Source organism: Leucopleurus acutus (genome assembly GCF_964270905.1).
Source record: "Leucopleurus acutus genome assembly, chromosome: 8".
Classification (NCBI taxonomy): domain Eukaryota; kingdom Metazoa; phylum Chordata; class Mammalia; order Artiodactyla; family Delphinidae; genus Leucopleurus; species Leucopleurus acutus.
Window position 1 is genome coordinate 102,338,250 of NC_139151.1, and position 137,654 is coordinate 102,475,903.

Sequence of the window (137,654 nt, forward strand, 5' to 3'; positions counted from 1 at the left end):
AATGTTATCAGAAGGCCATCAGTGTGGGGAGCACACACATTCCTTATGAGGGCACAGGGGGACAGCCACCACCAGGCAGCCAGCCAGACACCAAGGTCAGCTGATAAGCTGAGGAACAGACATGGTGATGACACCATGAGGCAGCAGCTCCACGGTCCTGCCCCACCCTCTCCTGGAAGGAACACGTGAAGCCACAGACACGACATCTGGACAAAAGCGTGTGACATCTGAGTGGGTGACACCGGAGAGCTCCGGCTCAGGCTGTTGGAGTCAGCTGATGTCTGTGCTGCTGTAGGCACCAGATAATAACTCGATCAATCTTTTTTCCCCTTCTTGGATGGGAAGATCGTACGGCCCCTCCCTGAACATTTTGGACTGTGAGTGTTGATGGAAATCCCTTCAGGGAGCTAATGCATTTGATTTCCTTTTTATCTTCGCACCTCGCTCGCTCCATCACTCGGACTTGGAGAGTTCTTCCACCCCTCCAGGACAGCCAGTCCATTGGTGCTAGCTCCTTTCCCCTCTCCCTCACCTCCCACGTGTGCTTTCCTCCCTCCTGGCCCAGCCTGAGTCCCTTGCAAACCCTCTCCACCCCCTTGATCCTCTCTGTTTTGGTCACATTCACTGGAAAACCCCCGACCTGGTTACATCCGCCCCTCCACCTACTCTGAACCTGCACCCTTGACCCTGAATATGCCTGTGGAGTCAGATGACCTCCCTCATCTCGCTTTAAGTTTACGATCCTAGACCTCGAACAGGTCCTCAGTACTGCCCGGCAGTCCTACCGTCCTTCCCCGGTCCACACTCCCACCAGCACTCCTAGATGGGAGTTGCACACCCCCTCCTCTCTTCTCAAGCCTCCAACACATTCTCCTCCACCCTCACGCTCAGCTGATGACCGTGCTTCCTACTTCACTGAGAAAATCAGAGGGAATGTCACCGTGATGTGTGATCCACACCCCTGTCCAAGGCAGCCTCTCCCCTGTGCAGAGCCCACCCCCTCGCTGCTCAAGGATGTGGCCCCACAAGTCTCCCTGCCTTTAGTGGATCACTTACATCCACCTAAAGCCCCTGTTTATGGTGTTTAACACCATCTTTAAAAAAAAATCTCTCAGGCTTCCCTGGTGGCGCAGTGGTTGAGAGTCCGCCTGCCGATGCAGGGGACATGGGTTTGTGCCCCGGTCTGGGAAGACCCCACATGCCGCGGAGCGGCTGGACCCGTGAGCCATGGCCGCTGGGCCTGCACGTACGGAGCCTCTTGCTCCGCAACGGGAGAGGCCACAACAGTGAGAGGCCCGCGTACCACAAAAAAAAAAAAACAAACTCTCAATTCCACTTGCTCCTCTAGTAACCGTCCCATTTTTCTGTCCCCTTTTATGATAAAACTCCTCGGAAGAGTGGACCATGCTGGTCTCCAGATCCTCTCCTCCTATTCTTTTTTTTTTTTAATTTATTAATTAATTTATTTATTTTTGCCTGTGTTGGGTCTTCGTTGCTGTGCACGGGCCTTCTCTAGTTGCAGCGAGCGGGGGCTACTCTTTGTTGTGGTGCGCAGGCTTCTCACTGCAGTGGCTTCTCTTGCTGCGGCGCACGGGCTCTAGGCGCACGGGCTTCAGTAGTTGTGGCATGCAGCCTCTAGAGCGCAGGCTCAGTAGTTGTGGCGCATGGGCTTAGTTGCTCCGCGGCGTGTGGGAGCTTCTCGGACCAGGGCTCGAACCCATGTCCCCTGCATTGGCAGGCAGATTCTTAACCACTGTGCCACCAGATAAGCCCTCCCGTTCTTTCTAGAGGCCACTCCATTCAGCCTTTACTCCACTAAAATTACTTTTGAAAACGTCCACTTTGCCCCATGTTGCTGGATCCAGTGGTCAGTTCTGTCCTCTCTTCTTACTTGACCCGGCAGCAGCGCTGGTCACAGCTGATCAATCGTCCCTGGATCGCTTCTCTAGCTACACCTATTTCCCAGGCCATCTCCTGACTGTAAATTCCATTGTGGCCCCTCCCTCAGGTCCTCCACATCTCTGCTCAAATGTCACTTCTGCACGAGTGCCACTTTCTCTGAATTGTGTTCCTTCTCCTGCCTCAGGCTTCCTCTCCGTCTCCAGCTTCATTTCTCTCCATTGCATCTGTCACTCTCTGACATTAATTATTCCTTATCTCCCCTCCTAGAATGTAAGTTCTACTGGGGCCTGGATCTTTGTTTCATTCGTCGCTGAATCTCCAGAACCAAGAGCAGTGCCTGGCATGTAGGAGGCGCTCAATAAATACTTGTAGAATGGATGAAAAACTGACCCAAACGAGCTCAGTTCCTCCACCACCCTGGGCATTCGTACAGCTATCTGATATTTAAGAAGTGTCCAGGGCAACCACAAGGGATACAAAAGGTGGGCACAGAACTCCTGGGAAACAGACCCCATCAGAACAAGCCTCAACAGGATTGCTGAGCCAGCCGTGGGTGGGAGCCTGCATAGCACAGGGGCTGTGGGATTTAACAGACCTCTACGGCAGGATCTTTCTGAAGGATGATTCCCCTGGATGGAGGGTGACGCTGCCAGACTGCAGGATAGGGGCCACCTTCTCGGGCAGAAATAGCAGGGCCTTTAGGCTGGGCAGGAGTGGGGAGCCTGCTGGGAGCCTCTAGAGGTACCCCAACCCACTTCCACTGGGCCTCCGAAGCCAGTCGGAGGTTTGGGTAGATCTACTGGAGGTTGGCTTCAGAAGAGAGATGGGACCGTGCGGACACAAGAGGCTGATTTGCCAACCTGGCCCCAGCGCCTTGATGGCGTAGAGGCTGGAAGATCTGGGCACAGCTTGTGACGAACACAGTAGCCTGCTTTGACTAGTAGTTCTGGGGGAAATATGTGTCTGTGTGTGAATTAAAATACCTGGTAATGCCCTGGGGCCCACACAGCTTTGCCTTGGGACTTCCCCTTGAGAAGGGCTTCCTGACTGGGCTACAGGATTGCAGGGACGTGGCATCCACAGGAGTGGTTGTAGGGACTGAGCTCGGGGCAATGCTGGGGCCCTGGGCTGCTGGGCCATGGCCAGGATGCATTTGGGACATCTGTCAGCACTTCTGTGGTTTAGACATAACTGGGGAGGGGGCTCTGTAACCGTCTCCATTTCCTGCAGCCAAGCAGCATGGATGTCGCCACATGTGCTTGCTTTCCCAGGCTGAGATGCTGGAGGCTTTCAGAAAAAACTCTTTAAAAAAAATAAATAAATTGTGGATTATTTATACAGCAATAAAAGAACAAACTACATTTACATACTCTCACCTGTAGCAACATGGATGAATCTCACAAACGTAAAGATGCGCAATGAAGCCTGACACGAAAGATAATATATTGTAGAATTCCATTTATATGAAGAGTCAACTCATATGAATTTATATGAAGTATATTAGTTATAGACTGTTGCAGGAGGTCATTGAGAGGACGTGACCGCCAGTTGACCCGTGAGCTGGGACGTGACCGCCAGTTGACCCGTGAGCTGGACCGGGGCAACTGGGGGCTCCTCGCCCCTCCCCTGTCTTCAGAATGTCCGCTCTGCCCCACAGTTCCCACACTAGGAGCTGTTTTAAGGATGCAGCCTTGAGAGAGTAAGGTGGTGTTGAGACCATCTGGACTGAATACCTGACCAAGCCCAGTTAAAGCCTCTATATAAATCTTCAGGATTCTGGCAGGCGGATGCAGGTATCTACTGGTCTTTTGGAGCCCAAGATAAGCCTTGGATGTAAGTTCCTTTGCTTATCAAAACTGCCGCCTATCTTGCCAAGGGTGGGGGGGTAGGTGGAGAAGGGATGGATAGGCGTATGGAATTAGCAGATGCAAACTATTATTATATATAGAATGGATAAACAACAACGTCCTACTCTATAGCACAGGAACTATATTCAATATCCTGTGATAAAACCAGCCTAAGGCAGACGCTCCCCACTGTCCAGGTTATAACCTGGTGCCAGCAGAGACCCCAGGGAAGACAGAGCTGTTCCAATTCTGTATGTCTTCTGTAGAGGGGATTACTGAGACAGGGAAGAAAAGTGCAAGAATTGGTCGCTGGTGCTGCATGGTGGCAGCTTTGACATTTCTCTGGCTTCTACTTTATTTTTTAAATATTTACGATTCTCACCTGCCCTAATCCAATATTTATAAAAGAGGCAGTCTAGAGAAAAAAAAATATATATATATATCTCCTGTAATAAACCATATGGAAAAGAATATGAAAAAGAATATATATATGTATAACTGAATCACTTTGTTGTATAGAAATGAACACAGCATTGTAAAACAACCATACTTCATAAAATAAAGTTTTAAAACTATGCCACCTATCAAATGGGAGCATGCTGATGACTGTGTCTTGGTGATAGAAGCCCTTAAGTGCTTACATTGATTTAATCATTTAGCTGTTGGTCCAGCTATGCCCCTCAATCTCAGTATCAGATGATTCCCATCAGGAAAATAGCAAGATGGCTGTACAGCTGGGTCACTGGTTGGCGAGGCCACTGGTCAAGAGCCAATCAGGGAGATGCCTGGGAGCCCTGGAGCCATCCAGGGGAGGAGGGTAGGGTCTTGGGAGAGGAGAGGAGCTCAGCTCAGCCTAAAGCTGTGACCAAATCAAACCTTCACTAATCAAGTGTGTCATCAGTTTTTGGCCTGGGCAAGGTCCCACGGGTCTTAGTCAAACCAGGTCTGACAAGGGGCCACAAACCTGGATTTCCATCCTCTTGGCTAGTGTCCCCCCTGTAGTGGGTATAAGGCAGAAAGATGGTCACAGTTCTTTCCGTGTCATATTAGAGGATTCTGCCCAGTAAATAATACCACCCTTAGGGTTAATGGGACTTTGCAAAAAATTGCCCTATAGCATATTGACTGATTTTGTATCTGATTTAGCAATCTTATTTCAGGGTTCCTTCCATTTTTCCCCCTTGAACATATATATATATATATATATATATATATATATATATATATATATGTTTGTGCCACTTTCTTGTATCCTCCTTTAAAGTGGCTTTGTCATCTTGCTGGCTCTGTCATCTCCCTCATTAGGGAGTTAAAAAAAAAACTAAAGCACATTCCTTGTCTAGTTGTATGGGAATTATTTCTAAGTTTTGAATATTCCACCTATACATTCTCTGTGTGTCTCTGTCTCTCTCTCTCGTTACATCAGTAATCAGGGGATGCTTAGAAAGCCTCCCTGGGGCTGGACCGAGTCTGAGGGCAGCAAGGCTGATGGGCGCAAGCCTTGAGGGCCTGTCGGCGGCCAGGGCACAGTGACCACAGCTGGACACTCAGGCCTATGGATGGGGTGGGGGTGGGACCTATGACCCAGGACAGGGAGAGCCCCATTGGTGAAGGGAAGCAGGTCTCAAGGGAGGCCCCAGGAGGCCCTGGTTGAAGGTGGGAGTGGGAATTCAAATTCCAGAAGCACCTCCAGGCCTGAAGCATGTTGCGTGTTGGGCCCTTGGGAAGCTTTCACTAGCCCCTCCCCCATGACTTGAGTGACAAAGAGGAAGAGACTTATCCAAGGCCATAGAATGGGAAGTGGCTCTTCCCACACCTCCCTAGTCTTCTGCCCTTTGGAGTTAGACCTGGGGCTTCCAGTCCTCCCCAGGAGAGGGTGTGGCCCCCTTCCAGTCCCACCCCAGGGCTTATCACAGGGGCATTGATCTTGAGGCTGATAAGAGCCAGACCTGGAGCCTCCTGGGGGTGGGGGCAGCTCAGGGCCAAGGGAGGTGGTAGACGACGGCCTAGGGCCCACAGACAGGCAGGGGAGCCATGGATCAGCTGCGGAAACGTTTACTGCTGGGACTTGGAGAGGAGCCGCCAGAATGGCTTCCCAAGGAGATGTCCTATCTCCAGCCTTGGGCCTGTTTAGGGCTGACATTGGTTTCCATTGTCACGGGCAGTGTCAGGCTGCAGGATGACCAGTTCTGCCTTCTGGGAGCCGGCTCGCTGCAGGCAAGGGGAGCCGGGTGAGCAACGCTGAGAAAATGTGTCCTCTCTCCCCACCCACGAGTAGGTGGAGGCCCGGGTACCTGGAGCAGTGCCCCGTCTTGGGCGGCCTGGGCTCCCTCCTGGGTGGCCTTCCCTTCCTCCGGGATGGCCTTCTCTCCCTTCAGGATGGCCTTTGCTTCCTCCTTCAGGCTCTCATACAAGGAGTTGGGCTGGAACAAAGGGTTGCAGGGTAGCTGACGCCAGGCAGCACTGCCTGCCACGTGCCCGCACGGGAGCTGGGCTGGGAGGCAGGGAGGAGGCACAGCAAGAGAAGGGGGTCCTGGGCTGAGGTCTCACCAGGTCTTGCAGCTTCTCCCCCAGCGCCAGGTTGTCTGCTTGGCTAGTGCTCAGAGACTCCCGAAGCCTAGGGTTGAAAGCGAGACCCCCGTCAGGCCCCAGACTCTTGTCCTAGGCGGTGCCCCACACCCACAAAACACAGCTCTTGCATGAGCTGCGCGGCCCGGCACAGCCAGGAGCCCAGGGTTTCACCAGCAGCCGCGTCTCACTCTGGCAAAGCTACAGGCAGGGAGGGAATTGTTCTCCCCATGTGACTTGCAGCAGGGGACCCAGACAAAGACGAATTGTGCTTTTCCTCTTCTCCAGCGAGGGAAAACCAGAATGCTTCATCGCATATGCTAGGCTGGAAAGCCTCTAAGGCAGCCTCGGGCTAGCTGCCCATCCCTCTGAGCAGCAGTGGGGGCAGTGGCAGGGCTCTGGGTGGAACTAGCCCTGCCTGAGCGTGCAGGCCAGCTGTGTATGATAAAAGCGCTGACCACTCAGATCCATGGCTCTGGGAGCCACATGCAGCCCTGGGGAAAGGACTGTCACTCTCCCCCCACCCCAAGACCTCTGTCTCCAGGTGGAGATCGGACCCTGGCATTGCCACTGACAGGCAAGCGGCCATGGGACTCTGCAGACCTAAGCTCCAGAGCCAGACATCCAGAGAACAGACCCCCACCCCCACCCCCCACCTTCTCCACAGACCAAACTACCCCTCAAGTCCTTGGATAATTAAAGATGGCGGTCTTGGGACTTCCCTGGTGGTCCAGTGGTTAAGAACTCGCCTGCCAATGCAGGGAACACAGGTTCGATCCCTGGTCCGGGAAGATCCCACATGCTGTGGAGCAACTAAACCTGTGCGCCACAGCTACTGAGCCTGCGCTCTAGAGCCCACGAGCCACCAACTACTGAGCCCGCGTGCTGCAACTACTGAAGCCCACTTGCCTAGAGCCTGTGCTCCGCGACCATGAGTAGCCCCTGCTCGCTGCAACTAGAGAAAGCCCGCGTGCAGCAATGAAGACCCAACACAGCCATAAATAAATAAATACATTAATTAATTAGAAAAAAACAACCAATACCTATTAAAACAAAAAAGAGAGATGGCCGTCCCTTACAGGTAGCTTCATAGACTGCCCACTAACCAGGCATATAGGCACATTGATGGGAAAGAGCTGTGGCCCCCACTCCCATGGGGCAGGTCCTGCTCACATACAAGGACACTGATGCTTGGGAGGGAAGGGACCTATTGGCCAGCAAGGGGGTCACCCAGAGTAGAACAGAGAGAAGGCAAGGGAAGGAAGAGGGCCAAGTGAAGGTGCCAACCCACAGCTGTCAAGCTCCAGGCCCTGACCTCCATCGGGCAAGGCCCTGTCACCCTCCTGTCCCCACCTGCCTCCGCCCAGCTCACCTCACGCAAACATTCTGCAAACAGCTCATTTCCTTGGAGGTCCGCTGGGGGCCCCAGTCTTCCTTATCCAGGAACTGGCACTCCTGGATCTCCAGGTCCCTGGGTGGGTGCATAATGAGGGCTGGACCAGAATCTGGAGGCTGGGGAGGGTGGGGTGGGCAGAGAGGGGAACCAAGCCCGAGGCCCCGGCTTCTTCAGTCCTGTCTGGGCCACACCCCCTGAACCCCACCGCAGGCTGAGTCCCGGCCCAGGTCTGAATGCTGATGGCGGGGGAGCAGTACACTGTGCCCGCCTCCCCCCCGCAGCCTCACGCACGTTCGCATGGCCTCACTCTGCAGGGTCTTTGGTGGACTCTGCTGTGCTCAGGAGCGTAAACAGGAACGTGACGGTGGCTTCCTGTTGCAGGCCCAGCTTCTGCTCTGAAGAATCTGAAGAAGGTGGCTTTGGCAGAGAGGGTGCCTTGGTGACTGAAGTGGCATGAGGCTGGCAGCCCAAGAACCGGGGTCCTCCCACACCCAACAGCAAGACAGTGGAGTGCAATGGCTGGGTGTTCAGATCTCCATCCAGGCAGGAGGAGAATTTCTCTAGCCCTCCTGCCACCCCGGCCCTCTGCCTTGGGTGGTCCTGTCACCTCTGTGCCCTGCTCCCTGGAGACTTGAGTGTCTTCTGGCTGCTGCTCCCCAGGAGGCTGCGGCAGGGGCTTCTCCTTGGGCTTGGAGTGGGCTCTTTGTCCACCCGTGGGAGACTGAGGGAGATGGAAACTTGGTTGGTGAGCCATGCCTACCATCCCGCTGGCCTCCCCTTTCCAGCCTCCCATGGTTTTCTTGGGGCGGCCTCCAGCCTCGAGAACCTCCACCACCAGCTCTGTCCAGTAAACCAGATCCCTCAAAGTTTGGGTTGCTAGATTTAGCAAGTAAAAATAGGACACCCAGTGAAATGTGAATTTCAGAATAAATAGTGAGTCATATTTTTCAAGCATAAGTATATCCCAAATATTGCACAGACCATACTTATACTTTAAAAAGTATTTGTTTTCCATCTGAAATTAAAATTTCACTGGGGTGTCCTGTGTTGTGTTTTCTTTCTTTCTTTCTTTCTTTTTTGTCACACCATGCAGCTTGTGGGATCTTATTTCCCTGACCAGGGACTGAACCCAGGCCCTTGGCAGTGAAAGCGTCCAGTCCTAACCACTGGACCACCAGGGAATTCCCTGGGGTGTCCTGTGTCTTATCTGGCAACCCTACTAAAGCTACATGTTGACAGTATTTTGTAAAAATGAATTTCTGCAAATGCAAGGTGTCAGGGTACGGGGTGGGGGATAGAATGGCACTATTTAAAGGGATCCTATAGAAGCTTATAGGAAAGTGGAGACTCCCTCCCATTCTTGCTGTAGAAATCATCTATCAGTTGGGCATTGAGAAGCAAATAGTGTGGCATTCAAGACCCTGAACTATGGACACCCTTGTTTGTAACCCACCTACTATTCCACCGTCCTTGAACAAGCCTCTGCTCAGACTTGGACAGGAGCTTCCCTTCCCAACACCACCCCAAATGTCCCCACCACCGTGCTCTCACCCACACTGTTCCCCCCCTCCCATTCCCTCCCGCCTTGGTAATCTGAACCTGGTCCACTCTTTTCTCTGCTGAGCAAAGACGGCACCTCCCCCGGGACCCCCTTAGATCCGTGGTGGAGCCGGAGCTGCGCTGAGCCTGAGGATGCTTCTGTCTCTATGAGATGGTGTAAGATGTCCCACCAAGCAGGCTTGAAATAGCAGCTTCTCCCCAAGTCACAGAAAGCCTTAAGTCAACAGATGGACTCGTCATCATTTTTCGCTCTCCAGTTTTTCAGAATCTTGTACACTTGCTGGCCAAAAGGTGAAGGACAATCCAACTAGAGGACAAATGGTGACCTCAGAAGCCTCCTTCATTACACTGAGCTCCACCTGGGCTTCGGAAAGGCCTGTGGGTTGTGGCAGGAATTCTATGCCATGTGCTCTCTGCATTACATCGAACCTTTCCAGATGGCGCCTGAAATACCACAGTCCTGTGCATGTGATGTAAACAGAATCTCATTGGCTGGCAGTGCCCGCAGAGGGCCTGTTACCCTGGGGACTCACTGTGCCTCAGGGTAGACCGATTCTTGGAAGCAGGGAGCTCTGCCACGGGGTTTGATCTGTCCCAAAGGGATGCCGGCAATGTACAAGATCTGCAAAACTAGCCAGACCCTTGCCCTGGTAACTTTGCTTTGGAAACTAGGCCTAAAGAAACAACTCCAAAGGAAATAAAAATAATTCACATGGAGGTCCACGGTAGCCGATTTACACCATGAAGAAAAACTGGAACCTGCCTAAAGGGCCCAAATATAAGAAAAGGTAAGTAAACGATGACTTATGAACATGATAGAATACAATCCACTCTGAAGTTAATGGTCCCCAGTAAACACTGGTCGACCAACCACTGTCTGTGGGACAAGCCTCGGGCTGGGCCCTGAGAACACACTGATAGATGACTGTGACCTGGTTCTGCCCAGGAGAGGCCCCCAGGGATGAAGGGGTGGCCCAGGCTCCCAGGTGACCACAGGGCAAGGACATGTGCCATCCAGAGGCCTGTACAGAAAACCTTGACCAAGAGAGGAGGGAGCCACTGGGCTTAGGAGCACCAGAAAGACTCCACCGAGGGGTGCTGCTTGCTGTACGAGTCGAGTCAGCCAGAGAAGGAAGAAGGGCAAGCCAGAAGAGGGAATGGTTTGGGCGCGACGGTGCCAACAGACATGGTGCGTCCAGGTGTGGGGTGCTCCCGCTAGCTCCCAGGGTGAGCAGGCCTGGGCTGTGGCCCCCAGGTGACAAGGAGGCATGGGAGGCCTTTGAGTGTTTGTCTGTGTGGGTTGTTTGGGCCGTAGCTGAGAGGATGGATGGGAGGAGGAGACCCTGGGGGCAGAAGCCCAGGGCCTTGGGGGTGAAGGAGAGGGGCACGCACAACTGCTGCCCATGACAAGTGTCTACACTGTGTTAATACCAGGGAAGGCGAGCATGGTCTGTACGTGCTACGTACCAATGCACCACACAGGGTTGCCAAATAAAATACAGGATGCCTGGTTAAATCTGAGCGCCACATAAACAGTGAGATTTATTCTAGTATGATCATGTCCCAAACGTTGCATGGAATGCACTTGTACTGCAAAATTACTCCTTGTTTATCGGATTTGGGACATGCTTATGCTAAACAAAAATTCATCGTTTATCTGACATTCAAATTTAACCAGGCATCCTGTATATTTTTATTTGTTACATCTGGCAACTCTAACACCATGCCCCCCTGTTGATACCCATCAGAGGAAACTGGGAGGCACGAACAGCTTCCTGGTTACCAGTTAGTAACCAGGAAGGATTGGAGAGGTGGATGACTGGAGATCTAGGTGTGTATCTGAACAATTAGCGATACAGGAAGTTGTAATAAGATAGGGAGTCGAGGGTCACTAGTTCTTTGACTTCCCTCGGTGCCCCCACCGGCCTTCAGCCTGGCTAACAGCTGACTGTACGCAAGCTCTCTCCCCACAGTCCGTGGAGCTCTTCCCCAGAGAATGCCTGGGGTTCCCTTGGTGCCCCCTCAGGGTCCCACTGGCCAAGCTTAGACAGGTGCTTAATTCAGATTTAGAGAGAAGACAGCTCAGAGCTGAAAATCCATAAACCCGGGTTCAAGTCCTGCTCTGCCGTTCAAAGGTGGGGCAGCCCCAGGCACTAGGCTCAATTTCCTAGCCTCTAGAATGGGTATTCAACTCCACAAATATTTACAGAGCCCTGATTTTATCCAAGGCCTTGCTCTGAATGTGGGGAGGATACAAAAAGGAATTTCCTCCTTTAAGGAGTCAGTCATGGACTGAGTACAAGAATACTAGCAGTCAGTTATTACACTCTATCAGGTGCTGTGCATGTGACCATCAGCCTGGAAAACAATCCCCAGAGCAATTCTGTAACAGAGGTAGAATTAGCCCCACTTGGGACTTCCCTGGTGGCGTAGTGGTTAAGAATCCGCCTGTCAATGCAGGGGACACGGGTTTGATCCCTTGTCCAGGAAGATCCCACATGCCGCGGAGCAACTAAGCCCATGCGCCACAACTACTGAGCCTGCATTCTAGAGCCTGCGAGCCACAGCTGCTGAGCCCACGCGCCACAACTACTGACGCCCACACGCCTAGGGCCCGTGCTCTGCAACAAGAGAAGCCACTGCAATGAGAAGCCCGCGCACCACAACAAAGACCCAATGCAGCCAAAAATAAAGAAAGAAAGAAAGAATTAGCCCCACTTTTCATAAGAGAAAAGTGAGGCTTGAAGAAGCTAAGTGACTTGCCTATAATCTCAGAAGAGTCAAAGCCAGGGTTCAGACCCAGGGCTACCCGGGCCTCCACCTGATGGCTGTCAGAGAGTTTGACAACTTGCCAGCCAGGAGATGGAAATACGTGAGGGGAAGGCAGCCTGCTTGAAGCCCGTATGTTGGGAGGACCACCCGGGCCTTGGGCCAAGGCCTCACCTGAAGGTTGGCGGTTGCAGGGGCTCAGGACTCAGGCTGAGGAGGCGAGGGCCGTGGTTCGGGTAGGGAGCTGTCCTGTGGAAGAGGGAGGGTGCAGTCCATTCCCAGGGCCGTGGGGGTCAGTGTGAGCCCTGGGGCTGGAGCCAGGATTCATGCTGGGGGAGGCAGAGGCCCCATGCCCGAGTGCAGGCCACCCAGGGGCCACTGCTCCTGACTCCACCTGCACCTCTCTCTCCTCCAGGGCACCCAGAAGCTCTCAGCCCCTAGCTCCTACAGGAGGGTGTGAGCTGCTGTGGACCAGGCTGGAGGGAAACCACCACCCCTATTCATCCATGATGCGCCTGGATGCTGGGGGGACAGAGACAAATACGATTCTGCCTCCACGCTCGGAGCTAAGACTACTGTGTAAATGTGTGTGCCCCACAGACAGACTCGAGCTTACAGGAGCTGTGAGAGAGGTCCGGGAGTCAGAAAGGAGGGAGTGGTCAGGTCTCCCTGAAAACAGCTACTGTTCACCAAGTACGTATCATGTACTAAGCACTTTACCTGTATCATCTCCTCTCTCACCTAAACCCCATGAGGTGGGGAAAGGTATCCCCTGCTTTTCCAAAGTTCACTTTATGCCAGTCACTTTTACAAAAGACCTAACATTAGCACCTGTTTTTGCTAATTGAAAGAAATCTGAAGACAATTTTCATTTTTAGGGAAAAAGCGAAAATAGCTTCCAGCATCAGTTTTGCCGTGTGCCGGTAGAGGCAGCTCACACCCCGAGCAGCCAGCATGGCCCCGCCAAGCGCCTCCACCGGGAACTGCACCTTACATCTCAGCATTGTGAGCGTCTGTGCTTTAACCGCGATTTATGCTGTGTACCCGTTAGCAAGCGGTTGTGACCTAAGGTAAATTGCGTCTTTGCTTACGCCATTTCGGCTTACAAAAGGTTCACAGGAATGCTCTACTTTCAGATAGCGGGGAAACCTGTACTACTATTGTTCTCATTTTACAGATAAGGAAACTGAGGCACAGAGAAATTAATTAACTTGCCTGGGGTCTCACATCTAGAAACCGGCAGCGCCAGGATCCAAAGTCCATTGAACTCCGGAATCTGTGCTGTTACCCACCATGCCGTTGCTGCAGAAGGGACCGGCAGGTAGGAAAGACTGAGCAGAGGTGACGCTTGAGCCAAAGCCAAACCTAATCAAGTCAGAACTCAGCAGGTGAGACAGCATTGGGAAGAGTAGGTGAGGCAGAGAGCAGTGTGGGCAAAGGCTGGGAGGGAGGACCTTGCAGCAGCTCAGGGTCTGCACCGGTTCTGTGGGCCTTAGACTGGAGATGTGGCCACCAGCCTCACCCTGGAGTCCTCATGAGCCCTGCCAAGCAGTCTGGAGCAACAGGGCTCTGGGTTGCAAACAAGAGAAAACAACATTGGTTAATTTGAGCAAAAAAGGACTTTATTGGAAGGATACTAGGGAGTCGCGGAACTCATAGAACAGACTCAAAGGGCAGGAAGTATGGGATGCTGGCTGCCAGGACCACGTGAGGACCCTGCCACAGGAGCCAACTGTAGTGTTCTGCCATCTCCACACTGGACGGCGGAGGCCCAGGGCTGCCGCTGGACACGTGAGGCCACCACCTCGCTGAATCCTCAATTATCTTTCCCTCTCTTCCTGGTCCTCGTTCCAGGTCCTCATGCAAAATCTGATTGGCTGAGCTCAGGTGAGATGCCTATGTCCTGGTTGCTGGGATCACGGGGAGCAAGTGTCTGGCCTCTTCATGCCCATGGAGGGAAGTGGCGTCTTGCAGTCAGCGCATTTGTAGAGGTTGAGACTGGGCAGCCAAAACCCAATAACCATCCATTACACGACTGCACGGACAATGGGAAGTCGCCAAAGGGTTTTTTTTTTTTTTTTATTGTGGCACAGTACATAAAATTTACCATTTTAAGCATTTTAAGTGTACAGTTCAGTAGCATTAAGCACACTCGCATTGCTGTGCAACCATCACCAGCATCCATCTCCAGAACTTTTTCATCTTCCCAGAGTGAAACTCTGTCCCTGTTAAACAAGAACTCCCCATTCCCCCCGCCCCAGTCCCTGGCGCCTACCATCCTACTGTCTGTCTTGATGCATTTGACTGTTTCAGGTATCTCATACAAATGGAGTCATACAATATTTGTCCTTTTGTGTCTCATTTCACTTAGCATGTCTTCAAGGTTCATCCATTTTGTAGCATGTGGCAGAACATCATTCCTTTTGAAGGCTGAATATTCTATTGTACTTCTATATTGCATTTTGTTTATCCATTCATCCATTGATGGATATTTGTGTTATTTCCACCTTTTGGCAATTGTAAATAATGCTGCTATGAACATGGGTGTACAAATATCTTAAGACCCTGCTTCCAATTCTTTTGGGTATCGTACCCAGAAAGGAATTGTATCAAAGGGTTTTAAGCAGGGGAGAAACAGCATATTTTTGTCTCCTAGAAAACTCATTCTGGCCGCAGTGTGGACAGTTTGTAGAGGTGAGAGTAAAAGAAAGAAGACCCACTAGGCCAGAGCAACTGTCCAGTGGCCATGGGGATGGAGGGATGTTGAGGGTGGGGCTGATGGGATGGGGTAAAGGAGAGGGTAGAGCTGCAGAGGACCCCCAGTTTCCTGGCTTGTGCAACTTGGGCCAGCTGGTGGTGTTGCTAACATCAGGGGGAGCACAGGAAAAGGCAAGCTGGTGGATGAGCTGAATTTGCGATGACTTCTGAGTTGAGATACAATTTTTTTTTTTAACATCTTTTGAGATACAGTTTTAGAAGACAGTTCTAGATTCCAGTTTGAAGCCCAGGAGAGAGGTATGGTTTGGAGATAGACTAGAAAGCCTTGAGCAAGGAGGCAGCCCAGAGAGAGCAAGCAGATCGGAAAGAGGGTCCAGGACTGGACCTGGGTGTCCTGATATTGCAGGGGAATCCAAGAAAGAGGGGCCAGCAGTGCCAGGGCCCCAAGAAGGTGTTCTCCGCTAAGGCTACAGAGGCCCGAGTCTTTAGCACTGGGCATTAGGCGGTCACTGGTTACTTCTGCCCAAGCAGTAAATGGAGTGATGAGGGCACCCAAAGTAAATGAAACAGAAGCAGAAAGCAGTTTTTGAACATTTTTCAAGGAGCTTAACCTTGAAAGGCATAACAGTAGCTGAAGACAGATGCTGGACAAAACTTTTTGGTTAGGATCAGCGTGGTTGTTTTTAACAATAAAATGAACATAAGCTTGTTTAAGGCTTGTAGGAGAAAGAGGAACAAGGTCTCAGAGATGAGGGAACTGGATCAAAAGCCAAAATGCAAAGCTTGGCCTTGAAAAGAGGAGCCTGCTCTCCTCTGGGTAAGGGAAGGAGGTAGAAGTGGGGAGGTTTAGGGAGAATTAAAGAATTTAAAGGCCTTGATTTGTTCTAAGGACTAGGAGGCAAGGACAAGTGTAGGAAGGATGAGGGGAAGGACAGTGGTTGTGACACCTCCATCAAGGTGCACGTATGTCCCTGGGCCTCCTCTGGCCCGAGTGCCATAATTCCTGGGAATCACACCTTTGACTAGCTCCCCAGGGGGTTCTGCACCCACTGCTGTAAAGCACCCAGGTCGGGCCAGTGTGTGAGGAACTGGCTCCTTCACAGGAGTCTGTCAGGAAGAGGGGGCGGGGAATAAGAGCTGGACTCGGGGTGTGGTGGAGGGTTGGTTCCCAGGCACTAAGCGAAGCTCTTAGCAGCCTCACCGCAGACCGACTTCTTTCCTCCTGGGACAGGAGGGTACAGGGCTCCCCTTCTTAGAGGAGTGGGTGAGTGACTGGACAGAAAAAACAGACCTGGGGGTGGGGTGGGGGTGGGAGTGATCTACCACAGGCTACTGGAGGCCAGGCTGGCAGCCCCCCATACAAAGGGACAACCCTGGTGACACAGCCCAAAGAAGGCATGGCTTCCTGGGTCCCACACCTTCAGCTCTGCCTTTGACCCAACAAAGAAACAGTCTATGAACAGGCAGAAACTCTTTAATTGTTGTTTTCTTTAAAAAACAAACCCCAGTTTTTCCTTAAACTCCATTCTTAGTTTTTCAGGGACAAAGAGAAGTTTGCAATCATGACATCAACTCAACATCATTTGGCTACTCCCGATTCTGCAGGACTAAGACATTTCCCAGGAGTTGTCCCGCCAGCCAGCGAGGACAATTGCAAAGAGTTTAACTAGCACCCACCAGGCCCGTGCCATTTCAGGGACCCTAATCAAGCAAGCACTCATCTTCCCTGATATTCTCTGCTATCCACTAGCCTCTCCACACTCCTCTTATCCCCTACTTCCATGAACCTGTAAACATCAAAAGGTACAGAGGCCTGGGCTATGGAGGAAGTTGTGGTTGGGCAGCCTTTGAAAGCTCACCTTTTAACAATATTGAGAAAAGAGAAACAGGGGCTAGGGGAGTGGGGATCCCCTGAGACAATGAGATGACCCCACCCTCCCCCTAGTTCAACTCCTAGCACCTACCTCAGGCAGTGTCCTCCTGTGAGAGGACACTAAGGAAGCTGAAAGTTAAAACTGCTATCAACCCTGGCCCCTTTCTGGCACGTGAGAAAAGCTTCCTAGAACTTTACGAAATGCTAATGTCACCAGGACCATTCAACCCCTAAGTTCTTCTTCTAGAGCTAAGTAGACGCTGAACACTTTGTTTTGTAAAAAACAGGTATGAGTGATAAGAGGGGGGGCCTCCTGCCATGGGCCCCTTCCTGCCCTCTGCAGTTATCCGTCCATATGCCCTGAGCCTCAAGTTCTGGGGGGTCTGGAGACACCTTCCCTCCCCAAGCGGCCACTGCTCCATCAACCTGCATTTAACCGAACATCTCAGCAACAGCATACAGAACTATAAAACACAGCTTCTGTGCAGCAGACATTTATAGTCTGAGACCCAACCAAGGCTTCCCTCCCTCCTTCAAAACTTAAGACTATAGGCTGCTTCTTCCTCACAGACAGAATTGTCTCCAATCCATGGCGACAGTCCTCCCGGACCATCTACAGAATCTAAGAGGAAACCCAAGCCTCGTTACCTAGATGCACTCATGGCTGGGAACCAAGCCTCAGCAGAGGCAACTCAGTAGAGAAAGCCCGAGGCTGGCTGTGGCCCTCGGCATCCAGCTGTGGTGGGGCTGCCGCAGAGCGGCCACATTTCCCCACAAGAGCAGAGGTGCTCTCTCTCACCCCCAGCCCCCAGCCCTTTAACCTCTTCTGGCTGGGCCAGTGATTCCTACTCCCTAGTCTGAGGCCCGACTGGAAACAGGCTGGGATACTCTGGGACGTAGTGGGGAAAGGATGGTAGGTGACTGACTACAGGCAGGACACCAGTGCGGGGCTGGGCCAGGCGGGCCCTGTTTCCTCAAGCTGAAACGGCCGCTGCCGCTGTGCCAGCCCTCAGAGGACAGGCCTCATGTGCAGCAACAGCGCGTGCACAGGTAACGAGACCAGGGGAGGGGACCCCAAGTGTCTTCTCCACAGGGAGAGGGGACTATGTACAGGGGGAAGAGGGGAGTCTGGCCAGGGACAGCCCCACTTCATCTCATTCAACCAGGAGATCAAACTGCTCAGCAGCTTCAAACTCAGCATTCATGGCCGCGGCCCACTCATCCAGCTCCGATTTCTGGGGGAAGAGAAATGGGGGGCAGGTGAGTGGAGAAGCGGGCACATTGGCTGGAGCATTTCCACCCATACCCTGCAGGCGCCGCCTTTCTCCCGTGACAGCCAGGGCCGAGCCCCGGCCCTGCACGTGTCCCGGTGCGTCTCCCCGTGTGTCTGGCGTGACGGCAGAGGAAGGCCCCTGCCCCTCACTCACCAAGATCTCCGGCACCTTCCTCTTCTTTCGTTTCTCTTTCACGGCCGGGGGAGAGATTCCAGGGAGAGTTGTGTCTGGGGCCCAGGGCTTCACAGGGACCCTGGGGACCTCAGTTAGCTTTGAACCCACCACAGGCGAGACTCCAGCCAAGTCTTCTGTGGCCAGCAGCCCCTCAAAGCCAGAGCAGGACCAGCGACCCGGGGTGGAGGTGGAGGCCGAGCCAGGAGTCTCCAGGCGGCTGTAGGATCGCCTGACTTTCCTGGACATTTCCAAGTCTCTGGCGTCCAGGTCTCCTTCCCTGGAGTCGGACTCAACATTCAGGGAGCACAGCGCAGGAGTGGAGGCGGAGGTGACCCGGACACTGCGTGTCGGGAAGATGTCCTCCCGAGTAGGCTCCTTGCTAGGAGGGTTGTTTTCTTTCTCCAAAAAAACAGCGATCTGTACCAGGACAGAAGAGCGAACGCCTCCCTGTTACTTGGCTGTGTTACTTACTTCAAGAAAGGCGCAAGGAGATTTAGGGCAGAAAGAAAGACCCACAGGACCTAAAATGTCCATCCAGTCAATAAGTCCTTACTGGCCATCTGCCAGGCACTGGGAGTAGAGCAGGGAATAAAACCGAGAAGACCCGTCTCCACAGTGCTGCCACTCTGGTGGGGAAAATAGAGAATAGGGAGAATCACGTCGTATGTTAAGCACTTTGGAAAAAAACAACAGGACTGAGCATACTGGGTGGGGGAAGGGTTTGGAATTTTAAGTAGGTGTAGGTCAGTGTAGGCCTCACTGAGGTAGCACTGGAGCTATGACTTGAAGGAGATGAGGGAGTAAGTCATCTGGAGGAGAAATGTTCTAGGCAGAGAGAACAGAAGGTGCAAAAGTCCTGAGGTGAACAGGTACCAGTCAGGGTCAAGGAACAATAAGGCTAGCGTGGCTGAAGTGAGAGGGAGTGAGGCGAGGAACTGAGCATGGGGTTCGAGAGGTAATGGGGGTGTTATAGGGCATTTTGCAGGCCACTGTAAGGGGAGACCCATGGAGCCCCTTGCTCCGAGACCCAGGGAGCCATGGCAAAGTTCTGAACAGGAAAGCACTTAATCTGACATGTGTATTAAGAGGTTCACACACTGGCTTCTCATAATTCCAGTCTCAGCTGAAGTGCTGCCTCCTCAGGGAGGCGGTCCCTTACCGTGGAACGGAGCAGCCCCTCCTCACCTTTGCTAGTCACCCTCTGTCACAATGACCTCTTTCCTGAACAGTGAGCATCACTATCTGATTGTGGCTGTCCGCTGGGTGACTGTGACGCCAACTAGAATGTGCGCGTCACATGTGAGCATCTTCATCTGTCTGGCTGACCTTGCCTGTGCCCAACACCTTCAGCAGAGCCCTGCGTGGAGCCGGTGTTCCATAAATAATCACTGAGTTAACTTTCACAAAACTTGACACTGAGCTTTGTGCCAACCAAGACAAGGCGAGAAACAAGACAAATTTAGGGCCCTTGTGGTTTAATAGAATTATATTGGTTATCAGGAGAGACATTTCCTGGCTACAGATTCTGGGGAATCTGCCCCATGAGTCTTAGTAAAAGGGATGCGGAACAAAATGGGAGTCACCCAGACGACTTCTTCTTCGATCCCTACAGCCAAGCAGTCATCGAAGTCCTTGTGCATTTTTTGTTCAGTATCTCATGAATCTATCATTCAACCAACAAGAAAGAGTGGCCACCATAGGGGAGACAGAAGTCCCTGCCCCTAAGACAACAAACACGCAAACAAAATACTCTCGGCTATTCATAAGGCCTATGGAGAAATGTATCAGGCAGGCTTCGGGGAGGCAGTGCCCTTTGAGCTGAGTCCTATGTGATGCGGTGGTCACGCGGTGAGCCAGGGGAAGAAGCAGCACTCTGCCTTCACCTAACTTCAGGCTCCCACCATCTCACTTCGGGATTCATTTCATGCCCGCCCACCTGGTCTGGGGGTCCCCAGAAGGCTTTCTGCAATCCATTCTCCACCCAGACCCTAAAGAGATCTTTCTAAAATACCCAAGCCTGCCTCAGTCACTACCTTAAGACTCTCCAAAGCTGCCCACAGAACAAAGGATGAAGTCGAAGCTCATCCTCATGCCTCATCAGGATCTGCTCTGGCTTGGCGCGCTCCCTCCCCTGACAAGGTCTGGGGCAGACACATCAAAGCTGCTGTTCCCCAAACCTCATGCTTTTCCTTGTGGACTCCAGGCATCTGCAAACACAGCTTCCTTTGCCTAGAACACTCCTAACTTGTCTTCAAAGACTCAGTTTAAACACTTCTTCTGTGAAACATTCCCTGAGCTACCTGGTCTGGGTTAGGTGCCTTTACAGCATCTAGTACTTTCTTTCTTTATTGAAGTCCTCAGCACACTATGTTATCACTTATTTGTCTTTCTCCCCACTTGACTGTAAGCCCCGTGAGCCACTCAAAGGCAGTTAGTAGTCCTCATTCATTATATCTTCAGGTACAGATCTCCTTTTAATGAGACATCCTTAACAATAACTTCTGCTAAAACAGTTAAGGACATTATACTACACTGAGAACAATAGACGAGGAAGAAGAAAGTAGTTAAGACACAGCTCAACTTTTAAAGGAAAATGGTAGAGAATACAGGGCATCAATAGCTAAACGCACCAAGTGTGCAGGAAGTAAGCAAGACTGGCGATACACATAGGTGTCCATAGGCAAATTGTTTCAAAATACAGCAAATAGCTCCCTGGGCAGACGTGAGCAGCCATTATATTCCGCCTCAGCTGTAGACTGTCTGTCCTGGATTTCCCTTAACTAAGAAAATGAAAATGAACTTACCCGGGGGCTCCTTCGAGGCGAATGAACAGACGGGATCTGTGGAGACAACACTAGTTGATCACATCAACACTAGTTGATCCCACTTCTGGCTCCCCACCTACTACCCCTCTCTCTGTCCTCACCTCTACAGTATGGGCCACGATCTTCTTCAAGACGATGGGCTTTCTGACGGGAGTCGCCTGGGGTGCCTGGAGAAGAGGGGTGAACTTGAGCTCTACATTAGCCCAGGGGCCTCCGGGGCAGGAGGAACTGAGGAACCCGGGGCTCACCTTAGGCCAGATTTCCGGGAGGATGCTTGGGAGATCAGAGCCTGATTTCCGCTGGGACCTCCGCAGAGACTGAGTGGAAGTTGGGGCGCTGGGCCCTGGAAAGAGACAAATTTAGCAGGTAGGGGAGGACTCTAGACCTCAGAGTCTAGAGAGAACAGGAGCTGAAGAGAGCGAGAGTTCCCAAACAGGCCCTTTGGGGGCGCCTTCTCGGGAGGGGGACGAGCCTCCTAGGGCGGTGGGGGGAGGGCCTTCCTCACGGAACTGCGTCCCACAAACTGCTCAGCCCCATCTCTCCCGCGCGCCCTCCGCTCACCGGAGCACTGGGCGGCCCCTCCGGAGCGGGTTCGCCTCTGGGACATGTCTAGCCTTGGTCTCGAGCTCTACTGCCGCAGCCACCGCCACCAGGGCTCGCGCCAACCCGAAGGGCAAACGTTCGAATTACCCGCCTTACTCGGGAGGAAGCGGAAGTGACGTAAAGCGGGAGGGCCGCCGAGGTCTGGGCACCCCTTTTCCACCCGCCTCCACGTCTAGCGTCTGCAGGGGCGGGGCCAGAGGCGAGCTGGTGTCATCAGCGCGCGCCGCACCCGGAAGAGACGTGGCAGTGGAGGGATAATCGGAGGGTTCTGAGCTGGAGGGAGCCGAGCGAGAACTCGGCTGAGTGCTGTCTGACCTTCCGCACCTCGGACCGGCGCTCGCGCCCGTGGGGACGAGTGCCGCAGCCGATTCGTAACACACAGTGGGGTCTGTGGGGAAGGTGGGGGCGGGGCTTGGAGGGGGTGGGGCTCGGGAGGGGCCCCTAGGGGCGGGGCCGGCGGTATCGGAGAGACTGATGGAGGGGCCTGGCCAGGTTTGGGATGCGGGAGGAATCTGGGGTCTCCGGAGGTGGGATTTATGCAGGGGGCGTGGCCGGAATGGAGAGGGACGGTGGGCAAGAGTTTGGGGTTGGGGCGAGTACGAGAGGTGTCTAGGGCAGGTAAGAGTGGAAACAACTGGGCTGGTGAGTGCGTTGTGGCGGCCACCAGAACCTGGTTCCCTGCCAACTCAGACCCCTTCCTCAGGGTCGACTATGGGGCTTTGCAAGTGCCCCAAGAGGAAGGTGACCAACCTATTCTGCTTCGAACACCGGGTCAACGTCTGCGAGCACTGCCTGGTAGCCAATCACGCCAAGGTGGGTGTTCAGAGGAACGGCTGAGCAGGGCACTAGGTGGGCAGGTAGTATTGACTTCCTCCAAATCCGTGAAGGGCCTGGCCCTAGAATGGAAGCTCCACAAGGACAAGGACTTAGTTTATTTTGTTCACTGTTGTATCCCCAGTGCTTAAGTCAGAGTATGGCACGCTGTGTGTGCTCAATAAATGTTTATTGATTGGTCGAACAGAAGTATCAATCTCCTCTGTGATGAGAAAAAGAGCCATCTGGGCTTTGGGGAGATGGGCTGTGGAGTTCTTGCTCCAGTTGTGACCTCTTTCTCCCACTTCAGTGCATCGTCCAGTCCTACCTGCAGTGGCTCCAAGATAGCGATTACAACCCCAATTGCCGCCTCTGCAACATACCCCTGGCCTCCCGGGAGACGACCCGCCTGGTCTGTTATGGTGAGGCCTGGGCACCTTATGGGGGGATCAGGACAGGCCCAGCGTGACCAGTTTCCAGGCACTCCCCAAGCAGCAGGACAGTGACCTCTCAAGTCTGGGAGGCTGGAGCCCCAGGTTCTGGTCCAGCTAGGTTACTTACCTGCTGTGTGAGCTCAGGCAAGTCATTTCCCCTTAAGAGGCCTTAGTGTTTTTCCCTAAAAATTAAAGCTTCTAGCTTCTTCCCTGCCAATCTCTAGGGTTGAGCGAGAGCCAGTCAAACTTGTGGGTGTGGTTGTAGCTGTGAGCAGTAGCTGGCCATACCAGCAGTGAGTTGAAAGCATGGGGCTTTCAGACATTCAGGATCCATTTCTGATTCCAAGATTAAACAGAGAGGAACTGCATTCCTCACAGTAATGTCAGCTAAAGGAAGTCAGCAGGGGCATGTGTCATGACCTTGACCTGACTCTGGTGTAAGAGCCTTAGCTCCACTTTTTGAAGGAACTAGTGTAAAAGAGTGCGCTCCGTGTATGTGTTTCTCACTGTGTGTTTATATGTGCATGAACTGAACATGCATTGTGTCTTTACATAAGTGTTAGTGTATTCATTAGTACTATGGGTGAATGAATGGGTAACTGTTGTATGTGAACATATAAGCACAGGTGTGTTGTGGGGTTGCAGGAGAATTCCTAGGTGAGGGTGCTTAAGTGTTAGCAAACGTGAGTGTATAGATGTGTATGTGAGAGTCTGCCCGTATGTGTGGATGTAGGGGATGGCACCTGCGTTTGACATGTATATAAACACGTGTATATCTGTGCCCATGGATGTGTACACCCATACGTGTTCCTGTGTGTATGTCTAGTAACCTTTTCTGAAACTGATCTTGATGAGCTGTTAGCCCAATGAGCTTGTGATGAGTGCGAGTCCAGAGAGGACTCATGGAAAGGGTAGGTGGCATCTTCTTCCCACCCACCCCCACCCCCTAGTGGGCTGGGAAGTTTGGTAGCATCTGCCTTAACTTAGTCAGATAGTGGTGGCCAGGAAGGCCAAAGTCTTAGGGAATACTGAGGAAGTGGACCTGGGGTGAGGATGGGCAGGAGAAGGCCCTGGGCTTACACTTATGTGTGCATGTATCTCTGCAGCAGGCTGGGGGCTCTTGCTGGGCTAGGGGTCCTAAGTGTCTGCTTCTGCATGTCTTTCCTCCACTACTTCATGGGCCCTCAGATCTCTTCCACTGGGCCTGCCTCAATGAACGTGCTGCCCAGCTACCCCAAAACACAGCACCTGCTGGCTACCAGTGCCCCAGCTGCAGTGGCCCCATCTTCCCTCCAACCAACCTGGCCGGCCCCGTGGCCTCCGCACTGAGAGAGAAGCTGGCCACAGTCAACTGGGCCCGGGCAGGACTGGGTCTTCCTCTGGTGAGAGCCTGTATCCCCTGGGTCCCACCTGGGCCAGGTGGGTGGGTGGGGACAGCACTGGGCAGGCTGGTGACATCTGTTCTTTCCTCCAGATTGACGAGGTGGTGAGCCCAGAGCCTGAGCCCCTCAACACTTCCGACTTCTCTGACTGGTCCAGCTTTAATGGTAAGTGGTGGTCTCCACCTGCTGTTGGGGCCCTTGCCTCCCTGCTCTGCTGACAGCTCTCTTCCTGCCCACAGCCAGTGGTAGCCCCAAACAAGAGGAGACAGCCAGTGCTTCTGCTGCCCCAGCCTTCTACAGCCAAGTCCCCCGGCCCCCTGCTTCCCCGAGCCGACCCGAGCAGCACATGGTGATCCACATGGGCAATCCCGAGCCTCTGACTCACGGTGAGCCGGGGAACTGTCCAGGCCAGAGGAGGATAGAATGGGAGTGGGGTGCTTTGCGTGGAGGGAGCTCGGGGGTCTGGACACCCACCCACAGGGACCCTTCCTCACTGCATCACAGACGTTACCTCCCCACAATTACGAGATGCTGTTAGGCTGAGAAGGGCCGGGATCTCCTGCCCTCCCCTCTCCCCACCCCGCTATGGGCCAGTTTTCCTGAGCCTGTGGATGCCGGTGGCTCTGCCCCTGCAGCCTCAGCCCCAAGGAAGGTGTATGACACGCGGGATGATGACCGAGCACCAGGCCTCCATGGGGATTGTGATGATGACAAGTACCGTCGCCGGCCTGCCCTGGGCTGGCTGGCCCAGCTGCTCAGGTACATGGGGTCAGGTGGGGCAGGATGCCAGGAAGGGGGAGGAGGGGAAGTGAGAGCCAGAGACCCTGGCAGGGCGATTTCATGACAAAAGGGGCTTGTTCCGGGTAATAACGGGACCTGGTATAGGGGCTGTGCGCCGAAGCCTGGGCTTGGGTCTGCCCCCCTCCGGGTGTTTCCTTGCGTGCTACGTATGAGGTTCGGACTCGGGCTCTTTGAGGCCCCTTCCTGCTCTGACACCCCCCAATCTTTGTGACTCTCCTTATGCCCGACACATTCCAGTTTCAGAACACAGTTGTTGCCTCAGCTGGTTTGAGCTGCACAGTCAGCCTGGTAGTGGGCAGGCGCAGGGATGACCACCCTTGAGGAAACCAGGCTCAGGGATGGTGGCGCTGGGGCCGGAAGACGAGCGTCATGGCTGGGGCTCCTCTCCTGGCTGCAGGGGCCGCCAGGGACTGGAGGCCTGACCTGACTTCCCCTCATCCCCCCAGGAGCCGGGCTGGGTCTCGTAAGCGGCCGCTGACCCTGCTCCAGCGGGCAGGGCTGCTGCTGCTCCTGGGGCTGCTGGGCTTCCTGGCCCTCCTTGCGCTCATGTCTCGCCTGGGCCGGGCTGCGGCTGACAGCGATCCCAACCTGGACCCGCTCATGAACCCTCACATCCGTGTGGGTCCCTCCTGAGCCCCTGCTTATGGCTGGGCCAGCCTAGGAGCTGGGGGCCTGAGGGTGGGTAGAGGGAGAGGTCCAGGGGCCCTTCTCTGCTCCTCTTCCTCAAGCCTGAGACACTAAGATCCCAGGCCCAAAGCCAAGTCCACCAGAGTGGCTGCAGGCTAGGCCTGGGGTTCCTGCAGATCAAACATTTGTCTTGACCTTCTCCTCCTGGGTCTCCAGCTTTCCCCCTCCCTCCCCCAAAGGAGCTGACAGGTGGAAATAAATTATAGACTTTATTAAAACACCCGAAGCAGCCTTTTCCTTCCCCCTTCTCAGCCTGGGCCCCAAGCCTCAGTGGTTCTCTTCCCGGTACTCTATGGCTAGAAACTCCAGGGACAGGCGGTTGAAGAACATGGCTCCGTTGAGCACTGGGCAGAGGAGAGAGCCCCCATCAGCCTTGCCTGCCCCCTCCTTGCTGCATCTCAGGGTTCCAGAGCTCCCCCCTCCCGCTGCATACACCCTACTCACTCAGGACGGTCAGGGAAAAGCATCGACGAAACTTGTCATGTGTCATCTCAGCGTAGAGTGACCCCATGGCGGCCCAGCAGATGCCGATCACCTGGGAGAACTGTAGGCCCCATCCCGTGGGAGAGTGGCCCCCTGACACACAGGGGGGTTTCCATCAGCCCCTGGGCCTCCTCTGACCAGCCCTCGAGCCCCTGCCCTGGCCTACCATCAGGACAACTGTGTAGCGGAAGCTCATGCGGTCATAGTGGTGGGTGATACAGAAGTTGTGCACGTCGCTGGCGAAGACGGTCAGGTGTACGAAGAAGAGCATCAGAGCAGCCATGGTGAGAATCATGCCTTGTGGGAAGAAGAGCACGGCCACGCGGTCCCGCCACCGCATCCTGGCGGCAGCTCAGACTCAAGGCAGCTGGTACAGCTTGAGCAAGCGGACACTGCCCAGGAGGAGCAGCCGACCCCTCTGGTTCTGGAGCGCACAGTCTGGAACAGCCGTAGGATTCTAGAATCAGGAGGACATAGAGAACAAGATTCTCGAGCACAGGTTGTTTCCAGCCAATACTGGAGTGTTTCATGGGTGGCCAGGGCAGCTCTGAACTGTGGAGGGGGGCTGGGCTAAAGGTACAGAGCAGCGGGGCCCTAGCGTGTTGAGGGAGGGACAGTGTACCTCACCATCCCAGCCCACACACTTTGTGCTCTTGGGCAAATCTTCTCACTAAGTCCTCAACAGTTCCACGCAGGAGGTAGTGTGGGCACATTCTGCAGATGAAGAACTGGGGCTCAGAAAAGCAAAGGGGGGACTTCCCTGGTGGCACAGTGGTTAAGACTCCACCTGCCAATGCAGGGGACACAGGTTCGAGCCCTGGTCCGGGGAGATCCCGCATGCCATGGAACAACTAATCCTGTGTGCCACAACTACTGAGCCTGCAAGCTATTGAAGCCCACATGCCTAGAGCCCATGCTCCACAACAAGAGAAGCCACCGCAATGAGAAGCACACGCACCACAACGAAGAGTAGCCACCGCTCGCCGCAACTAGAGAAAGCCCGCGCACAGCAACGAACATCCAACACAGCCAAAAAAAAAAAAAAAAATGTGAAGGGGCATGTAGGTCCTCAGCAAGTCTTAGGCAGATGAGCGGTCAGGTGTAATCTCTCCTAATGAGATCTCTCCAGTAGAACTGGAGGATGTAGCCAGGTGAGGGCAGGCCTGGGCTGGATCACAAACTCCAAGTATTTGTTCCAGCCCCTAATGGGGAGGAAGTAAGGGAAGGGACAACAGATTCTCCATAGCTGTCCCAGGACCTTCCCACATCCTCCCCAGGTGGGCCCTGGAGAGCAACTGGCTTTTCCATCTTCTCCCCAGATGTTCTTCCAACACATGATGCTGACAGCTCTCCCCTCTGCTGCCTTCCAGCACTCAGCATCTTAACACTCATTGTCTCTACCATTCCAAGAGTCCCATGAGAAAGCTGGGACTGGTGGCACAAATCCTATTTTACACACAAGCCTGGGGCACAGAGAGGGATTGTCAGCTCAAGTTTTCGCAGCCAATGAGTGAGGGAATCAGTACTAAGACTAATATCCACTTCTACCTGAGGCTGTGGAATGGGCAGGGACAATTAGATGCCAAGAAAAAAACATTTCCTCTGTACGTGTGAGAGGTGAGAACTCCAGGACTGTCAACAAAATAAGTCAGAAAACTGGCCAGAAATGGTGTGGAGGGACATGCAAACTCCCAGGAACTGAAGTATTGTAGAAGAAGAGTTGATGTTGAACTTGGCCAGCCCCATTGCCTCCTGTCTGACTGTCTGCCCCAGAAGTCAGGTCCCAGGTCAGGTCAAGACCGGAAGTCTCCTGCCTGGAAGCAGTAAGGTTAAATAAAGCCTGACACCACCATCCATTATTGCTGCCCAGTGTCATTAATCACAAGAGACCCTCAGACCCCCATCTTAACACATTGAAGGGATGATGCCCGATGCCCAGCTGTGTTCACACCATTGAAACAATTGTTTGCACTTTAGTTCTCATTTGAATACAAACGAATGTTTTTATGTTAGGGCTTCTACCTCAATGTCATTAAAAAAAAAAATTACCCCCAGGGGCTTCCCTGGTGGCGCAGTGGTTGAGAGTCCGCCTGCCGATGCAGGGGACACGGGTTCGTGCCCCGGTCCGGGAGGATCCCACATGCCGCGGAGCGGCTGGGCCAGTGAGCCATGGCCGCTGAGCCTGCGCGTCCGGAGCCTGTGCTCCGCAATGGGAGAGGCCACAACAGTGAGAGGCCCGCATAACGCAAAAAAATAATAATAAATAAATAAATAAATAATTACCCCCATAGTGTATGAATATGTTCTTGTAAAAGATTTGCATCATACACAGGCATACAGAGGAGAATGTACCAGTCTCCCCACTCCACCCTCACACCTACGGAGGTAACCCCTTAACAGTTCGGTGAGTGGGCATCTTTTGAGTTCCTTCTTTTTAAAAAAATTTTTAAAAAATTATTACTGTTACAATTTTTGGGTTTTTTTGCAGTATGCGTGCCTCTCACTGTTGTGGCCTCTCCCGTTGCGGAACACAGGCTCCGAACGCGCAGGCTCAGCGGCCACGGCTCACGGGCCCAGCCGCTCCGCGGCACGTGGGATCTTCCCGGACCGGGGCACGAACCCATGTCCCCTGCATCAGCAGGTGGACTCTCAACCACTGCGCCACCAAGGAAGCCCCATTATTATTATTTTTAATTTATTTGTTTAATTTATTTTTGGCTGCGTTGGATCTTCGTTGCTGAGCGCGGGCTTTCTCTAGCTGCCGCGGGGGCTACTCGTTGCGGTGCGCGGGCTTCTCATTGTAGTGGCTTCTCTTGTTGCGGAGCATGAGCTCCAGGCATATGGGCTTCAGTAGTTGTGGCACGTGGGCTCTAGAGCGCAGGCTCAGTAGCTGTGGCACACGGGCTTAGTTGCTCCGCGGCATGTGGGATCTTCCTGTACCAGGACTTGAGCCCGTGTCCCCTGCATTGGCAGGCGGATTCTTAACCACTGTGCCACCAGGAAGCCCTGAGTCCCTTCTTGATGTTAACTTCATACACCTAAGTGTACATCTACATGCATAATTTAAAAAACAAAATCACACCATATGTACTGTCAAAGTATAATTTTCAGAAAGTTAAAAATATGATCTCTAAATAAAGAATAAACATGTAACTAAGATGTCTTAACTCATCGGTGAAGGGTTCCCCCTCAGTAAGGTAGGAATGCGTCTTGAGGAGCTGGATATGGATAGGCATTTAAAGAGGAATATTAGAACATGATTACTAGGTTAGATACAAAATTGGCTGGTGTCCTACAGGGCAAACAAACCAAATTTTGAGGTTATTTTTCCATTGGATATAGATGTTTTGCATCTCTTTGGGACAATATCTAAATAGCAAGATCAAACAAATGTACACTCCTATAGGTAATTAAATAATCCTTGGGTGGGCTTGTGAAACAATGCCCCAGTATGATATTGGAAGGTCATGCTACCGTCTGTATTCCAAATTTTGGATAATTTTTCTTAACAGTATTCTGCAACTTTTTTTTGAAGTTTATAGATTTCTTGGAGTAGATCTACATCTTTCTACTCTTTTTAAAGACTATATTTATTCAGGCTGCGCTGGGGCTTAGTTGCGGTGGGATCTTCATTGCAGCATGTTTAGTTTCGGCACGTGGGATCTTTAGTTGTGGCATGCGGACTTCTTAGTTGTGGCTTGAGAACTCTTAGTTGCAGCAGGCATGTGGGATCTAGTTCCCTGACCAAGGATCGAACCCGGGCCCCCTGCATTGGGAGCGCAGAGTCCCACCCACTGGACCAACCAGGGAAGCCCCTAAATCTTTATACTCTTTTCTTCATTTTTCTTAAGATTATAGCTTGATAAGCTTAAATCTTCATGTATATTTTTTATACAGCCTCTGAGTATCCCATAGAGTCAGGGGTCAGCAAACTTCTGTGAAAAACAAGATAGTAAATGTTACAGGTTTTGCCAGCCATACGTCTCTGTTGCAATGACTCAGCTCTGCTGTTGTAGTTAAAAGTAGGCATAGGGCTTCCCTGGTGGTGCAGTGGTTAAGAATCTGCCTGCCAATGCAGGGGACGTGTTTGAGCCCTGGTCTGGGAAGATCCCACATGCCGCGGAGCAACTACGCCCATGTGCCACAACTACTGAGTGTGCACTCTAGAGCCCACAAGCTGCAACTACTGAGCCTGCGTGCCACAACTACTGAAGCCTGCATGCCTAGAGCCTGTGCTCCACAACAAGAGAAGCCACCGCAATGAGAAGCCCACGCACCACAATGAAGAGTAGCCCCCGCTCGCCGTAACTAGAGAAAGCCCGCACGCAGCAACAAAGACCCAAGGCAGCCAAAAATAAATAAATTAAAAAACCAAAAGCAGGCATAGATAATATGTAAATGCATGGGCGTGGATGTGTTCCCATGGACACTGAAATATGAATTTCATATGATTTTCACATCATGAAATGCCATTTTTTTTCAACCATTTAAAAATGGAAAAAAAAAAGCTTACAGGCCATATGAAAACAGGTGGTGGGCTGTGTTTGGCTGGCAGGACCCCTGCCAAAGAAAAAAGTGGTTTCCATTCCATCCCTGGCCCCCCCAGCCCATCATAAGTAATGTTTCAAGGACCACACTGACACAGTCTTTTTCTCCTTTTCATCCATTCAAACTCGGCGTGTCTCAGTTTGAACTGCAAGTCTTTCCCTATCTTCAGCTCTTCACCTGGGTGAACAGCTGTACCTTTGTCCCAATCGGAAACCTGAGAATTATCCTCAACATCTCCACCTAACCCCTCCGTCAGCACATCCCATCAGTCACTTAAGATGTGCCAACTGTGTCTTCTAAGCGGCGTATAATAGGAGTTCTCAAGTTCAGGTGCACCAGAACTACTTGACTTAAAAAAAATAAGCTAGGTCTGAGGGGAGCCCAGAGTCTTTGCAACACGCCACAAGTAATTCTGAAGGCAATTCTGATGCACGTCAGAGGACCAGGCCTTGAGAAACACTGCGCTAGAGGCACTGTGCAGCACTGTACATGCATTTAATCCTCGCAGCCCCCTTGTGAAATATGTACCCCAATATTAGGAATGGGGGAAACTGAGCTGCTACCCCCGTAACAAGGCAGTGGCAGGATGCCAGACATACCCTCTCTGGCTCCACGGCCCGCGCTCCGTCCACTGCATCTAGGGACATATTCCGCAGCCCCTGTCTGCGGGGGTGCAGGGTTGGAAGCCACGACTCGTCCTCCTTCTGGGAGGACAGCGACTCGACCAGTTCCACAAAATCCTTCCTGCAAAGCTGGGGGAACCCAGGGCTCTGGCGGAACCTCTTCGCTCGGGGAGGAAAGGTGCGGGGGAACTCCAGTCTCGAAGGACCCAGGGCTGCAGGGGGACGTTTCACCCGAAGGACTGCCTTGTTTCAACAACAACTTTATGGCTCCCGGAAGTACCTCCTCCCTATCCCCTGCCCAGCTTCACTCCTGTGGGCTGCACTTGGAGCCATGGCGGCGGCAACCGCAGGACGTGGCCCGGGCTGTGGACCTGGGGACTCCCCAGAGGGGCCTGAGGCGGAGGCTCCGGAGCGTCGGCGGAAGGCGCACGGGATGCTGAAGCTTTACTACGGCCTCTCGGAGGTGGAGGCGGCGGGGCGCCCCGCGGGGCCGGACCCCTTGGACCCTACAGATCTCAATGGGGCGCACTTCGACCCGGAAGTGTATCTGGACAAGGTGTGTGTATCGGGAGGGGGAACAGGCCCCCGATATATTGCACCCCACATCACGCCTGCGACTTTGTTGCGGGGGGGAGGGTGGGGCGAGGGAAGAGGTGTTCATAAAAGCAGGATGACCGTGGGCCGGGCAATAGGGGCAGAGCTGGAAGATAAGGGGTCGTGGGCAGACTTGGACTGGCCTGAGATGGTGCGAAGTCTGAGGTCTCCTGGGCTTAGGTTCTGATAGACCCGATATAGGGGGCGTGGCCCAGGCGCTGACAGGCATAGGACTGGGCCTTGGTTGCAGCTGAGTATTTCAAATGCCGACAAACCCCAAATAGGGTCTGACCTGGTAACTCCTGAGCTATGCCACTTATAGGTTCCTTGTCTGAGATTCCTGGCAGGGGTGGGATCAGGGTTTTCTTGCACCAAAAGCCTACCAGTTAGGGGCAAGGCTGGGGGACATGAGTGCCCCCTTGTCCTGGATACTAACCACCTAATCTCCTCCAGCTGCGAAGAGAGTGCCCACTGGCCCAGCTGATGGACAGTGAGACGGACATGGTGCGGCAGATCCGGGCTCTAGACAGCGACATGCAGACCCTGGTCTATGAGAACTACAACAAGTTCATCTCAGCCACAGGTGATTCCTACTGGGGCACACTCCTCACAGTCCCACATCCCCCAGTTTCTCCTGTGTTGGGGAAGCCAGCAGAGGATTTAGACAGAGCAGACCCAGATTCTAGTCCTGCCCTGACACTAATGCACTCTCATCTTTCTCGCTCAGAGCTTTCGTGGTTTGATGACTATTGAGGTGATAACTGTTCTCAGAGGGTTGTTTTGAGGACCAAAGGGGAGAAAAGGACAAAATGAAATTTTAAAAAGAAATGAATTTACCTGAAGTACTTAGAATCTCTGACACTAAGGACGCCTCAGTAATGGTTAGTTCTCTCATTAGTGGTAGCTTTCTTCTCTGGTTCAGGTCTTTCTCGAGAATGGGCTTATCTCTCTTTCACTCTCTCTTTTTTTTTCTTTCTTTTCTTCCTTTCTCTCTCTCCTTCTTTCCTTCCTTCCTTCCCCTTTCCCCTTTTCCCTTTCTCTCTTTTTAAATGAAGCAGAGATAGAAAATGTATGACATTAAAGGACAAACATCATATAAAGGTTTTTTTTTTCCCTTCTGTCCCCTTTATTCTCTATTCAAGATGGTACTAGACAATGTTCAGTATCATCCACACTAGCTTTTGTCCTGTGTTGGTGAAATGCACTGTTCAAATTTTTGGGACCCACATGTACTTAGTCCTAGAGGCAGATCCTGCAGGTCTACCTGCAGTCTATGGGAATGTCTGTCCTCTGAGTGAGATGAACAGAAGAATGGGGTGACCTGACTGTTGTTTTAGAAGGATCCCTCTGTCCACTTGTTGAGAGTGGACTATAGGGAGGCAAGGATGGCAGAGACACCCATTAGGAGGCTATTATAACAGTCCAGGCAAGATGCTGGTTGTATGGACCAGGGTGGTAACCGTGGAAAAGTAGAATGGCTCAAGATTCTTAAAAATTTGTTAGTTGAGGGATCTGGAATTCAGAGAAGGCTGGAACTTGAGGTACATGGAACAAGATGATCTCTCCTGGGGGGAGTGTACAGAGAGAAGAGGTCTGAGGACTGAAGCCTGGTGCATCCTAACATTCAGAAGTCATGAAAAGAAGGAAAATCTCACAAATCTTCTTTCTCAAAGAAACAAACATTTGGGAAAGTTTGAGAACAACCCAGACCATGGCTGTCTTAGAAGATAAACGAAGAAGGCATTCCAAGAAATGGAATTGATAAGCTTGACCAATACATTAGCTCATGGAGTGCTCATCAGTGGTGCAAGAGAGGGAAGAACTGCAGAAGCAAAGTCCTCAGGAAAGAGGGAGGGGATTGAGCAGTGCACATTGGAGAGGCTGGCCTTAACAGGAGGTCAAGAGCTCATCTACTGTAGCAGGAGGGAAAGCAGACTGTGGGCAGAGCCAGTCAGGTGGATAGGTGTGGTAGAGTTTAACTAGAGACCTTTCAGAACACATTAAGGAATTTTCCATTTATCTAAAGAGTACTTAGCTAATCAAAGTGTTTAGACAAATGAGTGATGTGATGTGTGTTTTGAAAAGATCCCTCTTGTCCCTGGCTACATTGAAAGGAATAGATTGGAGAGGTGGCTGGAGTGAGGCCATTTCAGCAGTCCAGACCAGAGATTCTGGGAGCTAACACCAGGATGATAATGGGGGGGATGGACAGTGATGAGTGAATTGAGAAGTGTTAGGAGGCAACATCGACAGGACATGCTGTTGAGGAGCTTTGGGTGTACAGAATGACCTAAGTTTCAACTTGAACAGTGGATGGTGGATGTGGTGCCCAAGAAACTGCAAGAAGATCAGGTGGAGGAAAAGGAACATAATGAGCTAGGTTTTGTTTTGTTTTGTTTTTTTAAGGGGAGCAAGGCATGAGATAAACCTGGATGAGCCTGTGGGGCCAGATCATGAAGGCCTTTGTAGACAAAATAAGAAGGATTTTGGTCTTAATCATAAGAACTCTAGAGATCCATGTCAGATAATCACAGCATCTCAGTATGGAAGGAAGCTTGAGGGGGTCTAGTCCAATCCATCTCTTCTTTCCTCAGAGTATCTCTAAGGAGTGGCCTTCTGACTCTTGCTAGAAGTGGGGAACCTTTACCTAGTGGTGAGAACTCATAACTCTTTGAAAGAACTTTGAGGCTAAGGGAGCTAGGTTTTGAGGTTTTGGAGCTGTGCCTAAGGAGCTAACAAGAAGGCAGATGCATATGTGGCTCTGGAGCTCAGAAGAGAGATCTGAGCTAGAGGAATAAGCCTTGGAGGCAGCTGTGAAGAGGAGGAGAGTTTAAAGGGAAGTGTGGGCAGGGTTGCTTAAGAATGGGATAGAGCCTGAGAAAAGAAGAGAGCCCAGGACAGAGCTTGGAGGAGCACCTCCGTTTGATGGCCATGGGGAGGAGGAGGGTGAGCCTGTGATGGAGACAGGAGTGGTCATAGAGGGAGAGTGGTGTCAGTATGAATATACATTAATTCAACTGATTCATTCATTTATTCAATCGCTTGTCAAATATTTGCCTGTGTGCCAAGTACTATTCTAGGCACCAGGGATATAGCAGTAAATAAGACAGTTTCTCAGCTGTCACAGAATGTACATTCTAGAGAAAGAGACAGATAATGAAGAAAGAAAATAAGATCAGTTCACTTCAGCAAGAGCTCTGTAGAAAATGAAACAGGATAATATATTAGAGAGTGGGTGGTTGGGACTGATATAGAGAGAGTGGCAGAGAAAGACTTTTCTAAAGAGGTCACAGTTAAGGTGAATGATGAAAAGTTGACGATGGGAGGATTTGGGGGCGGAGTGGCCCAGGCTGAGGAAACAACTTGTGCAAAGGCCCTGGAAACTCTACGACCAGAGCAGGGAGAGCAAGAGTGTGGGGGTGAAGGGAGCGGGGTCTGACTGCATAGGATATACAACAGGGGTGGTGAGGTTTTTCTTTTCTTTTCTTTTCTTTTTTAGGTTTTCTGAAAGGACCAAAAAGTAAATATTTTAGGCTTTGTGGGCCATCTGGTTTCTGTCACAACTACTTATCTCTGCCATTATCATGAAAGCAACTACAGACAGTATAAATGAATGAGCATGGCTGTATTCCAGCAAAACTCATTTACAAAAACAGCCCTGGCATCCAGAGTGACGTCAGCAAAAATAGTGGAGTAAGTGCACTTGAAAATATCCCCTCCATGAAAGCAGCCCTGAACTGGCCAGAATGGTTACAATAAGCTTTCTTAGAACTCTGGAAAGTAACCAGAGGTGTGCAGCAATCAGAGGAGCATTTATTCAAGAAAAAGAGCTGAATCATGGTAAAAATAATGAATCCTATGGTATTTTAGCTTGTCCTAGCCCCACCGTTTTCTCTTAGCAGTACCCTTGAAAAATAGCCCATACTCCTAATACTAGAGGGAGCAGAACAAGGCTGGAGTTCTTTCAAAGCCTCATGCCCAAAGAATTGTCATTATTTAACCTGTCTGGTGGTTTCCTGAAACAGTCTACCCCATAGGTTTGTCTTGACCTGGAGGTCACCCAGTGCTAAAAGTCTCTCACCAGGGCTTCCCTGGAGGCGCAGTGGTTGAGAGTCCGCCTGCCGATGCAGGGGACACGGGTTCGTGCCCCGGTCCGGGAAGATCCCACATGCCGCAGAGCGGCTATGCCCGTGAGCCATGGCCGCTGAGCCTGCGCGTTGGAGCCTGTGCTCCATAATGGGAGAGGCCGCAACAGTGAGAGGCCCGCGTACCGCAAAAAAATTTTAAAAAAGTCTCTCACCAGAGTTGTTTGTCAAAAACAATTACAGGCAAATGGTGTGTCTGTCTGAAGTGATAGATAACACTTGGGCAAACAATAGTACCAACCCAAACGCTTAAAAGGAAAAGCTGTGGAATGAGATGTCCCTAGGGGCTTTGACAAGCTCTGACACATTATTAGGAATCTTGAAGGCCACAGATGTGTACAGTAGTACACATACTTAAGAAAGACCTGAGAGACTTCCCTGGTGGCGCAGTGGTTAAGAATCTGCCTGCCGATGCAGGAGTCACAGGTTCGAGCCCTGATCCAGGAAGATCCCACATGCCACAGAGCAACTAAGCCTGTGTGCTACAACTACTGAGCCTGTGCTCTAGAGCCCATGAGCCACAACTACTGAGCCCATGTGCCACCACTACTGAAGCCCATATGCCTAGAGCCCATGCTCCCAACGAGAAAAGCCACCACAATGAGAAGCCTGTGTACTACAACGAAGAGTAGCCCCCGCTCGCCACAACCAGAGAAAAGCCCGCATACAGCAACGAAGACCCAACGCAGCCAAAAATAAAATAAAATAAATTAATTAAAAAAAAAATCCACCTGCCAGTGCAGGGGACACAGCTTCAAGCCCTGGTCTGGGAATATCCCACATGCTGCAGAGCAGCTAAGCCCATGTGCCCCAACTACTGAGCCTGTGCTCTAGAGCCTGCGAGCCACAGCTACTGCACACCCTGAAGCCTGTGCTCAGCAACAAAGAGAAGCCACTGCAATGAGAAGCCCGTACACCACAACAAAGAGTAGCTCCCACTCGCTGCAACTAGAGAAAGCCTGTGCGCAGCAATGAAGACCCAACACAGCCAAAAATAAATAAATAAAATAAATGTATAAAAAAAAAAAGGAAAGAAAGAAAGACCTGAGAACGTCCTAAGCTCTCACTTCTGGCTTACTTCAGGCTCAGTGCAAGCAGGAAGTGAAGGTTAAGGGAGAGTTGTAAACCTCCTGGCTGAGTGTTTAAGGTATGCCCCAACACACACACACACACACACACACACACACACACACACACACACACACACACACAGCCCCTCAGTAAATACTAGGAGATTTATTAGTACTAGATATTTAAGGAGATCCTTGTCCAGTCATTAGCTAATCACTAAGCTAACCAAGTAAAGGTTTCAGTGGCTATACACAGCAAAGAATACAAACTTTACAGAGTTGGTTCAGAAACAAATTAGTACAGGTTTAGTAACTCTGAAAAATAATTAAACAAACAATAGCAACAAGGAGCAACAACAAACCCTGGGGAGGAGAGAGGATCTGATTTCTAGAGTTGCCATGTTGTATCAATATTATCTAACATGTCTGTTTTTTCAGTAAAAATTGATGAGGCATGCAAATAAAGTAGAAAGTTGGACCCATACACGAGAAAAAGCAGTAGAACCTGTCCCTGAAGAAGCCCAGAAGTTGAATTTACTACGTAAAGATTTAAATCCACTATTTTAAATATGTTCAGAGACCTACAGGAAGCTGTATCTAAAGAACTAAAGGAAGGCATAAGAATGTTTCACCAAATACAGAATATCAAAGAGAAGAAATTATTTAACAAAAGAACCAACTAGTACCACAATGAAAATGAAAGATTCACTAGAGGGTCTCTATAACAGATTTGAACAAGCAGAGAAAGAATCAGCAAACTTCAAGATAGGTCAGTTGAAATTATTCAGTATGAGGAATAGAAAGAAAAAAGGATGAAGAAAATTGAACAGAGCCTTAGAGACATGTGAGACACCAAGTGTACCCACATATGCATAATGGGAAGAGTGAGAGGAGAGAGAAAGTAGCAGAGGAATATATGAAGAAATAATGGCCCAAACCTACCCAAATTTACTGAAAAACATTAATCTGCACATCCAAGAAGCACAACAAACTCCAAGTGGGGTAAATGCAGGGAGAGTCACACCTAGGCATATCACAGTGAAACTGCTAAAAAAAAAAGAGAGAGAGAAACTTGAAAGCATCAAGAGAAAAGTGACTCATCACATACAAGTGATACTCAATAAGATTAACAGCTGATTTCTGGTCAGAAATGGAGGTCAGAAGGCAGTGGATTCACATTTCAAAGTGCTGAATGAAAAAAATGTCAACAAAGAATTATATACCCAGTAAGAATATCCTGTAAAAAAGAAAGAGAGGGACTTCCTTGGTGGCACAGTGGATAAGACTCCGCGCTCCCAATGCAGGGGGCCCGGGTTCGATCCCTGGTCAGGGAACTAGATCCCACATGCATGCCGCAACTAAATTTGCATGCCACAACTAAGGAGCTCACGTGCCTCAACAAAGGAGCTGGTGAGCCGCAACTAAAGGAGCCCTGGAACTGCAACTAAGGAGCCCACCTGCCGCAACTAAGGAGCCCACATGCTGCAACTAAGACCCGGTGCAACTAACTAATAATAAATAAATATTTTTTTAAAAAAGAAAGAAATTAAGACATTCGCAGATAAGTAAAAACTGAGAGAGTTCATTATTAGCAGATCTTTACAAGTAAAACTAATTTATTAATAGTTATATATAATAGCAAGTTTAACTGGTTAATACTAGGCAATATTTATTGAGTGTTTAATATAAAACTGCACTGATTGAACTGCTTACATATATTAATTTAATTCTTACACATCTATGAAGTAGTTAACTATATCTCCATTTTACAGATAGGGAAACTGAGGTAATGAGATGCTAAATAACTTGGCCAAAATTTTATAGATAAGACATAATGTTTAATGCCTTGTTTCAAACGCAAAACAAGTCCAAAAATAACTTTAAAAAATCAGATTTTTTTGTTCTAGTACCTGTAGAAGGAACTGCATTTCTATAAAAGACAAATATTATGCATAATAAATAAATCCCTAAATGAATAAGTTTTATGTTAGACTGTTGTTTAACAAGTGAAAAATAAAATCATGACAATCAGAGAGTAGACAAATAGACTAAAAAAAATACTGCCATAAAGGAGAAATAATAATTCAAGAAAATCTAGTAACCTGGGACCACTTGGTGTAGGAACCAACAGCTCTGTCAACATCTGCAGTCACTGGCAAATCATTATCTTTGCAAAAAGTTTATAAAGTTTATCCAGAGTCAAGAAAACAGTCTAAATTACATCCACAATATTATATTTAAGAAAATAGAGGCAAGGTTTATATATTCAAAACATATTTAATGAAAACCCCTGCCACTCACTTCCTACAGGGGAAAAAAATCCTTAGTATTTGTGTGAGTGTCCTATGGTTGCTATAACAAACTGTCACAATTTTGGTGGCTTAAAATAACAGAAATTTTAAGAAAATAACAGAAATTATGGTCTCATAGTTCTGGAGGCCAGAAGCTCAAAATCAAGTTGTCAGCAGGGCTGCACTCCCTTCAAAGGCTCTAGGGGAGACTCTCTCATGCCTCTTCCAGGTTCTGGTTGACTTAAAACATTTCTTGCAGTTGCACCACTCTAACCTCTGCCTCTGTCTCCACATGGCCTTCTCCTGTGTCTGTCTTTATTTCTTTAATGTCAAGTGGCAGTGAGGTGGCTAGATGATAGGTCAGATTTTGCCCTCTAGTCCCATTAGTTGTGGCTGGGAGTGAAGAGGTGGCAGTCGATGACTTTATGATGTAAAACCTTTCTATTGCAGGAGAGAGACTTGTGGATCAGGAATTGGAATATGGCCAGGGCAGGTAACAGTGCTTTGACACCCGCTAGTATTGGAGGGTCTCCTGCTAAGGTGGGGGCCGGCTTTGGCTCACTGTAGGGACAAGGACACTGGCAGTGGCAGTTCTTACTGGCGTGAGCCCTCGTGAAGGCTGCCGTTTTCTCACCAATATCTGGCCCCACATAACAACCTGTAGGCTTCTGTAAATTGAATAGAATTGAGTCCAGAAATAAACCTGTACATCTGTGGTCAGTTAATTTTTTTTATAAGGATGCCACAGTTACTCAACAGGGAGAATAGGTTTTTCAACACATGGTTGGGATACCTGGATAGCCGTGTCAAAAGATTGAAATTGGATCCCTACCTCACACGCTATACAAAAATTGACTCAAAATGGATCATAGACCTAAATATAACAGCTAAAACTAAACACTCTTAGAAGAAAACATGGGTGCAAGTCTTCATGTCCTTGGATTAGACAAGAGTTTGTTAGATATGACACTGTGATTTGTGATTTATAATAAATATACATTTGGTCTTTGTGCACCATCCCTGGAATAGCTCCTGACCCCTTGTAATTTCCTATATAAGAGCCTTGTGAACAATATTTAGTTCTGTTCCCAGTTCCTGAAATAGGTCTAGTGAAATAAAGTGACATGGATGTCTTTTGGTATTTATATAACAAGCCCTTTTCAACCACACCTGAGTTTATGTTAATGAGGTGATATTTGGAAAACTCCTAGATAACCCATGGATGGGGGCAGGTTGCCAGCAGAACCAACCATGTGATTAGAGGGTTGGAACTTTCAGCCCCACCCCCCAGGCCTCCAGGAAGGGGAGAGGGACTGGGGATTGAATTCAGTCACCAATGGCTCATGGTTTAATCAATTATGTCTATGTAGTGAAGTCTCCATAAGCACCCAAAAGGATGGGTTGGTGAACCATGTGGAGGTGTTGGGAAAGTGGCATGGCCAGAGAGGAAATGGAAACTCTATACCCCTTCCCACATGCCTTGCCCTATACATCTCTCCCATCTAGCTGTTCCTGAGTTGTTTCCTTTTGTAATAAAACAGTAATCTAGTAAGTAAACTGTTTTCCTGAGTTTGCTGAGCTGCTCTAACAAATTAATTGAACCTGAGGAGGGGGTCATGGGAACCTCCAATTTAGAGCCAATCAGTCAGAATCATAGCTGACAACCTGGACTTGTGATTGAAATCTAAAGTGAGAGAGGATAGTTTTGTGGGACTGAGTCCTTAACCTATGAGATCTGACGCTAACTTCCGGTAGATGGTGTCAGAATTAAGTTAAATCATAGGATGCCCAGCTGATGTCACAGAATTGCTTGATGAGTGGAAAACCCACACATCTGGTGTCAGGTGTGAAGTAGTGTTGAGAGTAGAGACACACAGGAGTGGGTTTTAACTTTATAGACACCAAAAGCACAAGTAATCAAAGGAGAAAAATTGGATAAATTGAACTTAATCAAAATTAAAATCTTGTGCTTCAAAGGACACTATAGAGAAAGTGAAAGGACAGCTCACAGAATGGGAGAAAATATTTGCAAATCATATAGCTAATAAGGGTCTAATATCCAGAATATGTAAAGAACTTTGATTAAGTCAGCACTAAAAAGGCAACCCTGTTTAAAAATGGGCAGGGGCTTCCCTGGTGGCGTAGTTGTTAAGAGTCTGCCTGCCAGTGCAGAGGACATGGGTTCGAGCCCTGGTCCGGGGAGATCCCACATGCTGCGGAGCAACTAAGCCTGTGCACCACAACTACTGAGCCTGTGCTCTAGAGCCCGCGAGCCACAACTACTGAGCCCACATGCTACAACTACTGAAGCCCACACGCCCAGAGCCTGTGCTTCGCAACAAGAGAAGCCACCGCAGTGAGAAGCCCGTGCACCACAACAAAGAGTAGTCCCCACTCACCGCAACTAGAGAAAGCCTGCACGCAGCAATGAAGACTCAATGCAGCCGAAAATAAATAAATTTTTTTAAAAATGGGCAAAAGGGGCTTCCCTGGTGGCGCAGTTGTTGGGAGTCCGCCTGCCGATGCAGGGGACACGGGTTCGTGCCCCGGTCCGGGAGGATCCCACGTGCCGTGGAGCGGCTGGGCCCGTGAGCCATGGCCGCTGAGCTTCAGCGTCCGGAGCCTGTGCTCCGCAACGGGAGAGGCCACAGCAGTGAGAGGCCCGCGTACCAATAAAAAAAAAATAAAAAAAAAAATGGGCAAAAGATTTGAATAGACATTTCTCCAAAGAAGATATACAAATGACCAACGAGCACATGTAGAGGCGCTCAACATCACTGGTTATTAGGGAAATGCAAATCAAAATCACAATGAGATAATCACTGCACACCCACTAGGTTTTCCAGAAAATGGAATAAAACAAATGTTGGTGAAGATGTGGAGGATTTGGAACCCTCTGCATTCCTGGTGGGAATGCAAAATGGTGTACCCGAAAACAGTTTGGCCATTCTTCAAGAGGCTAAGCATGGAGTTATCATGAGGCCCAGCAGTTCCACTCCTAGGAATATACCGAAGGGAATTGAAAACATATGTTTGCAAAAACACATACACAGTTGTTCATAGCAGCGTTATTCATGACAGCCAAAAAGTGAAAGCAGCCCAAATGGCCACCAAGTGATGAATGGAAAACAGGTGTGGTCTATTCCATACAATGAAATATTATTCTGCCATAAAAACGTATGACGTACTAATACATGCTACAACTTAGATGAGCCTTGAAAACATGCTAAGTGAAAGAAGCCAGACACAAAAGGCCACATACTGTATGTAATTCCATTTATTTTATTTTTTGGTATTATTAATTTATTGTATTTATTTTTGACTTCGTCGGGTCTTAGTTGTGGCACGCGGGATTTTTGTTGAGGCGTGCACGATTTTTCGTTATGGCGTGTGGGCTCTTCCTTATGGTGCGTGGGCTTCTCTCTAGTTGTGGCGCACAGGCTCCAGAGCACGTGGGCTCTGTAGTTTGTGGCACATGGGCTTAGTTGCCCCACGGCATGTGGGATCTTAGTTCCCTGACCAGGGATCGAACCCACCTCCCCTGCATTGTAAGGCAGATCCTTTACCACTGGACCACCAGGGAACTCCCTAATTCCATTTATTTTAAATGTACAGAATAGGCAAATCCATGGAGACAGAAAATAGATGAATGGTTGCCAGGGACGGAGGTGAGAGTGAAATAGGGAGTGACTGCTAAGGGATACAAGGTTTCTTTCTGGGGTGATGAAATAAAGAATTGGATAGTAATGTTGGTTGTGCCATCTTGTGCATATAATAAATATACTAAGAACCACTGAATTTTATGCTATGTCCATTATAGCCCAGTTGAAAATCAAAAAGCCAAACCGCTATCAAGCCAGGTTTGACCCGCAGGGTATATAGTTTGCCAACCTTTGGCCTAGACACTGCGTTTGTTTATGTAATAATGCATTTATCTGTTCCAAAATTGGAAAGGTCCCAAAGGTTGTATAGTGAAAAGCTTCTTCCCATTCCTTTACCCAGGTAAAGACAAAACAATCTTTAATGGTAAACTTTACTGAAGATTAACAGAAAAGTGCACAGGTCATAGTGGCCAGCTCCTGGAATTTCACAAATGGAACACCTCTGTGCAGTCAGCACCCCAGTCAATCAACAGCATGACCAACAAGGCCCCCTCCAGCCTCCTACCAGTTACCACCCACTCTCCTCCCAAGGAGAGTTTGCTCTAGTTGCAAACTACTTATCTTAGCAAGCCTGAAAGAGTTCGGGGATGTACAGTGTAGTCTTTATTACTCAGTGGTGTGGATGGTTTTTTGTTTTGCCGTGGTGCAACTTTTATTTCCATTTAAATGGCTCTGTGGCTGTGCATTCAACAGCAGTGCCACCAGTACTAGGTTTTCTTTTATTCTGTTTTAATGACAACTTAGTTTTTGGATTTTTTTTTCCCTTTGAAAGTTAGATTCAAGTTTCCTTTCTGATGTAGTACCTAAATGTCACGGTCCCAAACACCCACTCCAAAACAAATCGGCTCCTCTGATGGTAGCATTTGACAGCCCTGGAAGGAGGTTGTGTCATAGGTTAAATGGTTTGTAAGCAAAAACAAGAATTCACTGGGGGAAGACGAAACGCCTCATGAACTTCCAAGCCTCTTCATGATCGTCAGCCCGTGAGCCTTCTGGTACCTGAGCTTCCATCTTTTGCCTTTGCTCTGGTCTTATTCAGTTGTTTGTTTTGTTTTGTTTTTTTGGCTGCATTGGGTCTTCGTTGCTGCGCCTGGGCTTTCTCTAGTTGGCTGCAAGTAGGGGCTACTCTTCGTTGTGGTGTCTGGGCTTCTCATTGCGGTGGCTTCTCTTGCTGTGGAGCATGGGCTGTAGGCGCACGGGCTTCAGTAGTTGTGGCTTGAGAGCTCTTGAGCACAGGCTCAGTAGTTGTGGTGCACGGGCTTAGTTGCTCCAAGGCATGTGGGATCTTCCCGGACCAGAGATCGAACCTGTGTTCCCTGCGTTGGCAGGCAGATTCTTAACCACTGCGCCACGAGGAAAGTCCCTTTTATTCAGTTTTTAACTGCACGGCACTGTCTGTGCTATGTCCATTAATTCATTATTTGTGAATTGGCAACAGTCACCATTTTCCAAAAAAATATAAGTAACTCCAACCAGTAGCCCCAAAGAGTAGTACAGATGTTTCATATTATGGGACTTTATTTTTTTAGTTACCTTCCTCTCTGTGGAATCTAAGAAGGGTGAATGGTCTTGTCCCACAGACTGTGTTGCTAACATGAGAAGTTCATTTTGTGATTCTTGGTCTACCTCTTCGTGTAACTTTTTAAAAAATCTCTTAATTGTTCTGTAGGTGTTAGCTCTGTGAGTTCTTGTGCATTTTTTTTGTTTGATTTTCTCCAGCTATTTTTTCCCTGCATATTTTGTGTCTGTCTGTTCCTTTTTATTGTCATTGTCATTGATGTTTTTCTCCTCACTTTGCCCAAGTTGGGTTGCTGCCCCAATCCTGCTCAGAGAACATTCCCACAGTCCAGGAGCCACACACAGGCCAGGTGTGGGTGTGCGAAGGCTCACAAGTGACTGCTGTTAGATATTGCCATATTCTTTTCCGTAGAAAATGACCTGTTTGCACAACCACCAGCAAATAGGAGAACAGCTCTTTCCATACACCCTGGCCAACACTAAGTTACTAAAATTTTCAGTCTTTGACAATCTGAAAAGTAGTATCTCTGTAGCTTTTTTTTTTTTTTTTTTTTTTTTTTGCTGTACGTGGGCCTCTCACTGTTGTGGCCTCTCCCGTTGCGGAGCACAGGCTCCGGACTTGCAGGCTCAGCAGCCATGTCTCACGGGTGCAGCCACTCCGCGACATGTGGGATCTTCCCGTACTGGGGCTCGAACCCGTGTTCCCTGCATCGGCAGGCGGACTCTCAACCAACTGCGCCACCAGGGAAGCCCTGTAGCTTTTTTTAATAAAATTTTTTTTTACATATTTATTTATTTGGTTGCACCAGGTCTTAGTTGCTGCACGTGGGCTCCTTAGTTGCAGCAGGCAGTCTCCTTAGTTGCAGCTTATCAGCTCCTTAGTTGCGGCACATGGGCTTCTTAGTTGTGGCATGTGAACTCTTAGTTGCGGCATGCATGTGGGATCTAGTTCCCTGATCAGGAATCGAACCTGGGCCCCTTGCATTGGGAGCGCAGAGCCTTATCCACTGTGCCACCAGGGAAGTCCCTCTGTGTAGTTTTAATTTAATTTCTCTTGTGAGGTTGGACATTCTTTGTATGCTTAAGAGCTGTTTGATATCCTTGTCTGTGATGTCCTTTTCCTATTTTTCTATAGAGTTGTTCTTTTCTTCTTTTTCTTTTTGGCCATGCTGGACAGTTTGCGGGATCTTAGTTCCCCACCCAGGGGTTGAACCCAGGCCCCAGCTGTGAAAGTGCCAAGTCCTGACCACTAGACCTCCAAGGAACTCCTGAGTTGTTCTTTTTCATAATGATTTGTAAGAGTTCTTCACATATTAGGGAAAAGTAGCCCTGTATGGTATGATTTGCAGTTCTTTTAAAGTTCGTTTTGATTTAGCTCATGGTGGTTTTTGTTGATCAAACAATTTTATTAATCTCTTCTTTGATAACTTCTGAGTTTGAGGTGTTTCTAAGCAAGACCTTTTCCATTCCTAATATTATTTTAAAATTCTCCCTGACTTTCTTCATGTACTTTTGTGATTACATTTTAAAATCACATTTAAACTTTGATCCCTCTGCTCTGTGTGTATATATAAGGTGTGAGGTCTGAGTCTAACTATATATATATATATATATATATATATATTTTTTTTTTTTTTTTTGCGGTACGCAGGCCTCTCACTGTTGTGGCCTCTCCCTTTGTGGAGCACAGGCTCCGGACACGCAGGCGCAGCGGCCATGGCTCACGGGCCCAACCGCTCCACGGCATGTGGGATCCTCCCAGACTGGGGCACGAACCCGTGTCCCCTGCATCGGCAGGTGGACTCTCAACCACTGCGCCACCAGGGAAGCCCCCAACTATATTTTTATTTTAAATGGCTTTCCAGTTGTCCCAACACTATTTAATAATGCATCTTTTCCCCACTGACTTGAAATGTTACCTTTTATCATAATAGTAAATTTCTTTATGTTTTTAGATTTTTGAAAAACCTTCTGTTTTGTTCAATTTATCTCTAATTGTCCATGTACCAGTGCCATACACTTTAAGTTACTGTAGCTATAAAACTGCACGTTTTAAATTCTAGTAAGGCTAGTTCCTTCTTACTCTTTTTCACTTCCAAATTTTAGTTCCCCCTTCTTATTTTTCCACCTGTTCATCAAATTATACTTTTTTAAAAAAAGGAGGGGGGGTCTCTTAAAATTTTACTGGATCAAGTTAAATTTCTAGAGAGAATCAACATCTTAGGTTTTGGGGCTTCCTGTCCAAGAATGTGGTATGTCTTCACACTTCTTCAGGCCTTCTAGTATGTTCCTCAGCTTATAAAGGTTTCTTTATGTAGATGTTGAACATTTCTTAAATTTATTTCTAGATATTTTGATCTTTTAAAATTACTATTTAAAATGGGTCATTTTCTACTGTATCTTCTTATTACTATGTGTGAATGTTGTTGCTTAATTCTGTAGGTTTTTTATATTAATTTCATGTTCAGTCACCTTACTAATCTCTTATTGTTTGTAGTAGTATTTTCAGTGATTTGTTTTTTAGAGTTTTCAATTTATTCAATTATATCATCTGCAAATAGTGATAATTTTACCTCCTTTACAATTTTTGTATCTCTGTAATATATTACCTGAGTCTAATTGTGTTGGCTAGTACTCCAGAACAATGTCAGACAGCAGTGGTGATCATGAACCTCCTTGTCATGTTTCTGATTTTAATGGGAATTGCTTCTAGCATTGCCTCATTAAACATGATGCTGGTGTTTGGAGGTTAGGGAAATATTCAGCTGTTCATATTTTATTGAGAGTTTTTTTAAAAAAATCAAGAATAGCCGTTGAATCGTCTTTCTTTCATCTCTTAATATGGTGAATTATTATCGAGATCCTCTCATATTGAGCCGTCCTTGCATTCCTGAAATAAAAACCATTTGGACATATTTGTCAATTATTCTTTTAATACATTGCTGGATTCTGTTTGTTAATTTATATGTGTATCTCCATTTATTTAATTAATTTAATTAATGTATCTATGCATCTCAATTCATAAGATATGAGTGTGTCACTTTCATTTTTGAGCTATTTTTGTCACATTTTTGTATCAGTGTTATGTTTCTTCCACAAAGTTAATGTGAACGCTTTTCTAATTTTCTCTGCCTGAGTACTTCTTACACAGAGCTTTGGAATGAGCTGTCCTTCAGAGCTATAGCAGCACCCCCATGACATCCTCTGGCACCTTTGTGGGGGGGGAAGGAGAATCTTTCTTTTTTTTTTAAAATTTTTAAATTTTTGGCTGCATTCGGTCTTCATTGCTGCATGCAGGCTTTCTCTAGTTGTGGTGAGCGGGGGCTACTCTGTTGCGGTGCACAGGCTTCTCACTGCGGTGGCTTCTCTTGTTGCAGAGCATGGGCTCTACGCGTGCGGGCTTCAGTAGTTGCAGCATGTGGCCTCAGTAGTTGTGGCTCGCGGTTCTAGAGCACAGGCTCAGTAGCTGTGGCGCACAGGTTTAGTTGCTCCATGGCATCTGGGATCTTTCCAGACCAGGGCTCGAACCCGTTTCCCCTGCATTGGCAGGCAGATTCTTAACCACTGCAACACCAGGGAAGTCCTGGAGAATCTTTCTTTGAAAACATTCTCAGTTCTCTCTGTTCATGTATTCTTGCTCTTCTGGAATCCATTTAGGTAAATTCTGGTTTTTTGTGGCAAATTATCCATTTCATCTAGGTTTTCAATTTCTTTACACAGAATTGAGCTAAGTTGTATCTTGTGATTTTTTCAATATCTGTGTATTTGTGATTGTTTCTCCCCTTTTTTCTTATTTTGTGTATGTTTTTTTCCCCATTTAAAGATTAGCGTAGCTCACATTTTATATATTTTGTTTTTCATTTTTTTTCAGTGACCCTGACCTTTGATCTATTTATTAGTTCTCCCATTTAAAAAAATAAATTGGACATCCTATGCCAAACAACTAGCAAGACAGGAACACAACCCCACCCATTAGCAGAGAGGCTGCCCAAAATCATAATAAGTCTACAGACACCCCAAAACACACCACCAGACGTGGACCTGCCCACAAGAGAGACAAGATCCAGCCTCATACAGGCACTAGTACCCTCCACCAGGAAGCCTACACAACCCACTGAACCAACCTTAGCCACTGGGGACAGACTCAAAAAACAACAGGAACTACGAACCTTCAGCCTGCAAAAAAAAAAAAAAGGAGACCCCAAACACAGTAAGATAAGCAAAATGAAAAGACAGAAAAACACACAGCAGATGAAGGAGCAAGATAAAAACCCACCAGACCTAACAAATGAAGAGGAAATAGGCAATCTACCTGAAAAAGAATTCAGAATAATGATAGTAAGGTTGATCCGAAATCTTGGAGATAGAATGGACAATAGAATGGACAAATTGCAAGAATCAGTTAACAAGGACCTAGAAGAACTAAAGATGAAACAAGCAACGATGAACAACACAATAAATGAAATTAAAAGTACTCTAGATGGGATCAATAGCAGAATAACTGAGGCAGAAGAACGGATAAGTGACCTGGAAGATAAAATAGTGGAAATAACTACTGCAGAGCAGAATAAAGAAAAAAGAATGAAAAGAACTGAGGACAGTCTCAGAGACCTCTGGGACAACATTAAACGCACCAACATTCGAATTATAGGGGTTCCAGAAGAAGAAGAGAAAAAGAAAGGGACTGAGAAAATATTTGAAGAGATTATAGTTGAAAACTTCCCTAATATGGGAAAGGAAATAGTTAATCAAGTCCAGGAAGCACAGAGAGTCCCATACAGGATAAATCCAAGGAGAAATACGCCAAGACACATATTAATCAAACTGTCAAAAATTAAATACAAAGAAAACATATTAAAAGCAGCAAGGGAAAAACAACAAATAACACACAAGGGAATCCCCATAAGGTTAACAGCTGATCTTTCAGCAGAAACTCTGCAAGCCAGAAGGGAGTGGCAGGACATATTGAAAGTGTTGAAGGAGAAAAACCTGCAACCAAGATTACTCTACCCAGCAAGGATCTCATTCAGATTTGATGGAGAAATTAAAACCTTTACAGACAAGCAAAAGCTGAGAGAGTTCAGCACCACCAAACCACCTCTACAACAACTGCTAAAGGAACTTCTCTAGGCAAGAAACACAAAAGAAGGAAAGGACCTACAATAACAAACCCAAAACAATGAAGAAAATGGGAATAGGAACACACATATCGATAATTACCTTAAATGTAAATGGACTAAATGCTCCCACCAAAAGACACAGATTGGCTGAATGGATACAAAAACAAGACCCATATATTTGCTGTCTACAAGAGACCCACTTCAGACCTAGAGACACATACAGACTGAAAGTAAGGGGATGGAAAAAGGTATTTCATGCAAGTGGAAACCAAAAGAAAGCTGGAGTAGCAATTCTCATATCAGACAAAATAGACTTTAAAACAAAGACTATTAGAAGAGACAAAGAAGGACACTACATAATGATCAAGGGATCAATCCAAGAGGAAGATATAACAATTGTAAATATTTATGCACCCAACATAGGTGCACCTCAATACATAAGGCAAATACTGACAACCATAAAAGGGGAAATCGACAGTAACACATTCATAGTAGGGGACTTTAACACCCCACTTTCACCAATGGACAGATCATCCAAAATGAAAATAAATAAGGAAACACAAGCTTTAAATGATACATTAAACGAGATGGAGTTAATTGATATTTATAGGACATTCCATCCAAAAACAACAGAATACACATTTTTCTCAAGTGCTCATGGAACATTCTCCAGGATAGATCATATCTTGGGTCACAAATCAAGCCTTGGTAAATTTAAGAAAATTGAAATTGTATCAAGTATCTTTTCTGACCACAATGCCATGAGACTAGATATCAATTACAGGAAAAGATCTGTAAAAAATACAAACACATGGAGGCTAAACAATACACTACTTAATAATGAAGATATCACTGAAGAAATCAAAGAGGAAATCAAAAAATACCTAGAAACAAATGACAATGGAGACACAACGACCCAAAACCTGTGGGATGCAGCAAAAGCAGTTCTAAGGGGGAAGTTTATAGCAATACAAGCCCACCTTAAGAAGCAGGAAGCATCTCGAATAAACAACCTAACCTTGCACCTCAAGCAATTAGAGAAAGAAGAACAAAAAAACCCCAAAGCTAGCAGAAGGAAAGAAATCATAAAAATCAGATCAGAAATAAATGAAAAAGAAATGAAGGAAACAATAGCAAAGATCAATAAAACTAAAAGCTGGTTCTTTGAGAAGATAAACAAAATAGATAAACCACTAGCCAGACTCATCAAGAAAAAAAGGGAGAAGACCCAAATCAATAGAATTAGAAATGAAAAAGGAGAGGTAACAACTGACACTGCAGAAATAAAAGAGATCATGAGAGATTACTACAAGCAACTCTATGCCAATAAAATGGACAATCTGGAAGAAATGGACAAATTCTTAGAAAGGCACAACCTGCCAAGACTGAATCAGGAAGAAATAGAAAATATGAACAGACCAATCACAAGCACTGAAATTGAAACTGTGATTAAAAATCTTCCAACAAAGAAAAGCCCAGGACCAGATGGCTTCACAGGCGAATTCTATCAAACATTTAGAGAAGAGCTAACACCTATCCTTCTCAAACTCTTCCAAAATATAGCAGAGGGAGGACCACTCCCAAACTCCTTCTACGAGGCCACCATCACCTTGATACCAAAACCAGACAAGGATGTCACAAAGAAAGAAAACTACAGGCCAATATCACTGATGAACATAGATGCAAAAATCCTCAACAAAATACTAGCAAACAGAATCCAACAGCACATTAAAAAGATCATACACCATGATCAAGTGGGGTTTATTCCAGGAATGCAAGGATTCTTCAATATACGCAAATCTATCAATGTGATAAACCATATTAACAAACTGAAGGAGAAAAACCATATGATCATCTCAATAGATGCAGAGAAAGCTTTTGACAAAATTCAACACCCATTTATGATTAAAACCCTGCAGAAAGTAGGCATAGAGGGAACTTTCCTCAACATAATAAAGGCCATATATGACAAGCCCACAGCAAACATCATCCTCAATGGTGAAAAACTGAAAGCATTTCCACTAAGATCAGGAACAAGACAAGGTTGCCCACTCTCACCACTCTTATTCAACATAGTTTTGGAAGTTTTAGCCACAGCAATCAGAGAAGAAAAGGAAATAAAAGGAATCCAAATCGGAAAAGAAGAAGTAAAGCTGTCACTGTTTGCAGATGACATGATCCTATACATAGAGAACCCTAAAGATGCTACCAGAAAACTACTAGAGCTAATCAATGAATTTGGTAAAGTGGCAGGATACAAAATTAATGCACAGAAATCTCTGGCATTCCTATATACTAATGATGAAAAATCTGAAAGTGAAATCAAGAAAACACTCCCATTTACCATTGCAACAAAAAGAATAAAATATCTAGGAATAAACCTACCTAAGGAGACAAAAGATCTGTATGCAGAAAATTATAAGACACTGATGAAAGAAATTAAAGATGATACAAATAGATGGAGAGATATACCATGTTCTTGGATTGGAAGAATCAACATTGTGAAAATGACTCTACTACCGAAAGCAATCTATAGATTCAATGCAATCCCTATCAAACTACCACTGGCATTTTTCACAGAACTAGAACAAAAAATTTTGCAATTTGTATGGAAACACAAAAGACCCCGAATAGCCAAAGCAATCTTGAGAACGAAAGAAGGAACTGGAGGAATCAGGCTCCCAGACTTCAGACTATACTACAAAGCTACAGTTATCAAGACGGTATGGTACTGGCACAAAAACAGAAAGATAGATCAATGGAACAGGATAGAAAGCCCAGAGATAAACCCACGCACATATGGTCACCTTATCTTTGACAAAGGAGGCAGAAATGTACAGTGGAGAAAGGACAGCCTATTCAATAAGTGGTGCTGGGAAAACTGGACAGCTACATGTAAAAGTATGAAATTAGATCACTCCCTAACACCGTACACAAAAATAAGCTCAAAATGGATTAAAGACCTAAATGTAAGGCCAGAAACTATCAAACTCTTAGAGGAAAACATAGGCAGAACACTCTATGACATAAATCACAGCAAGGTCCTTTTTGACCCACCTCCTAGAGAAATGGAAATAAAAACAAGAGTAAACAAATGGGACCTAATGAAACTTAAAAGCTTTTGCGCAGCAAAGGAAACCATAAAGAAGACCAAAAGACAACCCTCAGAATGGGAGAAAATATTTGCAAATGAAGCAACTGACAAAGGATTGATCTCCAAAATTTATAAGCAGCTCATGCAGCTTAATAACAAAAAAACAAACAACCCAATCCAAAAATGGGCAGAAGACCTAAATAGACATTTCTCCAAAGAAGATATACAGAGTGCCAACAAACACATGAAAGAATGCTCAACATCACTAATCATGAGAGAAATGCAAATCAAAACTACAATGAGATATCATCTCACACCAGTCAGAATGGCCATCATCAAAAAATCTAGAAACAATAAATGCTGGAGAGGGTGTGGAGAAAAGGGAACCCTCTTACACTGTTGGTGGGAATGTAAATTGATACAGCCACTGTGGAGAACAGTATGGAGGTTCCTTAAAAAGCTACAAATAGAACTACCATATGACCCAGCAATACCACTACTGGGCATATACCCTGAGAAAACCATAATTCAAAAAGAGTCATGTACCAAAATGTTCATTGCAGCTCTATTTACAATAGCCCAGAGATGGAAACAACCTAAGTGTCCATCATCGGATGAATGGATAAAGAAGATGTGGCACATATATACAATGGAATATTACTCAGCCATAAAAAGAGACGAAATTGAGCTATTTGTAATGAGGTGGATAGACCTAGAGTCTGTCATACAGAGTGAAGTAAGTCAGAAAGAGAGAGACAAATACCGTATGCTAACACATATATATGGAATTTAAAAAAAAATGTCATGAAAAACCTAGGGGTGAAACAGGAATAAAGACACAGACTTACTAGAGAATGGACTTGAGGCTATGGGGAGGGGGAAGGGTAAACGGTGACAAAGCGATAAAGAGGCATGGACATATATACACTACCAAACGTAAGGTAGATAGCTAGTGGGAAGCAGCCGCATAGCACAGGGAGATCAGCTCGGTGCTTTGTGACCGCCTGGAGGGGTGGGATAGGGAGGGTGGGAGGGAGGGAGACGCAAGCGGGAATAGATATGGGAATATATGTATATATATAACTGATTCATTTTGTTGTGAAGCTGAAACTAACATACCATTGTAAAGCAATTATACTCCAATAAAGATGTTAAAAAAAAAAATAAATAAAATAAAATAAAATAACCATAATTAAACCCAAAAAAAAAAAAAAAAAACTAAACAAATAAAAAAATAAATTAATTTCTGCTTTTAGCTTTATTAATTCCTGCTTTCTTTTTTATTTTTCTGCTTTCTTTTTCTGGTTTCTTTTGTAGTGCTTTTTCTAACTTCTTGAGTTGAATGTTTATTCTAATTAGTACTATAAGAATTTAGGACTGATTTCCTGAGAACATTGCTTCAGCTGTATCCTATAGGTTCTTATAGTGTTTTGATTGTTGTTATTTTTTACATATACAGAAATTTCAGCTTTGATTTCCTTTTTGATCCAGTAGTTGATAATAATGAGGTTTTCTCTAAATAATGGGATCTCTTTATTTTCTAGTTTTGTTATTAATCTCTAATTTCATTGCATTGTGATCAGGGAATGCTTTCTGTACCATTTAGTTTCTTTTCTTCTGTAAATTTATTGAGATTTTTTGTATGACCTAATATGTGGTAAGGTTTTGGTGTATTTTATGGAACCTTGAAAAGAATAAAAATCAAATCGGTCTTCCATATTAATGATATTGTTTAGGACTTCTGTAGCTTCATTTGGTTTTTATCCTTTTGGTCTGTCACGGATTGACAGAAGTGGATTAGAGTCTCCTATAATAGATATGTTTCTGCTTCATCCTCATTGCTTTCATTTATGCATATTGATGGTGAGTTCCAGAGTGGAATTAGGGAAATTAGTTGGGAAATGTTAGTAGTAGTTGGACAAGAGATGATGGTGGCTTGGAAAGAAAATGTTGGAGGTAAACCTTATGCAACTTGCCGGTGGACTGAATGTAAGGTAAAGGAGAGATAAGAATCAAAGATGACTCTTAAGAAATGGCCAGGAGGGCTTCCCTGGTGGCACAGTGGTTAAGAATCCGCCTGCCAATGCAGGGGACACGGGTTCGAGCCCTGGTCCGGGAAGATCCCACATGCCACGGAGCAACTAAGACCACAAGCCACAACTACTGAGCCTGAGCTCTAGAGCCTGTGAGCCACAACTACTAAGCCCGCGTGCCACAACTGAAGCCCGCATGCCTGGAGCCTGTGCTTCGCAACAAGAGAAGCCACTGCAATGAGAGGCCTGCGTACCGCAACCAAGAGTGACCCCCGCTCGCCGCAACTAGAGAAAAGCCCGCGTGCAGCAACGAAGACCCAACCCAACGCAGCCAAAAATAAATTAATAAAATTAATTAATTAAAAAAAACAAGTAAAGAAATAAATGAACAGGAGCCAAAATGGAAAAGGTTAGTGGAGGAACAGCTTTGGGGAAAGTCAAGAATTCTGTTTCGCGTATGGACACCAAGGTGGGAAAGTGGTGGGGAGGGGTGGTGGTGGTGGGATGAACTGTGAGATTGGGATTGACATGTATACACTAATATGTATAAAATAGATAACTAATAAGAACCTGCTGTATAAAAATAAATAAAATAAAATTCAAAAATTTTTTTAAAATTCTGTTTTCAACATATCATATTTGAGGTGCCTGTTTGCCATCCACATCAGGATATTAAGTAAGTTGTTAGGCAGGGCTTTGGTCAGGACTGGAGGCAGAAATGTCCAAGTCATCACAGCCGTGGGACAGGATGGGACTCCCTCAGGGATCTATTCACTCTGCAGGTTTGGAAGGAGTTGATGTTTGCTTGTATTTTCTCTGTGAAGTTTGAGAGTTGGGGGCATGTACTGGCGTTTTGAGAACTGAGGACAAAATGTTATTTTGGAAAATGGAAACACAAGACTCACTAGAAGGTTTGGAAGGACAGCTGACCAGTGTGCAGTGCTGCTTTGGGACTTAAAGTCCTAACTTGAAAGGGAGGCCAGTTGGTATGATTTTGTGGCTCATTTTCAGCTGTCATTCTTAGGGAGTGGGTTGGTAATTGGGCTTAACCTGTGATAGGGTTCTGCCAACAAATAATGGGGGCCAGGGGGCAAGAGATGCAAGGGGGCTTGCAAATGGGTGCTGATGCTCGTGGAGGACCACAGATTCTAAGAGGAGTGAGGAAGGAAGTGCAGCCATGAGAGGTATTACAAACAGTGACCAAGTGGTAGGGCCGCTGGGTCTGGAGTTACTGAAAAGGCCAAAGGATTGTTAGGGCGGGGTCAACAGGGTGAATGATCAGAATTACAGAAGGTTGTGAGGCTTGAAGCTAAGGTTTTAGAGGATGCAGTTCTTAGCAAGGGCAGGGAGAGTGTGGCACAGATGAGGCAGATGCAAGAATGGATGGAGTTGAGGAGGTCAGCAAACGGAGAGTCAAGAATGTCCAAAGGCTCATCCTTGTGTATGTTGATGTCCACGAGGAGGTGTGGCCGTGATCTGGAACTGAGGGGCGTGGCAAAGAGGACAGTAGGGATGGCAACAAGAAGGGGTGTAGTTTGATGTCATGGTCTTCAAAGAAGCTGGGGTCTCAAAGGGAGGAGGAGTAGAAGCTATCTAGAAGTGTTAAGGGGCCAGGCCCTGAGGCATCTGGGTTGAAAGGAAGAACAGCCTCCTTAGGCAGGACCAAAGGGAAAGAACCCTTCAGGGAAGGTCAACCATGTTCTAGAAGGCAGAGTGAAAGGGTTAGGGAATTCTGGGAAAGAGGTAAGACTGAACAAGTATTTACTGTCTGTCCCATGGCAGGCAGGGTGCTGGGCATGGAGGATGCCCTTGGGAACGAGCAGACAGGTCCCTGCCAAGTGCCCTGGGCCCTCCTTTGGATCTGGGCATCTTCTGAGATCAAGGACTGCGGCTTCATGGGCATCGCCCCACTGCACTGGGGCTAGGGGCACACACGGGGTGTTCAGAAAACGTCTGCTGCACTGACATAATGACACCTCACCCCCATTTATAGTGACCAAGCACCACTGCAGTCCTTTTCAAGCACCTAATCATCAATGTGACCCTCGAGGAGTGAGCTCAGGCGCGTTTGGGAAGGGGGCGGGTGTGTGTGAGGGCATTTGGACTACCTCTCAAGCTGAGTGTTCTGCCTGTGCCCCTAGTCATCTGCCTTTCCCCCTCTTGCGCCCTTGTCCTCCTAGACACTATCCGGAAGATGAAGAACGATTTCCGGAAGATGGAGGATGAGATGGACCGGTTGGCCACCAACATGGCAGTGATCACGGACTTCAGCGCGCGCATCAGCGCCACGCTGCAGGACCGCCACGAGCGCATCACCAAGCTGGCAGGTGCGGCCCGCCCCAGAGCTGGTGCTAAAGTGGGCCACCCCCAGGGAGTTGGGGCTAACACCACCTCCCCCTGTCCCCCAGGGGTCCACGCGCTGCTACGAAAGCTGCAGTTCCTCTTCGAGCTGCCCTCGCGCCTCACCAAGTGCGTGGAGCTGGGCGCCTACGGGCAGGCGGTGCGCTACCAAGGCCGCGCGCGGGCCGTGCTGCAGCAGTACCAGCACCTGCCCTCATTCCGCGCCATCCAGGACGACTGCCAGGTCATCACGGCCCGCCTGGCCCAGCAGCTACGGCAGCGCTTCAGGTGTGGGCTCTGGGCCCTCATGCCACACCCGCTGGTCTCCTGGGTCTGCCCCCGCCCCGAATTCTGTCTTCTTGCCCTTCACCTCCCTCTCCCTTCCCGCAGGGAGGGTGGCTCTGGCGCCCCTGAGCAAGCCGAGTGCGTGGAGCTGCTGCTGGCCCTGGGCGAGCCTGCGGAGGAGTTGTGCGAGGAGTTCCTGGCTCACGGCCGAGCGCGGCTGGAGGAGGAGCTGAGGAGCCTGGAGGCGGAGCTGGGTCCCTCCCCTCCGGCCCCCGACGTGTTAGAATTCACTGATCGCGGCGGCAGCGGCTTCGTCGGGGGCCTCTGCCAGGTGGCGGCGGCCTACCAGGAGCTGTTTGCGGCCCAGGGCCCGGCGGGTGCCGAGAAGCTGGCAGCCTTTGCGCGGGAGCTGGGCAGCCGCTATTTTGCGCTGGTGGAGCGGCGGCTGGCTCAGGAGCAGGGTGGCAGTGACAACTCCCTGCTCGTTAGGGCGCTGGACCGCTTCCATCGGCGCCTGCGGGCGCCCGGGGCCCTGCTGGCCGCTGCTGGGCTGGCAGAGGCCGCCACAGAGATCGTGGAGCGAGTGGCCCGCGAGCGCCTGGGCCAGCACCTGCAGGGCCTGCAGTCGGCCTTCCTGAGCTGCCTGACGGACGTGCGGCAGGCGCTGGCCGCCCCTCGAGTTGCTGGGAAGGAAGGCCCCGGCCTGGCCGAGCTGCTGGCCAACGTGGCCAGCTCCACCCTGAGCCACATTAAGGCCTCGCTGGCCTCTGTGCACCTCTTCACTGCCAAGGAGGTGTCTTTCTCCAACAAGCCCTACTTCCGGGTACGATCTTCCTCTGGCATCCTTTTTCTTTTTTTCCTTCCTTTTCAGGGCATTCTTTCGTTTATCTTGCATGCAGGTTGGCAGCTACCAGGGCACACAGTCCTTGCCCCAGGCAGTCTGGATGTGGTTTCAGGCTGCCTTGAGAAAGGCTGGCATAGCCTGGAGGGGTGGGGCAGGCTCTTAGGGCATCTGCAAGCAGGGTCCCCAGTGCTGGCTTTGCCCCCCTGCACTCCCTTCCCACAGCAGGGGAGCTGCTCTGGGGTTCTGGAATGCGGGGTGAAACTGTCCCTTGGAGAGAGGCCAGGGCACTTCGAGTCCCAGTAGAAGGTCACTAGCAGCCTCTGCCTGGAAGGTTGGACCTGCTGTGTATCTGGGGCGCTCCTCCTCACAGGGCGAGTTCTGCAGCCAGGGTGTCCGTGAGAGCCTCATCGTGGGCTTCATCCGCTCCATGTGCCAGACAGCTCAGAACTTCTGTGAGAGCCCCGGGGAGAAGGGGGGCGCCACGCCGCCTGCCCTGCTCCTGCTGCTTTCCCGCCTCTGCCTGGACTACGAGACCGCCACCATCTCCTACATCCTCACCCTCACCGACGAGCAGTTTCTGGTGCAGGTGAACTGCTAGCTCAGAGCAGGGTGGGGGGAGGTGATGCTAGGAACACAGGAGGCCGGGCAGTGCCCTCATGGTCAGGGCTGCCTGTGCCCAACTCAGCCTGCCCCTTGCCCAGCCTGTGCCCAGCTCCTGGTGGCCAGTGGCTGCAGAGCTGCCCCCAGTACCCACTGCCTGTCTGTCCTCTGCATCCCTGGCTCAGGACCAGTCTCCAGTGACACCCGTGAGCACACTGTGTGCGGAGGCCAGGGAGACGGCACGGCGGCTGCTAACCCACTATGTGAAGGTGCAGGGCCTGGTCATATCGCAGATGCTGCGCAAGAGTGTGGAGACGCGGGACTGGCTCAGTACCCTGGAGCCTCGGAACGTGCGTGCTGTCATGAAGCGGGTGGTGGAGGACACGACAGCTATCGACGTGCAGGTGCTGCCCTGGGCTGGCCAGGGGAACTCTGACGTGGGCTGGGGATGCTGGGGGAACAGGCCTCTGAGGATCATGCCAGGAGGGGCCAGGCAGTGCCTGCATCTACGGCCTTCCTCCTCAGCCATGGTGGCCTCATCACCCCCATTTCAGCTAGGAGGAGGAAGCTGAGGCCCAGAGTCACCCAGGAAATCAGGTCAGGGTTGGCCCTGAAGATTTGGCCTCAGTACCAACTCTATGTTCCACTCTTGCCCCACTCCACTGGTTCTGTAAATAGTGACTGGGTACCAACTAGGTACAGGCCCTAACTACCCTGTGGTTTTTACAACGGTTGTGATTCTTACAACAAATGAGTGTGTAACTTAGGGCATCCTTGGCCCTTGCCCAAGGCACCTGGTGGGCTGCATGTTCCCCGTGCCCTGGCCTCCTTGCAGTTCCTCCTTCCACCACCAGGTGGGGCTCCTGTATGAGGAGGGTGTTCGCAAGGCCCAGAGCAGCGACTCTAGCAAGAGGACCTTCTCCGTTTACAGCAGCTCTCGGCAGCAGGGCCGTTATGCACCCAGCTACACACCCAGGTCTGGCTGGTCAGGGTAGGCGCAGGGAGGATGGAGAAAGGAGGACCGGGGTGCAGGGGTGGGCTCTGATTGCTTGTCTCCTCCCATTCAGTGCCCCAATGGACACCAACCTCTTGAGCAACATCCAGAAGCTGTTCTCTGAGCGTATTGACGTGTTCAGTCCTGTGGAGTTCAATAAGGTCTGAAGTCCATAGTGACCCTGCCTTCCCAGGGCCCCTTGGGAAGGTTGGCTGAAGCAGCCCCGCACTGGCCCAGGGAGCCCTAGGACTCTGATTCCCCCCCCCCCCAACCCCGTCTCTGTTTCTGAGGGATGTTTCTAGGAGTGAGTGGTCATCCAGAGCCCCGCCATCACCATCTCATAGCCCTCTGCCCGCGTCTGGGTGATAATCTAGTATACCTCTTGGCCCTCGTCCTTATCCCCACCATAGCCCTGGGTCCTCCCCAGGGATTCCTAGTCACACCATGGGCCCTGCCCCAACCCAGCCCGTGCTCAGGGACCTGATACTCTCCCTCCAACTTAGTAAGCTTTTCCCCTCCCCATATCAGTGCTGACCCCCATCTCTGCCTCAGGTTGCCGGGCCCTCCCCATCCACTCTCCTCCAGATGATGGGGCCAACCTTGTGTGGTCCCTCCCTCTTACCTGGGTCCTGGGACTTTCCACCCCATCACAGCTACTGGCATTTTGCCGTCTCCTTGGCCCCTGCACAGAACGTGGGTGCCCTTCCTCGGGGATCTAGTACCCCTCCCCAACACCTGCTGTAGTGGATCTGCATCCCTGTGTCCCTACGTGCAGGTGTCGGTGCTGACCGGCATCATCAAAATCAGCCTGAAGACACTGCTGGAGTGCGTGCGGCTGCGCACCTTCGGGCGCTTCGGGCTGCAGCAGGTGCAGGTGGACTGCCACTTCCTGCAGCTCTACCTGTGGCGCTTTGTGGCTGATGAGGAGCTTGTGCACCTGCTGCTGGACGAAGTGGTGGCCTCAGCTGCCCTGCGCTGCCCGGACCCAGTGCCCATGGAACCCAGTGTCGTCGAGGTCATCTGTGAGCGTGGCTAGGCCCGGTCACACCAATCCACTCATCCCCTGGTGGCCCGACCTGGTGGCCCGCCCTGGTGGCCCTTCCCCTCGGGGCCTGCCTAATAAAGACGTGTTGTCTCCTGCTCCCTGTCGCCTGCCTGGGCGGGGCTTGTGGGGGGAGGGAGGTGGAGCTGTGAGCCTGAGACTACAGAGGCGGCTTTGGAGGCGGTCCTGTTGGTCTCGCCCCTCAGAGACGATTGGCTGACCTGCTGGGCCCAGGATGGGCTGGGGGCGGGTCCATTTAAAGACCTCGGGACAAAAGCGGTCGCTGTCTGTGCTCCGTGCAGAGACAGGTGCAAGCCCAGCTGGGCTGGGTCCTCCGCGTCTCCGAGCCCATCTCCTGGGGGATGGGGTGGGCTGTGTTTTCTTGACGGATTTTTGAGAGCCCCCAACCCCCGGCGGAGCGGAGGATACCATGGTCCCTCAGGGCTCCCGGGCTGAGCTGGAATTCGGAGGACCCCTGGGTAATGGGGCAGAGAGAGCGGGTATTTGGGGCCAGAGCTATGTGAGGGAGAACTGGAGGGTTGAGCTATGAGCGGGGATGGGGGCAGGGTCTGAGGATGAAAGGCTTTGAGGGGTATCGGGAGTCAGAGGATCTAGGAGTGTGCGGGGAAGCGTCTGGAGAGGGGGCTGAGGAGGAACCAGTTCTGGCGGCTGCAGAGCAGGGGATCTGTGGCATGGAGGACCGGGCGGACTAGGGGGAACGCGAGCAGGACCCTCGAGGGGACCAAGACAGCAGTCAGAGAAGGAGGCCGAGCGCTGAGAGCGGGGTGTGGAAGGCGGCGATGGGAATGCTGACGGGGCCCTGGCTATGACAGGGCGCCTGTGGGGGTCCGGGAGAGTTGGAGAGTGGACCCCCGACGCGGCTGCCCCCTTCCCCAGGCGCTGCGGCACTGCTGCTGCTGCTCCCCGCCACCATGTTCCACCTACTACTGGTAGCCCGCTCGGGCCCGGCGCGCCTCCTGGGCCCACCCCCTTACCTGCCGGAACTCGAGGAGCTGTGGAGCCCTTGGGCGCTGTTGCTGTGTCTCACCTGGCTCGGCCTGCAGGCAGCGCTCTACCTCTTGCCGGCGCGCAAGGTGCGGACTCGGCTCGCGGACGCGCGGGGGAGGCGGGCGGAGAGAGGGGGCTCGGCGAGAAGAAAGACAGCCTCAACCGTTAGCGCCCTTTTGTGCCCACAGGTGGCCGAGGGGCAGGAACTGAAGGACAAGAGTCGACTGAGCTACCCCATTAACGGTGCTTGGGGGCTGGGTCCTTGCGCGGAGTTGTGGGGATGGGGTTGGAGCCCCAGGCCCGGTGGGGAGGTCTGTGGAGATGAGCCCGCGACCCCAATTTCTATTTTGTGCCTCTTTTACGCCCAGGACGTAGGGGGTTCCACTGGCTCCCTCCACACCCCTCCTCCCTCCACTCCCAGCATTGCTGCCACTCTATGCACCAGAGAAGTGGCTGGGGTGACCCTCCGAAAGCTAAAGTGTCTGACTAATGGCTCGGGACAAGGTCTGCGACCTCCCTGGGCTTTAGGCTGTGTGTGTGTGTGTGTGTGTGTGTGTGTGTGTGTGTGTGTGTGTGTGTGTGTGTGTATTTGGGGGTGGGGGGAGGGGGAGGGGCACAATCCCCAGGTCTCACTGTGTGCTGTGGTTCAGGCTTCCAGGCCCTGGTGCTGACAGCCCTGTTGGTGGGCCTGGGAGTGTTAGCCGGGCTGCCCCTGAGCGCGCTCCCGGAAATGCTCCTGCCCTTGGCCTTTGCGGCCACCCTCATCGCCTTCATCTTCAGCCTCCTTCTCTATCTGAAGGCTCTGGTAGCCCCTGCCTCTGCCCTGGCACCCGGGGGGAACTCAGGTGAGAGGAGTCCCAGTAGGGTGTAGATGGAGGCAGATGGGGGTGCTTGCGTGCACCTCACCCTCCATTATTCTCCAGGCAATCCCATTTACGACTTTTTCCTGGGACGGGAGCTCAACCCGCGCATCTGTTCCTTTGACTTCAAATATTTCTGCGAACTGCGGCCTGGCCTCATCGGCTGGGTATGCTGGGCATGGCTAAGTGGGCTTCCAGCCAGGAGGAGGGGTGGGATGGGTGAGCAGTGCCTGGGCAGGGCAGGGTCAATATTGTGCTGACATAAATCATTAATCATTCATTCCACAAATAATTTGTTGAGTCCATCATGTGCCCAAGCACTGCTCTAGGTACTGGGAGACAAAAGAAAGAAAAGTTACAGGAAAGAAAGAAAAAAAATCTCTGTCTTCATGAAGCCTGCATTCTAGTGGGGAAAGACAGACAAAAAATAAGTAAAATAGGTATCGCATGTCAGGGGATGCTAAGTGCTACGGAGAAAGAGCAGCGAGGGAGTTGGGGCAGCAGGTGCAATTTTAACTAAAGCCGTCAAGCACAAAATCTATTTCGAGAAGAGAGTGATCCTGTGCTGCTTGCTGGCCAAAGCGGTGCAGAACTTCAAACTGGTCACTGGGTTTAGCAACCTGTCTGTCACTGGTAGCCTTGAAAACAGGCCAACTGTGTTTTTTTGGTTATAATCACCCATACTGGACTGGTCAAGATTTCCTGAAGGGTTTCTTGGGCAAGGTCCCTGTCACCTTGGAAACTACCTCATCCAGAGACGGGAGGAGTGCTGGGCGCCCGTCACAGATCTGGTCTTCAAGGCTATTTCCTCATGTATGAAATGGGATAAAGTAAGAGCTTCCTCCCAAGATTACTTTGAGGATTAGAGGTGGTAACCTGATTGGCAGCCTCAAGCCCAGTGCTACCAGAATGGGGGTGCTCAGTACAGGCTGGCTGCCAGCTAATCATTATCGAGCACTTACTAGGTGCTTAGTGCTTCACACACATTATGGTCCATGATTATCTCCCTTTTCTACATGGAGGTGGGGAAAATACGCTTTAGAGAGCTTGCACAGGTGGCAAAGCTGAGATTCAAAACCAGGTCTGTTTTAACTCTCAAGCCTGAAGTATGCAGTCGCTCCCTACAGCGCTCTCCCAAAGGGAACACTGCAGGACACGGCAAGAGAAAACAGGCCGGAGGTGGTCCAGTGCGGTCTCTCTGCCCCTGGGTACAGGGGCCGGAGCCACTCAACAAAGGCCTGGAGGGTTAGTGACGGACAGCTGAGAGAAGGGGACAGGCTGGCCACTGCCTTTCCAGGCGCTGCCACCTCTGTGGAGACAGACTGGGAACAGACTGCCCTGTCTCACCCTCTGTGTAACCCCCAGGTCCTCATCAACCTGGCCTTGCTGATGCAGGAAGCAGAACTTCGGGGGAGTCCCTCACTGGCCATGTGGCTGGTCAATGGCTTCCAGCTACTATATGTGGGTGATGCCCTTTGGCACGAGGTGAGGCAGGACTGGGCTAGGGAGGGAGAGGGTGCCTCCCACGAGAGGACCTCGTGGGGACTGAGCCAGTGTGTCTGGGTCCTGTCCCTGCAGGAGGCGGTCCTCACCACCATGGACATCATACATGACGGGTTTGGCTTCATGCTGGCCTTTGGGGACCTCGTCTGGGTACCCTTCACCTACAGCCTGCAGGCCCAGTTCCTGCTGTACCACCCAGAGCCCCTGGGGTTGCCCCTGGCCTCGGTCATCTGCCTCATCAATGGTCAGTCAGGAAGGGGCAGCACTCTCCCTCCCCCTTTCATTCGTTCACTATTTATTCAGCACCCACTAGGTAGGTGCTAAGCCTCACACCCTTCTTTAAAGCCAAGGGCTGGGTCCTGGCTCTCCTGGCAGACTGAGTCCAGGCTGTGGGTAGTTGGTCAGGGTCAGAGAGAAGGCCCCTGACTGCCTGCTCACACTTTCTCCCAGCTGTTGGTTACTACATCTTCCGTGGAGCCAATTCTCAGAAAAACACCTTCCGGAAGAATCCTTCTGATCCCAGAGTGGCTGGTGAGCTGGGTTTCTGGGGTGCCATGAAGTGAAGTTGGGCAGCTGGACTTCCAGGGGGGTCCCCCATCCCACTACGTCTTTCCGCAGACCTTGAGACCATCTCTACAGCCACAGGGCGACGGCTGCTGGTGTCTGGGTGGTGGGGTATGGTCCGCCATCCCAACTACCTTGGAGACCTCATCATGGCTCTGGCCTGGTCCTTGCCCTGCGGTGAGTGGTTTGGGCTGGCGCACGGCAGGGGCCGTTAAGTGTGTGAGGGGCAGAGGTGGAGTGGTGAGCACAGGATGCCCAGTCTGGGTGTGGAATGGAGAACAGGGCTGCACCCCAGTGGAGGGAGTAGTCAGGGAGCTGGGGATGGACTCAGGGTGTGGCTGGGCCAGACCTCTGTGACAGCCTAGCACGCCAGCACTCCCTGCAGACCTTGGGACCTTTCACCATGGAGCCCTGAGGGCCCCGTGAGCCATCAGCTGTGGAAACCTTTGTGAACTGGGGGGCTGGCTGAGTGGTCACGGAGACCCCCTTCCCCACAGGGGTGTCCCACCTGTTGCCCTACTTCTACCTCCTTTACTTCACTGCGCTGTTGGTACACCGTGAGGCCCGGGATGAGCAGCAGTGTCTGCGGAAGTATGGCCTGGCCTGGCACGCATACTGCCGGCGTGTGCCCTACCGAATCGTGCCCTACATCTACTGAAGCAGCTCCACGTGTCCCAGGTCGGGCCACGTGCCCACCCACCTGCCAGCACACCCAGCACCAGGAGCCTGGACTCACCTGGCACTCAAGGGCCTGCACCCTACCCTGCTCTGAGCTCCGACAGGCAGGGGTGAACAGCCTGATAGGTGGTTGGAGCAAAAAGGGAAAACGAAGACAAAATGGAGTGGAGGGGCTGCTCTTCCTCCTTGGATAAACATCTGGAATGCCTGGTGCTGCTTCTCTCCCTTTCTGGGGCCAGGTTGCTTAAAAACGGGCTGGGTCAGCCCCGATCAGGGAGAAGCTGCCAGGGGGTCTGTGGCCACAAGCGTCTGGGGGTGGGAGGCACAACAGCTGGCACTGAGAAATGGGCACTGGCGACAGGGCAGACCAGTCACAGCTTTATTAATGACAGAGTGTCCAGTTCAGTCAAGGAGCTCCTCAATGAGAGTCCTCCGGGCAGGTGGCAGGGGGCCTCCCCAGAGCTGCTTCAGCTCCCCAGTGAGGGCTGCCACCTCCACGGCTGCCACAGTGTGGGCTCGGTGGGCCCTGGCGCAGTCTAGAGCCAGGGGTGTGAGGGCCTCCTCATTTTCGTTGGTCCAAGACAGCAGGAACTGGCACTTCTTTCGGGCCCGGTAGAGGCAATCTCGTTCCTCAGGGGCCACAGCTCGTTTCCGGGCTCGGCCCAGGGTCTGTGTCAGGTCCCCCAGTGCTGCCAACGCGTAGCCTTTCTGGTTGGCCGGGCCCTCACCCAGCAGGATGAGGGCGGCCTCGCGCATGGCACCCCGTGTGCCCAGGGGTCCGGGGGGATGCTCGCCTGCTTCCAGCACGTGGGCTGCGGCCTGCAGGGCCTCCTCGGTAGAGGTGAAGACTTGCTGGGCGCCCAGGACTCCAGAAACGCTGAGCAGCGTGGCACAGAACTCAGAGAGCAGAGCCTCGTCGCCGCCGTGATACAGGGCAAGAGTGTGTGCGTAGGCGAACAGCACGTTGGGCAGCTGGAAGCGCACGAGCGGCGACGCCCGGCCCCTGCTCAGGCTGGCCAGCGTGGGGATGAGGGTGGGCACGGCGGGAGGGCAGGCCCCGGGGACGTCTCCGAGAATTGGCTCGGCAGCCGCAGGCTCATCCTTCTCGGGTTCCGGTGGCGTCCTCGCAGGGGAGGGCTCCAGCTCCTCGGCGTCACAGCCCGGGGCATCACCCAGCTCCTCCAGAAGCCGCGGCCCGGCGCCGCGAACCCACCACCATGGCCGCCACGGGGGCAGCAGCCGCCCGGCCTCGCCTCGGCTCAGCAGCCGCTCGAAGGCCGCCTTCTCGGCCGGTGCCAGCCGCTCCCAGAGTCCTGAGAGGCCGCCGGGCGCCGGACCAGGCCTGAGGCCTGCGTCCTCGGTCTCGTCCTCGGTCTCGTCCTCGGTCTCACGTTGCTGACGCAGCCGCAGTAGGGCGCTGGCCAGGCGGCTGGGAGAGGCGCTGCGGCCGCGCAGCTCTCCCAGCACCTGGTCACGGTAGAAGTCTTCGGCGCAGGTGCCATGCGCCCGGTAGCAGCGCAGCGAGCAGTAGGGCACGTTACAGCGAGGGCAGGTGTAGCGCGCTGGCTGGGCCTCCCGGGTGGGGCAGAAACCACAAGGCCCGGCCGGCTCCATGGCAACTGGCGCCGCACACCACACGGGAACGCACAAGGGAACGCACAAGGGCAGTAGATCACAATCTTCCGGCGCTTCTCGGTTACTTCCGCCTCTTTGCGGGGCCGACGGAGTGCTTAGTCAAAGCTCTTCGAGGATTCTCGTCAGTTTCCGCCCACACTCGGAAGCCAAGCCGCACCCATCTCTTGAGCCGCGCTTGGGCTATGCGCCGTAACCCGTGGGAAGGTACGAGCTCAGCCCCGGCTTCGGCGGAGCTCGGCCCTGCGCGGTGGGAGCGTGGGGAAAGTGCTTCCGGCGGACGCTTCGCCGGTACCAGCTCGCCCCCTAGTGGTTACCTTTTGGGCACTATAAAGCGCTGCGGCAAAACCCAATCTTTGCTAAACTTAATCTACTCTGGGCCACTAATTGTGCTAAACCCATGGGAGATGAGGCGTCCCTGCGCTGAAGGGGCATCCATTCTACTAGGGGACACAGACAAAGGGGAGAGTGGAAGAAGGCCAAGGCGGGGTGCCTAGACTGGGTGTGTTGGGGGCATTTCCCTCTTAAGAAGAAGCGTTAACAAATATTTGAGCTCTTGCTCGACTTCCTCATCCAACTTTAAAGCGCAAACTTCACACTAGGCAGCGAAAACACACTGAAGAGCAAAATGAGATGAGGCTCCTGCCCTAATGGGCCTTACAGTTTGTGGTAGAGTGCAGGCGACGACTCACAAACTGTGCCAAGCGCCGTGAAGACTTGATCCATGGCACCCCTAAAAGTAAGCTCTGGTTCTTTGGTCCCTCGCCTCACTCATACCCAGCCCCACCTCTAGTCAGCTCTGCCTTCGAAATACCTTGTCTCCATCTCAGTTTGGGTCATCTGTTTCCCTACCGCGGCCTGGATGGATTTGAAGAGCCTGCTCAGTTTTGCATCCCCTTCACCACTGGTGGTCTAAGCTACCTGCTCAACTGGATGACACCAGCTTAACTGGTTTCCTTTTTTCTTGCCAGCCCTCCAGAAAAGTCAGCCAGAGAAAATACTAGATCACCAGATCACATCAGGCCCTTGCTTAAAACCCTGACCTGCACTTGGACTCAAACCAAACTCCTCTCCACATCTGACAAGACCCTGCAGGATCTGCCACTCACCTTTGCACACAGGTCTCTTAGCTGGAACTCTCACCGTCTCACCACTTGATCAGCTCCTGTTTCAGGTCTCACACACATCCCATCGTCAGAGACCTCCCCTAGGACAGTTATCTACCTGTCACACTCCCTTTTATTACAGCACCCTGCTTACTTTGAGATCATTAACACTTGTAACTAGTTTCCTTGCTTTCCGCACAAGAATCTAAACTCCTAAAAGGGATGGGGGCCAATGTCTTTCTAGGAAGCTCACTGTAGAACTCAAAAATAGCCAATATATTTGTGCACTTTCTAGAGGGCAGGTGCTGATATAAGCACTTCCCATAAAATCCTCAAAGCAACTCGCAAGAGATGATGTCAATGGACTTCCCTGGTAGTCCAGTGGTTAGGACTCGGCGCTTTCACTGCTGGGGCCCCGGGGTCGATCCCTAGTGGGGGAACTAAGATTTCACATGCTGTATGGCACAGCCCAAAAAGAGTCAGCCAGCCAGTGAATAAATGGAACAGGGATCCAAACTCAAGGCAGTCCAAGTCTAGAGCCCAAGGTCTTTACCCCGTAGTATGCTGTATTCCAAGAACCAGCAGGTTCAAAAAGCTTAGCAGAATGAATGAATGGGTATGCATGTGTTGCTAGGAGGAAACTTGAATCAGCCCCAGAGAACTCCAATTCTGGGAACACTGAAACAATCAACTGAGCCACCTCACCTGTGATTAGGTTAGCAAGGCCCATCAGGTAATCAGAACAAATAAGATCACTGCAGTACTAATGTAATCAGGCAATACTTTCTGAAGCTGGGGCAGACCAGATTCCTGGTCTGGATTCTACTAAAGCCACAGCTGGTTCCAAGTGCAGGGAAATGCCACACTGGTGTTCCCTGATACATCTTCTACTCGATCAATCTCCTCTCCATTGCTGCCCCTATAAAATCTCTCCCACAACGATGGTTCCTGCTATCTTCTGTTTAAAAGAAAAAGACCAAAAAAAGAAAGTATTTGGAAGTTAATTATCAAGTTATTTAGCATTGGGATTGGAATTTTCCTCAACTCTCCATCTGAAGGGCTGGCATTTATGGTTACCAATTTTCATAGGAAGCTTTTTTTTTTTTTTGTAGTTTACCACTCATCCACCTCCACCCACACATCCCTGCCAAGCTGCTGACTCTTGACACCGCCAAGAACACCAAAATGAGGCCTCACTGTTCTTCATACCACCAGCCTGAGAAGCCACATCTCTCCCTGAGGCTCTGCACATGAAGATGAAACAATGAGATGATTGGGTAAGTGACTTTATTAGAGAAAGCCAAGATGACAACACACTTAAGAGTTGGCATTGGGGCCCTTCTTCTTGCCAAAGGTAGGCACAACATTGACAAAGCGCCGGTTGTACTGCATACGCCTCTTGGCCCGGCCCGTCTTCTTCTTCTTTTTCTCTTGTTTGGCCACCTGGGAAAAGGGAGGGATGATCAAACCTGGGGTGCCTCTTCCATGCCTTCCCTCAGGTTCATCGCCAGGAAGGGAGAAAGCAAACAGGGCAAGGGCCAAGGGTTTTGGCTTAGCTGTGCCACAAGACAACAAAGTCCAAACAACACCACTAATACTCTCACTTACCTTCGGTGTCTGACCTCTTACTTTCCCGGCTCGGGCCAGGGAACCATGGACTTTACCTGTGATAGGAAAGGAGGACAGCAAGCAGTTAGAACAAGAAGGCCCCACCCAGCAGAACCCTTTCTCCCTCAACTCAAGTTTAAAGGCAAGATGGGCACAAACAGGGAATGAAAACAAAGTCACAAAGACTTGAAATCTAAGAATGTCTAGTCTGGTACATTCTGGGGTGTCACTTCAGAATTTTCCAACTACTGACCTTAAGGCCTAAAAAGCACTTTGGAGATCTGGCCCGACCTCCTGATTTTAGTGAGTAAATTAGGACACAGACAAGGGTCTTATCTAGTAAGTGACTGAAATAGAATGACACTCTGGGTCAGTCTCCCATGGACCTCTCAGAAAGTTCGTTCTGAGAGATGTAAACAGGAAGAACCACCCTGGACTGAGCACACACCCTACACCCATGAGCTTACAAAGCAGTTCAAAACACAGACCTCCCCAACTCACCTCCAAGCATGCGGCCGGCTACTTCCAGAGTGCTCAGAGCCTCCACCCCACACTGGCCCAGGGTAGCCTCATCCTCTAGGGGCGTGCCTGCCATAAGGAGGACTTGATCTTCTGGAGCGATGCCCTCCAACGAGGCTACATGAGCCTACAGGGAAAAACGAGACTCAGCGTTCCCGTGGCGGGCGAGGATGAAAAACACAAAAGACCCCAGGGAGCACCACGGAGCCTTACCTTGATCTGGGCGACCGTCTCCTGGACGGTCACCTCGAGAGTGTGTAGCTCCTGGGCGCGGACAAAGAGCTGCATGTTGGCGACTGAAAAAAAAAAGGGGGGGTGCTTTTAAGAGAAGAAATACTCTGGGCGAGAGGAGGGTCAGAAAATGGGTGGCAGGCCGGGGACGACGGCGCCGAAAAGTAGGTGGTCTCGGGGTCTCACGTGGGTAAGGCCGGGCCTGCCAGGGAGGTCGGACGGGGACTGGCCTGGCCCCAAGAGCAGCCCTTCTTCCCCCGTTTTTCCCGCGTCCTCTAACCTCGCGGCCAACCTGCGAGCCCTTCGGATCCATCCGTGGCACAAACCTTACCTGAACCGCGGATACCGCTGCCGCTACCGCGAAGATGGAGTCGAGAAAGAGGAAGGAGCTAGGGCGGGTACGGCCTCGTCGCCTGCTGCGTGTCACGTCACTGCTGAGCGACCGCCAAGGCCTCTGACTTTTGTACCGCCCTAGGCCGCCTGGCTCCGCCTCTTTGTGCTTTGCGCAGGCGTTCTCTCGGTCCCGGGGTGGGTGGGCGCCGGGCGAGCCGGAAGGGGCGGGACCAGGTTGGTTGCGCGCGCAGAAAGCGAGTGTACGGGGGAGTTCAAGATGGCAGCCACCATGTTTCGGGCTGTGCAGCGAGGCTGGAGGACCGGTGTCCCGCCGGGCTGCGGGCTGCGGCTACTGGTGAGAGCGCTGACCCTGAAGCTGGGGGCAGAGGGCTGGGTGGAGGCTCACCGTATTTCTTGTAGTCTAAAAACCGCGTCCCTATCTAGGGGGCACTTTTCTGGAGCTCAGATAAAAGATTGACAGGGAAGGTGGCAGGGCTTGGAGAGCGTTTCGGAGTGTGGGGCTTGAAATATGATTGGAGGACAACTTGAGTTAGTTGGAACTGGGAGGTGCTGCACATAGACTCTCGCTGCCTATTTTTTTGAAGGGGAAACCGTACCAGAGTGTGGGAATTGGCCCCAGATCGTTGGCGACACTTCTGAGAACCTAGGACTCACGATATATAGGCCACTTCATCTTCTCATTCTCATTGTAACCCTGGGGCCTATCAGGAGTCCAGGGTATCTGTTGGGAGAAGTATAGGAGGACAGAATCCGGAATGTGACCTTAGGTAGATTGTTTGCTAATGTCTTAATCTTTCTTGGATGTACACCGGGGGGTAATAAAATACCTGACTTGTCGAATTAAGTTGTAAGCACTTAGTGCCTGGTGGTGTCCATATGAGGCCGAAATATTCCAGGTGAGGGAGGGTCACATCGGATGAGTGTGAGTGGGAAATTTTCACGATTGCTGAAAGAGCCTAACCCAGAACTAGAATATTTCAGTAGAATCTTCACAGGAAACTTTAAAATACTGAAGAATGCCGTATTGGTCACACTTACGGTTACCCAGCTTTTCAGATGTATACACACACTTCTCATTTGAGTCCCACAAAAATCCTGAGAGAGGCAGGCCCTTCCGAGTTCCTGAACTTCTTTTTCAGACCCACTTGTACCCTGCACTCTAGCAAACTGAAGTCTGGTGCTTTCCTACCTCCAGCCTTTTATATTTATCCTATTCTCTCTGATTGTCATGTTTCCTTTTTCTACTTAACTGAAGTTCTCCCTATTCTGGGGTGGTGGGTGGGGCGTGGGGGCTGGGTAGGCTGATGGAGAGATTTTTTTTCCCCCCCTCGGAGCCAGACCCAGGGGCCTCCTGATTACCCCAGCTTCGTGGAGTCTGTGGATGAATACCGTTTTGTGGAGCGCCTGTTACCCCCCACCAGCATCCCAAAGCCCCCAAAGCATGAACATTATCCCACTTCTAGTGGCTGGCAGCCCCCCAGAGGTGAGCTGGGTGATGGGGATGGCTTGAAGGCTGCAGGGAAACATCCCCCTACCCAGAGATCTATCTGCCCTGGCTGAGGCTCTGTACTCCCCAGAGGGTTCAGGACTTGTGTTGGGATCTCTCAGAGCTAGCACCTATCTTACGTTCAACAAAGGGCCCAGGATCGGAGACCTGTTTGGCTAGTACCCATCCATCCACACTACTGGGGTGAGGGCTTCCCATGTGGGAAAAGTGAAGCATAGAGAAGCATAGAGAGAAGACCCAAGAATTTGGACCCCCACCTCCACCCCCGGCCACAATTGAGAACACAGCTTGGGAGGTGGGCAGTTCTGGGTCCAAATTTGGCTTTGCTGTCTATTGCCAGTATGGTTGAGTTAGTCACTTAGCTTCTCCCAACCTCAGCTGCAGCAAAATAGAGATCATCCGCTCAGCACATAAAGCATGTCATGCAGAGCCCAGCCTGTGGTAGGTGTTCAGTTCTTATAAACCCCCATCCCTTTGTGCCAGAGATTGATTTTAGCCTCCCCTACCCAGTGGAGAAGGGCAAGGATTGGCTCCAGAGGGGGACTCAAAGATCCCGGGAGGCATAGTCCTGACCTCGTTTCTTCTTGAGCACCTTCTGGTGCCAGGCCTGTGCTGGGCCTTGAGGTACCAGGGCGAACAAGCTGGTCCTGGCTCTAAACTTAGGGAAAGAGCAGGTCTCCTGATCTGAAGTCTGGAGGTGGCTTTGCCGTTAGGTTCACTGACCCCCTGCACACTCTGAGGAGAAAGGCCTTGGCTGAGGTGAGATGAAGTCTGGGAACATTTGACTTATCACTGTCCCTCTCTGTCATAGACCCCCCACCCAACCTGCCCTACTTTGTGCGACGCTCTCGTATGCACAACATCCCAGTCTACAAGGACATCACGCATGGAAACCGTCAGATGACTGTGATCCGGAAGGTGGAGGGGGACATTTGGGTAAGTGGGTGGGTGGGTCAGGGTCCGGTTCTGACCTTTCAGGGCTGAAGGGATGGGAACCCTCTAGAGGGAAAGGTCTTACCAGGCCTGATTCATCATCTTCCCCCAGGCACTGCAGAAGGATGTGGAAGATTTTCTGAGCCCGCTGCTGGGGAAGACACCTATCACCCAGGTCAATGAGGTGACAGGTACCCTTCGGGTCAAGGGCTACTTTGATCAGCAGCTCAAAGCCTGGCTTCTGGAGAAGGGCTTCTGAAGCCCAGCTGAGCCGCCTGCACGACCAGCGTCCCACTGCGACTGGAGTGCCGGGGATCTCAGGAGGAGGGGAGTGGCTGTTGAGGCAGCTAGGGGAAAGGGGCACAGAAACCAGGGCTGAGGGCCTTGGAGCAGGCCTTGTTTGCATAAAGGAGGAAATGGGACTGTATAGGTGCCAGCACGGGGGGAGGGCTGTCTAATATTGGAGACCCACCAGGAACGGCCAAGCTAGGGGGGAGCATTAATTCCTCCGCCCCCCCACTTTGGCGTGTTCCTGCTTTCCCTTCATTGGAGCTCCTTGGACTCAGCTATTCAAGCTGTAGAGGTGATTGACTGCCCCTCTGTTGGAAGCAGTAGCCCAGCCCAGTTTACGGGAGGGTAGCACAGGGCAGACCCATTGGGCACATTCCTTCCTTGGCCCACAGACTCTCACTGCGGCAGAAAAATCCCTGAGCCCTTGCTCTAGGTCATACCTGACTTGGTAGAGGCTACAGAGAACACAACACGACTCAGACGTGGGTCCTGGAGGTCTTCAGTTCCAACCGTAGTGCACGTCAGCTCCTTGGCTCATTCCTTTTACCCATGGAGAGGCAAAAAGGCCAGTTACCTCTATTCCATTCCATATTAAGAGTTGGGTCTGACTGGGTTTCCAGCTCCAGCAAATTAAGTGATTAGCTTTAGCTGGTCTGCCCACAAGGGGCTCCTTGAGAGCTCCTAGCAGCCCAGCACAGGGCCATCCTTCCCAGGTTGCTGACCTAGTATCAAGGCTGGACAGGGGGTTTGCAGGCAGGAAGATGCTGACCTTTTGTCCCTGCCATCCCATCCCACCCCGGCCAAGGAACCTTCACACCTGCCCCATCCTTGGGAGTCACAAGGGCCAAAAGCCAGAGTTCCCACCCCATCTCAGCAGCAAGCTGGCTTAAGACAGGGTTCAGAGCCTGGCTCCCCTACTTGCTCTGACCTAAGACAGGGTACTTAACCTTTCTGGGGTTCGGTTTCTTCATATGTAAAATGGGTATATCTTTCTAACCTAATATTCAACATTGTGCCCAAGAACAGTGCTGGCTTGTGCAAGAAAACCCTCACTCCTGGAGATTCCAGGCCACTCTCGAGTCTACGGCCTGAGTTAAGAAAAAGGAGCATGGCACACTGATCCTATCACACCAGTTCCACCAGTCATTAATGCAAGTTTTTATTTGGCTGTATATACAATTTAAGCTATTAAAATTTGTACAATATTTACAAATTAAATAATCATCTGAAACTGTCTCCAGCAACTCCTGTAACACAACACTGAGGGGCAAAAGACAGGGGCAGGCAATGCCTTGGCTCCTGTCGTCCCCACCTGGCCCAGAGCCTTTTCTAAACTGGAAAGACAGGGAGCTTGGCACTCCTGCTCCCCTTTCCTGGGGTCAAGCATTCAAATTCAAAGACAAAATTTAAGCCAAAAGACAATAGCAAGGAATTCATTCCAATTCTTCTAAACTCAAGAAAAATTCTGTAAGTTAAGAAGTTGCCTTCTGTAGGTTCTGGGGCTTGCAGTGGTTCAGAAGCAGACACAAGAGCCCTCAGCCTAGACTGAGGTTGCACAGTGGCTGCTGGGTGAGACCAGGGACAGTCTCACCTCAGACAAACTGCAGGGAGAAAAGGGCCTGGGGGGGAGGGGCAGAGCAGGGCCCTTCAGTGCTGCCGGCCTGCTTCTCCACCCCAGACACTCCTTTCCCTGAGCTGTGTGGTTGCCAGTAAGACATGGAAATGCCACAGGGCACAAGGGGCACAGCCACCACCACAAAGGACTCCTGGGGAGTTCGGGTAAGAAAAGGACATCAGTACCAGTCTTCGTGGGTGGGCCCGGGAGCAAGTTCCTGGCCTACCTCCAGCCCCTTGAGTCCACACTTGGGAACAGGAGCTAATACTGTTCGGCACTGCAGCGTGACTCCACACACAAGGGGGGCTCGGAGGGGCTCCCCTTCTCCCAGAAAGGGACTGGGTGGGTCAGAGGGCTTCTCAGACACTGCACCTTTCTGTCTTCGTGGCCCCAGCAGAACACAGGGCTGAAGGGTTGGAGAGGAAGGCTGGAACTGACCCAAGATCCCCATGGCTGCCCGGGACTGTAAGGGCTGGAGTCAACTGGGGCCTCAGGCCTCTTTCCACTTGGTCAGATGCCACCTCCTCTGTGTCAGAGCTGGGGGTTACTACTCCCTGGTGCAGACAGAGAGGGAGCTGCCACTTGGTGGCAGGACGTGTTCCAGCGCGGACTGCTCAAGAGTGGGGTCAGGGGCCAGGACTGGGGCAGTGTCAGTGGGCAACAGGGGACTCCAACTTCTGCAGGCGACGGCGGCGGAGCTCTGCTGCGTCAGGCTCCCCATCCTCAGGCAGCTCCTCGGTGCCCGCTGACTCAGGAGCTGGGGACAGAGAGGTCCAGAAGCGGAACCCAGAGAAGTCCCCTGCCCCACCCCACTGTAGGCTGACTGCAACTACCTGAAGGCTTTTCAGGTTCAGGGGCTGGTGGGGAGGCTCCCAGGGATGGGGTGGTGGCCTCAGAGCTGGGGGTGCTGGTGGAGAAGGCAGCAGCGACAGCTGTAGGGGCAGTCTCCTCAGTGGGGTTGGCTGAGGTGGCAGGCCGGGGGGGCCTAGGAAGAGAAGGGACAAGAGGAGGGCCTTGGCATCCTGGCACGACTCGAGAGATTCTGCCCTCCGTGAGCCTTGCGGGGTGCACTCCAGCACCGATGTGCCTCGCAGCCCCAGTGACGCAGACACGACTGAACACATGTTGACTGATTCTTGGAATTCTATACCACAGATTGATTGTAAACCACCTGCAGGCAGGGACCGTTGGCCTTGTTCACTGTTACACTGCAGGGTTGCCACTCTGAGATGCCAGGCACCTTCTAGAGTACCAGCTAAGACAGTGCACTGAATAACACAAAGCACGCAAGTCTCAGACTCAAGCTCCCCTCCAAGTCTGTACCGACATTGCTGGGTGCCAGCACTTTGTCTATGTCCCCTGCAAATAGGAATTAGAACTCTATTCAAATAAGGTAATGGAGGTCACAGAGCAAGTGAGTAATAAGATCAGGACTTGAATTCGGGCCAAGCTGGCTCCAAGCGACTTTGTATTTGCTGTCTCAGATCAGGGGCAGTGATTCCCAGTCAAAGTGTCGCCCTGTGTCAAGAGAGTATACCTGATTAAAGTACTGGGAATTATATACGAGGACAAGATTCAAGGATAGCTCTCTGATAAACACCACTCGTCCTCAGATCCAGACAGGCCTTCTGCAGTGGGAAGATAAAAAGGAACCAAGAACCCAGACACCTTGGGTGTGCCTACAGATAGAATGCCCGAATCGACACGTATCACAGGGTGGCAGGGGAGAAAAAGGCCCAGAACCACTGCTGGGGGCCTTCTCTCGGCAGCCCCACACCCCTGCTGCCCACCCTGGCCCCCGTGTAGGCATACCCGAGGGAGGCGAGCACGGTGAGGTACTGGTTGATCTGCAGCATGGCGGCATCCAGCAGCGTGTGGATGTTGCGCAGGCTCTGTAGCCGGGCCTCCAGGTGCTGCCGCTCGTGGCCTTCCAGAGCCCGCAGCTCCTCTGGGGTCAGCCCAGCAAAGCCGGCAGGAGGCACAGGCATCGGGGGGAAGGCTGGAGAGAGAGAGAGAGAGGCTCAGCCTGGGCTGCCTGGGCCTGACACCCCCACACCTCCCAAAACAACCCCACGAGCGGCCCAGCTTACCAAAAGGTGGAGGCAGCGGCATGCCCATCCACGGGGGAGGGAAGGGGAAGCCTGGGGCAGGGCCAGCGTCAGGGGTGGAGGCCGAGCCAGGTGCTGGGGCAGAGGCAGCAGAACCAGCTGTGGTTGTGGCTGCTCCACTGGGCCGAGAAAGGGCTGCGAAAGAGCAAGAACAGGAAGCTAGTCCGTGCTGAGGGGCCTCTGCTTCCCTTCCTTCCACCGCCCTGGCTGGCGTGCTACCCAAAAGACTCACCTGCACTGGTGGACGGAGGGGCCACAGCGTCTCCAGAGCTGGGGGGAGGTGGGACAGGAGGAAAGGGGCCCATGGGGGGCCACAGCGGGAACATGCCTGGAGGGAAGGGAGGCAGGAGGCCCTGGGCGACTGCAGAGAGAGGACGGGGTGGTGAGAAAAGGTCCAAACTGAGATAGAGCCAAATCGCAGGCAAGGGACCAGGTATTGGGGCTCTGTCCTCTGCTCCCACAGGCCCTCTCTGAGCCCAGCACGGATCAGACATGACGGCAATCATCTGCGTCTCTTCCCGTGACCAGCCCCCCGGCCCCAGACTGAGCTTCGAGGGCAGGGACTCTGATTCACCTCCGCATTTCCCACTCCCAGTCTGGGGCGAGAACCCAGCAGTGTGCTGGATGGCCAGATGAGTGCCACTCACAGTTGGGGGGCTGGGGCAGGAGTGGTGGGGGGTGGGGGGCAGGTGGTGGCCCCTGATCCGCAGGCTCAGGGGGAGGTGGTGACTGGGTCGGCAGCGACGCCCGAAGGACATCCATACGGCAGGTGGGGCAGGTCTGCTGCCGCTGGAACCAGGAGCGCAAGCAGCTGGGGGTCAAGACCAGGCAACAGTTAGCAGGTGCCTCGGGGTCTGCCTTCCAAAGCCGCTCCCTCATGTGCAGGCTGCTCAGGGCATCTCCACCTGGTGTGGAAAATGTGGTTGCAGGGCAGTCTCTTGGCACCAGTCACCATCTCTTCTCGGCAGATGATGCAGACGTTGTCCATCGCCTGGAGTTCCTCTGGGGTGGCGTCTGGATACCTGGTTAGGACAGACCAAGGACACGTCAAGACCAGAGCTGGAGGCAGGGGCACCTGGGGCACAGCCTGGGCGAGCAGCTAGGACACGCCCACTTACAGTGTGTTCATGTTGCGGATAGCTCGGCGAGACATGATGGCATCTGTCACAGCTTTCTTGAACTGCCTGAAAAGACAGTTTCAGTAGAAGGAGGGAGACGGAGGGGAGGGGTCAGAGCTGTGGCAGGGCAGGGCTAGGCTCACCTCATGGCCAGGTACATAGGCCGGATGGCAAAGAGAGGGAAAGTGTGCACCTTGATCATGATGGTCATGAAAGCCATGTACAGCAGAACCTTGATAAAGCCTGGGGGCAAGGGGTGCAGAGAGTGGCAGGTCACAGGGCCTGGTAGGCAGGGCTGGGGACACTGGTGCAGGTCAGGGGAGGTCCAGGCCTGTCTCACCTGTAAACAGCTCCGTGTAGAGCATGTACACGGCCTTATTGTCCCAGGGATTCTCGCTCTGGAGGTCCACAGAGTGCAGCACGTACTTGATGAAGATGGTGAGCACCATAGTCATCAGGATGGCATACTGGGGGTGGGGGGGTGGACATATGAACACAGGCCCCGGGCTCCAGCCAAACCGCTGTCCCCAGGCCTGTGCACAGCGGAGGGCCACGGTACAAGTACAGGCTTGGACACAGCCGGGGTCCTCCTAGCTTCTCCACTCACTAGCTAGTGTGACTTTCAGCAACTCGTAGACCTCTCTGAACCTCAGTTTGCTTGTCTGTAAATGACAGAATTAACTGTTCCTTTATAACAACGTTGTTTTGCTGATTGAAAGAGATGCAGGTCAAGTGCTCAGCACAGGGCCCGGCATACAGTAAGCACTCAACAGATGTGAACTGTTGTCACTGGACACGTTCTTCCTCTGCTGGGGACACACCTCCCCAGCTGTCCATCAAGCTAATTCCTTCTGTCCATCGACAGCCAGCTCCTCTGGCATCAACTTCCAGGAAGCCTTCCCTGAGCGCCAGGTCAGGGCTCCTCCTCCACACGCGCCTTTCTGCGCCGTCCCCGCTCTCCTAGGAGTGCGTAGAGGGCAGGGGCTGGGACTGACTGATGGCTGCTCCTTGGTGGCCCACACGGGCTGGCCACAGAGCAGGTGCTCGATAAAGGTTTGTCAGGGCACAACAGTGCCACCTTGGGCTTGTCCTCCCAACCTCCCAAGCCAGTTTTACCTCAAAGCCAAACACCAGCTGCACAGAGGCCCCACGGGTCAGGATGCTGTGATAGGCATGGCTGACGAAGAGGAAGTCCAGGATACCCAGGAGGAACATAAGGGCTGTGGGGACCCCCCAAATGGGAGGTTGGTGGGGTCAGCCCAGGGCCTGACAGCCACTTCCTGCTCTAAGACAGCTCCCACCCTCAAGCCCACCACGGCCCTAGCCATCTAGTCAGGTGGGTACACTCCACTGAACCCGGCCCCCTGGGAACTCCAGTTCTGCCTAGGGGTGGCCCAAGCTCCAGGTGAGGAGGCAAAGAGCTAAGGGGCTAGGCAGTTGAGAAGCCCTGGAGTGGAACAGGCAGAGATGATGCAAATTAACTTCCTAAATTATCTTTCCTGTACAGCTGAGGGCCGAGGGCAGCCTGTGCTCTACGGTACAGGTCCATGGTTAGTGACTTTTCATGTTCCAGTCCTTCATGGTGCCTCTTCTCCCTCCAGCTCCCTCCTCTCCGCTCCCATGGGTCTCACTCACACACAATGCGGCAGTGAAAGAGCCAGGAGATATTGGGGCTGCGTTCCATCTGAGGCAGAGGAGAGAGGGGGCCCGTCAGGAAGGCTGGGGCTCACTCCATGTCCCCAACCCAGCCATCACTCCACAAGCCAGCCCTCTGTCTGCTCCAGAGAACCCCCCGACCCAACTCACAAAGTCCACACGGTCCTCAGCCAGCCAGTGAAAACACTTGAGGAAGAGAAGGAGAGTGAAGAGTGCCACAAAGCGGGGGCTAAAGTCATCCCGAAAAACAGTGAAGGCCAGACAAGTCTCAGTGACAGCATACCAGGAACGTTCCAGGAGATGCTGCAGGTTGGGCAAGGAATGATGTGGAACTCAGACACTCTGCTTGCCCAGCTCCCTGCCCCTCACCTTTGGAGCCATGAACATCTCACCTCCATCTCTGCTGCCCTCAGCTGTCCGAAGAACACCTTGCCCATCACCTTGCCCAAGAGGAAGACAAGGACGAAGGCCTGGATGTACAGGACCTAGGAGTGAGGGGAGGCTATGGTTTGAGGTCACTTTCTGCTTTGCTCTGTCCGGGGCTCATCACTCAGGAGCCTCTCCACATCCCCATCACAATTTGTTCAAAGTTAGGCCTGGCAGCTACTTCACTTGTCTCCCACTTACCTGACCTTTAGCCCCACCCCTGTCTCAAACAGACTCCTCCTTCCCTCCCAGGGAGTTCCTCCCTCCCTGAGCCCTGAACTCACTGCCATGCTGGGGCTAGACTTGGTCAAGTACACCACGGTGGGGTAGAACTGGTGCTTGAGGTAGTAGGCATGAGCCACCACGGCCCCGGTCAGCGCCAGGCTGGCCGCCATCATCACGGCGGTGCGGAACATTGCCCTGGCCTAGGGACCTGCGGGGGGAAAGAACGGTGTGATGCCCAATACTGTGCACACCTAGCACAGCGCCTGAGACGCAGTGCTAATAAACAGGAGAAAGCAAAGGAAACCTCACTTCGTCCTCACCATCATCGCATCAAGAATAGCATATACTCCCCCATTTTACAAATTAGAAGACTGAGCCTCAAAGGGGTTAAGTGATCACACTGACGCAAGGCCAGCAGCCTGGGTTAGTCTTGTTTCAGATCTAGGGCTCTTTCCACGCCGCCTGCCAGACCGCCGCCTCCAGGGAAGAATGAGGAAAGGCAGCAAAGTCGGAGGAGGAGGGAACTGCTCCCAGTGTCCCTAAAGTGACGGTGATGGAGTGGGATGCAAAAGCAGAAATCTCCCGCAGCGGGAACGTGCGGCCTGGACCGGGAGAAGCCAAGGCGCTGGGGGGCGCAGCCGGGCAGGCGACAGCGCCGGTGACAGCTCCGCCAGGGTGGGCAGCTCCGACGCGCGCCCCGCGGGAGCGGGCGGGGTACGTCAGGTTGGAACCCTGGCGCTCCCCAACCCCCGGGGCAGTGTCAAGTCGGGGCACCGGAGAAACGGCCGACCGTCAGGATGCAGGGGCGGGACGGAGAGGGACCCGGGTCGCCTCCACGGTCGCGCACCTGTAAACGCCAGGAGCTGCGAGCGTCGCAGACGGGGCCGAGACTCTGAGAGCGGCCGCGCGGGAGCCTGTCTACGGCCAGATGACAGGCCGAAAGCGGGCGACGGGGCTGAGGGGGCGCGCCGACCCCGGAGACCTGAAGGGGAAAGATCGAGGTCCCGACTCCAACCCCAACCCGGGCCCGACCCCGGCCCCGGCCCACTCACCAGGTGCCCAGCACCGCGAGCCCGCTCAAACCCCGCGACTGCGGAGGCGACTCCGATTAACAACACTCCCCACCCACTGCGAGCCGGAACTTCGGGAGTGAGACACCTCACTTCCGGCGGGGCGGGGCGGGGAATGGATCGTACCAAGTGCCGCTTTCCCTTGCCCGCGCAGCGCGTTCCGCGCGGTGCCGGGAACACCAGTCCCACCACGCAACTGGGGTTCGTGCTCACGGTTCTAGCGACAGATGGGAGAGGTGGTCTAAACGGAATAGGCAATCCGGAGAGGATTACAGACTCCCTATTTATTAGTCACAGATGGTATCGTCTCCACCTCTGAGTGGACTCAACCTAGCGGAGGACTCTCAAAGCGGCTGGATGGGGGGGAGGGGGCATTGTGCGGGCCGTACCATTTGGAGGGGTGAGTATGCAAGGAACAGACATTACAGGCCTAAGAGAAATAAAGTGTCTTAGAGACTCATTCCAGGGGGATTCACAACAGTTTGACAAATCAGATGCTTTCTAAGAGAACTGGATTCAGGAAAGAAACATATGTTTCCTCCTAGATCACCCCCAAGTTGTGTGGGAGTGAGTTGGGTCCCCGTGGCTGCTACTGATTGCTCGAAATAGAGTTACGCGGACCAGTAAGAAAAAGAAAGGAAAATCGCTGGCCTATCGAAAGAGAAAAGCAGGTGAGCGGTTGCTAGGGGCGGAAGGTAGCGTTGCCTAGGGCTGGGTCCAACCCGGGTGGGCCGAGAGTAGAAAAGGCGCAATCCGTGGACGGGTGTTCCGAGTCTGCCCCAGGGGACGTTTGTTGCACTCTGAGAGGGAGCTGTGCCTGGGACTGAGGAGAAGGCAGACCTTTCATTCCGGCTAATCTTGGGATGGGAGTGTTCTGTGCAAAGGGATGGATTTCAACGTCGCATGCCCGCACCCCTCCACAAGCCTACAGCTTTGCTGTCCTTATATCATTCATTCCTGGGCCGTAGGCGCAGCTCCCCCTGGTCTTGGCTGTCTATGTCTGTCTATGTCTGCTTCGCAGCCAACCCAGTCGGCTCGTTGACAGAATGGAGCTAATGCACCCACTTTGTGCCTTGCGTTTTCCTCCATCATCTAATTTAATCATCAGTCACTAAAGTTAATAAGCTGGGTGGTGCTATCCTCATTTTACGTGGGACCAGTTGAGGTTCAGAAATTTAACAAGTCCTGGGATTGGCACCAGATCTCTCTGACCCTATATTCGTGTACCGTTAACCTCAGTTACCTTTACCACCACCTGTTGACCTGAATTGGCCTGACCAGTTTAGCTTGTAACCTGTCACTGAGTTGGCTCCCCCATAAGGCTGTCTATGACTTTCTAGTGACTGCGTCCAGTAGCCAGCTTTCAGTTCTTGCCTGACTCAACCTCTCTCTCCTTAAAAGTCTCCTCCCTGAGCTTCTGTGACCCCACATGCCTCTGCTTTTCCCCCCAGCTATGTCTCTGTCCCCTTCCTTTTATTTAAATGCTGTCCACATTGGCCACTTCTGTCTCCTTTCCCTGCATGATCCTCTCTGCTCCTGTGGTTTCAATACCCCTGCCCTGTTGCTGATGACTCCCATATGAGGTCTTCAGCTGGGCTCTCTCCTGCTTTAAAAAAAATTCAGTGTCCCTAGTCCTCCACCGCAACCCCAGCTCCAGAAACGTAGGCATCACACTCACCATCTCCCTCTCGATCTGCCCCCCACATCCAAACTGGTAATTAAGTTATTTATTCAGTTGTCTGCAAATACGTATCCCATGCTGCCTGTTCTAGTAACTTAGGATGTCAGTGAACAAAGCAAAGATCTTTGCCTTTGTGTAGTTTCACCCTAGTAGATGTGGTGGACAATAAACCATATACATAATGTAAGTGCATTATCTAATATGTTGGAAGGTAAGAAGTGCTGTAGGGGAAAAGTAGAGCAGAACAAAGGGGACCAGGAGTGTGGAGGGGTGCTCGAAGCAGGTTGCAGTATCAGCGAGAAGATGACATTTGAGCAAAGAGTTGAAGGAGCTGAGTGGATGTCTGGGTAGAGTTGCAGCTAGGTAAGGGTGGCCCAGTCCTGGTTTGTTGGAGGAGGTGAATGTGGCTGGAGTAGAAATAGCAAAAGGGTGAGCAGTAGGAGAGGGGGCAGGGCCAGAAGGTGTTGGCCATTATAGGGACTTTGACTTTTACTCTGAGTGACATGATGAGCCATTGGCGGGTGTTGAGTAGAGGTGTAACATGTCCTACTTAGGTCTAAAAGGATCACTCCAGCTCCTGTGCTGTGGGATGTTGTGGGGAGGAGGACAAGGGTTTGGAGCAAGGAGATCAATTAGGAGGCTCTTGCCGTACATCAGGCAAGATACTGGCTTAAAAAAGATGCACAACGTGAGAGTTGCAAGTTCAGTTTTATTTGGGTCAAAGTAAAGACTGCACCCCAAGAGACAGCATTTCAGATAGCTCTGAGAAGCTGCTCCGAGGAGGCAAAGAGGGGGAGCCCGGTTATATAGAAGTTTTGCAACAAAGGGCAGGTAGTCTGAACATCAAAAGATTATTGTTAATTAAAGAAAATCAGATATATCAAGTTAAGGAATTTAGTGCTTTTCTATGTATGGGAAGATGCAAGAGTCTGGGCTCAGTGAAATCATTCCTTTGATATGCACCTCAGCTAGCTGGGGCTAGTATCCTGTGTTTTCACATCCTGAGCTTCCTCAGGGCTCACTGGCTCATGTTGGAGGGCTGCAAATGTTGATGGCTGTGACATCCTTTGTTTACCGATATGGCAGGAAATATTCCAGTTATCAATATTCCATTTATCAATATGAAGTTCTGTTGAGTCTACCTCCTGAGTGTCTCTAGAATTTATTCTTTCTCTTCCATCTTCATCTCCTAGTCCTAGTTCAGACCAGCATTATCTCATGCTTGGGCAAATGCAACAGTCCCTAACTGATCTCCTTTCCTACACTCTCCTCCCTATTAACTGTCCAAGCAGTGGCAAAAAAGATCCTCTGACACCTCAGTACATATCTTGCCTCCCTTTCCCAAACACTGCCCTTCAGGCCTATGCCTCATTTCTGGGGGCTCCCGATGCACCATACATACCATGACCCAAGTGGGACCCTCAACTTTTTTTTTTAATTAATTAATTACTTTGGGGGGCTGCGTTGGGTCTTCGTTGCTGCACGTGGGCTTTCTCTAGTTGTGTCGAGTGGGGGCTACTCTTTGTTGCAGTGCGCAAGCTTCTCCTTGCAGTGGCTTCTCTTGTTGAGGAGCACGGGCTCTCGGCGCATGGGCTTCAGTAGTTGTGGCATGCAGGCTCAGTAGTTGTGGCACGCGGTCTTAGTTGCTCTGTGGCATGTGGGATCTTCCCGGACCTGGGATAGAATGTGTGTCCCCTGCACTGGCAGGAGGATTCTTTATTTTTTATAAATTTATTTATTTAATTTATTTATTTTGGCTGCATTGGGTCTTCGTTGCTGCGCACAGGCTTTCTCTAGTTGCGGTGAGTGGGGGCTACTCTTCGTTGTTGCGGTGCGTGGGCTTCTCATTGCGGTGGCTTCTCTTGTTGAGCATGGGTTCTAGGCACGTGGGCTTCAGTAGTTGCGGCATGCAGGCTCAGTAGTTGTGGCTCACAGGCTCTAGAGCACAGGCTCAGTAGTTTTGGCTCATGGGCTTAGTTGCTCCACGGCATGTGGGATCTTCCCAGACCAGGGCTCGAACCCGTGTCCCCTGCATTGGCAGGTGGATTCTCAACCAGTGCGCCACCAGGGAAGCCCTGGCAGGCAGATTCTTTATCCACTGCACCACCAGGGAAGTCCGACTCTCACCTTTTGTATAGGCCTTTCCTTCTCCAAAGACTGTCTTTCTCTTCAATTATCAACACAGTAAACATTGCTTAACTCCTCAGTCTGGATGGGGGCCCCTTCCATGTGTTCCCACAATGCTTTGTGTTTCCCCATCATGGGGCTTAGCAACCTGTGCTGACTTTGGCAATGAACTTAAATCTCACTTGCAGAGGCCCTGAGCTTAAGGATGGAGGCCTGAGCCTTTTTTCCTCACACTGAACAGAAGAAGTAGATTTCCAAGCAAAGAATATCACCAGTGTTAAAGAAGGTCATTTTATTATGATACAGGGGTCAGTCAATCAAGAAGATATATAACAATCCTAAACATTTGTGCACCTAATAACAGAACTTCAAATTACAAGTAACAACTGATTGAACTGCAGGGAGATATAGGCAAATCCATAATAATAGTCAAAGATTTTAATAATCTTCTTTCATTAATTGATAGAACAACAAGTAGGCAGAGAACCAGCAAGGATAGAGTAGACTTAAGCAATACTATCAACCACTTGACCTGATTAACATTTACAGAACACTTCACCCAACAAGAGCAGATACATGTTTTTATTAAATGTACATAAAACATTTACCATGACACACATATTTGGGGACATTAAACAAGACTCAATAAATTTAAAAGAATTCAACCCACATAAAGTATTTCTATGACAGCAATGGAATTAACTTAGAAATCAATAAGAGAAAGATGCTTGGAAAATCCCAAAATTTTCGGAAACAAAACACTTCTAAGTAAGTAATGGATTAAAGAATAAATCAAAAGGGAAACTAGAAAGTCTTTTTAACTTAGTGAAAATGAAAACACACATAATAGGATTTGTGGGATTCCACTAAAGAATTTTGGGGAAATTTATAGTACTAAATTCTTATGTTAGAAAAGAAGAAAGGACTGCTTATGACCTCAGCTTCCACCTTAAGAAACTAGAAAGAGAAGAGAAAAATCAACCCCCAAATAAGCAAAATAAAGGAAGTAATTAACTCCAAAAAGGAAATCAATGAAATAGAAAACAGAAACAAAAAAAGTAGAGAAAATCAAAGAAACCAAAAGATGGTTCCTTGAAAAGATCAATAAAATTGACAGACTTCCTAACCAGATTGATCAGGAAAAAAGAAAAAGATACAAATTACCAATATCAGGATTGAGAGAGGTGACATCGCTATAGATTCTACAGATATTAAAAGGATAATAAGGGAATATCATGAACAATTTTATGCCAATAAATTAGACAAATTCTAAGATGAGGAGCAAGGCAAGGGTGTCTGCTTTTCCCACTTCCACTCAACATTATACTGGAGGTCCTTGCCAGGGCAATAAAGCAAGAAAAAAAAAAGCATACAGATTTTAAAAGAAGAAATAAAACTGTCTTGGTTCAGAGACAACATAATTGTCTATACATATATAATCCTAAGGAAGCCACAAAAAAGTTACTAGAACTAACAAGTGAGTTCAGCAAGGTTGTAGGATAGAAAGTCAATATACAAAAGAAACTGCATTTCTAAATACAGTAAACAATCAGAAATTAAAACTTTTAAAATACTACTTACAGAGCATTAAAATATGAAATGCTTAATGATAAAATTAATGTAAAAATATGCAAGACTTATACAGTGAAAAGTATAAAACATTGCCAAGAGAAATTAAATATCTAAGTAAATGGAGAGGTATACTGTGTCTGTGGATCAGAACACTTAACACTTCTATGATGCCAATAAAACAGAGAAGATTAATGAAGTTCAAACCTGGCTCTTTGAATAAGCTAATAGGCAAAATTCTGGCAAGACTGATCAAGAACATAAAGTGAAGGTAAAAATAAACAATATAATGAATGAAAAAGGGAGATAACCACAGACACAATGGAGATTTAAAAATAATAAGTGTGGAGACTTCCCTGGTGGTGTAGTGGTTAAGAATCCACCTTCCAATGCAGGGCACGCGGGTTCAATCCCTGGTCAGGGAACTAGATCCCACATGCATGCTACAACCAAGAGTTCACATGCCACAACTAAGGAGCCCGCCTGCTGCAACTAAGACCCGGCGGCAACCAAAGAAAAATAGAATATTCATCCTCTAACAAAAAATAATAATAGGGACTTCCCTGGTGGTCCAGTGGTAAAGAATCTGCTTTAATATGCAGGGGACGCAGATTCGATCCCTGGTCAGGGAACTAAGATCCCACATGCTGTGGAGCAACTAAGCCTGCGTGCCACAACTACTGAGCTCGTGTGCCTCAACTAGAGCCTGTGTGCCATAAACTACAGAGCCCACGCGCCCTGGATCCTGCATGCCACAACTAGAGAAGAGAAAACCTGCACGCCAGAACTAGAGAGAAGCCTGAGCGTGTCAATGAAAGATCCCGCATGCCTCAACAAAGGTCCCACATGCCACAACTAAGACCTGACACGGCCAAAAATAAATAAATAAAATTAAAATAAAAAAGAATCTTCTATAAAAAATAATAATAATAAGGGTGTAGTAGGTGCAATTTTATGGCAACAAATTTGAAAACTTAGGTGAAAGTAACAATTTCCTAGAAAACAAAAGATGTGTAAAACTGACCCAACACGAAATAGAAAACATGACTAGACCAATAAATATACTTTTTAAAGTTGCTAAGGGAGTAGATATATTTTTTTGATATTTATTTATTTATTTGGCCGTGCTGGGTCTTAGTTGCGGCACATGGGATCTTCGTTGCAACAGGCGGGATCTTTAGTTGCGGCATGTGGGATCTAGTTCCCTGACCAGAGATGGAACCCAGGCCCCCTGCATTGGAAACGCAGAGTCTTAACCTCTGGACCACCAAGGAAGTCCCTCATGCCTGTTTCATAGATGAGGAAACTGAGGCACAGAAAAGTTAAGTGACTTGCCCAAGGTTTGCACAGCTAATAGGAAAAGGCAAAGTCAGGATTTAAAGCAGGCAGTGTGATCCCACAGCCCCCCCTCACCCTGTGTACTTTGTAACATGTCCATTTTCTCAATCCCCGTGACAACGTGTTGTTTCATTCATGAGAAAGCGGAGGCTCAGAGAGGCCGAGGGACTTAGGCTCAGTCACCCTGGAGAGTGGCTGAGCTGGGACTGTCTGGTTGCCTCACACATTACAGCCCTCCTAGTCAGCTGCCAGGTCCCACTGCCTGGTCCCCACTCCCCCAGTGCCTGTGAGGAGTTCCACCCCCCAATTCAAGCAGTGTCAGGGGGCTGAGTCATTCCCAACAGTCTCTGGGCAAAGCCGCGGAACAGCCACCACAAGGCTAGACAGCTTGGCCGTCCTCGGAGGGCAGAGCCGGGTCAGAAGCCCAAGTCTCTGCCTGCTGAAGGGCGCAGGCAGCCAGGTGTGAGGCCATGTCAGGACGCAACTCAGGCCACCATGGGCTTCAGGGAAAGGGACATACATTACAGGGGACAGCACTTATCACCCAAGTCTGGTTCAGACAAAGAAAGGTGTGGCTTGGGTAGTCAGCTGGCACCCGGCCAATCCACACACTTTTAATGGAACCTGTTATGTGTCAGACACGGGGCTGGGTGCTGGGAACGCAGGTGTGAGTAAAAAGACACCTTCCGCCCTCCTGAGCCTTCTTGCCCAGGGTAAGAAATCTGGGGCACACACCTTTCCTCCTACTTCTCGCTTGCTGCTGTCTCCTTCCCCTTAGAATAGATGGAGTTTCCCTCTTCCCATGGATTCAGTTGTTTATTCATCCAACAAGTATATAGTGAGTCCCTGCCGTCAGCCAGGCCTTGTTCTAAGCGTAGAGAATGCATTTGTGAACAAAATAGATAAAAATCCCTGCCCTCACGGAGTATACAGTCAATAAAAGACAACAAATACACAAGGAAGCACACAGGGAAGTGAAGACTTTGGGAAATCAAGAGGGTAGGGGAGGTGGGGCAGATGAGGACCCTGAGTGTTTGAAAGGAGGAGAGACAGTTCTATCTGAGCAGGAGGTGTGTACAGATGTGGATTCAGGTAGATTCAGGGGCAGGAAAAGAGAAAGAGTGTTGGAGGTGAGGAGTGAGAAGTTGTGATTAGTTATCTCAGAAAGAGGGAGTAGGAACTTTGTATCCAGCTGCATTAGGAGTGCCAGGAAGCATGAGTGTCCAAAGAATTTTATGACCTTAGAACCCTGAGTTCAAAGTGAAGCAACCCTCTGGTTATCTGATTTGTTTTCTCCTCTGTTGCAGGTACTAAGTAGGTGGATGGAAGGGTTCAGCCAGAGTTGGAGTCTCCTAGGCGTGGTAGTTTTAGGATATGTCCATACATTCATGATACCTCTCTTTTCAAGAGGTGGACCCTAATTCCCCTCCCCTTGAGTATAAGCTGGACTCAGTGATTTGCTCCTAATGAGTAGAATAAAAGTGATGGTGTGAGACTTTGGAGGCCTGGTCACGAAAGGCACTTGGCTTCCTGCTTGCTCTGTCTTGGGTCAATCGCTCTGGAGGAAGCCAGCCGCCATGGCATGAAGACACTCAAGCAGCCCTATGGACAGGTCCACATGCTGAGGAACTGAGGCCAACAGCCAACAACCATGGCAGTGACACCCTGGGAAGGGGATCCTTCAGCCCCAGCCAGGCCTTCAGACGACTGCAGCTCTGGCCAACTTCACTACAAATCTCATGAGAGACTGTGAGTCAGAACCTCCCAGCTAAGTTGCTCCTGAATTCCTGACCCACAGAACAGCGAGATGAAATGCTTTTTGAAAAAATTTAAACCCCAAAGTTCTGGGGTAATTTTTACACAATAGTTAACTAATACCCCAGGTGTCTTGGATAGAGTGAGGAGCGATTGGAAGGTGGGCTTCTACCTGGTCATTCAAGAACCCAGGCTCCTTGTATCTGGTGGCCCTACCATTCCTTAGGGACCCTTGGAGTTACCTGGAAATCTTCTGCATTTGGCTGGAAGTCAAATGACAGTGAGGCAGATCGTAAGAGAGGGAGGTTTTCAAAGGCTATACCTGGTCATGAATAATAAAAAGTAATGAAAAATGGGATAAGGAACTGACTTTTAAGATGGAACCAAAAGATGATTAGAAGGTAGGAAGGGAGAAAGGAATAAAGGTCAGTGGGAAGACCTCTGGCCTGAAAGTCTGGGTGTATTTTAGGAAGTAAAGAGAATCCCTGGAGCTTGGGGAGAGAGGCTGAGAATGGCTGAAAATGAGTCTGAGGAGGTGGGTGGAGCCAGATGGCGCAGGGTCTTGTAAACAGCCTCTTAGGACTTTATCCAGGGTCAGTGGGAAGAAACTGCGGGTTTCCGCAGGAGCGCCGGCCTGGAGGAGGGAGGGGAGCCTCAGCTGGAGCTGGAAGAGTGGTCAGGAAGCTGCTGCAGCCGCTCAGGGAGAGATAAAGACAGCCCGCTCCGGGCTGGGCAGGGTGGACGGAGATGCTGAAGGTATGAAGGGCCAGGAGGCAGCATTTGACTAAGTGTGTGTGTGTGTCGCGGGGGGAGCGGGCTGGCCAAGGGGAGGGAAAGGGCCCCAGCGGGCCCAGTCTTCTATGTGGAAGGTAGAATGATTCTCAAGGGCGGGGGAATCCCAGAGACAGCAGGTTTACAAGGCAGCATGTTGAGTTCACTTTGTAAAATAATGCAATATTTGATACGTACAAAATAATTGATGTCAAATATACATAAGCAATAGAGTGAAATAATAAACACCCAACTTGAGAAACAGACTATTAGCAACATCGCCGTCTCCCATCATGTCTCCGTCTCCCACCACAAGATACCACACCCCTAATTTTATTATTTTTTAAAATACCTTTATATAGTGTATTCCTTCAGATGTATCCTTTTTTTAATTTTATTTTTTAAATTTTTGGCCGAGCCACTCGGCGTATGAGATCTTAGTTCGCAACCAGGGATGGAACCCACACCCCCTGCAGGGGAAGCGGGGAGTCTTAACCACTGAACCGCCAGGGAAGTTCCCTATTATTTTTAAATATTAATTGTTTTTAAACTCATTACCTTGCTTTTATTTTTCTCATAAACCCAAGTGGTTATTTTATTATAAATATACTTACAAAAATGTTCCAGTTAATTATTGAAAGGATTTTCTTTTTCAGTGCAAAATTTTTTTAATATACATTTATTTCTTTATTTTTGGCTGCGTTGGCTCTTCATTGCTGCACACGGGCTCTCTAGTTGCAAAGAGCGGGGGCTACTCTTCCTTGTGGTGGGCAGTCTTCTCATTGCAGTGGCTGCTCTTGTTGCAGAGCACAGGCTCTAGGCTCACGGGCTCAGTAGTTGTGGCTCACGGGCTCTAGAGCACAGGCTCAGTAGTTGTGGTGCATGGGCTTAGTTGCTCCACAGCATGTGGGATCTTCCAGGACCAGGGCTCGAACTGGTGTCCCCTGCACTGACAGGCAGATTCTTTTTTTTTCTTTTTTTTTTTTTTTTTTTGCGGTACGTGGGCCTTTCACTGTTGTGGCCTCTCCCGTTGCGGAGCACAGGCTCCGGACGCGCAGGCTCAGCGGCCATGGCTCACGGGCCTAGCCACTGCGTGGCATGTGGGATCTTCCCAGACCGGGGCACGAACCCGTGTCCCCTGCATCGGCAGGCGGACTCTCAACCACTGCGCCACCAGGGAAGCCCAGCAGGCGGATTCTTAACCACTGCGTCACCAGGGAAGTCCCTTCAGTGCAAAATTGACTGCACTCCAGGTAAAGCTGCCAGTAACTTGATCCACCTCAGCAACTGGCTCAGACTTTCCGCCCAGCCACTGCCCCTCCCATTGCTTTAACCACTTGTCGCCTACAGCCCCATGGGATCTGTATCACTGGGCAAGGCAAGATGTGCCTCGGCATTCATTGAGATGGTGCAATATTTCTCCTCTAATCTATGAAGGGGGTAAATTACATTAATTTCCTTGTCTCTAACCTTGCAGTTTTGGAGTAAATCCAACTTGGGCACCGTGTGTTATCTTGTCTCTATATTACCAGGTTCAGTTTAATCATTTGCTTAGGGTATTTTACGTCCGTGTCTATGAGCCTGCAGTATTTCTTTCTTTTTTAGCTTTTGGTATCAAGTATGCTACCTTTATGACATGTGAGAGGGAAGGTCCCTCTCTTTATATACCCTGGCAGGATTTGTACAAGATAGAATTGTTTGTTCTTTGAATGTTCGGTTAATCTTACTGTTGGAGCCATATAGGCCTGGGGTTTTCTTTGTGATAAGATTAAAAAAAAATTATTTGATTGAAGTGTAGTTGATTTACAATGCTGTGTTAGTTACTACTCTACAGCAAAGTGATTCAATTATACATATATATACATTCTTTTTTCAAAATATGCTTTTCCATTATGGTTTATCATAGGATCTTGAATATAGTTCTATGTACTGTACAGCAGGACCTTGTTGTTTATCCATTCTATATGTTTGAGGTAAGATTTTATCTACTGATTCAATTTGTTTAATATTATAAGACAAATCAGGATGTATATTTCTACGTGTTTTAGTTTTGCTGAGTTTTATTTTTCTACAGAGACTTGTCTATCTTTATATAAATATAAATAAATTGTATAAAGTATAAAAGTTGGCATAAAGTTGTTCATAATATCTTCATATTTTTATTGTCGAACGTATCTCCCTTTTTATTCCTGTTAGTTAATTTGTGCCTTCTCTTTTATTAATTTTTTTATTTTCATTTTTTGTTGTGCTTTCTCTTTTAAAAATTACTCTGAATGCATCTTGTCAGAAGTTTGTCAATTTTATTGGTGTCATCAAAGAACCAAATTTTGACTTTTCTGGTTCTTTCCATTAGTATATGTTTTCTATTAATTTCTGCTCTTTATTACTTTATTCCTTCTATTTTTAATTAGGTATATTTTTCTGCTCTTTTTAAAAAGATACTTATTTTGAAATAACTTTAGAGTTACATAAAATTGCAAAAACAGTGCAGAATTCCTGTATACCCTTCACCAAACTTCTTTTGATGGGAACATCTTACACAAGCATATGACAGTTGTTGAAGCTAGGAAATTAACAGCGATATACTGGTATTAGCTAATCGATATATCTCATTTTAATTGTGCCAGTGGTCCCACTGATGCCTGGGACCAGGATCCAATCAGGATTCCAAATTGCGTGTAATCAGTAATTCATTGTTGTGTAATAAACACCCTAAAACTTAGCAGCTTAAAACAACAAACATTTATTATCTCCTAGTTTCTGTGGATCAGGAATTTGGGAGCTGCTTAGCTGGGTAGTTCTTGCTCAGGGTCTCTGATGACATTGTACTCATGATGTCAGCCAGGACTGAGGTCATCTGACGTCTTAACCAGACTGGGGGATCTGCTGTCAAGATGGCTTATTCACAGAAGAGCAGGAGGCCTTGGTACCTCACCACGTGGGTCTCTCCATAGTGATGCTTGAGTGGCCTCATGACAAGGCAGCTGCCTTCTCCCAGAGAAAGTAAGGTTGAAGTTGCAAAGTCTTTTATGATCTAGCTTCAGAAATCACAGGGTGTCATTTCCACAACGTCCTATTGGTAAACGGGTCAACCCTATTCCGTGAATACCAGGCTCACTCAGAGGCCACCTGGGAGGCTGGCTACCACAGCTGTCCTGTCTCCTTGGTCTTCTCCAATCTGGGGAAACATCTCAGATTTCTTTTTCTTCTATGAACTTGACACTTGTGGAAAGTATTGGCCAGTTATTTTGTAGAGTATCCCTCAGTTTGGATTTATCAGAAGTTTTGTAATGATTACTTTGAGGTTATTCATTTGGGAGAAGAATAAAACAGAAGTGGGGACTACCCTGGTGGCGCAGTGGTTAAGAATCCGCCTGCCAATGCAGGGGACACGGGTTCGAGCCCTGGTCCAGGAGGATCCCACATGCCATTAAGCCCGTGCGCCACAACCACTGAAGCCCACGCACCCTAGAGTCTGCCTGCCGCAACTACTGAGCCCGCGCACTGCGACTACTGAGCCTGCGTGCCACAACTAATGAAGCCTGCACACCTAAAGCCTGTGCTCTGCAACAAGAGAAGCCACCGCAGTGAGAAGCCTGCACACCACAATGAAGAGTAGCTCCTGCTCGCTGCAGCAAGAGAAAGCCTGCCGCAGCAACGAAGACCGAACGCAGCCAAAAATAAATAAAATTTAAAAAAGAAAGAATAAAACGGAAGTGATGTGTGCTTCTCAGTGAATCATATTGGATGGTATATGATGTAGGTTTGTTTTATTACTGGTCATGTTAACATTGATCACTTGGTTAGGGTGGTGTCTGCCAGGTTTCTCTTTTTCCATTTGTGATGAGTAAACATCACGGGGGGAGATACTTTGAGTGTATGCAATACCTTGTTTCTCATCATACTTTTGTTTACTAACTTTAGCATCCATCAATGATTCACGCCTGCAACAATTACTACTGTGGTATTTGCTTAAGGTGAATTTATTTATTTATTTATTTTTGAATTTTCTTTATTTTTGATACCACAGGTTTTTATTACCTATCTATGTTATACATATTAGTGTATACATGTCAATCCCAATCTCCCAATCATCCCAATTCATTTTAAATTTTTAAAAAATTTTCTTGTTCCCATGGTTATTTTCCTCTTGTCATTTATTTGCTATATATGTGCTTTCCCCCGTTTTCTTGAAAAATTAGCTAGTTGTCTATTTGTTAATTTTTCCAAATATTCAGGCCTAATTTCTGTTCTCTACTGCATTAATCTTTGCTTTTATCTTTATTCTTTCCCTCTTTGTGCTTTCTTTTGGTTTACTTTGATGTTCTTTTTATAGTTTTCTTAGAGCTGGGAATTAAACTCATTTCTTTTCATTCTTTTACTTTTAATGATATACGTGTTTAATCCTATGAATGTTATTCTAATCATTGCTTTAAATGTATCTCATAGGGCTTCCCTGGTTGCTCAGTGGTTAAGAATCCGCCTGCCAATGCAGGGGACACCAGTTCGAGCCCTGGTCTGGGAAGATCCCACATGCCACGGAGCAACTAAGCCCGGGCGCCACAACTACTGAGCCCACGTGCCACAACTACTGAAGGCCATGTGCCTAGAGCCCATGCTCCGCAACAAGAGAAGCCACTGCAATGAGAAGCCTCTGCATCGCAATGAAAAGTAGCCCCTGCCCGCCACAACTAGAGAAAGCCCATGTGCAGCAATGAAGACCCAACGCAGCCAGCAATAAATGAATAAATAAATTTATTTTAAAAAATGTATCTCATAGAATCTGATATGTAGTATTTTCATTATCATTATTTTTTGGAATTTTGTATTCCAGTTTTTCACCTAATTAATTTGTTTTTGTCTTTGTTAATGATTTCTCATTTTATTACATTCTGCTCAGAGACTATTGTTTATAATATTTCCATTTTATTCAACTTACTGATGATTTCTTTGTGACCTAATATATGATTAATTTTTTGTGATATTTTGTTTCTTTGGATTTATGGTCTTTTTTTTCAGGGGGAAATTTCCTCAGTTAATGTGTACTGGATTTTATTTTCTGACTATTTTTTGGTTTTTAATAATAGTTCCAGATGGATCTGTTACTCCTTTTCTTGTTCATTTTTTGTGATATTGGGGTGTTTTACAAGATTCCTAGCTCTATAGCACACTCTTATGTCAATATAGCAAAGTCCAGACACTTCCGTGCATTTTTTTTTTTTTTTTTTTTTTTTGCGGTACGCGGGCCTCTCACTGTTGTGGCCTCTCCCGTTGCGGAGCACAGGCTCCGGACGCGCAGGCTCAGCGGCCATGGCTCACGGGCCCAGCCGCTCCGCGGCATGTGGGATCTTCCCGGACTGGGGCACGAGCCCGTGTCCCCTGCATCGGCAGGCGGATTCTCAACCACTGCGCCACCAGGGAAGCCCTGCTTCAGTGCATTTTAATTTGTTTGTCTGGTTGGGGAAAGGGGTTTGTGTCCTCCAGTTTCTTTGTTTGTTTCTCTTTTGTCTTGCAAGACCCTGAATTTTTCCCTTTTGCTTTTTCCCCCTTCATCACTCAATTGCCCAAAGACTCTTCGACCATTTGGTGCTTTTCTTTTTCCTTTCCCAGAACCTATGTATTTTAAAGACTGACGCTTCAAATCCCACATATCTTTTAGTCCCTTCCCTGTAGTCTGCACGCTGATCCCCCAGGACATTTTCCTGTTATTTACAGACTGCAGATGACATCGTCTTCCTGATGGAGGTTCTAGATCGACCTTGGGCCCTATTGCCAACTCCCCTCTTCTGTCTCTTCCCCGTTTATCTTGGTACAGAGCCTGGTGGTAGGGCTGTGTGGGGCTGGAGCGCAAGAGGTCCGCACAACCCTGTGGGGGGCTTTCTTTTTATTTACAGTTATTTTGAAGTTCGGACATTCTCTGCTTTCAAGTTATGCTGAGGCTATGGCAGAGTTTTATTTCCTATTCTTGTTTCGATTTGCTTGGGAAGGAAGCACTGAGAGATGGGGACATAGGCAGCCGCCCCGGAAGTCCCGCTGCTTTTCCTTTGAAACTCAAAAAAAAGTTACAGAGGAACATTTTTTTTTCTTTTTTTTTTTCTTTTTTTTTTTTTTTTTGTGGTACGTGGGCCTCTCACCGTTGTGGCCTCTCCCGTTGTGGCCTCTCCCGTTGTGGAGCACAGGCTCCGGATGCACAGGCTCCGGATGCACAGGCTCAGCGGCCATGGCTCACGGGCCCAGCCGCTCTGCAGCATGTGGGATCCTCCCGGGCCGGGGCACGAACCTGTGTCCCCTGAATCGGCAGGCGGACTCTCAACCACTGCGCCACCAGGGAAGCCCTTTTTTCTTTTTTAAATTTGGCTGTGTTAGTTCCCCTACCAGAGGTTGAACCTGAGCCCTCAGCAGTGAAAGTGCGGAGTCCTACCAACTGGACCGCCAGGTAATTCCCCTTCCTTTGTAACTTTAAAATATATATATATATTTATTTAGGCTGTGCTGGGTCTTAGTTGTGGCACGTGGACTTCTCAGTTGCAACATGCATGCTGGGATCTAGTTCCCTGACCAGGGATCGAATCCGGGCCACCTGCATTGGGAGCCCGGAGTCTTACCCATTGGACCACTAGGGAAGTCCCTTCTTTGTAAGTTTTTTTTAAAATGAATTGATTAATTTATTTATTTTTCTTTTTGGCTCTGTTGCATCTTTGCTGCTGCATGCGGGCCCTCTCCAGTTGTGGTGAGCAGGGGATACTCTTTGTTGCCCTGCCCAGGCTTTTCATTGCGGTGGCTTCTCTTGCTGCGGAACACAGGCTCTAGGCCCACGGGCTCAGTAGTTGTGGCTCACAGGCTCTAGAGCGCAGGCTCAGTAGTTGTGGCGCACGGGCTTAGCTGCTCCGCGGCTTGTGGGATCTTCCCAGACCAGGGCTGGAACCCGTGTCCCCTGCATTGGCAGGTGGATTCTTAACCACTGCGCGACCAGGGAAGTCCCCCTCCTTTGTAACTTTTAAAGACGGAGTTTAGCTCATTTGTTTGGACCCTTTCTTATTTTCCAATATATACAGTTGAGGTCATAAATTTCTCTCTAAGAATTTTTAGCTGGGTCTTCCAACATGGATATACGATATTTTCATTACGACTGTAATCTAAAACAACACAAATTTATAATCTATTTTCTAATTTCTGTTGTGGTTTTTTTTCTCTTGGCCCAGACATCTCATAAAATGTTTCTTAATTTCAAAATAGGTAGGATTTTTTTTAAATCTGTCTGTTGACAATGTTTAACTTAATTATATTGTGGTAAAAAAAAAAAACAAACAAACCACAGACTGAATGATTTTAACTTTTTGAAATTAGTTCAGTTGCCTGATGATCTAGAATTTGATCGATTTATTGGGAAATGTTCTGCATACACTGTTCTGCATTTAGGTGCAATGGTCCACTAGGTCAAATTTGTTAACCATATTCTTCATATCTTTTATACCCTTGCTAATTTTTTCCTTTTTTTTGCCTGCATGTGCCATAGAATCTACAAATAAGATTGTGATTTAATCTGCTTTTCCTTGTGGCTTTATTCTCTATATATAAATCTTTATTGCTTGTTAATCTTACTTTTAAGAATAAATTAAGAATAAATAAATTTAAAATTGCTGTGTATTTTAAAAATCACTAAGTAAGCATGCTCTTTCTCCCTAGTAATGCTTTTAACCTGAAATTTATTTTTTTCTGATACTAATACTGTATAGCTATTCCAGCTTTTAGTAAGCATTTGCCTGATATTTTTTCCATCCTTCTGTTTCCAAACGTTTTATATCCTTATATTTATATGTATCTTTTATAAATACAGGCATACCTCAGAGATAGTGTGTGTTTGGTTCCAGACTACTGCAGTAAAGTGAATATTACAATAAAACAAGTCACAGATTTTTTGGTTTTTCAGTGCATATAGAAGTTATGTTACACTCTACTATTGTCTATTAAGTGTACAATAGCATTATGTCTAAAAAAAGGTACATACCGTTAATTTAAAAATACTTTATTGCTAAAAAATGGTAACCATCATCTGAGCCTTCAGGGAGTCATAGTCCTTTTGAAATAGCAACACCAATCACTGATCACAGGGACTCTCCTGGTGGCGCAGTGGTTAAGAATCTACCTACCAATGCAGGGGACATGGGTTTGAGCCCTGGTCCGGGAAGATCCCACATGCTGCGGAGCAGCTAAGCCCGTGCGCCACAACTACTGAGCCTGTGTGCCACAACTACTGAAGCCCGTGCGCCTAGATCCTGTGCTCCGCAACAAGAGAGGCCACCGCAGTGAGAAGTCTGTGCACCACAACGAGGAGTAGCCCCTGCTTGCTGCAACTGGAGAAAACCCACACGCAGCAAGGAAGACCCAACGGAGCCAAAGAGTCACTGATCACAGATCACCATAACAAATATAATAATAATGAAACAGTTTGAAGTTTTGCAAGAATTAGCAAAATGTGACACAAAGACACGAAGTGAATGAATGCTGTTGAAAAAATTACACTGATAGACTAGCTCGACACATGGTTGTGATAAAAGAAACGTTCACATATTGAGGTGTGGGGAAGTCATTCTGGCTTATACATGAGTTAACTTGAATTTTATGCTAACAAAAACAGCCTGTTTGTGGCCTATCAAACATACATTGTACATCTGCTTTAATTATTAAATAAAAAGACACATTGACCAGAAGTAAAGAATGTCCATGTTTAAAATAATGATTAAATGCCTCTCTTCCTGGGATGTCGATGCTGATCCTCCTTTGATGATAAGACCGGTTCCCAGATGCTAAGGCCATACTGACTTGCTGTATACTTGCTGGTCTGTTTTTTTTTTTTTTTTGAAACCGTGAAGAAATGTATTCCTGATTTGTTTAATGTTCTTTGTTCTGGCAAGATATAAAACCATGCTGAAAATCATGCTTCTCTGGAGCAGTTGCTCAGAGTAATCTGGAAAGCTGGCTTCCGGGCTCTAGCCCTCAGTTTGGCTCAAATAAAACTCTTTTCTAGGGTATTCCCTGGTGGTCCAATGGTTAGGACTCCACGCTTCCACTGCCAGGGGCAACTAAGATCCCACAACTAAGATCCTGCAAGCCGTGCGATGCAGCCAAGAAAAAAACAAACAACAACAAAACAAAACAACTCTTCTATTCCTATTATAGATTGTTTATTCATTATTTTTGTTGACAGTTGTCACAAACCTTCGATTTGTAAAAAATGCAATATCTGTGAAGTGCAATAAAGCAAAACGCAGTAAATGGACATATGCCTCTAACTCGTAGTGCAATTATTTTACAAATAGTATATTAGTTAGCTCAGTAGAAATTATGTTGTGATAAATGTAGTAGGCAGAATAATGATCTCCCAAATATGTGCACATCCCAGTTCCTGGAACCCATGAACATATTATCTTGCACGGCAAAAGGGACTTCACAGATATGATTAAGGACCTTGAGATGGTGAGATTATCCTGGATTATCCAGGTGGGTTCAATGTAATCACAAGGGTCCTTAAAAGTGGGAAAGGAGTCAGGGTCAGAAGATGCTATTCTGCTGTCTTTGAAAATGGAGGAAGGAGGCCACAAGCCAAGGAATGTGGTGGCCACTGGAAGGAATTATACCTTGCTGACACCTTGATTTTAGCAGAGTGAGACCCACTTCGGACTTCTGGCCTCCAGAACTATAAGATAATAGATTTGTATTATTTTAAGCCACTGAGTTTGTGGTAATTTGTTACAGCAGCAAATAGAAATCCAATACAATAATACCCAACTCCAAAATCTCAGTGGCTTTCAAAAACAAGTTTTTTTTTGTTAGAGGAATTAGAGAAAATGTTGTTTAACAAGAGTCTCCTTTTTTAAAAAGAAATTGAGGGCTTCCCTGGTGGTGCAGTGGTTAGGACTCCACCTGCCAATGCAGGGGACACGGGTTCGAGCCCTGGTCCGGGAAGATCCCACATGCCGCAGAGCAACTAAGCCCGCGAGCTACAACTACTGAGCCCGCGAGCCACAACTACTGAGCCCGTGAGCCACAATTACTGAGGCCACGTGCTGCAAAACTGAAACCTGTGCGCCTAAAGCCCGTGCTCCACAACAAGGGAAGCCACCGCAATGAGAAGCCCGCACACTGCAACTAAGAGTAGCCCACGCTCTCCTCAACTAGAGAAAGCCCGCGTGCAGCAACAAAGACCTAACACAGCCAAAAGAAACAAACAAAAAAAAAAACAGGCAAAACTAACTATGATGATAGAGGCCAGAATGGTGATTAACCTTGGCGGTGTGGGGAGGACTGGAGCCTAGGAGGGGGCATGAGGGGCTGCTGTGATGTGCTGTTTCTTCATCTGGTGCTGGCTCCACGGGAGTGTTCTGAAAATTCATCAAGCCAGTTCTTTCTTTCTTTCGGCCGTGCCATGCAGTTTGTGGGATCTTAGTTCCCCGACCAAGGATCGAACCTGGGCCCTCGGCAGTGAAAGCACAGAGTCTTAATCACTGGACCACCAGGGAATTCCCAAGCCAGTTAGTTAGTTTTTTTTTTTTTTAAGATTTATTTATTATTTATTTATTTAATTTTATTTTATTTTTGGCTGCATTGGGTCTTACTTGCGGTGTGCAGGCTCTTCGTTGCAGCGTGCAGGTTTCTCTCTTGTTGTGGCCCGCGCAGGCTCCAGGGCGCCTGGGCTCTATAGTTGTGGTGCGCAGGTTCCAGAGCACGTGGGCTCTGTAGTTTGCAGCACACAGGCTCTCTAGTTGAGGCGTGCGAGCTCAGTAGTTGTGGCGCTCGGGCTTAGTTGCCCCTCAGCATATGGGATCTTAGTTCCCTGACCAGGGATTGAACTTGTGTCCCCTGCATTGTAAGGCAGATTCTTTACCACTGGACCACCAGGGAAGTCCCCAGTTAGTTATTTCTGATCTGTGCACTTTACTGTCTGGCTGCTGTGCTGTAATAAAAAGTTTACTTAAAAACAATGACTCTCAGGTTTGTTTGTTTGTTTTAAATTTTTCGATCAACTATTGGTAAGTAGATGGGGAAACTGAGGAAGGAACAGGTGCGTGGGGACAGATAATGAGGTACCTGGAGAAAACAAGTGGAGATGTCCAAGAGGCACCTGGAGGTACAGGTGTGGACTTGGAGGAGCATTAGGGCTGCGAGAAACTTTGGAACCCCTGGAGGGATTCAATGCCAGTGGAATAGATGAGGCAATTCAGGGAGCAAATCAGGAAGGGTGTGCAGAGGCAAGGGGCGCCAGAACCAGGCTTGAAAGGGTGGCTGCCCTCTGCCTCCTGGATCTGTGATCTATGGCAGTCCTCTGGCCACACCCACTCAGGGCTCATCCCCCTCATCTACAACTCCCATGCCCTGCCCACCTCCCCACCCACAGGCTTCTCTGCCCTAGCGTGGCCTCCTACACATCTGACCAGGGCAGCTTGGAAGCCCCAGGCCTCTGGCTCCTTCTTCTACAGTGGCCTGCCTTTGGCTGCCTCTTCTCTTGGGTTTTGTCTACTCTCTGGGGCTTCTTGAGGTCTTGGGGGATGGGAGAATCCTGCCTTTGAAACCCCTCCCACAATCCATACCAAAAAAAAAAAAAAAAATTGATAATTGCACATCATCAAGATGAAAGACTGCTCTGTGAAAACAATGTTAAGAAAATGAAAGGATGAGGGACTTCCCTGGTGGGCACTAGAATTCAAATTACCAGATGTTTTAAAGAGATGGGGTGCCAGTTTTCAATTCTGGTTTGAACACCACGTTACAAGGAACTATTTTTAAAAATAAAAAAGGATTATATGTATATGTATAACTGACTCACTTTGTTATAAAGCAGAAACTAACACACCATTGTAAAGCAATTATACTCCAATAAAGATGTAAAAAAATAAAAAAGGATTAAGGGAAAAGAACAAAAAATAAGAATATCAGAACCGTTGAATGCACCCGTTTGTTCCTGATAAACTCCAATCACATCTGCTCTCTCCATTCCCAGTTCTTTTGGAGTGTGATTATCAGCAATTCTCTGACCTTCGAAGAGAAACCTGAGTGAATTCATGGGAACTCCCTGTCCTTGACATTATGATTCTTTGAGTTTCTTGAGATGTGTCATCATTTTCACTTTGAAGTGAATCTGCCATCCTGTCCGATGACTTTGAGTTTTAGATATTCTCCTTCCTTCTTAGCCCCCAAGTCCTCAGTTGAAGGTTTTGAAATGGGGAGGCATTTAGTGAGTACTTAAAAGTGTGAACTTAAAAATGTTAAGGCAGGGACTTCCCTGGTGGCACAGTGGTTAAGAATCCGCCTTCCAATGCCGGGGATACGGGTTTGAACCCTGGTCTGGGACGATTCCACATGCCGCGGAGCAACTAAGCCCGAGCGCCACAAGTACTGAGTCCGTGCTCGTGGAGCCCGTGCTCTGCAACAAGAGAAGCCACCTTAATGAGTAGCCCCTGTTCTCGGCAACTAGAGAAAGCCCGTGCACAGCAACAAAGACCCAACACAGCCAAAAATAAATAAATTTATTTTTAAAAAGTTAAGGCAGTAAATATTGTTAAATTTATGTAATGTGTATTTTATCACATTAAAAAAATAGGGAAAAAATGTCACCTGTCCCATGTGGAAAAGTAATGCAGGTTCTGACTGTCCAATACAACTGGCTGTAAAGCGTAACTGAGCCAGTGAAGATGAAAAGGCTTAAGGTCTGCTGTGTGTGTGGCGGGGGCGGGGGGTGGCGGTGTGGAGAGGATGAGCTAGGTGGTCCTGGGCAAAGCCTTCCTCCCCCACCTTGGAGCTGCTGGCCGGGCTCCCCATACCCCTAAAAGACCTTGGGAGGAGGATGTGGCCCCTGGGAATTCTCACGCCAAGACCATCTCCTCTCTGGCTCCCAGGTTTGGGGATTCCTGGATCTGAAACAAACACAGACACATCCAGCGACCCTTCCCCAGCAAGGCCCAATCCCTGGATCACATCTTACTCATCAGCCGCTCGCCTCAGCCCAGGTCGGTAGCATTCCCGCCCCGCGCCTTGGCTCTGCATTTGTAAAGAGCCGAGAGGGGCTCCTGCTGCCTTTCAGGCTGTGGGGTCCAGCCAGCCTGCCTTCACCCCTCTTGTAGGTGATGAGATCAACCCTCTTGTAGGTGATGAGACTTTGGAGGAGCTTCTACGTTGGGGAGACGCAGCTGGGAGACGAGTGGTGGAAACTGACTGGATTTTCTCCAAGTAGACGTGGGTGGTGATGGCGAGAAGCCCCACCCTTTCCCAGAAAGGGGCCTGACTGGTGGAGGGCTGCGGGGGCGGGGCAGCCCTGGGGCTATATAAATGCGCTGGCTGGGCTTGGAGTTACGCTGTAGGTTAACTCCTGAGCTCAGGTAATGCTTCTGGAGGGAAGAGGCTGGGCTGCTTGTGGGAAGCAAGATGGAGGCCCCTAGGTTGACCGAGGGGTGGTGGAGGGGTCCCTCCCCTAAGCCCCATAGTTGGAGTCTCTCTCTTCGTAGCTAAAAATGTTTGAGGTGGCCCCACCTCAACTTGCCCTAAACCCCAGTATTTGTCCAATAACCTTCCTCTCTCTGGGCCTCAGTTTTCCTTCTGGGCGGTAAAGCGTTGCTGGTTCTTTCAGGGCTGCCGCTTTGGTGAAGGGTGAGGGGGTTGTTGTGAGGTGGGAGACAAGAGGAGCCGTTAAACTCTGGCTTTGGGGTCAGACAGGCTCCACCTTGAAGTGGCCGTGAGACCTCCATGCTTCAGTTTCCGTGTTTGCAAAATGGGTCTACTTACCAGGATGAAATAAGATAATGTCCTTAAAGCATTTAACACAGCTCCAGGCACTTAGGAAGCCCTCAGAGGTGTTTGTTGCTGCTGTTCTTCCTCTCTGGCCTGGTCTGGGGTGCCAGGAGGAGGGGGGAGGGTGCTGTAGCCTCCAGGAGCTCTGCTGCTTTTCTGCCCCCATCCCCGCCCCCTCCCCCCACCCGCTGCGCCACATCTCAGTTTCCTTCTGTTCTGAGCCCCCATTTCTCCATTTCCCATGCCTCCACTTCCTGGAGGTCATCTGTCAGGCCAGCACGCTGATCCCCTTGACTTCTGGGGGGCAGTGGGGTGAGTGCTAAGTCCTGGGGCTGCTTCCTTTACAGGTTACCCCGTCCCACCCCACCTCACCCACCCCCACCCCCCAAGAGATGAGTGATGCCCAAGATCCTGCCACAATCCCTGCGGTTGGCACCCAGGTGAAGCTGAGGGGCTGGAGCCGTCAAGGGGAGGGGGGTGAGTCTTTCCATTTCCGCCGGCACGAGGAGCTCCAGGCCTTCCTCAGCCTTCTGGGTGAGTCCACTTGGGGGCTGGCACGGCAGGGGCCGTGGGGACCAAGCGTGAACAGGTGTGGGAGGTGGGATCTCAGCTTGCAGCCCCTGTCCCTTCTCTCCTCAGGTGGCCCCAGTTTGGCAGGTGGGGAGTGTCATGTCAGAAAGTGGGTTCAGGGGAGGCTTGGGCTTTGGAACGGCTACTGCCCCTCTTACCTTGTGTGTGTTGGGGTGGTAACCCCAGTCCACCATTTCTCCTCTCTACCCCCAGAGCACAGTTTCCTCCAGGATTTCCTCTCCAAAGATCCCTGTTTCCAGATTTCAGATAAGGTGAGAGGGCACAGTGGGGGCAGAGGCCAGCCTCGCCTGGGGAAGATTGAATTAGTGGGGCTCCGGTGCTGCTAATTCGTTGGGTCCTCTGGTCTGGTGGAGGGAGCGCCTCCCTTCTAACCCTTCTCTTTGCAGGCCCCTCCCCACCATTTTACCCCAGAGTTTTTAGCCCCACCAGAACTTCCTTGGGTGCGGAAGGGGCTGGCGCAGCCCCTCCCCACCCAGTGCCTCACTCTAACTCTCCCCATTTCTGTGTCTGCAGTATCTCCTGGCCATGGTGCTGGTCTACTTCCGGCGTGCCAACCTGCAGCTCAGCGAGTACACCCACAGCAATCTGTTCCTGGCACTGTGAGTGGCCTGGGCGCGTGATGGGGACCCTGACTCGGAGTGGCAGGGTGGGGCAGGGCAGATGCTTACAGCCTCTGTTCCCTGCCCCCTGCCTCTGTGGCCAGGTACCTTGCAAATGACATGGAGGAAGACCTGGAGGACCCCAAAAGCGTGATTTTTCTGTGGGCCCTGGGCCAAGATTGGCATCATCGAGTGTCAGACTTCCTGTGTCAGAGGGACAAGCTGTGGGCACGGATGGGCTTCAGGGCCGTGGTGAGACGCCAGAGCTGCGAGGAGGTGAGGTCCCGCCAGCACCCTGGGGTGGGGGAAAGAGGCTGGACCTCCCACCTCCCATTTACCATCCACTCTTCTCATGCCAGGTCATGGCCAAGGAGCCGACCCACTGGGCCTGGACTCGGGAGAGGCATCCCCACCACGGCAGGGCTCAGAGGAGCTACCCAAAGGCCCAGATCCCCCTCCCCCGGGGCCCCGGCCTCTCGCCACCCCACTGTCCCCTGTGTGGCTTGCCCCCTTGCCACAGCCACCGCTGCCACCACCCCTGCCCCTTGCCTGTCATATCCAAGTGCCCTTCCCAAAACCCTGAGCGGCACCGCCCTCCCTCCCAAGCTTGTCTCTCAGTGGCTGGAGACTCCTGGAGTGGGGCCTTCCTTATTGTCCTGCCCACCCAGCTGCAACTGGAGCCGGGCACCTACACCCTCCACAGTGAGTAGGGTACAGTAGGGGGAGCTGAGAGGGGCTGGGGGGCAGGTGCGGGGCCAGCAGAATGGGAAGGAGGGGCCTGGGGTCCAGCACACCTGGGCATGTGTCCAGCCCTGCCACCTCCTAGCCGCCTGGGCTTGGCAAGCTTCCTCTGAGCCTCTCTCCATCCTTCCTCCCGCAGTCTTCTCAAAGCTGCTGCCGTGCCCTCGGCGCTGACACTCGCAGGGTGAAGAACAGCCCGTCTGCTCCCTGCTGACCCAGTGCTCTACTGGCTGGGGCCCCTCCGGCCTCCTGTCTACTTGGCCTCAGGCTGGCAGGGCTGCCCATGCCCCCTGCCCCTTCCTCCCAACCTGCAACTTGTACGCACTCTGACCTGACTCCTCAAATAAATTCATGTCCACAGGACACCAACTGTGCTTAGGCCCTAGTCTGGGTCCCTGACCCAGGGTGGGGGTAGGGAGGGAGCTACCGGGAGAGGGGCATCTGCCACGTTTAGGTACCAGTGGTTGGAGACCCATGAGCACAGGTCCTGTAATAGCTCCTCTCCTCCCATTCGTGACCAGTCATCCTGAGCCTGTTTCCCCTTTTTAACATCCACGTGGATGGTGAGAGCCACACAGTGCAGATGGGACTAAATGAGATGAGGTATATGCAGTCCTTAGAAGAGGGTCTGGAACCTCCTGGACAAAAAAATGCTCAGAAGGAAAACGGCTCCATTGTCAGCCTAGAAATGCCTGCAGGGCCAGGTCTATTTAGGAATGAGCCTTGGTCCTCGCTCTGGGCGGCAATCGAATATAATGTAATTATTATAATACAAGACCCCCTCTCCCTTCCCCAAAGTAAGTTTGTTAATTGGGGAGCAGGGAAGACTCACCCGAGGAGCTGGCATTTGAACGGGGCCTTGAACAATGTCAGGTTTGCCCGTGCTCGGGTGGTGGTGTTGGGGTGCTGGTGGTGAGGAACAGTGTTCTTGGAAAGACAGTCCAGAGTAGTGATTAAGACTTGGTCTCTGGTGCCAGACAGCTTAAGTTCAAAGTCCAGGTTTATGTGTGACTTGAGCCTGTTATTTAATCTCCTCTACTGCCTCATCTGTGAAATGGGTATTACACTAAAAAGGGTGTCGGTTGAGATTTGAATGAGTTAATCCTAGAAGGGTTTAGAACTAGGTTTCAAGAGTAGAGCTCCAATGTGGGTGTTACTAGTAGAGGGAACTGCTGCCCAGAGAAAGGCTAGAGGGGAACGTATGTTTGAGGAGCGGCCGGAACACAAGACAGAGAAGTCTAAAGGGTCAGGTGGCAGAGGAATCTGGACGTGATTCCCCTGCCTCTCTCTGAGTGGCTCCCAAGAAGTAAGGAGGTAAAGCCTGGAGACTGCGACCGTTAGAAGCCATGACGAGGACTGTAAAGTATTTGTAAGAGTTTTTCAAATAGGTAATATATTCACATGTATGTTTTGAATTTTGCACCAAGTGTCACCTTCTACCCCTGACTCCCAGCCATCTGGTTCCCCTTCCTGGAAGCAATGAAAGTAATAATTCATGTCCTGCCAGAGAAAGAATCTGAATGTCTATAACCAAATGTGGTATAATAAAAATATACATATTTGGTCTTTGTCCTTGGTTCCTGGCACAGAGCTCCTAAAACCCTTGGAATTTCCAGAGTTACAGGAGTGTCTTTTGTTATTCATAATGAGCTCCTTTGGATCATACCTGAGTTTATGCTAATGCGGTTACTCAGGATGGGGGAAAACTGATCACCAGAAAAACTGATCTAGAGGGTGGGAACTTTCAGCTTCCCTACTTCCTCCAGGAGGGGCAGGGCACTGGAGATTTGGAGTTTGGGGGGAGGGTGGCTCCGCCTGCCCCCCCCCCACATCTTGCCCTATGAGTCTCTTCTATTTGGTTGCTCCTGAGTATCCTTTATAAGAAACTGTTAACAGTAGGTAAAGCACCTTCCTGAGTGCTGAGAGCGTTCTACTGAATTATCAGGCCTGAGGAGGGGTGTTGTGGGCATCCCCAAATTTGTAGTCGGCCACACAGGAGCGTGGGTCGCCTGGGCACTCCATTTGTGGCCGGCATCTTGTGGAACTGAGCCCTTGACCCACGGGGTCTGCGCTAACTCTGGCAACTGGTGTCCGAATTGAATTGTAGGCACCTAGATGGTGTTGGAGAGTTGGTGTGGACCCGTCGCATGTATTTGGTATCCGGGAAGAAAGCTATTTGGTGTGAGACGTGGTGTCAGAAAAAAGATACCACACCAAATATGCATATATGTCCCACCCCCATTTTTAAAACACTCCAGTGGGAGAATTCCATACATCCTACTGTGTACTTATCAACGTATTTTAAAGATGGTTCCTTGTCTGCACATTCCTTTTGACAGCTGTGTAGTATTCCTCTGTGTGGATGTACTATAATGTATCTTTTTTCCTATTGATTGGCATTTGTTTCCACACTTCTGCTATTCCAGACAGTGCTATAGAGAGTCACTAAGACTTTGTAAGAACAGCATTATTCAAATGTGAAAAGGTATCTGTAGAGTGAATTCCTAGAAGAATTGTTCAGCCGAAGGTCAAGTCAAAATTGAAGGACTTTGCCAAATGTCCCTCTGTTGGGGCTATGCTTGTACTGCCCTTCCCCCCCAACCTCTAGCAGAGCATGTGAAGGCTGTTTTCCAGAACACTCACCAATCAGTGAGGTACCAGATTGTTTTATGTTTGCCAAACTGCTAAGTAGAAGATGGTGTCTTGGTGAAGGTTTAATTTGTATTTTTCTTTTGAGTGAGCTCAAGCATTGTTTCATATGTTTAAGAGCTCTTTGTCTACTTTTTTGTGAACTGTCCTTGTCTTTGCCCATTTTGCCACTGTTTTTGGTACCTGACTCACATATAAGGAAAAGTAGCCTTTCAGGATGTAAATTGGAAGTATGTTCTTTGGTTTATCATTTTAACTTTGCTATGCGGATTTTTTAGTGTAGTAAAATAAATTTTTGTGGCTGCTGGGTTTTGTGTCATAGTTGAAAAGACCTTTTCCACACTGAGATGATTAAAAGACTGTCTCCCTTAGCTGCTGGCTGTATTTTTGTTTTCATTTTTTACATTTAAATCATGAGTTCATCTGGAATTTATCATATACAAAATTCCTGCCCATTTTCCTAATGCCTTTTAGTGAAAAACTCATCTTTTCTCAGCAGATTTGAATTGCTGCTCTTATACTAAATTTCTATATGCATTTGGATCTATTTCTAGGTTTTTCTATCTTTCATTGATCTTTGTGCATCAGTACCTCTCTTCATTACATCTAATTATTATAGATTGGATTTAATATCTGGTAGGGTTAGTCTCCTGTCTTCAGGAGTCTCTTAGCTATTCTCTTTTTTTTTTTTTTAATTTATTTATTTTTGGTTGCATTGGGTCTTCGTTGCTGTGCACGGGCTTTCTCTAGTTGCGGTGTGCAGGCTTCTCATTGTGGTGGCTTGTCTTGTTGCGGAGCGCGGGCTCTAGGCTCACGGCCTTTAGTAGTTGTGGCTTGCAGGCTCTAGAGCGCAGGCTCAGTAGTTGTGGCACACGGGCCCAGTTGCTCGGCGGCATGTGGGATCTTCCCGGATCAGGGCTCGAACCCATGTCCCCTGTACGGGCAGGTGGATTCTTAACCACTGTGCCACCAGGGAAGTCCCTCTTGGCTATTCTTGCTTGTTCAATTTTCCATATGAAGTTTAAATCAGCTTTTCTAGTCCCTCTTCCCCTCAAACAATCTGTTAGAATTTTTAAAAATCTGTTAGAATTTTTTATTTTTTTGGCCACACCACGCGGCATGCGGGATCTTAGTTTTCCGACCAGAGATGGAACCTGTGCTCCCTGCACTGGGAGCGCAGAGTCTTAACCACTGGATGGCCAGGGAAGTGCCTAGAATTGTTAATTTCTATAAATCTATAGATTACTTTAAGAACAGACATCTTTATGAAGCATCTTTGTGTTCAGAATGAAGTGTCTGTCCCCTGTCTCTACATACTTCTTTCAGGTGGCACCGATGGCCAGTGACTCCCAAATCTGTACCTCTATTCTGAGGGATAGTCCCACCCCCAGGCATCTCCCCTTGGATGGGGGTGGGTCCCAAAGGTACCTCCCAAACCTGATCCTCCAGTATCCCCTCCAGATTAGTGTCCCCCACACCATTAATCCACCCAGATTCCTCCCTATCTCCCAAGAGCCATATCCAATCAGTGGCTAAGTTCTATAGGTGTTTTCAACAGCTTTATTGAGGTATAGTTGACATACAATAAACTATGTATACTTAAAAGGTACATTTTTGTTTTGACATGTATACCCCCATGAAACCATTATCACAATCAAGGTAATGAACATATCCATCACCCCAAAAAGTTTCCTCAAGCCCCTTTGTAATCTCTCCCTCCCGCCCTTTCCCACCTGCCGGCCCCTCCAGGCACCACTGACCTGCTTTCTGTCACTAAATGGCCATCCTTTTCCTCGAATTCTCATAGAAATGGAATTATATAGAAGAATGTACTTTGGTCTGGTTTCTTACATGCAGTATAATTATTCTGAGATTCATCCATTGTTGTTCCTTTTCATTACTGGGTAGTATTCTATTGTATATATACGCACCACAATTTGCTTATCCGTTCACAATTTGTTGATGAACATTTGGTTGTGTCGAGTTTTGGCTGTTACAATTAAAACTGCTATGAATATTCACACACAAGTCTTTGTGTGGACACACGCTTTTATTTCCCTTGGGTAAATGCCTAGGAGTGGAATGGCTGGGTCGTGTCGTAGGTGTGTACTTAACTTTATTTTTCTTTTTTTAAGATACACTATTTTTTTAGAGCAGTTTTAAGTTTACAGAAAAACTGCTCAGAAAGGGTAGAGAATTCCCATATCCCTTTTCCCACCTGCGCACAGTTTCTCCTATTAACATTTTGCATTAGTGTGGCATATTTGTTACAACTGATGAACCAATATTGATACATTGTTATTAAAGTCCATAGTTTACTTTAGGGTTCACTCTTAGTGTTGTACATTCTATGGGTTTTGCATAATGTTATGTATCCACCACTACAGTATCACACAGAAGAGTTTCACTGCCCTACAAATGCCCTGTGCTCCCTTCCCCCACCTTCCCTGAAATCTTGGCCATCACTGATCTCTTTACTGTCTCTAGTTTTACCTTTTCCAGAATGTCATATAGTTGGAATCATACACTATATAGTTTTCTTATACTGGCTTCTTTTTAAAAAAAAAAAAAATTAATTAATTAATTAATTATTTTGGCTGCCTTGGGTCTTTGTTGCTGCGCGTGGGCTTTTCTCTGGTTGTGGCAAGCGGGGGCTACTCTTCGTTGTGGTGTGCGGGCTTCTCATTGCGGTGGCTTCTCTTGTTGCAGAGCACGGTCTCTAGGTGCACGGGTTTCAGTAGTTGTGGCACATGGGCTCAGTAGTTGTGGCTCGCGGGCTCTAGAGCGCAGGCTCAGTAGTTGTGGCACACGGGCTTAACTGCTCCATGGCATGTGGGATCTTCCCGGACCACGGCTTGAACCCGTGTCCCCTGCATTGGCAGGTGGATTCTTAACCACTGTGCAACCAGGGAAGCCCCTATACTGGCTTCTTTTACTTAGCAATATGCATTTAAGCTTCTGGCATCTTTCTGTAGCTTGCTAGGTTATCTCTGTTTATTGCTGAATATATGTTTAACTTTTAAAGAAACTACCAAACTGTTTAACAAAGTGGTGGTATTCTGAATTCCCACCAGCAGCGTATGAGAGTTCCAACTCCTCCACATCCTTGCCAACACTTGGCATGGTCAGTCTTTTTAATTATAGCCATTCCAGGTTTGCAATGGTGGTCCTTCTGGTTGATTTAATTTGCACTTTACCAGTGAATGAACAGTTTTTCATTTGCTTATTTGCCATCCAATATCTTCTTCGGAAATGTCTATTCATATCTTTCAACCATTTTTATTGGATTATTTTTTTAAGTTGTAAAAGTTCTTTATATATTCTAAATACAAGTCCTTCATCAGATACACATATATATATTTGCAATTATTTCCTAGTCTGTGGCTTGTCTCTTCATTTTCATAATAGTGCCTTTTGAAAACAAAGTGTTTTATTTTGATAAAGTTCAACTTAATGTTTTTCTTTTATTGTTTCAGCTTTTTGTGTCATATTTAAGACATCTTTGCCAAGCCCAAGATTGCTAAGATTTTTCCTATGCTTTCTTCTAGAGGCTTTATAGTCCTAGAGTACATATTTAGGTGTATAATCCAGTTGGAGTTACATTTTGATATGGTGTATCCTAAATAGTTATCAAATCCATCTATTTCCCACTTGTGTCTACCACCTCCCTAGTTTGATCCACCCACTCCCAGGCATCCTTCTCCTTCATTTGTACAAATCTGAGCAGCCTTCTATGTAGAACAAAATCCATCTTCCATGGCCGACCCAGACCTGCCACAACTCTTCTCTCCCTTTCTCTCTCTGTGCTCAAGCAACACTAAGAATATTTCAGTTCCTCCATCTGCCAAGGCAATTAATTCCCCTCACTGGCATCTCGCCCACCCCTGCCATAACGCCCTTTGTCTGATTTATGCCTCTTCTAACACCTAGATTAGCTAAGGCTTCACTTATGGGCTTCCTTCACACCATTCTTCTTCTCAACCAATCGTGGGTCTAAAAGTTGAGGCAATGTCTGCTTCCTTCAGAGGGAGCCAAGGCCATAGGTCTTCACCATCTTATGCCCAGGTGAGCACAGTGCCTTGAACATACAGGAGGTGGTCAGTGCCCATGAACAGTCAAACGCAGTCAGCAGGAGTGACAGTTTGGTGGAAGTAATTCTGAGGACTGTGGGACACATAGGTTGAGCCAGAGGGCTTTGAGGGGAGGGGTGGCCTCTGCTACCTTTCCAGAGCATCTTTCCTCTCCCAGGCCCCTGCTCTCTGTGATCCAGTCACAAGGAACACTTGCAATTCCCCTTACTGGCCTGTTCCCCCAGCCTCTGGACCTTTGCACACGCAGTTCTTTCAGCTAAGAACACCCTATCCAGCACCTCACTGCCTGGTTAATTCCGACTTTTCCAATAGGATTCACCTTCCTTAATCCCCAAAGCTGAACCAGGAGAGCAGCCTCCTCTAGCACGCGCTGGTCTGCCTTAGTCATGGGTCTCTGTTAGGCAAAGACCTGTCGGCGGTTTAGTCAAGATTGGACACATTAATGCCCAGTGGTGAAGAGCAAAGAGCTCAGAAGCTGGTTCTAGCCCTGACTCACCAGTTGAAGGAGCTGAGCAAGTCGCACTCTCTTAGGCCTCAGTTTTCCTCATCTGTAAACTAGGAGTGAGAATGGAGTCAGATTAGATCAGTGGCTCTTAACCTTCTTGGGGTCATGCGCCCTCAGATCCTAGGAAGGCTATGCACCGTTTCCCCAACAAAATGCTTGTGTGTACATCATATAAGGGCTTCGACCTGCTGGGTCGGGGCCCCCAAGGTCAATCAAAAGCCCTGAGCTGGGGCACCGGACCGCTGCCGTCTCGCTCCCTCCTGCTTCTCGGCTCTCCACCTTCTGCATCTCGGGAGGTGGGGTCTCTCCGGGTCCCGGGTGGGCCTACTGTCCTGCTCGCAGTCTCTCCCGCCGCCTCCTGGGTAAAGCGGCACACGGGCATTCCCAGGTGGATGGGAGAGGGAGGGCTTGGAGGAGAGGGCAGGGATGCCGGCCTCGCAACTTCCAGGTTCAAGAAACCTCAGAGAGTAAGAGAAAGATGGGCTTCCACAGTTCCTCATTTCATCACAGTCGCTGCGCAAATGGGGAAACTAAGGCCGAGAGGGGCAGGGACTTACCCAAGGTCACGCAGCCAGCCCGGGCGTGGGGGACCGGTTCCTCGAGCCCCGCCCGGCGCCCGGAGCCTGCGCCCCAGGGCGCGGGGGTGGCGTGGGGGGGAAGTCGGCCCTGCCCAGGAGCCGGTCTGCGGCTAGGACCCGGCAGGGTGGGGCTGCCGTTTGCAGAGCGTCCGGCAGGGGTCGTGTCGCCCGCCAGCCCGGCCCCTCCTCCGAGCAGCTGCCTCAGCCCGAGGTAATCTCGGCCCCGCGCTTAGGGCGCGCGGGGCCGGGGGCGGAGGGACAGCTGCGGCCCCGCGGAGGAGGGGCGCAGGGGGGACGGACCCGGGGCTGCGGGAGGCGGCGCCGCCGGGCCGGACTCCCGAGAATGCCCTCTGGGGGCGCCGCGTGGGGTGGGGCCGCCGGGCCCTGCAACTCGAGCTGTTGCCCCTGGTTAAAAATACCCCCTGTCCTGTCCTCTCCCTCCCCATCCCCCGCGGTGCCCTTCCGTCCGGGACCCAGACCTCCCCACCCCGACTGGCGCTGGCCCCTCCCCGGGGACAACTCCGCCTTTTACTAATTTGTCCTCTCGCGCAGTTGGCCCGGCGTCTGCGGAGGGAGGGGCGGGGAGACACCGCGAGTGAGAGAGACAGTCTGAGGAGGTGCCCGAGAGATAAGGGAGGGCAGAGAGGAAGCGGGGCTGGAGCCCGAGGAGGAGGAAGAGAAGGGGCAGAAGGAGGGAGGGAGGGAGGAGGGCGGAGGGGCCGCGGGAGGAGGGCGGGAGGAGCGCTCTTCCTGGTTGGGCCCTGTCCTCAGCTGCCACCGGGGAAGCCAGCCGCAGGGACCGCAGCGACCCCCCGAACACTCCTCCCCCAGGTAAGGAGGTGCGTGGCCGGGCCGCTGCTCCCGAAGCCTGGCCACTGCTCCCGGGCTGAGGGGCTGCCTCTACCCCGGGCTCTCTGAGTGCCTGGAACTGGGGCAGGGGCTGGGGAAGCCGCACAGCTCCGGCGCCCGCCCCAGCCTGCGTTCCTCACTGCCTCCAGGGGCCGGGCTGCGCTGGGCTGGGGGAGGGCCGGAGGGGGAAGGACTGAGACGCAGCAGCCCTGATCATTCAACCTGTCTCAGGAGCTTGGGGAGGGGGACCCCGACTGCCTGGAGTACTCAGCCCGCAAGCCAGGGAAAGGGGCCAGTGTACGGGAGCTCGGCTAGTTTGAGGAGGGGGGTTACAGGCAGGCAAACGGTCAGAGGCCTTCCCTGGGGTCTCCCACCTTCCTGGTTCCTTGTGCTATTTCGGGCTCCGCGCTTCCCCAACCTGACTAGCTGACCACAGGACTGCAGACCCAGGACAATGGGCATCTGGTAAAAGAGAGGTGGTAGCACTGGGTGGGGGTAGGGAGATGGTGGCCACCATACCTGGGGGGATGGGAAGCCCCCTCTCCAGGGTTCTGGGAGCAAAGGGAGGTGGCAGCCCTGATTCAGTGAGAGGAGCAGTGGGGGCGGGGAACCCCAGGTCTGGGGAGGAAGGAAAGCAGTGTTAGCAGACAGGAGTCCCAGCTCTAGTCCTGGGAAGGCCTGGGTTCTGAGCAGACCCATCTCTCCCACAGGATGACTGAGGAGGTCATCACTCCGGTGTACTGCACCGGGGTGTCTGCACAAGTGCAAAAGCAGCGGGCCAAGGAGCTGGGCCTGGGCCGCCATGAAAACGCCATCAAGTACCTGGGCCAGGATTATGATCAGCTGCGGGTTCACTGCCTGCAGAGTGGGGCCCTCTTCCGTGATGAGGCTTTCCCCCCAGTGCCCCAGAGCCTGGGCTTCAAGGACCTGGGCCCTAACTCCTCCAAAACCTATGGCATCAAGTGGAAGCGTCCCACGGTGAGAGGGGCCACCCTGGGTGGGATTCAGTTTACCCCCTTCCTGGGTGAGGAGTGGGACTAGGACTCCAGGTCCCTAGGAGGGGCTGGCCCAGAGACAGGACTCTGGGTCTCTTGCAGGAGCTGTTCTCAAACCCCCAGTTCATCGTGGATGGAGCCACCCGCACAGACATCTGCCAGGGAGCACTGGGTAGGCCCTGGGGCGTTTTGAGTGTTTTTCCAAAGTAGTTCCCTATACCCGTTCCTTCCTGCTCTGCCTCAGCCCCTCCCTTCTGCAAGCCCAAGCGGGCTCTGGCTATCAGTGCTGGGGCTGGTTTGCCCAGATTCCTGGGTCTTTTCTGTAAGTTGAGGGGAGCCCTGCCCAGGGAACCCGTTTCTCCCCAGCATGGCACTCGTGTGCACCATTGGGCGCAGATTGGTAGAGCAGGCCTGACGTGGCTCTTTCCCATCCCAGGGGACTGTTGGCTCCTGGCGGCCATCGCCTCCCTTACCCTCAATGACACCCTCCTGCACCGAGTAGTTCCACATGGCCAAAGCTTCCAGGATGGCTATGTCGGCATCTTCCATTTCCAGGTGAGGAGCCCCACATGCACCTTGGGCAAGGGGGGGGGGGGAGAGGGGTCGCAGGCACTGCAGGTGGTGGGGACACTGAAGTTAGGGTGGCTCAGGGCCACACCTTGCAGGGCCAGCCCTCCCTCTCGAAAATTTGCGTGTGACCTCTTGATTCCATCTCCGATCCGTCATGTGTGAGAATCTGTCATGTGTGAAACGGCTGGGCAGGTATTTCGGCTGGCAGCTTTCCTGGACGCTTGTGCACATCGGGGGAGAAAAGTGCTTAGAAGAGTAGAAAGATCTCTGTGTTATATCCTGTGGGACAAATCCTTTTCCTCCTCAGGGTCTCAGTTTCCCTATCTGAGAAACAGAGAGTGTTCTGCCGGGAAAACCGACCAGCACATGTGGCCATCTACACCCTTGGCATCAGTCCACCCACCCACCCACTCCCAGCTCCGCCTGCACTTTGGCAATCGCCAGCCTCTTAGAGAGCCTTGCAGAAAAGAAAGACTCGGGATTAAGCCTATTTAAACCAGCGTTTCCTGATGTTGTTTGCGCACAGGGCCCATTTTTCAAATCACACTAATGAATTCTCAGTAGGCTGGTTTTGGGAGAGACACACCCCCAGGAAGCCTGGATGAGAATCTCTGGCCCCAGTGTCCTCTCCTTCCGCCTAGCCAGGGAGCCCCTTGCCCTACCTCGTCCTCACCCGCCTCGGCGCCTAAGGCTTGACTTGCAGGACCCACCGGGCGGTGGCAACTACTGTGGCCAAGTGCGGCACCTGCCAGCGTTGGCCCACCGGGGCGTGGCCTCACCGCCCTTTCCCCACCCTCTCCCCTCACTCCACCAATCCGCTCCTCCCGGCCTCTGATTGGCCCGTTCACTCCCTCACAGACAGTGCGGTGGGCCCACCTCCTCCCCTCGCCCCCTTGTTCAGCGCACACACACAGCCCCGAATGCCAATGCCGTAGCACTGAGTCACTTTTGGCCTCGGCGGGGCCGACTCCTACGTCTCTTGGAAACTTGGCCCTCAAGGCATCTATGAAGCAAACCCTGCGGTTTGCTGTCCACCTTGTGGTTGAAGGATCTGGATGACACATTTTTATTCCACACCTAATTTACATAGGTATCCGCAGCCCCCCTACACACACACACACACACACACACACACACACACACACACACACACACACACACACACACACACACACACACACACACACACACACACACACACACACACACCCATGGCCTAGAATGGGGAGGGGGAAAGGCAAGGGTCATGGCCTTAAAAGGTTCTGGGAGAGCCAAGGCCCAAGGGCTTTGCAACCTCTCCATCCCTTGGTCTGTTTCAAAAAATATCAACAATGCTGCCCTAAAAACTACCTTCCTAATCTTCTTTAGTTTTCCCATGAGGAAGGCATTGCTGTTCCCTTTTGTGGAGAGGGAAAGTGAGGCTCAGAGAGTATAAGGTGCTCAGATCCCGTGTCTAGGATATACGACCTAGAATCAGGTGTCTAGTAAGTGGGCGAGCTGCTGAGGCGTAAGCTCAGGCCCCGGGGATCTCAAAGCAGGTACTCACTATGCTTCTCCTCCCCCAGCTGTGGCAGTTTGGGGAGTGGGTGGACGTGGTGGTGGATGACCTGCTGCCCACCAAGGACGGGAAGCTGGTGTTCGTGCACTCTGCCCAAGGTAACGAGTTCTGGAGTGCTCTGCTGGAGAAGGCCTATGCCAAGTGAGTAGGGGCCCAGCGAGAGTTCCAGGCCACCCCCAGAGAGTGGGGTCCCGCTTGGTACAGAGTGCTGACCGGGGCTTCCCACAGGGTGAATGGCAGCTACGAGGCCCTTTCAGGAGGCAGCACCTCCGAGGGCTTTGAGGACTTCACAGGTGGGGTCACCGAATGGTACGAGCTGCGGAAGGCACCCAGCGACCTCTACAGCATCATCCTCAAGGCGCTGGAGCGAGGCTCCCTGCTGGGCTGCTCCATTGATGTGAGTGCGCTCCATCCTGTGACCTGAGCCTCCTAGTGTCTCCCTTTCCCTACCCAGCCCAGCCTCAGACTCGCTGCAGGCTTGGCTCCAGACCCCATCCTTCACCTCACACCATCCCCGGATCCTCACCCAGCCACGCCCATCACTTCAGTCGCATCTTCCACCTCCATGCCTGGTGTCATCCTGGTCCCCAAAGCCTCAGACCTCAGCTTGTTTTCCTCACTTCAGCTCCTTGTTCCTGTCATCTAAGGCCTTGCCTGTCTGCTCTCCAGTTCGCAGCCTCAGACCTCAGCTCCTTCCTAGTGCCGGCTCCCGTGGGCCCCCGCTTCTTTCCGTACTCCATTCACTCCCTCAGTTGCTTTTCTGTTCCCACGACTCATCCTCAGACCTCCTTCATCCTTGATGTCAGCCTCCACCCCCACCATCACTGCATCCTCCACTCCAGCCCCGCCCCCATGCTCTTCCCCAGTCCTACCCGACTCTAGTCTGTTCTCCACCCTCTTCTCCGCCTCACTGTGTCCCTCCACACGAGGTCCTCTGAGGACCTCGTGGCTCTGTGGTGAGGCGAGGGGCTATGCATGGCTGTATGTGTGTGTTCATGCATGTTTGCACAGGGTCTGGCCAGCTCTGGCCAAAAGCAGTGTCAGTGGGGTGCCCAGGCCCCGCCACCAGTGGTAACATTGGTGGAGTAGCAGGCAGCACCCCTTCCAGGGGCTGAGATGGGGTCAGGGTTCCTGCTTATCACTTTGCATAGCTGTTGTGTGTGCAAGGGAACGCCAAGACTCGGGGTTCATCTCCTGACCGGGGATGGGGACACTGGCCATAGCATGTGTGTCTTTCTGCAGATCTCCAGCATTCTGGATATGGAGGCTGTCACCTTCAAGAAGCTAGTGAAGGGCCATGCCTACTCTGTGACCGGGGCCAAGCAGGTACTGCCCCACGTGGAGGTCTTCCCTGCAGGGCCGTCCCCGCTTCCTTGTCTCTCTGGCCCGTGGCCAGGGCTGTGGGAGAGGCCGACTCTTCCTTTGACCTCCTGCAGCACCTTTTCTATCTCCTGGGGACTCTCATCCAGAGATGTTTATCTTGTGCCCCCCCTAGTTTGTGCACATAGCTGCCTTCCTCAGCAGGTTACTCCCCATCAGGCTTCTCAGCTGTGCTTCCCATGATGGGTGCTGGGTGCTGAGCTGGGCTCGGCGAGGGTGAGGTGGAGGGAAGGGGTGCTAAAAGTGTGTACCCAAAGCAGGCACTGATGGGAGCTCTGGGGAACAGGTGAACTACCAGGGCCAGATGGTGAACCTGATCCGGATGCGGAACCCCTGGGGCGAGGTGGAGTGGACAGGAGCCTGGAGTGACGGGTGAGGGGCCGCGGACACTGGCCAGGGAGGCTGGGGGAGGCTGTTCATTGCCACTGGCATTTCTGCTGGGGGCTCTGCCAGCCCAGGGTGGGCTCAGGATTGGACAGAGGGGCCCATCTGCATGTGACTGGGTCTGAGGACCGCCCTGACAGAGCTCAGGCTGTGCGGGCCGTTGTGCCCAGCCTGTGAGCATCGTCGGGGCATCTGACCCAGCCCCTATAAGACAGCTGGGACTGGGATCTCTGGACTTGGCCTGGAGGAGGCCTCCTGACCCGCGCCAGGGGAGGACAGGCCTCAGGGACAGAGGCTGGGCAGGTCAGTGGCCGGCAGCCCCTGGCAGTGCCCTTTCCCCACAGCTCCCCGGAATGGAACAACGTAGACCCTTATGTTCGGGAGCAGCTCCGGGTCAAGATGGAGGACGGGGAGTTCTGGTGAGCAGCCCCCTCTTCAGTCTGGCCGTTCTTGGGGACAGGCACCCCAGCTCCCAATCCCCCCAAACCCAGCCGTGCCACGTCCCTCAGTGCCCTGGCTGGGGGCCCTGGCTCACCTCTCACCTCGACCCCCCCAGGATGTCCTTCCGAGACTTCATGCGTGAGTTCACCCGCCTGGAGATCTGCAACCTGACGCCTGACACACTCAAGAGCCAGAGGTTCCGCAACTGGAACACCACCCTGTACGAGGGCACCTGGCGGCGGGGGAGCACCGCGGGGGGCTGCCGCAACTACCCAGGTGACCTGGCCTTGAGAGCGCAGGGGGGCGGGTCCGGGCCCTGCTGCCCCGGACATGTCTTCTCTCTGAGCCTCAGTTTCCTTGCCTGAAAGGTAGGGGTAGTTGTGCTGACCTCGTGAGTTTGCTTTGAGGATGAAATATTGAATGTCCTTGTAAATTCCAAAGAGCCACATTTGATTCCCTTGCTGGGGTCTGAGCCAGAGTGCTGACAAGGGGAGAAGGCTTCATTGCCGTCCAGCCACCTTCCTGTCACTCCTCATTCCGAGACCTTCCTCCTGGCCCAATGTCTCCCTCATTGATTCTCTGTCACCTTTCCCTGGGCGTCTAGATCCGTGGGGTATCCTTCCTCTCCCATCTCACCTTCTCTTCTTACAAGGCTAGAGTCCTCATCCTTACCAGGTTGGAGTCACCATTTTAATCTTCCCCCTGCAAACGCTCGAGTTTCCCGGCCCCTTTGTCCCTCTGCCCCATAACCCTAGTTGAACCCTCTCCACCGGCTCCAGAACCGCTGACTGTGCCTGGAGAGAAGTTACACACCTGGGGCAGTATTTTCCCTGTAAATTCACAGACGCAAACCTCAGTTGTGCACTTTGCATGACCCCAGCAGCTCCTATGAGTACGTTCCCACTCTCTCCTCAGACCTGCCTCCACTGTCACTCTCATCTGATTTCATGGGACACCCGTCCCATTCCCACCCCCAAATCCCCCAGCCTGACTGGACCTGTGCCCACCTTTGCTGCCTTGCCGCCCAGGACAGTGGCAGAACTATCCCTGCTCGTGGGGACCCCGCACCTCTGCTCCAGACTCCCTTCTCCCTCACTCTGAAAGCCTCCCGCTCCTTCATCTGTCACCTCTCACTCTGTGTCGTGATGAGAGAACTGCCTGCCTCAGAACAGTCGCCTGTCTCTCGACCCACTCCCCCACCCATTTCTCTGCTCCCCTTCAAAGTGAAATTTCTCAGCAGTGCTGCCCTCAGCGTTTCCTTGCTCGCTTCCAGTTCAGTGTTTAACCCCCTCCAGCCCAGCTTCCACCCAACCCCGGTGCTGCAGCGTCTCACTGGCCAGCTTTGGCTGTGCCGCGTCCACCACTACAGCTCTGCTCTCATGACCTGCCCCTGTTAGCAGTTCTCAGGCTGGCTCACAGCCCTCTGTTTTCAAGCATTCTTCTCCCTCACAGGGATCTAATTTCATCGGTTTTTCCCCAAACAGATGACCACTGTTCCCTGTACCACTTATTGAGAAGTCTATTCTTTCCCTGCAACGCCAGCCCCGTCATACAGTTCCCACGTACGTGCGGGTCTGTTTCTGAGTTGCTTTTCTGTCCCTTGGCCTATCCCACTGCCAAGAGTGCATTGGTTTAGTAGCTATAGATTTATAAGTCCTGAAATTAGACAGGATGAATTCTTTCTTCAGGAGTCTCTTAGCTCTTCGTGCTCCTTTTTTTGTTTTTTCTATGTGAATTTTAGGATCAGTTTACCAAGTCCTACAAAAAGCCCTTTTGAGATTTTACTTTGGAATTGGATTGACTCTGCAGACCAGTTTGGGGAGAATTGACATCTTTACAATTTTGAATCTTCTTATCCAAGAATGCGGTATATCTCTTTATTTATTTAGGCTTTCTTTAATGTCTTTCATCATAAAGGGCTTATACATCTGTTGAAATTTATTCCTAGATACGTTATCATCTTGTTGCTGTTGTAAATGGTATCTCTTTTAAAATTACCTCTCCCAAGTAGTTGCTGATACTGTAGCATGCAGCTGACCTTTTAAGTTTATTCTGTATCCAGCAAACTTGTTAAACTGTAGTTAACTTTACTCATTTTTCTGTAGATCCTTTTTGCTTTTCTAACTGACAGTATAGTATCTGAGAATAGTGATGAATTTGTTTCTTTTCCAATTCTTATTATTTTTGTTGCATTTTCTTGTTTAATGTGCTGGCCAGGCCTGCAGCATGCTGACTAGCACTGGCTATGTCCTGGTATTACCCCTCTCTCAAAGGAAAAGTGTTTTTTTTTTTTGTTTTTTTTTGCTGTACGCGGGCCTCTCACTGTTGTGGCCTCTCCCGTTGCGGAGCACAGGCTCCGGACGCGCAGGCTCAGCGGCCATGGCTCACGGGCCCAACCACTCCACGGCTTGTGGGATCTTCCCGGACGGGAGCACGAACCCGTGTCCCCTGCATTGGCAGGCGGACTCTCAACCACTGTGCTACCAGGGAAGCCCAAAGGAAAAGTTTTTACTAGTAAATGTTGACTGTAGATTTCATCACTAAAAACTTTTCTACTCTAGGTTTTTGTTTTTGTTTATACATTTATTTATTTATTTATTTATTTTTGGCTTTGTTTGGTCTTCGTTGCTGTGTGCAGGCTTTCTCTAGTTGCAGTGAGCGGGGTCTACTCTTCGTTGCAGTTTGCGGGCTTCTCCCTGCGGTGGCTTCTCTTGTTGTGGAGCACTGGCTCTAGGCGCTCAGGCTTCAGTAGTTGTGGCGCACGGGCTTAGCTGCTTCGCGGCATGTGGGATCTTCCCAGGCCAGGGCTCGAACCCGTGTCCCCTGCATTGGCAGGCAGATTCTTAACCACTGCACCACCAGGGAAGCCCCTTGTTTTCATTTTTGTATGCACCTTTTATCAGATTAATGAAGCTTAATGTTATTAAATACTTTATTATTAGAATTAGCTTTTTTCTTCTACCTGTTAAAAAGGTAAGTTATACTGATCACTTTTCTAATATTAAATTAACCTTACATTCCTGAGATTAAAAACAACAGAGTCAGGCTTCCCTGGTGGCGCAGTGGTTGAGAGTCCGCCTGCCGATGCAGGGGGCACGGGTTCGTGCCCTGGTCCGGGAAGATCCCACATGCCGCAGAGCAGCTGGGCCCGTGAGCCATGGCCGCTGAGCCTACGCGTCTGGAGCCTGTGCTCCGCAACGGGAGCGGCCACAACAGTGAGAGGCCCACGTACCGCAAAAAAAAAAAAAGAAAAAAGAAAAGAAAACCAGAGTCATGACATAACTTTTTTTATACAATAATTTTACATCCATGTTCATGACTGAGATTTGCCTATAGTTTTCCTTTCTCATACTTACCTTGTCTAGTTTTGGTATTGGTGCTGTATTTGGCTGGTAAAGTGAACTGGGAAATTTTTTCTCTTTTTCTGTTTTCTAGAAGAGTTTGTATAAGGTGGGTATGATTTTTTGCTTGAATGTTTGGTGGAACTGGTCTATAAAGCTGTCAGGCCTGCTCTTTTATTTGTGTGAAGATTAACTTCTGTTATTGAGTATCTTTAATGGTGATTGAATTATTCAGGTCTTCTATTTCCTCTTGAGACTCTTTTGATGAGTTTTATTTTCTAGAAGTTGATCCTTTGCATATTTTCACAATTATTAGTGTGAAGTCATGCTTAATATACCATACCTCATCTGTAATGATATCATCTCTTTTATTGGTAATGTTGCTTGTTGGCATTGTCTCTTTTGTTTTTACTAATCCTGTGAGGGGTTTGTCAATATTAGTCTTTAAATAGAAATGATTTTTTTACTTTATTGATCCTTTTTAGTTTTTCTTCTATATTATTAATCTTTGCTTTCTTGCTTGTTATCTCATTCCTCTGCTTTCTTTGGATTTATTTTTAGACTTTAGGACATCTTGTTTTTCTTTCCAGTTTTATTGTGATGTAATTGACATTCAGCACTGTGTAAGATGCATAATGATTTGACTCACATACATCATAAAATGATGACCACAGTAAGTTTAGTGAACATCTGTCATCTCATATAGATACAACATTAAAGAAATAGAAAAAATGTATCTTTTCCTTGTGATGAGCACTCTTAGGCTCTTAGGGTTTACTCTCTGCACAGCTTTCATATATAACGTATAGCAGTGTGAATTCTATTTATCATGTTGTACATTGCAGCCCTAGCACTTATTCACTTTAAAACTGGAAATGTATACCTTCTGACCACCTTCATCCAATTCCCTCTGCCCCCACCCTTTGCCTCTGATCACCACAAATGTGATCTCTTTCCCTATGAGTTTGTTTGTTTGTTTGTTTTTGAAGGATAATTGAACTACAACGCTATGTGAGTTCCTGGTCCACAACATAGTGATTCGATATTTCTGTACATTTCAAAACCATCACTACAATAAATCTAGTTGTCGTCTGTCACCATACAAAGATATTACAAAACTACTGATTATATTCCCCACACTGTACATTTCATATCTGTGACTCATTTATTTTGTAATTGAAAGTTTGTACCTCTTAATCTCTCTTACCTATTTGTCTTCTCTCTCTCTCCCCCTCCTCTCTGGCAACCACCTGTTTGTTCTCTGTATCTCTGACTCTGTTACTGTTTAGCTGTGTTTTTTCATTTGTTTTGTTTTTTTAGATTCCACATATAAACAAAATCATCCAGTATTTGTCTTTTTGAATTAGTGTTTTCATTTTCTTTGGAAAAATACTCAGGAGTGGAATTGCTGGATATCATGGTAGTTCTATTTTTAATTTTTTGAGGAATCTCCATAGTGAGGAATTCCATTTTGAGGAATCTCCATGTTCTCCATAGTGGCTGCACCAATTTACATTCCCACCAACAGTGCACAAGGGTTCCCTTTTCTCTACATCCCTGCCAACACTTATTTGTTGTCTTTTTACTAATAGCCATTCTGACAGGTGTGAGGTGAAATCTCATTGCGATGTTGATTAGTTATGTTGAGGATTTTTTCATGTGTTCTTTGGCCATCTGTATGTCTTCTTTGGAAAAATGTCTATTCAGTTCCTCTGTCCATTTTTTTTTTTGCGGTACGTGGGCCTCTCACTGTTGTGGCCTCTCCCGTTGCGGAGCACAGGCTCCGGACGCGCAGGCTCAGCGGCCATGGCTCACGGGCTTAGCCGCTCCTCGGCATATGGGATCTTCCTGGACCAGGACACAAACCCGTGTCCCCTGCATCGGCAGGCGGACTCTCAACCACTGCGCCACCAGGGAAGCCCGGGTTGTTTGTTTTTTTTGATGTCTAGTTGTATGAGTTCTCTGTATGTTTTGGCTATTAACTCCTCATCAGATATATCATTTGCAAATATCTTCTCCTGTTCAGTAGGCAGTCTTTTCATTCTGTTGATAGTTTCCTTTGCTGTGCAAAAGCTTTTTAGTTTGATGTAGTCCCGTTTGTTTATTTTTGCTTTTTTTTCCCTTGCCTGAGGAGACATATCCAAAATAATATTACTAAGACCCATGTCAAAGAGCCTACTGCCTATGGCTTCTTCTAGAAGTTTTATGGTTTCAGGTCTTACCTTTAAATCTTTAATCCATTTTTAGTTTATTTTTGTATATGGTGTGAGAAAGTAGTTGAGTTTCATTTTTTTGCATGTAGTTGTCCAGATTTCCTAACATCATTTATTGAAGAGGCTGTCTTTTCCCCCATTTTGTATTCTTGACTCCTTTGTCATAAATTGCCCATATAAGTGTGGGTTCATTTCTGGGCTCTCTGTTCTGTTCCATTGATCTATGTGTCTGTTTTTGTACCAGTACCATACTGTTTTGATTACTGTAGCTTTGTAGTATAGTTTGAAGTCAGGGAGTGTGATATCTACAATTTTGTTCTTCTGTCTTAAGATTGTTTTGGCTATTCAAGACCTTTTGTGTTTCCATACAAACCTTAGAATTATTTGTTCTAGTCCTGTGAAAAATGTCATTGGTATTTTGATAGGGATTGCATTGAATCTGTAGATTGCCTTGGTAGTATGGTCATTTAAACAATATTAATTCTTCCAATCCATGAGCACAGTATATCTTTCCATTTGTGTCCTCTTCAATTTATTTTATTAGTGTCTTATAGCTTTCCAAGTACAGGTCTTTTACATCCTTAGTTAGATTTATTCCTAGGTATCTTATTCTTTTTGATGCAATTGTAATTTTATGACTTCTTAAATTAGACACTTATTTCATTAATTTTTTTTTCTGTGTATGCACCTAAAATGATAAATTTCCCTCCAAGTGTACCTTTGAGTTACACAATTTTGATATGTAATGTTTTTAAGAATTTTAATACCATAAAATTCACACTTTTAATGTGTACAATTCAGTCATTTTAATATGTTCACAATGTTGTGTGATCATCACCATCACCTAACTCCAGAACATTTTCACTGCGCTCAAAAGAAACCCTGTATCCATTAGAAGTCACTCCCTAACCCTCTCACCCACCAGCCCTGTAACCACTAATCTAATTTCATCTTTATAGATTTGTCTATTCTGGACGTTTCATATAAATGGAATCATGCAATATGTGGCCTTTTGTGCCTGGCTTTTTCCCCTTAGCATCACGTTTTCAAAGTTCATCCATGTTGTAGTGTGATCAGTACTTCATTTCTTTCGTAGGGCTGAATAATATTCCATGATATGGATACACCACATTTTGCGTATTCATTCCAAAGTTAATGAATTGTTTCCAGTTCGGGGCTATTATCAGTAATGCTGCTCTGAACATTTATGTACATGTGTTTGTATGAGCATATGTTCTTTTGGGTCTAAAGTAGGAATGAAATTTTTAGGTTGTATGGTAACTCCATGTTTAACTTTTTGAGGAACTGTAAACTGTTTTCCAAAGTGGCAGCCATTTTACTTTCCATTTTACATTCCTCCTAGCAGTGTATGAGGGTTCCAATTCCCCCACATCCTCATTAACACTTATTGTCCAACTATTTTATTATAGCCATCCTAGCAGGTGTAAAGTGGTATCACGTTGAAGTTTTGATTGGCATTTCCCTAATGACCAATAATGTTGAGTATATTTTCATGTATTTATTGGCCATTTGTATGTCTTTTTTGGACGGTCTGTTCAAATAGTTTGCCCATTTTTAAATGTAGTTTTTTTGTTGTTGTTTTTTTGGGGTTTTTTTTCGCGCTACGCGGGCCTCTCACTGTTGTGGCCTCTCCCGTTGCGGAGCACAGGCTCTGGACGCGCAGGCTCAGCGGCCATGGCTCACGGGCCCAGCCGCTCCGCGGCATGTGGGATATTCCCGGACCGGGGCACGAACCCGCGTCCCTTGCATTGGCAGGTGGACTCTCAACCACTGCGCCACCAGGGAAGCCCTGCCCATTTTTAGATCGGGTTGTCTTTTCATATATTTTTTAAATATATATATATCTGTATATATTCTGGATGTGAGCCTTATGAGGTAGATGGTTTGTATGTATTTTCTCCCATTCTGTGGGTTGTCTTTTCATTTTCTTGATAGTGTCCTTTGAAGCACAGAAGGTTTTAATTTTGATGAAGCCCAATTTTTATTTTTTCCTTTTGTTTCTCATGCTTTTGGTGTCATAATCTAAGAATCCATCGCCAAATCCATGGTCATTTATCTTGTGTCTTCTTCTGAGATCATTATGATTTTAGCTCTCTTATATTTAGGTTGTTGATCCATTTTGAGTTAATTTTTGTTTATGGTGTAAAATAGGTACCCAACTTATTTCTTGTGCTTGTGGAAACCCAGGTGTCCTAGCATCATTTGTTGAAATACTGTTCTTTCCCCATTGAATGGTCTTGGCACCCATGTCAAAAATCAATTGGCCATTTATGTATGGGTTTACTTTTGGACTCTCAGTTGTGTTCTTTTAGTCTGTATGTCTATTTTTATTCCAGTACCACACCATTTTGATTATTATAGATTTGTAGTAAGTTTTGAAGTCAGGAAGTGTGAGTCTTCCAACTTTGTTCTTTTTCAAGATTGTTTCAGCTTCTGGGTCCCTTACAATTCCATATGAATTTGAGGATCTGCTTTTCACTTCTGTGGGAAAAGGTTGTTGGAATTTTAATAAGGACTGCATTGAATCTGAAGATCACTTTGGGTAGTATTGACATCTTAATAATATTAAGTCTTCCAATCCATGAAGATATGTCTTTTGACTTTTCTATGTCTTCTTTAATTTGTTTCAGCAATGTTTTGTAATTTTCAGTGTACAAGTCTTTCAACTCCTTGGTTAAGTTTATTCCTAGGTATTTTATAGTTTTGGATGCTATTATAAAGAAATTGTTTCCTTAATTTCCTTTTTGGATTTTTTCATTGTTGGTGTATAGAAACACAACTGATTTTTATATTCTAATGTAATCTGCAACTTTGCTGAATTTGTTATTAACTCTAAACTTTCTTATGGATTCTTCAGGTTTTTCTATATACAAGATAATGTCATTTGCAAGTAGAGATAGTTTTCTTCTTCCTTTTCAATTTGGATACTTTTTCTTTTTCTTGACTAACTGCTCTAGCTAGAACTTGCAATACAATGTTGAATAGTGGTGGTGCAAGTGGGCATCTTGTTCTTGATCTTGGGGGGAAAGCTTTCTTTTTTTTTTTTTTTTTCACCATGAGTATGATATTAGCAGTGGGTTTTCCATAAATGCCCTTTATCATGTTGAGGAAGTTCCCTTTTATTCCTAAATTTCTGAATTTTTAAAAAAATTTATTTATTTAATTTATTTATTTTTGGCTGCACTGGGTCTTCATTGCTGTGCACAGGCTTTCTCTAGTTGGCGGCAAGCAGGGGCTACTCTTTGTTGTGGTGTGCAGGCTTCTCATTGCAGTGGTTTCTCTTGTTGCAGAGCACGGGCTCTAGGCACATGGGCTTCAGTATTTGTGGCATGCAGGCTCAGTAGTTGTGGCTCGTGAGCTCTAGAGCATAGGCTCAGTATTTGTGGCGCATGGGCTTAGTTGCTCCGCAGCATGTGGGATCTTCCCGGATCAGGGCTCGAACCCCGTGTCCCCTGCATTGGCAGTCGGATTCTTAACTGCTGTGCCACCAGGGAAGTCCTGAATATTTTTATCATGAATTTGTTCTGGAGTTTGTAAAATGCCTTTTCCATGTCAGTTGAGATGGTCATGTGTTTTTTTTTCCCTTTGTCTATTAACATGATGTATTACATTGGTTGATTTTCTTATGTTGAACCATTCTTGCATTCCTGAGATAAATCCTATTTCATAGTATGTAATCTTTTTAATATACTGTTGGATTTGGTTTACTAGTATTTTGTTGAGGATCTTTGTATTGATATTCATAAATGTTACTGGTCTGTAATTTTCTTTTCTTGTGATGTTTTTATCTGGTTTTGGTATCAAGGTAATGCTGGCCCCGTAGAAAGAGTTCGTTTATCAAAAGAAATAGTAATGTAAATGAGAAATCACTTAGAATAGTAATTAAAGCACTGTGTACCTATATTGAAAAAGAAAGAACTGAAAACAATTGCCTAATTTTCCACCTTAAGAAACTAGTAAACGAGCAAACTAAACCCAAAGCAAGCAGAAGAAAGCCAAATAAATGAAGCAGAAACAACAGAGAAAAATCAATGAAACCAGCAGTTGGTTCTTTGAAAAGCTCAGCAAAAAGTGCAAACCTTTAGCCAAACTGAACAAGAAAAAAGACAAGAAGGCTCAAATTACTAAAATCAGGAATTAAAGAGAGAACATCACTATCAACCCAACAGAAATAAATGATTTATAAGAAAATACTGTGAACCATTGTATGACAACAAATTAGATAACCTAGATGAAACTGACAAATTCCTAGAAAGAAACAAACTATGAAAATTGACTCAAGAAAAATAAAAAATCTGGATAGACCTGTAACACTTAAGAGATTGAATCAATAATCAAACCTCCCAGTTACTATTTTATTGTTGATTTTTAACTTAATTTCCTTGCAGTCAGAAAATATGATCTATATGAGATCATAGGTTTGAAATAAACAGAAGCTGGTGCTATGGCCCAGCATGTGGTGAGTTTTCATGCATATTCACGTGTTCTTGAAAAGACTGGCTAACACATATATTGTGTTAGCGCTCCTGTAAATATTTTAAATATAACAACCTGCTTAACTTTCACACTGACCCTATGAGGGATGTACTACATTATCACTATTTTACAGATAAGGAAAGTGAGACACAGAGTGATTAAGCAGTTTGCCAAAGTCACTAATAAGTGGCAGAGCTGGGATTTGAACCCTGTCAGTGTGAACCTGGAGTCTGTTCTCTTGACCAGTATACTGTTCTCTGAATGTTAGGGGGAATCTTCTATAATTGTTCATTATATTAAACTTACTGATTACTTTGTCTGCTTAATCCATCCATTATTGGAAGAGGGATAATAAAATCTCACACCATCTTGCTGGCTTTGCCAATTTCTCCCTTTATTTCTGTCAGTTATTTTTCTTTGCATATGTTGAGCTAGGTGCATCAAGTTTAAAATTGATATAAGTTCCTAGTGAATTAAACTTTTTTTTTTTTACTATCTAGTGACCACCTTCATCTTTAGTAATTCTTTTTACATTCAAGTCTGTTTCAGTCTGTGTTACTATGCTGTTGCAGTTTTCTGTTAGTTACTACTAGTACTTTTGTGGTATGTCTTGTTATACCGTTTGACGTCCGATCTTTCTATAGCTCAGTGTTTTAGTTATCTCTCATAAATAGCATATAACTGATTTTTTAATAGCTGAATTTGGAAAACATTGTCCTTTGATTGGAAAGTTTAATCCATTTACATTCATAGTGATTACTGATATATTTGTATTTATTTCAGCAGACTTACTATGCATTTTCGATTTGTCCCTCCTGCTATGCCTTCTTTTGGGTTGAATTTTTTCTTTTCTCTTTGCTTGTTTTTCCCTCTGTGAGTTTGGAAGACAGAAGAGCTTGCTTAATAAGTTCCAAAGTTAGTTGATCAGTATCTTTACCCTCCACCTGAATAATGTAAAGACTTGAGAATATTTAAGTTGGATCACACCCTCCCTTTGTTCAATCTGCTATCCTTAGCTAGTATTTTAATTCTTAACAGTTTCCTGCCTGTCCTAAATTAGCACCATCATCATCCCCATTATTTGGTATAGCCCGTATTTGTTTGATTACCCACATAATATCAGTATTTTTGCTCACTACTCTCATGAATGGTGAGACCTTTCATCTGAGATCATTTTCTGTCTGTCTGAAATAGATCTTTTTGAATTTCTTTTACTGAGGGTCTTTTGGTGATAAACTTTCTCAGTACTTGTATAAAATGCCTTTATAGAGTGCTCATTCTTGACAATTCTCTGGATATAGAACTCTGAATTGACATTACTTTCACTTCCCTGAATATGCTATATTACTCTTCACTGTGCTTCCACTGTCACTATGTGAGTCAGGAGTCTGTCTACCATGCCTTCTGAAATGGTTTGTCTTTTCTGTCTTTTAAGATTCTTTTTCTTTGATATTCTACAATTTGACCATGATGTGTTGAGGTGGGGATTTCTTTTTATTATGCTTTGGATTTGTCGAGCTCCCTGTATATGAAGATTGATGTCTTTCAACAGTTCTAGAAAATTGTTAGCCATGATCTTTTAGAATATCACCTTCCTACTCTCTTTATTTTCTTCTTTTGGAATGCCAATCAAATGTAAGCTGGACCCCCTCAGTCAACCCTCCAGATCTCTTACTTAACATTTCTTAAATGTTCCATCTCTGAATGTCCCTGGATTGCATTCTGGGTAGTTTCTTTAGATCCATTCTCAATGCACAAATTTTCTTTTTTGCTGTTGGTTAGTCCTTCCAACAAATACTTAATTTCACTTGAAAAATTTATTTCTGGAAGTGTTAATGGCTCTTTTTCTAATCTGTTCATCCTTGCTCATATATTTAAGCATCTCATTTATTTCTTTAAGTATAGTAAGCCTAGTCTTTCATATTCCGTGTCTGATAATTTCAGTATCTGGAGTCTTGGTGAGTTGTTGTTTGTCGCTGCTCATCCTCAGCCATCATAAGGTTCATCCATTGTGGCTGCTGGTTCTCAACCTTCTGAGGTTTTTGGCTTGTTTGACCTAGAAGTTTATCTTCAGGAGTTGTTTGAGTTATTGGATGAAGTTAAGTTCCTCTAGTGTTTCTGCCAGAAGTTTATCTTCAGGAGTTGTTTGAGTTATTGGATGAAGTTAAGTTCCTCTAGCGTTTCTGCCAGTCACCTGGGATACTCCCGACCCAGGACTCTTAAAAATAAATTTTCTCCTTAATGTTTTTTTTAACCTCATGGGCAGCATGAATTAAATCTGCAAGCTCATGAGAAGGCTGGCTTGTGGTTATAAATCCTCAGAGAAGGTTCTACTTCCTCCCAGTGGTTTTATTTTTCTTTCACACTTACACTGCTGGCATTCCTCACGGGGCTTCCAGTTTTATGGCTGTGATCTCCTACTGGACCTTATCTCCTGCCCCTGAGCCCAGGCAGGACTCAAGACCTCTAGGAGTCTGCAGAAATCCTTTGGCATTATTTACCTTTCATGGCTCCCAGTTTCCATTTTTTAAAACAGCTTTATTGAGATATAATTCACATACCCCGTAATTCACCCATTTACAGTGTAAAATCCAGTGTGGCCTTTACTATATTCACAGAGTTGTGCACCCATTATTACATCAATTTTAGAACGTTTTCATTACCCCCAAAAGAAAACCTATACCCCCTGGCTGTTACTCCCAAGCCCCTCCTCCCCCTCATTTCCAGGCTACCACTAATCTACTTTCTGTCTCTATGAATTTGCTTGTTCCCGACAATAATTTAATATAAATGGAATCATACAACACGTTGTCCTTTGTGACTGGCTTCTTTCACTTAGCATAATGTCTTCAAGGTTCATCCATGTTATGTAGCATGTGTCAGTACTCCGTTCCTTTTAATTGCTGAATAATATTCCATTGTTTGGTTATATCACATTTTGTTTAAATTGGGTTGTTTCTACCATTTGGCAATTATAAATAATGCTACTTGGAACGGTCACATGTTTTGTGTGGGTGTATGTTGTTATTAATCTTGGATATACACACACACACCCCCAGAGGAGTGGAATCTCAGGGTCATATGGTAATTCTGTGTTTTACCATTTGAGGAACTGCCAGACTATTATGCAAAGTAGTTGCACCATTTTACGTTCCCACCGGCTATGCTTGAGGTTCTGATTTCTCCACATCCTCGCTTATTTTTTTTAATTTTTTAAAAATAAATTTATTTATTTTTGGCTGCGTTGGGTCTTCATTGCTGTGCATAAGCTTTCTCTAGCTGTGGAGAGCGGGGGCTACTCTTGGTTGCAGTGCACGGGCTTCTCATTGCAGTGGCTTCTCCTGTTGCGGAGCACAGGCTCTAGGCGTGTGGGCTTCAGTAGTTGTGGCACACAGGCTCAGTAGTTATGGCTCATGGGCTCTAGAGCACAGGCTCAATAGTTGTGGTGCACGGGCTTAGTTGCTCCGCAGCATGTGGGATCTTCCCAGACCAGGGCTCAAACCCACGTCCCCTGCATTGGCAGGCGGATTCTTAACCACTGCGCCACCAGGGAAGTCCCCACATCCTTTCTTATTATCTCTCTTTTTGATTAATGTTAATTTTGTATGTGGGGAGGGGGAAATGCTGGACTTACTGGTGCCTTTAAACAGAAGTTTTGCATATTCTCTCCGGCACTTGGTTGTTTTAGTCAGGAGGATTGTTCAGGCAGCTGAATCACTAAATTGCCAGAAATGCAAGTCCCCCTCAGCCCTTGCAGCTCAGTGGCCTCCTCTCAGACCCTGCTTTCTCTCGCCCTCTTCTAAGTCACTGTCCACACAGCAGCCACCTTCTTTTTTTTTTTTTAATATTTATTTATTTGGTTGCGCTACGTCTTAGTTGCAGCAGGCAGGCTCCTTAGTTGCAGCTCCAGGGCTCCTTAGTTGCAGCTTGCCGGCTCCTTAGTTGCAACAGGCGGGTTCCTTAGTTACGGCAGGAGGGCTCCTTAGTTGTGGCACGTGAACTGTTAGTTGCAGCATGCATGTGGGATCTAGTTCCCTGACCAGGACTCACACCCGGGCCCCCTGTGCTGGGAGCACGGAAAACTTAATCCACTGCGCCACCAGGGAAGTCCCTGCAGCCACCTTCTAAAATCCTGATCCAGTCATGCCCCTCCCAGTGTAAACCTGTCAGGGAGTCCTTTTGGTCTTTGATTCAATCCACACGTCTTATCACCGACCCTGCTTCCACCAACGTCTGCCAACCTCCCTGGATCCCCTGTGCTCACTGGAGCCCCAGGTGTAGGTCTTTTCTTCTCCCTCTGCCTAGGCTTCCTAGGCTCAAATGTCACCTCGAAGATTCCTTCCCTGCCCGACTTCAGCTTGCTTTCTTTGTAATTGTTCCATTAACTAACCTGACTTGTTCATGCTTTGCCTCCGCTTCGTTCTGGAATGGGAGCTCATGAGGGCAGGGACCCTGTGTGTCCCTGTGGCACATCTGTCACTTGGCACACGGTGGCCACAGTAAAATTTGTTGAATGAATGAATGAATGAAAACATGGGAGAGGGAAGGCTTGGGGGCACTGCTCTGCTTCTCCTCTGATCCTGCCTCCCTACCTCCTGCAGCCACCTTCTGGGTGAACCCCCAGTTCAAGATCCGGCTGGAGGAGACGGATGACCCGGACGACGACGACGACTACAGGAGTCGGGAGTCAGGCTGCAGCTTCCTGCTCGCCCTCATGCAGAAGCACCGCCGTAGGGAGCGCCGATTTGGCCGCGACATGGAGACCATAGGCTTCGCTGTCTACGAGGTGAGCGGGCGGATCGCCCAGCACCCGGCAGAGAAAGCGGCCTCCCGGCAAGCACCGCCAGGGGGCGCCAGGGGCGCCAGAGGACGCCAGGGGCTCCAGAGGTCAAGGCGGCGCCCGCCCATCCAGAGCCGACTGGGGCCAGTCACACCCCTGAGGCACGCAGCCCTAGACTGAGCCTTCGGGAGGCACCTGCTGAGGCGCTCCGCCAGGACAGGGGCTGCCAGGGGCCTAAAATTTATCCCGTGAGGCAGATGGAGGATGAGGAAGATGTTTAGCTAGGAGAGGGGAAGATTCTGCAATTCTCCCCTGTCCTTAGAGGCTGCATGGCTGCTTTCGGGCAGAGGGATCTGCCTTAGCTGACACCTGGGAGAAAGACTTTGACTCAGTTTCAGAAAGAAGTGGGCAAGTGGTCTTCCCTGAAGGAGTAGTGAGCGCCCTGTCTTGGAAGTATGTATGCAGAGGCTGGCCATGGAGGGCCCTGCTTCACGCACTGTATTCAAGACAGAAACTTCTGGATCTGCCTGGTGGGGGTAAAGGACAGTCGCAGCCTCAGCCCAGGCCCACGGTCCCTCGTAGCAGATTGGGGTGGACCTCCAGTGTCCCTGGGCCGGAGGACTCTGCAGTTGGCCGCCCCATGGGGCAGTCCTGGAGGCTCTGGTTCAGAGCTGAGGTGCAGGGCATTCCAGGGACAGAGGGCCCTGCCTGGGCCTCCCTCCTGGGGTCCTGGGGTCCCTCTCTGGCATGAATACAGGTCTGGGTCAACACTGGCCCCTGTCCAGGACCCTGTCTTCTGGTCTTTTCATCCCATCATTTTCATCTTAAGAACTCAGGGCCGCTGCCCAGCACACACCACAGCATCTGCCCCTGGGCCAGGCAAGCATCTCTAACTTCCCTCGTCTCTCTGGCAGGTCCCTCCGGAGGTAGGTGTGGCATCTGACTCGCCTGGATTTACACACCCTTGAACACACATGGCCCAATGGTGCCCAGAGGGAGCAGGACGGCGGCAAGCCCACACGTAGAGAGCTAAGAAGTCTCCTCATCTTGGGGCTAACACAGTGCCCCCACCCCCCTGCCTGCTGTTCAGTGGGCAGAGCAAACACTGTCCTCCTGGGGGTCAGAGCAGGTAATAAGTAAGGGAGCTGGATTTGAACCCTGGCCCTCAGAGCCCCACCTGACGCGCACCCGTGAGGCTCTTCCTGTCGTACTGTTCACACTGAGGCCGTCTGGGGTGCTGGCTAGGAGCAGGTTGGTAGTGGGCTGAGTGTTCTGTACCCTTGGGCAAGTTGCTTAGGCTCTAAGCCTTGGCGTCAGTGTCTGTAAAATGAGTTGTCATGAGCGTTAAGTGAGGTGACGTGTAAAAGGCCCTGCAGTGTCTGACACAGGGGAAGCTCCAGGTAAGGATAATGAGAAAGTTATTTCATGGTGTCACAGTATCTACATGCACCTCATGGTGTCTCCTCCCCTCCACCCGGTGCGGTAAGCAGGGCTGTTACCCCCATTTTACAGATGAGGCAACAAGCACTGTGACTTGTCAAGGTCGGGTAGCCTGTGGGTGACGGAGCCGTGACACAGCTCTCCAGCCGCTTGGCCAGAACCTCGAGCCTGGGGTCTGGATCTGGGTCTGGTTCTGGCTGGATCTGGGTCTGGGGGCAGCTCCTAAGGGTGGGCTGAGCGGGCAGCTGCAGCCCCCGCTCCCTCCTTCCCTCCCGCCAGCTGATGGGCAGGCCGGCCGTGCACCTGAAGCGGGACTTCTTCCTGGCCAACGCGTCTCGGGCCCGCTCCGAGCAGTTCATCAACCTGCGGGAGGTCAGCACCCGCTTCCGCCTGCCACCCGGGGAGTATGTGGTGGTGCCGTCCACCTTCGAGCCCAACAAGGAGGGCGACTTTGTGCTGCGTTTCTTCTCAGAGAAGAGCGCTGGGACCCAGTGAGTAGAAGGGC

The 137,654-nt window shown here is 49.4% G+C and overlaps 11 protein-coding genes and 1 pseudogene across 15 annotated transcripts in view; 6 read left to right on the forward strand and 6 right to left on the reverse strand.

Annotated features, from left to right (window-relative positions):
* Nucleotides 1-17,787: 17,787 nt before the first annotated feature.
* On the reverse strand, nt 17,788-21,513 carry CDCA5 (cell division cycle associated 5; the record flags this gene model as incomplete). The annotated part of the gene is made up of 6 exons (XM_082844140.1): nt 17,788-17,868; nt 18,061-18,498; nt 20,886-20,921; nt 21,008-21,073; nt 21,155-21,249; nt 21,468-21,513. 6 exons carry the CDS (start codon nt 21,511-21,513, stop codon nt 17,788-17,790), a joined length of 762 nt encoding a protein of 253 aa, XP_082700266.1.
* A 223-nt stretch (nt 21,514-21,736) lies between these two features.
* Nucleotides 21,737-25,777, forward strand: ZFPL1 (zinc finger protein like 1). Its single transcript, XM_082844245.1, has 8 exons — nt 21,737-21,895; nt 22,213-22,322; nt 22,633-22,744; nt 23,945-24,138; nt 24,231-24,303; nt 24,378-24,524; nt 24,774-24,897; nt 25,386-25,777. Exons 2-8 carry the CDS (start codon nt 22,221-22,223, stop codon nt 25,570-25,572), a joined length of 939 nt encoding a protein of 312 aa, XP_082700371.1. The 5' UTR covers nt 21,737-21,895; nt 22,213-22,220; the 3' UTR covers nt 25,573-25,777.
* Nucleotides 25,778-25,866: 89 nt separating this feature from the next.
* Nucleotides 25,867-26,489, reverse strand: TMEM262 (transmembrane protein 262). The gene is made up of 3 exons (XM_082844383.1): nt 26,276-26,489; nt 26,071-26,170; nt 25,867-25,970 (listed from the first exon to the last, which is right to left on the reverse strand). Exons 1-3 carry the CDS (start codon nt 26,447-26,449, stop codon nt 25,894-25,896), a joined length of 351 nt encoding a protein of 116 aa, XP_082700509.1. The 5' UTR covers nt 26,450-26,489; the 3' UTR covers nt 25,867-25,893.
* Nucleotides 26,490-31,586: 5,097 nt separating this feature from the next.
* Nucleotides 31,587-60,970, forward strand: VPS51 (VPS51 subunit of GARP complex). The gene is made up of 10 exons (XM_082845441.1): nt 31,587-31,836; nt 32,328-32,457; nt 56,988-57,134; nt 57,216-57,435; nt 57,538-58,255; nt 58,647-58,862; nt 59,062-59,280; nt 59,731-59,852; nt 59,944-60,031; nt 60,646-60,970. Exons 1-10 carry the CDS (start codon nt 31,612-31,614, stop codon nt 60,904-60,906), a joined length of 2,346 nt encoding a protein of 781 aa, XP_082701567.1. The 5' UTR covers nt 31,587-31,611; the 3' UTR covers nt 60,907-60,970.
* Nucleotides 60,971-61,203: 233 nt separating this feature from the next.
* TM7SF2 (transmembrane 7 superfamily member 2) lies at nt 61,204-65,733 on the forward strand. 4 transcript variants are annotated; one of them, XM_082844334.1, is made up of 10 exons: nt 61,204-61,391; nt 61,746-62,006; nt 62,109-62,163; nt 62,571-62,765; nt 62,844-62,947; nt 64,146-64,265; nt 64,359-64,527; nt 64,734-64,814; nt 64,902-65,024; nt 65,345-65,733. In XM_082844334.1, exons 2-10 carry the CDS (start codon nt 61,845-61,847, stop codon nt 65,503-65,505), a joined length of 1,170 nt encoding a protein of 389 aa, XP_082700460.1. In that variant the 5' UTR covers nt 61,204-61,391; nt 61,746-61,844; the 3' UTR covers nt 65,506-65,733. The 4 variants fall into 4 exon arrangements, with proteins under 4 accessions (XP_082700460.1, XP_082700458.1, XP_082700459.1 ...); XM_082844332.1 differs by having other exon boundaries at nt 61,810-62,006; XM_082844333.1 differs by having other exon boundaries at nt 61,810-62,006; nt 64,923-65,024.
* Nucleotides 65,734-65,819: 86 nt separating this feature from the next.
* On the reverse strand, nt 65,820-67,215 carry ZNHIT2 (zinc finger HIT-type containing 2). Its single transcript, XM_082844336.1, has one exon. The coding sequence runs from the start codon at nt 67,137-67,139 to the stop codon at nt 65,928-65,930; it is 1,212 nt and encodes a 403-aa protein (XP_082700462.1). The 5' UTR covers nt 67,140-67,215; the 3' UTR covers nt 65,820-65,927.
* A 2,318-nt stretch (nt 67,216-69,533) lies between these two features.
* FAU (FAU ubiquitin like and ribosomal protein S30 fusion) lies at nt 69,534-71,052 on the reverse strand. The gene is made up of 5 exons (XM_082843833.1): nt 70,953-71,052; nt 70,604-70,686; nt 70,373-70,517; nt 69,872-69,927; nt 69,534-69,706 (listed from the first exon to the last, which is right to left on the reverse strand). Exons 2-5 carry the CDS (start codon nt 70,676-70,678, stop codon nt 69,581-69,583), a joined length of 402 nt encoding a protein of 133 aa, XP_082699959.1. The 5' UTR covers nt 70,679-70,686; nt 70,953-71,052; the 3' UTR covers nt 69,534-69,580.
* A 171-nt stretch (nt 71,053-71,223) lies between these two features.
* Nucleotides 71,224-75,852, forward strand: MRPL49 (mitochondrial ribosomal protein L49). Its single transcript, XM_082844955.1, has 4 exons — nt 71,224-71,309; nt 72,314-72,458; nt 73,294-73,418; nt 73,528-75,852. The coding sequence occupies exons 1-4, from the start codon at nt 71,232-71,234 to the stop codon at nt 73,672-73,674; spliced, it is 495 nt and encodes a 164-aa protein (XP_082701081.1). The 5' UTR covers nt 71,224-71,231; the 3' UTR covers nt 73,675-75,852.
* A 29-nt stretch (nt 75,853-75,881) lies between these two features.
* Nucleotides 75,882-81,983, reverse strand: SYVN1 (synoviolin 1). The gene is made up of 16 exons (XM_082844954.1): nt 81,907-81,983; nt 80,914-81,062; nt 80,596-80,688; nt 80,354-80,506; nt 80,183-80,231; nt 79,664-79,767; nt 78,888-79,014; nt 78,691-78,790; nt 78,548-78,613; nt 78,335-78,451; nt 78,077-78,240; nt 77,662-77,790; nt 77,412-77,564; nt 77,134-77,320; nt 76,155-76,306; nt 75,882-76,078 (listed from the first exon to the last, which is right to left on the reverse strand). Exons 2-16 carry the CDS (start codon nt 81,043-81,045, stop codon nt 75,972-75,974), a joined length of 1,833 nt encoding a protein of 610 aa, XP_082701080.1. The 5' UTR covers nt 81,046-81,062; nt 81,907-81,983; the 3' UTR covers nt 75,882-75,971.
* Nucleotides 81,984-103,066: 21,083 nt separating this feature from the next.
* LOC309965521 (small ubiquitin-related modifier 1-like) lies at nt 103,067-103,981 on the reverse strand (annotated as a pseudogene). The gene is made up of 2 exons: nt 103,942-103,981; nt 103,067-103,404 (listed from the first exon to the last, which is right to left on the reverse strand). The product of its transcript is annotated as a small ubiquitin-related modifier 1-like (transcript).
* Nucleotides 103,982-105,339: 1,358 nt separating this feature from the next.
* On the forward strand, nt 105,340-107,052 carry SPDYC (speedy/RINGO cell cycle regulator family member C; the record flags this gene model as incomplete). Its single annotated transcript, XM_082843835.1, has 6 exons — nt 105,340-105,481; nt 105,731-105,789; nt 106,052-106,137; nt 106,242-106,413; nt 106,497-106,839; nt 107,018-107,052. The coding sequence occupies 6 exons, from the start codon at nt 105,340-105,342 to the stop codon at nt 107,050-107,052; spliced, it is 837 nt and encodes a 278-aa protein (XP_082699961.1).
* An 8,367-nt stretch (nt 107,053-115,419) lies between these two features.
* CAPN1 (calpain 1) overlaps nt 115,420-137,654 on the forward strand; it is a 27,035-nt gene continuing 4,800 nt past the window's right edge. The window contains exons 1-13 of the mRNA XM_082845132.1: nt 115,420-115,532; nt 116,261-116,528; nt 116,648-116,717; nt 116,982-117,100; nt 118,681-118,814; nt 118,902-119,070; nt 119,916-119,999; nt 120,340-120,425; nt 120,782-120,856; nt 120,994-121,154; nt 135,531-135,715; nt 136,624-136,635; nt 137,429-137,640. Of these exons, the coding sequence (XP_082701258.1) occupies nt 116,262-116,528; nt 116,648-116,717; nt 116,982-117,100; nt 118,681-118,814; nt 118,902-119,070; nt 119,916-119,999; nt 120,340-120,425; nt 120,782-120,856; nt 120,994-121,154; nt 135,531-135,715; nt 136,624-136,635; nt 137,429-137,640 (1,574 nt within the window). The 5' untranslated portion in view covers nt 115,420-115,532; nt 116,261. The remainder of the gene's footprint in view (nt 115,533-116,260; nt 116,529-116,647; nt 116,718-116,981; nt 117,101-118,680; nt 118,815-118,901; nt 119,071-119,915; nt 120,000-120,339; nt 120,426-120,781; nt 120,857-120,993; nt 121,155-135,530; nt 135,716-136,623; nt 136,636-137,428; nt 137,641-137,654) is intronic.

Bases quoted from the DNA above. Each gene is read 5' to 3' on its own strand.
- ZFPL1 (XM_082844245.1), top strand. From the start codon at position 22,221: ATGGGGCTTTGCAAGTGCCCCAAGAGGAAGGTGACCAACCTATTCTGC. The intron at 22,745-23,944 runs GTGAGGCCTGGG...ATGGGCCCTCAG, and splicing joins GACCCGCCTGGTCTGTTATG to ATCTCTTCCACTGGGCCTGC. The intron at 24,304-24,377 runs GTAAGTGGTGGT...TCCTGCCCACAG, and splicing joins TGACTGGTCCAGCTTTAATG to CCAGTGGTAGCCCCAAACAA.
- TMEM262 (XM_082844383.1), bottom strand. From the start codon at position 26,449: ATGCGGTGGCGGGACCGCGTGGCCGTGCTCTTCTTCCCACAAGGCATG. The intron at 26,171-26,275 runs GTAGGCCAGGGC...TGGGGCCTACAG, and splicing joins GCTACACAGTTGTCCTGATG to TTCTCCCAGGTGATCGGCAT. The intron at 25,971-26,070 runs GTGAGTAGGGTG...TCCTCTGCCCAG, and splicing joins CTTTTCCCTGACCGTCCTGA to TGCTCAACGGAGCCATGTTC.
- VPS51 (XM_082845441.1), top strand. From the start codon at position 31,612: ATGGCGGCGGCAACCGCAGGACGTGGCCCGGGCTGTGGACCTGGGGAC. The intron at 57,135-57,215 runs GTGCGGCCCGCC...CCTGTCCCCCAG, and splicing joins GCGCATCACCAAGCTGGCAG to GGGTCCACGCGCTGCTACGA. The intron at 58,256-58,646 runs GTACGATCTTCC...TCCTCCTCACAG, and splicing joins CCAACAAGCCCTACTTCCGG to GGCGAGTTCTGCAGCCAGGG.
- TM7SF2 (XM_082844332.1), top strand. From the start codon at position 61,343: ATGGTCCCTCAGGGCTCCCGGGCTGAGCTGGAATTCGGAGGACCCCTG. The intron at 61,392-61,809 runs GTAATGGGGCAG...CCCCTTCCCCAG, and splicing joins GGAATTCGGAGGACCCCTGG to GCGCTGCGGCACTGCTGCTG. The intron at 64,266-64,358 runs GTGAGGCAGGAC...CTGTCCCTGCAG, and splicing joins GTGATGCCCTTTGGCACGAG to GAGGCGGTCCTCACCACCAT.
- ZNHIT2 (XM_082844336.1), bottom strand. From the start codon at position 67,139: ATGGAGCCGGCCGGGCCTTGTGGTTTCTGCCCCACCCGGGAGGCCCAG.
- FAU (XM_082843833.1), bottom strand. From the start codon at position 70,678: ATGCAGCTCTTTGTCCGCGCCCAGGAGCTACACACTCTCGAGGTGACC. The intron at 70,518-70,603 runs GTAAGGCTCCGT...TTTTCCCTGTAG, and splicing joins AGACGGTCGCCCAGATCAAG to GCTCATGTAGCCTCGTTGGA. The intron at 69,928-70,372 runs GTGAGTTGGGGA...TTCCTATCACAG, and splicing joins AGCCGGCCGCATGCTTGGAG to GTAAAGTCCATGGTTCCCTG.
- MRPL49 (XM_082844955.1), top strand. From the start codon at position 71,232: ATGGCAGCCACCATGTTTCGGGCTGTGCAGCGAGGCTGGAGGACCGGT. The intron at 72,459-73,293 runs GTGAGCTGGGTG...TCTCTGTCATAG, and splicing joins TGGCTGGCAGCCCCCCAGAG to ACCCCCCACCCAACCTGCCC. The intron at 73,419-73,527 runs GTAAGTGGGTGG...ATCTTCCCCCAG, and splicing joins AGGTGGAGGGGGACATTTGG to GCACTGCAGAAGGATGTGGA.
- SYVN1 (XM_082844954.1), bottom strand. From the start codon at position 81,045: ATGTTCCGCACCGCCGTGATGATGGCGGCCAGCCTGGCGCTGACCGGG. The intron at 78,241-78,334 runs GTGGAGATGCCC...CTTGACCCCCAG, and splicing joins AACCACATTTTCCACACCAG to CTGCTTGCGCTCCTGGTTCC. The intron at 77,321-77,411 runs GTAAGCTGGGCC...CTCTCTCTCCAG, and splicing joins GCCGCTGCCTCCACCTTTTG to CCTTCCCCCCGATGCCTGTG.